The sequence below is a fragment of the Rhipicephalus microplus genome, chromosome 6 (genome assembly GCF_043290135.1).
Source record: "Rhipicephalus microplus isolate Deutch F79 chromosome 6, USDA_Rmic, whole genome shotgun sequence".
NCBI classification, from domain to species: domain Eukaryota; kingdom Metazoa; phylum Arthropoda; class Arachnida; order Ixodida; family Ixodidae; genus Rhipicephalus; species Rhipicephalus microplus.
This window is the reverse complement of record NC_134705.1, coordinates 83,928,008-84,069,656: the sequence shown is the minus strand read 5'-3', so window position 1 is coordinate 84,069,656 and position 141,649 is coordinate 83,928,008. Positions and strand designations below refer to the sequence as shown.

Here is a 141,649-nt window from a genome sequence, read left to right as displayed (position 1 = left end):
CTGCAAGTCACGTGCACTCATATCTAGGGGACTTATTGTTGGTACCGGCAGGCGACGAGAACTCCGTCCGACTGTCGCGGCGACTTCGTTTTCCTTTGATTGCCTCGCAACCGAAGTGAATGCATCTGTAGTATAAGATCCAGTCAGCGATCCGTCGTCCGCTCCCACCCTAGATGATATTTTCATCGGACTAGCTGGACGTAGGTGTCTTTTCCAATCTTGATCAGGATCGGAGGCGTCACGGACCCCTTGGACGTTTCCCAGAACGACGTCATACAGTGGGTCATCCATGCAGATCGCGCGAGTCTTGCCTGAGAAAAAGGGTGAAATAATTCGCACGTCTGCCTCCGGCAGTTTCAGTACCCTTCGATCAAGAAGACACACAGAGGAAACTTTCCCCGTCAGATTGCTGACTGGTACAAGGGACCTTCTCACAATAACCGAGTCGCATCCTGTATCCCGTAAGACCGTAACGGGCTGGTTTTCAAGGACGCCTTCGGCCGTAGGCATAGACTTGTCCTCCCACTTGATTCTCGTACGTTTCGAGCAATCAGTACCTTGCCGGGAAGCCTGTGTCTCCTGGTTTGATGCTTTCGGACCTTCTGCTTGCTCTTTCAGGCACGAGGCCTTACCGCTTCCCTTGTTAGGGCAGTCCTCTTTGCTATGCCCACTACGTCTACATTTTCCGCAGAAGGCTGGTTTTGTCCTTGGCCCTTTAGTATTTGCCCAGCAATCTGAAGCCTTATGACCGCGCTTTCCACAAAGCAAACAATGTGGTTTGTCCTTTTCCTCTTTCCGTAGTGCGGCCTGCGCTCGATCTGGTGGCTTTTTATGGTCCTTGTCGTCCTTACCTTTACCAAGGTTGACGAAACCCTGCGCCTCCATATAATGATCAGTAGCTTCTACTAGCTTTTCAATTCCTCGGCAATCCCTTTCCCGCAGGAAGATTGCCAGCTTCTCGTGGCACTGCGTGATGAATTGCTCTGAGACAATAACGTCTCGTAGAGCTTCGTACGTCCGTTCGGTCTTGGCCATCTCTTGCCAATGGTCGAAATAACCTAGTAATCGCCCAGCGAACTGTCGACCCGTTTCGCAGTCCTCAGGCTTCGCCGACCGAAACTTAGTGCGGTAGCCCTCCTCTGTAAACCGGAAGCGCTGCAACAACGTTTTCTTTAACGTTGCGTAATCCATGGCATGGTCAGGTGCCATTCTGCCAACAACACTTAGCGCTTCACCTGTCAAACAAAGGCTCAGTGAAAGGGCCCTCTTGTCTTGCGGCCAATCCTGGCTCCTGGCGACGCGTTCAAAGCGCTGGATGTACGCGTCCAGCTCGTCGCGAACTTCGTTGAAGGGCGGTATGAGTTTGTGCGGACTTTCGTAGCTTTGAGGAGAACCCATGTGCGGACCCTCTACTGATTGACCTGTAGTCACGCTACCCGTTGTCGCATCTAACTCTCGGAGCTTCAACCTTAGTTCGAGAACCTCCTTTTCTGCTTGTAGCCTCGCCAGTGCCTCGGCATCAGCTTCTTTTGCCGCATTGCGTTCGGCTAAACGTACTTCCCGCGCTTCTCGTTCACGTACGCGCTCCTCATCGATCCACTGCTTTAGCCCTGGACCGCTCAACCCCAGTTCCTTTCCAATTGCTGTGAGCTTGTCCGTCTCCATCGTCAACCGTCAGACCCGCATAAGCGACGCGCTGCTCTTTTATAGGATAAGAGCGGTCCTGTCGCGCGGACGCCAGATGTGATGTTTGTTGGTGAGGTTCGTCGCGCCGCAGAGCGTGTGACGCGTTGCGGATGGAGGAGACGGTATCTGACGTTAACAAACCACACTACAATTGTATTTGACAGCATACACACACGAAATACATAAAGCGGCAGCGTACACTACTAGTCAATTGTCTCACGTGGCGGTGCTTGGGGACCAGGAGGCTGTGGGCTGGTTGAGTCCCTGTGATGACGTAATCGTCGTCGGGTAGATGTCCGGTGTGGAAGCGACGTAGCAGCAGCAGGGGTTAAGGGCCGAGTGACCGAACCGTCGCTCGGTAGCCGGTAGCCAGACAGGGCTCGTCCGCGCCAGGCCAGGACCTTGCGACGCTCGTCTCGACGGCGGTGGACAATCTGGAACCTCGCGCGTAGGTGCGGGTTCTCCGAGAGCAGCAGGCCGCGTCCCAGGTCTTGCCAGGCGAGGACCGTGAGGCGCTCGCTGTCTCGAAGACAGGCGCCCTGTGTATGCGAACCTCGCGCGTAGATGCGGGTTCTCCAACAACCTGCCGCCCGTTCTGCCGGCGTTCCAAAAAAAAAACTGTCTCGCCTGCGCGCGCCCTTCTTAATCTTCTCTGCAGCCCGAGCTCCTTCGTTTTTCTCGCCTTCCAGCGATCGGCCACTCCGTCGTCTGCTCTCGCTTTCCCTGCTTCGTCACAATACATACACATCGCACATGCATACACATCGTATACACACTTCTAGCTTTCCTCCGAAACAGTAATGATAATTTCCTCAATAGTTTTATTAATATGAGTAGGAACGTTAAAAAAAATAAGAAACTTGAGTATGTACGTGTGAACATAACAAAATAAAAGAGACCCTCCATATATGAAATACACACGGAAACATTTATTTTCCCAGAGCAATCGTAAGTGTAAACACAGCTAGCGCACTCCCTGCACGCGAATACCGCGTCAGCCGGGGCGGCGTGCCGCCACCGTCTCGGACACTCGACGCACCCAAGCCGTTTACCCCGGTATCATGGGTAAATCCGAACACTCCTTCTATCATTGAATTTATTGTCGAACTCACCCCGCAGGGGGTGAGTGGGCCGATCCCGGAGGTAGTGCAATACCGGGCCAACCCGTGGCGGAGGTGAAGCAAGCTTCAAGCACTCCGCCGCATCACAAAAATAAGTTTAATATCTTGGATCCAAATAGGATCCGTATCAGATATTAAGCTGATAAGAACAGATACTACACAAGGAGAAGTTTATTCAACTCTCAACGCATGAAACAAAAAAAACAGTACAGTATGCACCGCCGGGTAATCGGCTGATAACTACATCAAATACATGAGTTACTTATAGCACAGAGAAAAAAAAAAACAGAGTAACATTGAACAACGGATGTGTGTATATACAAAGGTGAGTAAACAAGGCGTACAGAGAAACGAAAAAAACACGCGGGCTATATACATATATACAATGCCGGAAAACAAGATGAGCAATGGATATCAGTTTCCCCACGAATGAATATAGACGCTGGGGGGGGGGGGGTACACAGCAAGGTCTGAGTTACACCTCAAAAGATTGACACATGGGATGCATGTAGAACGCACAACTTAAACATAAGGTGTTGGAGCCGGAGGGGGGGGGGGTTAGAAGGGAGTGATTGGGGCGGCTAGCTTGCCGTCCCTGAGGAAGAAAAATTTCGTATGCCAGCGACGGAGGAACTTTTCCTCGCCGCTGGCTTCGAGTTCGGCCGATAAATAGGCCCACAGCAGCCTTCGGATCCTCGAGACTGCCGGAAACGCGGCTCGTACTGGTTTCCTGCGCGCTTCCGCAAGCGATCGCCTCTGCCATAAAACCAACACTGTGAAAATCACCACGAGTTGGGCGAAGGCGCCTTTGTTACGTTTGTGGTTGGGAGGGGTGCGGATGCCGAAGGAGTGGGCCACCATGCGCCACACGGGTTTCACCGCGACGCATTCAAACAACGCGTGCTCCTGCGTTTCCACGACGCGACAGTTGGGGCAGCTAGCATTCGGGACTATGCCTAATTTGTTAAGGCGCTGTCTTGTAGGTAGGACGTGCCAGGCCTTTTTAAGGAGCAAATCGTGCGCCTCGCGGGGGATGCCGCAACGGAGGGAGCCAAGTTCACTCTGCGCGCGCTTGGCCCGTTTTCGGTCGGCATCGCTTAGCTGGTTCATCGTGATGGCCTCGACGATGCGTGCTGGCGGGTCTTCGTCTACGTCACAGCCGGGTAGTTCATTCCCCAACATGCGCATTGTTGCCGCTGCCGTTTTATAGTAGGGCGCGGGTGCTTCAGCAAAAGGACCGGAGTGTCGGCCAGCGTCCAGCCAGTCGTGCCTGGCACCGCTCCAGTAGAGGAGGAGGTTGTGGCCAACGTAATCGCTCGCGCGCGCGAGCGCTCGGGCGGTTTTAAGGGCTAGAATTCTGCCTGCGCTCTGTACATGTGGAAGGCCGAGACCCCCTTCGGATACTGCCAGGTGTAAGAGGTGTCTTTTTAAAGGTGGCGGTTTCCCTTCCCACAAGTACGCCGTGATGAGCTTGGACAGCTGGTTTATCGTCCTTGCGGGCATCACTGCTACTCGACTTGCGTACAAAGCAAGTGCGCAAATACTCGTTTTAACCGCCAGCGCTTTCTCGCGCAACGAGAGGTCTCGCAGGCCTGCACGCTCTGCCATTTGAGCGGCCCTTTCAAGGACGCGGGACCACGTTGACGGTGCGACTCCCTCGCTCGAAAAATATATCCCGAGTACCTTTACTGTGTTGACCGCTTGAAAGGTGCCGATGGCATGCGCAGGGAAATTGCCGAAGCGAAGGGCCCTGCACTTTTCCTCGTTCAGCTGCGCTCCGGACGCTGCCGCGTAGAATGCGAAGAGCTGACGAAAACGGTCGAGGCTACTGGCGTCCCTCACGAAAAGGGAGATGTCATCGGCATAACCAAGGATCTTTAGTTCCGCAGTTCCTGTGAGCGGGAGGCCCCGAATACGCGTGTCACCGGCTACGGACGTGAGCAGGGGCTCTATGGAAAGCACAAACAGGGTCGGGCCAAGTGGGCATCCCTGTCTGATCCCACGCGTGTACTGGAAGGTGTCCGTAGTGGAGCCGTTCACAACCACATGGCACCTGAGGTCCGAGTACAGGAGCTTGATGATGTTAACAAACCCTGCCGGGAGGCCAAACTCTCGGAGCGTTTCGAACAGGTAGGCGTGCCTGACCCGGTCGAAGGCCTTGGCCTGGTCGAGGGAAAGAAAAGCTCCTGATACTCTTTTCTCGGTGGCGTACTGAAAGGCGTCTCTAGTCATGTTCAGGTTGGCAAACAGTGATCTGCCCGGAACTGCGCAGGTTTGGTGCGGCGCGATGATGTCCGGCAGAAAGGTCTTTAAACGGCTGTTTAGAATAGAGGCGACAATCTTGTAATCCGCATTCAGTAGCGTGATAGGGCGCCATGACGTGGGGTCGTTCGGTGGTGAGCCTTCCTTAAGTATCAGGACCACGCGCCCCATGGCAAACGAGGCGGGTTTCGCGTGGCCTTCGAGAATGCTGTTGATTACGCCAAGTAGCGGCTCGCTCAGGATACTAAAAAAGGTCGCATAAAACCCTGCAGTGAGGCCATCCGCGCCGGGAGCTGAGTTCGGTGGCATAGACTGGATGGCGGCCCACAATTCCTGCATCGTCGCTGCGCCGCATAAGGTCGGGCATTCACCTTCATCGAGGTGTTTCAAGAATTGGTACAGTTCTGACCGGTGCGGTAGCTCCGATGAGGTCGTTATGGGCTCCGGTTCGCGGAAAGCGGTCTCGAAGTGGCGTCGAAAGGTCGCCTCGATCTCTGCTGGGTCTTCCGTGAGTGTGCCGTCTGGGCGCCTTACTTGTAGGATCCGTACTGAGCCGTTGCCGCTTACTTCGCGCAGGTCCTCTTCCCGGTGCCCCTCTGAGGTGGTTCGGAACGCGCACTTCTCGCCGGTGATGGCTCGTTGCAGTCGTGCATGCTGTACCTTAAGCGCGGCAAGATAGTCGCGAGTGCAGGAAGTGAGACACTCGGCGTTCTGGACGATGCGCATCCTGCGCAGCAGCTCGTTCATCTGAGCCGTAATGCGTTTTTTTCTCGCTCTGCCCTCTTGTTGTAAATGCGCCTTCCAGGTCGCCTTGAGGTCGTCCCAGACGGCCGGGGTCACTCGGGGGGTCGCTCTGATTGTGGCTTCAATGCGTTGCTGCATCAGGGGGGTGGAAACCGGGTCATTTAATAAAGCCGGGTCTAGGCGCCACGACGCGTTTGCTGGACTGGGGCCGGGCTTCCCGCGCACGGTTGTCACCAACGGGACGTGATCCGAAATGCCCGCCAAGGCAGGAGGCAACGGGAGCACCTCACACGCCTCAAGGGAAGGTAACAAAAGGTCAGGTAAGTAGGCGCGGTCGAGCCTACTGGCGGTGGTCCTCGACATGCGAGTGGGACCGAATGCGTTATCATGCTGGAGAACCCATGCATCCGAGAGTCGCAGTCGGCGAAGGAGTCTGACAAGGTCTTTCGCGTGGTAGGCTGAGCCTCCGCGACCTGGGCCCCTGATGTCCCTTGTAGTGTCGACGACACAGTTGAAGTCGCCGAGGACTACATGCGGGAGGGGCGCTTGCAAGGACTCGCCGAGCTCTCTAAAAAAGGTGTTCGTTTCCGTTCTCGTTGTTGGCGCGTACACATTAACGAGCCGTACTTTGCGACCGTCGATGAAGATGTCCAGGATTAGCGTACGGCCGTCGGCGCCAAACACGCAATGAGCCTTTTGCCTGAACCTTCCAGAGACGAAGACGACTCCGACCCCGCATGACTTGGCCCGCGTCAAGGAAAAGAAGGCATCGACCTGGCAAAGGTTCCGAAAAAGGGTGACATCGAGGAGGGAACGGAAATTCGCCTCTTGGACGAACAGCAGGTCAATGTCATGGAGCTTGGCCAAAGAGATGACGGCGGTTTGCTTCGTCTTATCGCGGAACCCGCGTACGTTCCAGGTGGCGAAACGCAGCCGGTCAGCCATAAAGCGGAGCTAGGAGGGGAGAGGGGGCGAGTTTACGAAAGGGTGAGTGCATGGCGCGCCAGGGGAAAGGGACACAGAGGGAGAAGGAAGGGAGCGCAGTGGGGGAAGGGCGCTGCCATCTGGGGTGGGGTCGGCGTACTAGGCGCTGGAATCGCCGGCTTGAGGGGGCGGGTCCCCTTCGCTTTCCGCGCGCTCGCCCAACTTCTGTGATTTCGCTTTCGGAGGGGCGTCGCTGTCGCTGCTCCTCGCGCCGAGCCCGGCCCGTCGCTGCTTCGTCTCTCCGCTCGTCGCTCGTTCTCTCGGATCGCTCTTAACACCCTCTCCTGTGCGTCGGCGCGAGCGCGAGCGCGAGCGTGTCCTCTGATCGCGGCCAGTCGCGGTCTGAGCTGTAATCGGGTCCCGGTTTCGGCAGAGACTGGGCAACGCATGGTCAGAGGAGGGCGCAGGGAGGGGTATCAGGCTTGGTTGAGCGCGAACTTCAGGGAGCACGTAGTACCCGCGACTCACGATGGGCAAGTCCTCTCGGGCGGGGTCTTGGCTCCTTTCTTCCAAGTCCAGGGGAGTGACTGGAGCCAGCACGTTAGTGGGTGGGTTTGCGACAAGGAGGCTCGCTGCTTCTTGCTCAGAGGCACCAGTAAGGGCTTTAGGCGCGACAGAGGAACCCTGGCGGCCGGGCCCGCCTAGCGGGCGTGCGGGCTGCGTGGTGGGTGACGATTGTGCAGAGACCGTCTCGAGGTCACTGGTGTCTGTTTCAGACGACGTGGTGGCGACGTCGTCAACGCTTCCCGGCTTCTCCCCTTCGTTGGCAGACGAAGTGTCCGCACTGCTGCCTGTGGGCGGGCCAGTATTGCAGTTGCGGTCCTCGGGTGGGAGCCCCTTCCCAATGGTGCGAGGTGCAGTCCTTGGCGATAGCACCTGTAGGCGTGGGGCACTGGCGGCCTTCGATACGGCAGGGCCGCTTACATGTACAAGTGAGGGGGTGGTATCAGTCAGTGTGGGGAAACCGCGGGCGGCAGACGCGTAAGAGCGCCTCCGAAAACACTCGCGCGTCCCGTGGTGGCCGCCACAGCGTTTACATTCGGCCTCGCAGCCCTCCGTATCGTGGCCAAAAATGCCACACCGTCTGCAGTACGCGGCAGAACATGCGGTCGCCATGTGTCCGACCTCGCCGCAGCGGGCGCACACGCGACGCATCCCACGGTATTCACACATGACTTTGTGCCCCGCTATTGTCATGAAATTAGGAACAGGCCGGGACATTTCTATTTTGACTAGCCTCACACCATTTAGCTTAGTCTGGCGAGTCGCCAAGGTGGCGAAGGAAATGCTCTTAATTTTGCCGAAAGGGGCAAGAGCATTACTAAGGGCCTCATCAGACAAGAAAGCCGGGTAGCGGTAGACGTTCACGTACGTTACCGGCGGCCCGACTGCCTCTACCGGCACCTTCACCCCATTCACCGTGAAACCCTCCGCCACCATTAGGCTCGTCGCCTGACTAGCATTGCGAGTACACACAAGGAACTTTGCGCCCCCCATGTGCTGAAGCACGAATACACTATCATCACCAGCGGTTAATTCTACTGCATCAATCAGATCGTCAACAGAGACATCGCCCTCGGGCGCGGAAAACATGAAACAATTCTCCCTCACCGGGAGCTCAACTGGCATGGCCATACTGGTGGGCGGATCCCGCAAGCCGCCGGGGGGGGGCGAGGCTCTGGGACGACTCGTGACGTGCAGTCAAGCTGCACACTGGTAGGCAGCGGCTCAGCTGAGGCGGGGGCCGCTTGGGGTCTGGTGATGGCAGGGGTCGCCGCTAGGAGCTCCGGGGCAGCAGGGGCGGACCGGGGGCCTGGCTCGACCTGGCATGTAGAGGGTCTCCGGGCGGGAAGGCCCGAAACCTAAGGGTGGCAGCCGCGTGCACGAGGCTGCGGCGGCGAAGGGCTTGCACTGGTTCTGGGGCTCGAACTCCGAGAGGGCCCGGGGGCCGACGCCGACGTGACGTGACCCCGGGACTCGCGCGAGGGCTCGTAGAAAACAGCTAACTCGACACTTTGATCTTAGCCAAAAGGCCGAGAAGCGATGCAATTCATTAGCACGTAATTAAAATCCATTCTTTCACACCTCGTACTTAGTTCTGGCCAAAAGCCGGGCAAACAGTAGCAAAGCAATTCCGACGTCCACCCATGCACAACCAGCATTGTGCACCGACAGCGGCAGCGCTGGCTTCACGGCATTGCTTTTATCCCCAGTCCGCTTGAAGTTTCTAGTTTCGCTTACAAACATGTTAAAACTGAAACCTTCTTTTTCCCAGAGGTCGAAGCCACGCGTGCTTGCTTGCATGCGTACTCTCTATGCGCCCATGACGTCACACCAAATGCTTGCTGGCGAACATTATCAGGCATGTCGCGAGGGATGCTACAGCATTTGTTTTAAAAACTGATGCATAGTGTACATGTCCAACTCGAGCACCAAAGTCTGGAAGGAAGGAAAAAAAAAAAAATGACTGTGCAAAATGTGAATACGTCACCCATCCAACATGGCTTCTACGCCGGCTGCCCAAGCAACGCCTCTGCAACGACGCCCACAATCATCGGCAAAAAGGTGGTGCCTTTGGCTGCTTCAGCACGCTCAACATATGCCTTGCAAGTTCCGACGTGGCGGAACACCGCACCGAGGTCGACGAAGGTCCTGCCGTGAAAGGCAGACCCGGGAATGCGTGCGAAACGTCTACCGCGTGGGTTGTGAAGCCGGTGAATGAAGGATCATGTGGCAGAGGGTGACGGAACGTGAGTGTGCGACTTGACGCTGCGATGTCGTTCAAGCGTTCAACGGGCCGGCAGGTTCTGTCTGTCGTGGTCGAAAACGTCCGAGTTTTGCTGATTCCGAGGGGTAGGAGTGCTATGGTGGCGTGTACGAGGCGCTGGTGCGGCGCTCCGTCGATCGTGCCGGACGGACATGAGGCGGCCGAAGGCGGTCGTGAAGTGGTCGCGGAAATCAGTGGAGAAGTACTCGCCTGCGCTTTTCGTCGAAGACGCGCGACAGACGGTCTTCGGGAGACACGGGTGGTTGCACAAATGCGACCGTGCGTCAACGTGCAGCCATATTCGTGGATTATTTCGCCCCATTACGATAGCTTCGTCACTGCGCTCGCTGGTGTTGCTTGTTTTTGTTGACCTTCACTTGTGGCTCACACCCACTGTGGGGGATTGGCTGGTTTGTTGTTCTGCTTCTTCGACTTCTACATACTCGGCTTAGTGAAGCTGTGAGGAGTGACGAGTGGGTACGGAGGCAAAGCGCGCCCGGGGCGTGATCTCACGCGTCCTGGGGTCCACGTCGCTTCAGGTACGTGCGTGGTGCGTCCGAACGTCTAGTGCGCAATTTTCTTGGAACTTCCAGCAACTGGCAATTCCATTGAGGTGAGCGTGCGAGGATGTTCGTTGTAATTAACGAGAGCCAACGGTGGATGAGCTGGTATGAGATGGTGTTCAGAAATGAAGTGTTTGATCAACAAGGCGATGCCCGCCGTGGTGGTCTGATGGCCGTAAGGTACTCGGCTGCTGACCCGCAGGTGGTGGGATCGAATCCCGGCCGCGGCGGCTGCATTTCCCTGTGCTCAGATTAGGGTGCACGTGAAAGAACCCCAGGTGGTCGAAATTTTCCCATAATCATATGGTGGTTTTGGGACGTCAAACCCCAAAGGTCAGTGGACATAGGAAAAGCACATCGGGGCTTTGCCGCTCCACCGTACAGCAGGTGTGTGCGGAGTGGGTCCTGTGGCGTTCTTTGCGATTTTAATTTGTGATGGGGAATAGTGTAGATGCGTAGACGTGGCGAGAGCACGCGTCTTCAGGTTCAGACGCCGCGTGAAGATGTGAAATAAAAATGCCTTCGCTTGCCACTGCAACTGTAAACAGAAACACCAACCAAACCCCATTTTCTAGAGGCTTTTTTTATTTTTCGTTGCGAAACGGGTGAATTCGAAAAGCGGAAATAGCTTGGCACATACATACACACTTCTACACACATACATACATACACATCGCACATGCATACACATCGTATACACACTTCTAGCTTTCCTCCGAAACAGTAATGATAATTTCCTCAATAGTTTTATTAATATGAGTAGGAACGTTAAAAAAAATAAGAAACTTGAGTATGTACGTGTGAACATAACAAAATAAAAGAGACCCTCCGTATATGAAATACACACGGAAACATTTATTTTCCCAGAGCAATCGTAAGTGTAAACACAGCTAGCGCACTCCCTGCACGCGAATACCGCGTCAGCCGGGGCGGCGTGCCGCCACCGTCTCGGACACTCGACGCACCCAAGCCGTTTACCCCGGTATCATGGGTAAATCCGAACACTCCTTCTATCATTGAATTTATTGTCGAACTCACCCCGCAGGGGGTGAGTGGGCCGATCCCGGAGGTAGTGCAATACCGGGCCAACCCGTGGCGGAGGTGAAGCAAGCTTCAAGCACTCCGCCGCATCACAAAAATAAGTTTAATATCTTGGATCCAAATAGGATCCGTATCAGATATTAAGCTGATAAGAACAGAATTTTTTATTATGCTTAGTACACAAACATCATACATGGTTATATAACAGAACAAGAAACGGTAATAAAAGGTGTATATAATAAAATCAGGTAACAAAAAGGCTAAAAAAGAGTTAGTGGTGTTAGTATGAATAAAAGCGTATAACAATAAAAAACGCGGTATCGCTTCTCGAATAAAAAACTATTTACAAAACGCCTATATGGCCACGATAAATGTCCGTAGAGGCGGCGATCGTGTCTGAAACGCAAAGTCTTTTCATGGTCCGCAGGTAGCTCCTGGAGCAGAACCTGCGGCAGACACGATCGTTGGCCGGATCCCACGAGCCGAGGCAGCCTACGACGATGGCGTCGACGGAGACGCGCTGGAACCGCTGGAGGAGATGACGCTGTAGAGGGGCGTACTTCTCCTCCTTGACCCTCCGAGCCTCCTGGAACGCCTGCATCCTGGAACGCCTGCATACACTTTGATCTTAGCCAAAAGGCCGAGAAGCGATGCAATTCATTAGCACGTAATTAAAATCCATTCTTTCACACCTCGTACTTAGTTCTGGCCAAAAGCCGGGCAAACAGTAGCAAAGCAATTCCGACGTCCACCCATGCACAACCAGCATTGTGCACCGACAGCGGCAGCGCTGGCTTCACGGCATTGCTTTTATCCCCAGTCCGCTTGAAGTTTCTAGTTTCGCTTACAAACATGTTAAAACTGAAACCTTCTTTTTCCCAGAGGTCGAAGCCACGCGTGCTTGCTTGCATGCGTACTCTCTATGCGCCCATGACGTCACACCAAATGCTTGCTGGCGAACATTATCAGGCATGTCGCGAGGGATGCTACAGCATTTGTTTTAAAAACTGATGCATAGTGTACATGTCCAACTCGAGCACCAAAGTCTGGAAGGAAGGAAAAAAAAAAATGACTGTGCAAAATGTGAATACGTCACCCATCCAACATGGCTTCTACGCCGGCTGCCCAAGCAACGCCTCTGCAACGACGCCCACAATCATCGGCAAAAAGGTGGTGCCTTTGGCTGCTTCAGCACGCTCAACATATGCCTTGCAAGTTCCGACGTGGCGGAACACCGCACCGAGGTCGACGAAGGTCCTGCCGTGAAAGGCAGACCCGGGAATGCGTGCGAAACGTCTACCGCGTGGGTTGTGAAGCCGGTGAATGAAGGATCATGTGGCAGAGGGTGACGGAACGTGAGTGTGCGACTTGACGCTGCGATGTCGTTCAAGCGTTCAACGGGCCGGCAGGTTCTGTCTGTCGTGGTCGAAAACGTCCGAGTTTTGCTGATTCCGAGGGGTAGGAGTGCTATGGTGGCGTGTACGAGGCGCTGGTGCGGCGCTCCGTCGATCGTGCCGGACGGACATGAGGCGGCCGAAGGCGGTCGTGAAGTGGTCGCGGAAATCAGTGGAGAAGTACTCGCCTGCGCTTTTCGTCGAAGACGCGCGACAGACGGTCTTCGGGAGACACGGGTGGTTGCACAAATGCGACCGTGCGTCAACGTGCAGCCATATTCGTGGATTATTTCGCCCCATTACGATAGCTTCGTCACTGCGCTCGCTGGTGTTGCTTGTTTTTGTTGACCTTCACTTGTGGCTCACACCCACTGTGGGGGATTGGCTGGTTTGTTGTTCTGCTTCTTCGACTTCTACATACTCGGCTTAGTGAAGCTGTGAGGAGTGACGAGTGGGTACGGAGGCAAAGCGCGCCCGGGGCGTGATCTCACGCGTCCTGGGGTCCACGTCGCTTCAGGTACGTGCGTGGTGCGTCCGAACGTCTAGTGCGCAATTTTCTTGGAACTTCCAGCAACTGGCAATTCCATTGAGGTGAGCGTGCGAGGATGTTCGTTGTAATTAACGAGAGCCAACGGTGGATGAGCTGGTATGAGATGGTGTTCAGAAATGAAGTGTTTGATCAACAAGGCGATGCCCGCCGTGGTGGTCTGATGGCCGTAAGGTACTCGGCTGCTGACCCGCAGGTGGTGGGATCGAATCCCGGCCGCGGCGGCTGCATTTCCCTGTGCTCAGATTAGGGTGCACGTGAAAGAACCCCAGGTGGTCGAAATTTTCCCATAATCATATGGTGGTTTTGGGACGTCAAACCCCAAAGGTCAGTGGACATAGGAAAAGCACATCGGGGCTTTGCCGCTCCACCGTACAGCAGGTGTGTGCGGAGTGGGTCCTGTGGCGTTCTTTGCGATTTTAATTTGTGATGGGGAATAGTGTAGATGCGTAGACGTGGCGAGAGCACGCGTCTTCAGGTTCAGACGCCGCGTGAAGATGTGAAATAAAAATGCCTTCGCTTGCCACTGCAACTGTAAACAGAAACACCAACCAAACCCCATTTTCTAGAGGCTTTTTTTATTTTTCGTTGCGAAACGGGTGAATTCGAAAAGCGGAAATAGCTTGGCACATACATACACACTTCTACACACATACATACATACACATCGCACATGCATACACATCGTATACACACTTCTAGCTTTCCTCCGAAACAGTAATGATAATTTCCTCAATAGTTTTATTAATATGAGTAGGAACGTTAAAAAAAATAAGAAACTTGAGTATGTACGTGTGAACATAACAAAATAAAAGAGACCCTCCATATATGAAATACACACGGAAACATTTATTTTCCCAGAGCAATCGTAAGTGTAAACACAGCTAGCGCACTCCCTGCACGCGAATACCGCGTCAGCCGGGGCGGCGTGCCGCCACCGTCTCGGACACTCGACGCACCCAAGCCGTTTACCCCGGTATCATGGGTAAATCCGAACACTCCTTCTATCATTGAATTTATTGTCGAACTCACCCCGCAGGGGGTGAGTGGGCCGATCCCGGAGGTAGTGCAATACCGGGCCAACCCGTGGCGGAGGTGAAGCAAGCTTCAAGCACTCCGCCGCATCACAAAAATAAGTTTAATATCTTGGATCCAAATAGGATCCGTATCAGATATTAAGCTGATAAGAACAGAGTGTAAATTTTATTATGTTACAGACAATGCATGGGATGTCTGGAATAAGCCGGACGACATCGTATTGTTCCTGGACATAGCACCGGGATAGCCAGTTGGAAGTGGACGCGGATGGTGGTACCAGGGACGCCAGGATGTAGGTCATCACAGGAACCGCCGGAACAGCAGCGGCTTAGTCAGGGCACCTGGCAGGTGGTGGGCGATGTGGCGACGTAGACGGTGGGTCTTGTCTTGGTCATCGGTCGTCTAGCTGCGTCCATGTCCCACGTGCGCGTGGTAGATGGCGCGGGACGCTGCCACCACCTCGCTCACGCAGAGTTTCTTCATGAGACGCAGGTAGCTGCGGGAGCACAGGCGCTGGAGGACGCGGTCGTTGGCCGGGTCCCAAGCGCCGAGAGCCCCGACGATGACGGCGGCCACCGTTACTCTCTGGTAGCGGCGACGCAGGTAGTCGGCGACGGGTTGGTAGCGTGCGACCTTGTCGTTTCGCGTGTTGGTAAAGGCCTCCGGTGTGTTCTCGAACGGGCAAGCCACGTCGATCACCAGGGCCTCCTCCCCGCGAACCAGGACAAGGTCAGGACGCAGTCCGGTGTCGCCGACCGGCCGGTTCTCGTACGCTACGGTGTAGTCGCGGGCAGCGGCCGTGCGAAGGCGCGAGACCACCGCGTTGTGCCGTGCCTGAGACATGGCGCTGTGCGTCATGCAGTGGCAAAGCACGTGCGGTAGCGTCTCCCTCGCGTAGCCGCAGACCCGGCAACGCTGGTCTCGGTCAGTAGGGCCCCACATGACGGCGCCATTCAGGGGTAGCAGGTTGAGGCGCGCCCGGTGGATAAACCGCCAGTCGGCGAAGTGTGTGAACGCTCCCGTGGAGATGAAATGGGAGCTCGCACGATCCGCCGAGACGCAGGCCATCACCTTTCCCTGGTTCGGTTGGTCATGGAGGGCGTTGTCCCTGACGTGGGCCAGCACATCTCGTAGCGTTCGCATTACCCGGTTCCGCTGTGTTGAAGGTAGCGTCGCGTCGCCGCAGGTGATGGTAACGTTGTCGGGCCGCAGGGACCACGAGACTTGTAGTCTTCGGGACGCCTTACGGGCCTCGGTCCACACGCTGCGCAGCTGGGTTGCCGGCCTTGAGTGGACGACCTGTCGGTCGCCAGAGAGGTACGCCTCCAACTCGAAACGGGTAGCCTCCCATCCGAGGCGGGTGGAGGCGATCTCGTAAGCGTCGGACAGGGCGAGATCCCGCAACGACTGATCTGAAGTCGTCAGGAGCTTGAAAGCGGAGTCGATACGACAGATGTCGTATAACTCCGCTGCCACCGGTATCGCTACTGCTCCTCCGGAGGCGCTCCCGTAGACGTAGTTCGTCGAGGCGTTCACCGGTAGGTAGAGTGTTCGCTTGACCATGGGCCTGATGGCAAGGTCCAACCGGTGCCAATCTGTTTTAGTCAGGGCGCCGCACCTCATGGAAAAGTTCAGAGCAGGGAACACAAATGTCTTGAGGGCGTCAATACGCTGCCAGGGGGCTAGGAGGGACGAAAAAATTGCCGTGGCGTTGCGAATGGCGTCCTCAATGACATTGGTCCCCGCTCGCTGTGGAAGGCGGAAACCCACCGGGCGTCCGAGGTAGCGGAGCGGCTCGGAGTCGCTCAAGGCCGTTACCGGGACGCCGGAGACCCGGAACACGGTTGGCCGCATTCCGACGGGGGTGACGCCGCTGAGGTGCAAGGTCGTACACTTGCCCGGGTTGAGAGATAGCCCGAGCGGTGTTGATAGCGCCTCGACCGTGTCGATGCGTTGTTGGAGAAGAGCAGGACAGTCGGCCAGGGGCGTCAGGTCGTCGGCATAGGCGAGGATGTTGTGGTCGTCGCCCGTGCCTTGGACGCCTCGAACTACGGGGTCTATGACCAGGTTGAAGAGCAACCCGCTGAGCGGGCAGCCCTGGCGTAGACCCGAGTGGATAACGACCGGATCTGTCGTGCCCTCTGCAGCAACGATGACAGTTTGGTTGTCACGGTAGAGGTCCTCGATGAGGGCGGTGAACGTCTCCCCAGCACCGGAACCACGGAGGGCATCCAGGAGGGCTTGGTGAGGCACGGACCCGTAGGCGTTTGCGAAGTCCAGGAGGGCTGCGCAAAACTCCGTGCCACCAGCTCTGGCTGCGTCCATGCGGTGCTGAAAGATATAATTCAGCTCGAAAACGCCGTCATAAGGGAGGAAACCTTTTTGGCACCTTGACAAGACCTGGTGATCCATGATCCAGGCTTGCAGGCGCGACGCAAGACACTTGGCGTACAGCTTGGAGGCAGTACAGCCGAGTGCGATGGGGCGCCAGTTGCCCGGAACAGAGGGATCACCTTTCTTGTAGATGAGAACCGTGCGTGACGTTCGCCATGAGTCCGGGGTGCGACGGTGGTGAACACAGGCGTTGAACAGGGAGGACAGGAAGCGGGCCTCCGGGTCGACGGACCTCCAGTGTTGGTACGTCAGTCTGTCGGGTCCGGGAGCCGTGTTCTCCGACTTCCGAAGCCGGAGGAGAACTTCGTCCGCTGAGAACGACGCCGTGTTGACCGGAACAGGAGCCGCTGGTCGTTGAAACAACGCTGACGTGTCTGCCGTGCGAGGTGACCAAGTGGAGGCCCAATGGTCCTGGATGTCTCGTATAGGTATGGTACAGGACCGTGTGGGACCCTCCATGATCAGGCGCACGGCACGTCGGCGGTTCCTGCGGTAGAGACGCTGGATCTCTGTCGCGTTGTCGGGGTTGACGTCTCGAGCAGGGCGTCCCGGTGTTGCCGGAGGGAGGCGGACAGCTTCCGCAGCCAGAGCAACAGCCTGAGACCATGCCTGCTCACACGTCGCCCATGATTCTGGCGTTGGGGCTGAACGGAGCGTGGCTCGCAAGACGCGGACCTGCTCCGCAAGCAGCATGGTGCGGTCCGTTGGCATCTCCATCGTCGGTGCTTCGACAGGAGTGTCGTGTGCACCGTCGTCGACTTCATCCACGCCAGTGTCTTCCAACCGCTCGGAAAGGGAAGGGGATGAGGAGGAGCGGGAATTGGTCGACAGAGGGCGGCGGTCGACGACGATGCCGGCAGCTGGGACACTCTGTTCGTCCACCGGCTCGTTGGCCGATGCGTCGTCGGAGTCGTCGGTACCGGAGACGTCGGCAAGCTCCGTGGACATCCGTGAGGAAGCCCTTGAAGCCGACGACGTGGAGCCGGGACCGGTACGGCGACGAGAAGACGAGCCGGGCGTGGATGAGACCTCGCCAGTCGTGGACTGGGGACCAGGATCTGGTGGCACGGACGGTGGCGTTTCGGGACCCGAAGGCGATTGCCGAGGCGTAGAAGAGCCGGAGCCAGAAGTTGGAGAGGAGTGGCCTGGCATAGTAGACGTCTCGGAACTTGACACCGACGGAGAACCGGTTGCCGAAGTGCTGGAGGCCGACCCGGTACTGGAAGATGGCGTCGATGTGGAGGAATGGCCTCCACGACGTCTTCGAGACCGGGAAACGGTTGCTCGGGTCTGTGGTGCTGGTACTGCTTGGCAAGTTGTACCGGAAGGAGCTGGGCCGGAGCGTGGTGTGGTTTCTATGCCAGAGGAACTGGAGGTAGTCGCCGTAGGCTGCCGTGGGGGGCGAAGAGGTACAAATGGAGTGGACTCCTCTTGCGCATGCCGTGCCATGGTGTGCCGGGCCAAGGAGCGTTCGCAATTGAAGCTCTTCGGGCAATACCGGCAGGGGTGGTAAGGCTCGTTCGAGGCAGGACCCGGGCAATCGTGGCGGGCGGACAGCGAATTCAACCGGGCATCACAGGCGACGCACCGGTAGAGCCGCTCCGTTGGCCGAACCCCGTGTTTCTGCTCCATGTGGGACCGCCACGCGGACAGTCGGAGCGAGACTGATGTGCGGGCTTGGCAGCCCGCGCAACAAGGATAAGGACAACGAAGGAGCCCTGGCACCGGCAGGTACACTGTCATGATGCCCCGGTAAATGATGGGCGGTCGGGAGCGAGGAGGGCCCGATGCTGCCGCTGAAACGCCAGTAGACGCGGGTGTGCCAGGACGAGGCCGCTGGGCCGGCGGGGGCGCCGGTGTGCTCGTCCCCGAAGGGGGAGCGGGACGCCGCCGACGGCTACCGGAACCCAGGAAGAGCGGCTCGACGGACACGGCAGGTGGCCGGCGGGGGGTAGGCATGGCCAGGCAGGGACTTCTCCAGGTCCTCGTGGACGGACGTCCGGGCAGGAAGGCCGGGGCGACGGCGACGACGTCGGCGAAGTAGTCACGAAGACCGGGGTCCGCTGGTGTCACCAGCAGGCATTGGCGACCGGACCGGGAGTGGCAGGCAAGAAAAGGCTTGTAGACTCTCACCACTCCCGGAGGGCGTCTTCTCCCGCTGGCTTGACTGGGACGCCCGGTCGGTCGAAGTCCACGTCCCCGTGGCTTGATGTCCGGTCCGGTAGGCTCCGACGACGGCGGCGATGAAGTGGTCACGAGGACCGGGGCCCGTGGATGTCGTCAGCAGGCATTGACGACCGGGCCGGGAGTGGCAGGCAAGAAAAGGCTCGTGGACTCTTACCACTCCCGGAGGGCGTCTGCTCCTGCTGGTGGGCCCGCCGCGTCGGTAGATGGCCGGAGACTCCTTCGAAGGTGCAGCAGGGCCGAGGAACCAGGTGGACCCAGGAACAGCGTAGCTCCGTGCGACCAGGGGGGGGGGGGACCTTCCAGGGCGGCCGGCTCCCCGGGAGGGACCGTTCTCGACCTTTGGCTGTAAAGATCAAAGTGGGAGATCCACGTGTACTACACTTTGATCTTAGCCAAAAGGCCGAGAAGCGATACGACTTCAGATCAGTCGTTGCGGGATCTCGCCCTGTCCGACGCTTACGAGATCGCCTCCACCCGCCTCGGATGGGAGGCTACCCGTTTCGAGTTGGAGGCGTACCTCTCTGGCGACCGACAGGTCGTCCACTCAAGGCCGGCAACCCAGCTGCGCAGCGTGTGGACCGAGGCCCGTAAGGCGTCCCGAAGACTACAAGTCTCGTGGTCCCTGCGGCCCGACAACGTTACCATCACCTGCGGCGACGCGACGCTACCTTCAACACAGCGGAACCGGGTAATGCGAACGCTACGAGATGTGCTGGCCCACGTCAGGGACAACGCCCTCCATGACCAACCGAACCAGGGAAAGGTGATGGCCTGCGTCTCGGCGGATCGTGCGAGCTCCCATTTCATCTCCACGGGAGCGTTCACACACTTCGCCGACTGGCGGTTTATCCACCGGGCGCGCCTCAACCTGCTACCCCTGAATGGCGCCGTCATGTGGGGCCCTACTGACCGAGACCAGCGTTGCCGGGTCTGCGGCTACGCGAGGGAGACGCTACCGCACGTGCTTTGCCACTGCATGACGCACAGCGCCATGTCTCAGGCACGGCACAACGCGGTGGTCTCGCGCCTTCGCACGGCCGCTGCCCGCGACTACACCGTAGCGTACGAGAACCGGCCGGTCGGCGACACCGGACTGCGTCCTGACCTTGTCCTGGTTCGCGGGGAGGAGGCCCTGGTGATCGACGTGGCTTGCCCGTTCGAGAACACACCGGAGGCCTTTACCAACACGCGAAACGACAAGGTCGCACGCTACCAACCCGTCGCCGACTACCTGCGTCGCCGCTACCAGAGAGTAACGGTGGCCGCCGTCATCGTCGGGGCTCTCGGCGCTTGGGACCCGGCCAACGACCGCGTCCTCCAGCGCCTGTGCTCCCGCAGCTACCTGCGTCTCATGAAGAAACTCTGCGTGAGCGAGGTGGTGGCAGCGTCCCGCGCCATCTACCACGCGCACGTGGGACATGGACGCAGCTAGACGACCGATGACCAAGACAAGACCCACCGTCTACGTCGCCACATCGCCCACCACCTGCCAGGTGCCCTGACTAAGCCGCTGCTGTTCCGGCGGTTCCTGTGATGACCTACATCCTGGCGTCCCTGGTACCACCATCCGCGTCCACTTCCAACTGGCTATCCCGGTGCTATGTCCAGGAACAATACGATGTCGTCCGGCTTATTCCAGACATCCCATGCATTGTCTGTAACATAATAAAATTTACACTCTGTTCTTATCAGCTTAATATCTGATACGGATCCTATTTGGATCCAAGATATTAAACTTATTTTTGTGATGCGGCGGAGTGCTTGAAGCTTGCTTCACCTCCGCCACGGGTTGGCCCGGTATTGCACTACCTCCGGGATCGGCCCACTCACCCCCTGCGGGGTGAGTTCGACAATAAATTCAATGATAGAAGGAGTGTTCGGATTTACCCATGATACCGGGGTAAACGGCTTGGGTGCGTCGAGTGTCCGAGACGGTGGCGGCACGCCGCCCCGGCTGACGCGGTATTCGCGTGCAGGGAGTGCGCTAGCTGTGTTTACACTTACGATTGCTCTGGGAAAATAAATGTTTCCGTGTGTATTTCATATATGGAGGGTCTCTTTTATTTTGTTATGTTCACACGTACATACTCAAGTTTCTTATTTTTTTTAACGTTCCTACTCATATTAATAAAACTATTGAGGAAATTATCATTACTGTTTCGGAGGAAAGCTAGAAGTGTGTATACGATGTGTATGCATGTGCGATGTGTATGTATGTATGTGTGTAGAAGTGTGTATGTATGTGCCAAGCTATTTCCGCTTTTCGAATTCACCCGTTTCGCAACGAAAAATAAAAAAAGCCTCTAGAAAATGGGGTTTGGTTGGTGTTTCTGTTTACAGTTGCAGTGGCAAGCGAAGGCATTTTTATTTCACATCTTCACGCGGCGTCTGAACCTGAAGACGCGTGCTCTCGCCACGTCTACGCATCTACACTATTCCCCATCACAAATTAAAATCGCAAAGAACGCCACAGGACCCACTCCGCACACACCTGCTGTACGGTGGAGCGGCAAAGCCCCGATGTGCTTTTCCTATGTCCACTGACCTTTGGGGTTTGACGTCCCAAAACCACCATATGATTATGGGAAAATTTCGACCACCTGGGGTTCTTTCACGTGCACCCTAATCTGAGCACAGGGAAATGCAGCCGCCGCGGCCGGGATTCGATCCCACCACCTGCGGGTCAGCAGCCGAGTACCTTACGGCCATCAGACCACCACGGCGGGCATCGCCTTGTTGATCAAACACTTCATTTCTGAACACCATCTCATACCAGCTCATCCACCGTTGGCTCTCGTTAATTACAACGAACATCCTCGCACGCTCACCTCAATGAAATTGCCAGTTGCTGGAAGTTCCAAGAAAATTGCGCACTAGACGTTCGGACGCACCACGCACGTACCTGAAGCGACGTGGACCCCAGGACGCGTGAGATCACGCCCCGGGCGCGCTTTGCCTCCGTACCCACTCGTCACTCCTCACAGCTTCACTAAGCCGAGTATGTAGAAGTCGAAGAAGCAGAACAACAAACCAGCCAATCCCCCACAGTGGGTGTGAGCCACAAGTGAAGGTCAACAAAAACAAGCAACACCAGCGAGCGCAGTGACGAAGCTATCGTAATGGGGCGAAATAATCCACGAATATGGCTGCACGTTGACGCACGGTCGCATTTGTGCAACCACCCGTGTCTCCCGAAGACCGTCTGTCGCGCGTCTTCGACGAAAAGCGCAGGCGAGTACTTCTCCACTGATTTCCGCGACCACTTCACGACCGCCTTCGGCCGCCTCATGTCCGTCCGGCACGATCGACGGAGCGCCGCACCAGCGCCTCGTACACGCCACCATAGCACTCCTACCCCTCGGAATCAGCAAAACTCGGACGTTTTCGACCACGACAGACAGAACCTGCCGGCCCGTTGAACGCTTGAACGACATCGCAGCGTCAAGTCGCACACTCACGTTCCGTCACCCTCTGCCACATGATCCTTCATTCACCGGCTTCACAACCCACGCGGTAGACGTTTCGCACGCATTCCCGGGTCTGCCTTTCACGGCAGGACCTTCGTCGACCTCGGTGCGGTGTTCCGCCACGTCGGAACTTGCAAGGCATATGTTGAGCGTGCTGAAGCAGCCAAAGGCACCACCTTTTTGCCGATGATTGTGGGCGTCGTTGCAGAGGCGTTGCTTGGGCAGCCGGCGTAGAAGCCATGTTGGATGGGTGACGTATTCACATTTTGCACAGTCATTTTTTTTTTTTCCTTCCTTCCAGACTTTGGTGCTCGAGTTGGACATGTACACTATGCATCAGTTTTTAAAACAAATGCTGTAGCATCCCTCGCGACATGCCTGATAATGTTCGCCAGCAAGCATTTGGTGTGACGTCATGGGCGCATAGAGAGTACGCATGCAAGCAAGCACGCGTGGCTTCGACCTCTGGGAAAAAGAAGGTTTCAGTTTTAACATGTTTGTAAGCGAAACTAGAAACTTCAAGCGGACTGGGGATAAAAGCAATGCCGTGAAGCCAGCGCTGCCGCTGTCGGTGCACAATGCTGGTTGTGCATGGGTGGACGTCGGAATTGCTTTGCTACTGTTTGCCCGGCTTTTGGCCAGAACTAAGTACGAGGTGTGAAAGAATGGATTTTAATTACGTGCTAATGAATTGCATCGCTTCTCGGCCTTTTGGCTAGACCAATTGTCGAGCTAGCCGTTTCTTTGCGCCCCCGCGCGAGACCCAGGGTCACGTCCCGCCGACGTCGACCCCGGGGTTCAAGTCGCCAAAGTTAGTTTACGCGGCATCGCCGTCCTGCACGTGCGACCGCCGCCCCGAGCCTCGGACCTCCCTGTCCGGCGCCCACTCATCCCATGCCTGGTGAAGCAAGGCCCCCGGTCTACGCCTGCCGTCCCGGAGTCCTGCTGCAACCCACCCGGCGCCTCCTGTATCCGCGCGGCACCCGCCTCGGCTGAGCCGCAGTCCTACTAGTGTGCAGCTAGCCTGCACGATACCAGTCCTACCAGCCACGCCTTCCTGGCAGCCAGCGGCAACGCGCACCAGAATGGCGTCGACGTCCGACCTCCCGGTGAGGGAGAATTGCTTCATGTTCACGGCGCCCGATGGCGATGTTTCGATAGATGATCTAATCGACGCCGTTGAACTAGTGTCTGGGAATGATAGTGTATTTGTTCTACAGCACATGGGCGGGGCTAGGTTCCTCGTCTGCACGCGTAACGCCAGTCAGGCGACAAGGTTAATGGTGGCGGAAGGCTTCCGGGTTAACGGCGAAAACGTACCGGTTGAGGCCGTAGGGCCGCCGGTCACGTACGTGAATGCCTACCGGTACCCCGCCTACTTATCAGACGAGGTACTTAGCAACGCCCTTGCTCAGTACGGCAAAGTGAGGGGCATATCGTTTGCCACTGTGGCCACTCGCCAAAACAAGCTCAACGGGGTAAGAGTCATTAAGATAGAGATGAGCAAACCGGTGCCAAACTTTGCGACCATCGCAGGGCACCGCGTAATGTTTGAGTATCGCGGCATGAGGCGAGTTTGTGCACGATGCGGTGAAGTGGGCCACATGGCGACGGCATGCTCCGCTCCCTTTTGCAAACGGTGCGGAACTTTCGGCCATGACACAGAGGGCTGTACTAGTGAATGTAAGCGTTGTGGGGGTCACCACGGGACGAGGGAGTGTTTCAGAAGGCGATCCTACGCGTCGGCCGCCCGCGGTTTCCCCTCAACTTCCGACCACGCCTCTGATCTAGCCCCACTTAGTGGCTCTTTATCGCCCCGGTCAGAAAAGCCACAATCGCGGCTTCAGGTGCTTACGCCCAAGATCACGCCCGGCGCGACAGTGAGAAAAGCAGGCGACCACCCCACGAACATCGACCCGCCTACAGGCAGCAGCGAGGCCGATTCACTCGCCAGCGAGAGAGAGGGGCGGGAGACGAGTGAGGAGGTTACTACTGCCTCGTCTGAAACGGAGCCCAGTCCCTCCGATACAGCTTCGGCGCAGTCCTCCTCCGCTTCACCGCGGGCACTCCCATCGGACCAGGACGACTGCGAATCTCTGCCATCAGCACAGAGGGCGCCGGCTAGTGCCACCGAGCGGGGAAGCGCTCTCCCCTCTGTGCCGTTAACGCCGGCCAACGTGCTCGCAATGGTGACTTCGGAGGACCTGGAGGCGCGTGCCCATGATTCTGCCCTGGACGAACTGCCCGTAACGGGCAAGGGGTACTACGTGCTGCCCGAGGACAGCGAGCGCAACAACACTGCCTCGACTTGTCCCCCCCTGCTCAATCCAAACGGTTAAGCCGGAAATCTGACGCAAAGGCGGGCCAGCCGCACTCTGGCCTCGAGCAGCGGTCACGCTCGCGCTCGCGCTCGCGAAGACGCCCTGGCGACGACAGGCGGGATGGGAGCGAGAGGACCGCGAGCAAGGACGCCCGGCAGCGCAGATCGGGGACGGTGGGCCAAAGCAGCGACAGCGATGCTCCGCCTCACGCGAAGTCCCAGAAGCTTGAACAAAAGCCGGTGGGGGCAAATGGGAGCCGCCGCCGAAGTCCTGAGAAGGCTACCTGAAGAAAGAAGCGGCGCGCCTGCTCCGACGGCCTCGCTGCCTTCCGCTCTCCCGCTTCCCCTCACCCTCTGCTGTTGGCTCACCTGGCTGGGCCCCTTCCCCTTTTTAGCGCAGCACCCTCCTCGCTCCCCTTCGTCCACGCCCCGCTGATGCCCAACTCGCCTGGTTATCTTGCCCTTCACCCTTCCTCCTCCCTCCGAGCGAGACACGGCGCTCCAACTGAAGGATCATGGCCATGCTGCGGTTCGCCACATTAAACATTCGCGGCTTTCGCGATAGAAATAAACAGGCTGCTGTAGTGACGTTTGCCCGATCTAAGGGCATCGACCTCCTCTTTCTGCAGGAGACCAACTTCCGCTCCCCGCTCGATGTTACCTTATTCAGGTGCAACTGCCAAGTTGACGGCTTTTTTTCTTTAACATCCGCGAGGGCTTGCGGCGTTGGTGTCGTGTTCGTCACGGACAGGTTCCGGCGAAAGTCGCATTGTGTTTTTGGGGCGAATGGGCGCACGCTTGTGCTCGACGTCTTCGTCGACGGGTCCAAGGTGCGCTTTGTGAACGTTTATGCGCCGGTGACCAGATCAGAAACTAACACCTACTTTAAGGAGCTGCACGACAATCTGGTGGAGCCCGTACCCCACGTGGTTCTCGGGGACTTCAACTGCGTCGTGGACTCCACAAGAGACGTCCGGGGCCCAGGTCAAGGCGGTTCAACCTACCACGCCAAAGAGCTGGTGAAGATCCTCCGACACCTGCGGCTCACGGACGCGTGGGTTCACCTGCACGGAAATGAATTCGCCCCCACTCGAACCTCGCGGACAACGGCCAGCAGGCTTGACCGAGCCTACGTCCCCGAGCGCCTCGTCGGCTCTCTTGCGTCGTGCGAAGTCCTCACCCTCCCCAACGGGCTGGCGGACAGAACTGACCACCTCCCGTTGGTTACAACGGTGAGAGGGACGCCCGGCCCTAATGCAGGAAACGAAACTTGGCGCCTCGACCCAGCGCTCATCAAAGACCGCACGAGCGCCCTCAGAATATCAGCGTTCCTGGAGGAGACGATTGAGGCCACCCCCTGTACCAGCCCCGCGGTTTGGGACGACTTGAAGGCGAGATGGAGAGCGTTTCTGCAGGAAGAAGGCAGCGTGAGGAAGAAGCGCATCACAAAAGCGATGAATGAGCTACTCCGCCGCATGCGGATTGTACAGAGCGCGGACCACCTCACGGCCTGTATGCGCGACTATCTCCACTCGCTGCAAGTTCAGCATGACCGTCTCTTCCGGGAAAATGCGCGCAACGCACGTGATGCACGCGTCGCATCGGGGGACGCACCAGACATAGACATGAACGAGGCGCGAGGTACCGGCTCCCTTCGAATCTCAGAGGTGCAACGGCCTGACGGCAGCCTGATCACCCACCCCACCGAGATCGAAGCGGAGTTCCACGACTACTTCGAGGCCGTTTTTCATGAACCGGAGCCTTGCGGCCCACCCCCCGAGGCAACTCTCATGGCCAGTCTGTGTTCGCGCCTGCCTCGGCTCGCCGAAGACGAGTGCATAGTGTTGCGCGGCGCAGTATCGGAAGAAGAACTCCGCGCTGCCATCCAAGCCATGCCGCCGAACTCGGCTCCGGGCACTGACGGCCTAACAGCTGGCTTTTATGCGGCTTTCTTTGAAGTTCTGCGTGCCCCGCTCCTGGCCATGGTCAACCTGGTCCTTCAGAAGCATGTGAAGCCTGACTCATTCAGCGAAGGGCGCATTGCCCTCATTCTCAAGGACGGTGCAGCACCACGCGAACTGTCGTCATGGCGCCCGATCTCTCTACTCAATGTAGACAACAAGATCGTGGCGTCCATACTCAACTCCAGGCTGCGGACTTTCTTGCCGGACTTGATCGCTCCCCACCAAGCTTGTGCTGTGCCTGGCCGGTCTATGTTTGCCAATCTTACAGCCACACGAGACGTCTTTGAATATGCGACGCAGAAAAGAGTCACGGGTGCCTTTCTGTCCCTTGACCAAGCAAAGGCGTTCGACAGGGTCAGACACACGTACCTCTTCGAAGTGCTCCGCCGATTCGGGCTCCCGCAGGAGTTTGTGGCTGTCATCGAGCTACTGTACTCCAACTTGCGAAGCTGTGTCGCGGTGAACGGCCGGACTACAGCCTTTTTTCGGTACACGAGAGGCATCAGGCAAGGTTGCCCTTTGGGACCAACCTTGTTTGTACTTTCCATCGAGCCCCTGCTGACAACTCTGGCCAGCGACGAACGCATCCGGGGCCTGCCAATGACCGGTACCGAAGAGATAAGAGTCCTGGCGTTTGCCGACGACATATCGCTCTTCCTCAAGGACGTGCGAAGCCTCCATCGCTTCCGCGGCGTATTCCAGCTATACGCTGAGGCATCAGGAGCCAAACTGAATGAGAGGAAGAGCCGAGCACTGCTTTTCGGCACGTTTCCCGCAGAAGCTATTGGCGACATAGAACCGGTCAGCACGGTCAAGGTTCTTGGAGTGTACTTCTCCCGCGAAGGAGTGGACGTTTCTACTTGGGCGCGGGTCGTCGACAGGGCTGCACGGCTAGCCGAGCGCGCAGCGCTGTTCAACCTAACCCTGCGCGAAAAGGCGGTAGCAACAAAAACCAGCGTGCTTGCCTTGGCCTCTCACGTGAGCAGGGTAGCAGTGATGCCGGCGCGAGTGGCCACTCGATTCGGCATGATAGCAAACGAACTGCTATGGGGCCGGACGCCACCCCCTGTCAAACGAATGCTCCTCCAGTTGGAAGTTAAAGAGGGGGGGCTCGGTCTCCCGCACGCACCCACCTTGAGCAAACTGCTCGCCTTGAAAACGGCTCGCAAGGTGGCGCGAGAAGACAACTATGTCGGGAGAGGCCTGCTGTTCTATTGGAGCGGCCCGTCTAACAGTTGGCTGGATGCCGGTCGCCACTCCGGCCCGCACGCTGAATCACCCTCGCCCTTTTACAGGGTAGCTGCAGCGACGGCACGCATGCTGCGCAAGGAAGCGCCGAATTGCGACCCTGACACAGAGCAGCCGGCCCGAATTGTTGAGGCACTCACGGCAAGCCAGCTCAGCGACGAGGACCGGCAGCGGGCGGAGCGAGCAAGGCGCGACCTCTCTCTCCTGCAGACCCTGCTACCCTGCGAAATCCAGGATTTTCTCTGGAAGAGGGCGTGGGAGGTTCTCCCCACTAGGCGCCGCCTGAAGAGGCTAGGCATAGTGCCCGACGACCGCTGCCCAAACTGTCGGGAGCCCGAAACCCAAAGGCATGCCTTGTTTGAATGTATGGCCGCACGCCCTGTCTGGCGCATGGTAGCGCATTGCTTTGGGATTCGCCCCCCACCAGGACATAAACGCAATAAGGGAGCGTTTGCGAGACTCGTGACCGCCTGCACCCTCTTCGTGGTGTGGCAACGACGCTCGCTCGCGGAAGCGCGTCGACAGCCAGTTCGGGCGGCCCCTCCTGCCCTTACGCGAATAAGAAGGTTGTTGTGGGAGATTCTCTCGCGAGAACTCGAGGCCAGCGGAGAGGAGATGTTCCTCCGCCGCTGGCACACGAAATTTTTCTTCATGAGAGAGGGCAAGTTGGCTGCCCCAATTTTGCGCTATTAACCCCTCTCGGTTCCCGAGGAGTGCCCAACTCAGGAGCAATCGCATGTCTAGTTCCAAACGAAGGTGACCCCCCCTCGCCCCGCTCTTCAGATACACCCCTGTAGCACCGGTTTACAAATAGACACTTGCTTGACACTGTGTTGTTGCCGCTGGCCCGCTCATCGACACCAAGGTGTCGCTGGTTATTGTACATATGTATATAGTATATGCTGCATTTTTTTTTTTGACGAAGTTAAGTACATTTCTCTTTGTGTAGTGTTTGTGCTCATTTTTTCTGATTAGTTTGCCTTCATGGTTGTAAATATGTATATAGATAACGCGCTATTTTGTATCTACTTGTATATATTCAATGTGCCACGGTCTGTTATTTTCTAAAACGCATATGATATGCATATCCTGCCATCTTTGTTCGAAGTTAAATAAACTTCTCTTTGCGTAGTATCTTCTTTTTTTGATTTGTTTGCCTTTATGGTTGCAATATGTATATAGATGACGCGCCCTTTTGTATCTACTTGTATATATTCAATGTGCCCGGTTCGTTTATTTTGTAAATGTATATGCATGTCCTGCCATCTTCGTTTGAAGTTAAATAAACTTCTCTTTGTGTAGTTCTCATTGCGCTGGTTTTTTTTTTTTGACGAAGTTTAACACACTTCTCTTTGTGTAGTGTTTGTGCTCATTTTTTCAGATTAGTCTGCCTTTATGGTTTCAATATGTATAAGGATAATGCGCTCTTTTGTATGTACTTGTATATATTCATTGTGCCCCGGTTTGTTTATTTTGTAAAACGCATATACATGTCCTGCCATCTTTGTTTGAAGTCAAATAAACTTCTCTTTGTGTAGTATCTGTTCTTATCAGCTTAATATCTGATACGGATCCTATTTGGATCCAAGATATTAAACTTATTTTTGTGATGCGGCGGAGTGCTTGAAGCTTGCTTCACCTCTGCCACGGGTTGGCCCGGTATTGCACTACCTCCGGGATCGGCCCACTCACCCCCTGCGGGGTGAGTTCGACAATAAATTCAATGATAGAAGGAGTGTTCGGATTTACCCATGATACCGGGGTAAACGGCTTGGGTGCGTCGAGTGTCCGAGACGGTGGCGGCACGCCGCCCCGGCTGACGCGGTATTCGCGTGCAGGGAGTGCGCTAGCTGTGTTTACACTTACGATTGCTCTGGGAAAATAAATGTTTCCGTGTGTATTTCATATATGGAGGGTCTCTTTTATTTTGTTATGTTCACACGTACATACTCAAGTTTCTTATTTTTTTTAACGTTCCTACTCATATTAATAAAACTATTGAGGAAATTATCATTACTGTTTCGGAGGAAAGCTAGAAGTGTGTATACGATGTGTATGCATGTGCGATGTGTATGTATGTATGTGTGTAGAAGTGTGTATGTATGTGCCAAGCTATTTCCGCTTTTCGAATTCACCCGTTTCGCAACGAAAAATAAAAAAGCCTCTAGAAAATGGGGTTTGGTTGGTGTTTCTGTTTACAGTTGCAGTGGCAAGCGAAGGCATTTTTATTTCACATCTTCACGCGGCGTCTGAACCTGAAGACGCGTGCTCTCGCCACGTCTACGCATCTACACTATTCCCCATCACAAATTAAAATCGCAAAGAACGCCACAGGACCCACTCCGCACACACCTGCTGTACGGTGGAGCGGCAAAGCCCCGATGTGCTTTTCCTATGTCCACTGACCTTTGGGGTTTGACGTCCCAAAACCACCATATGATTATGGGAAAATTTCGACCACCTGGGGTTCTTTCACGTGCACCCTAATCTGAGCACAGGGAAATGCAGCCGCCAAGGCCGGGATTCGATCCCACCACCTGCGGGTCAGCAGCCGAGTACCTTACGGCCATCAGACCACCACGGCGGGCATCGCCTTGTTGATCAAACACTTCATTTCTGAACACCATCTCATACCAGCTCATCCACCGTTGGCTCTCGTTAATTACAACGAACATCCTCGCACGCTCACCTCAATGGAATTGCCAGTTGCTGGAAGTTCCAAGAAAATTGCGCACTAGACGTTCGGACGCACCACGCACGTACCTGAAGCGACGTGGACCCCAGGACGCGTGAGATCACGCCCCGGGCGCGCTTTGCCTCCGTACCCACTCGTCACTCCTCACAGCTTCACTAAGCCGAGTATGTAGAAGTCGAAGAAGCAGAACAACAAACCAGCCAATCCCCCACAGTGGGTGTGAGCCACAAGTGAAGGTCAACAAAAACAAGCAACACCAGCGAGCGCAGTGACGAAGCTATCGTAATGGGGCGAAATAATCCACGAATATGGCTGCACGTTGACGCACGGTCGCATTTGTGCAACCACCCGTGTCTCCCGAAGACCGTCTGTCGCGCGTCTTCGACGAAAAGCGCAGGCGAGTACTTCTCCACTGATTTCCGCGACCACTTCACGACCGCCTTCGGCCGCCTCATGTCCGTCCGGCACGATCGACGGAGCGCCGCACCAGCGCCTCGTACACGCCACCATAGCACTCCTACCCCTCGGAATCAGCAAAACTCGGACGTTTTCGACCACGACAGACAGAACCTGCCGGCCCGTTGAACGCTTGAACGACATCGCAGCGTCAAGTCGCACACTCACGTTCCGTCACCCTCTGCCACATGATCCTTCATTCACCGGCTTCACAACCCACGCGGTAGACGTTTCGCACGCATTCCCGGGTCTGCCTTTCACGGCAGGACCTTCGTCGACCTCGGTGCGGTGTTCCGCCACGTCGGAACTTGCAAGGCATATGTTGAGCGTGCTGAAGCAGCCAAAGGCACCACCTTTTTGCCGATGATTGTGGGCGTCGTTGCAGAGGCGTTGCTTGGGCAGCCGGCGTAGAAGCCATGTTGGATGGGTGACGTATTCACATTTTGCACAGTCATTTTTTTTTTCCTTCCTTCCAGACTTTGGTGCTCGAGTTGGACATGTACACTATGCATCAGTTTTTAAAACAAATGCTGTAGCATCCCTCGCGACATGCCTGATAATGTTCGCCAGCAAGCATTTGGTGTGACGTCATGGGCGCATAGAGAGTACGCATGCAAGCAAGCACGCGTGGCTTCGACCTCTGGGAAAAAGAAGGTTTCAGTTTTAACATGTTTGTAAGCGAAACTAGAAACTTCAAGCGGACTGGGGATAAAAGCAATGCCGTGAAGCCAGCGCTGCCGCTGTCGGTGCACAATGCTGGTTGTGCATGGGTGGACGTCGGAATTGCTTTGCTACTGTTTGCCCGGCTTTTGGCCAGAACTAAGTACGAGGTGTGAAAGAATGGATTTTAATTACGTGCTAATGAATTGCATCGCTTCTCGGCCTTTTGGCTAAGATCAAAGTGTCCGAGCAAGCCTTTTTTTCTCGCGCGAGTCACTCAGCCGGACCTGGGGTCACGTCGCGCCGACGTCGACCCCCGGGCCTTCCAGTGCGAAAAGAAAGTCCAGCGTCTACCCCGGAGAGCTGTCGGCCCAGCCTGCAGCACCCGGATTCCTGTCCCGGGCTTTCCTGCTCGGTGACCCCCCCATGCCCGATGACGTGCGGACCCCGGACCCCACCTGCTGCCCTGGTGCCTTCCGCCCCGCCGTCTACCATCAACTACCAGACCTCGGACACAGCGCCTGCTGAGCCCGTCTACCAGTACGCAGCATAGCTGCGTTCCTACCAGTCACAGCCACGCCCCCCCTTCTCCTAGCTTGGAGGAGCAACAGGCAACGCTTACCAGCATGACATCCGCGCAAACTAACCTCCCGGTGAGGGAAAATTGTTTTTTCTTTAACGCGCCAGACGGCGATCTTTGTATAGATGATTTAATCGATGCAGTAGAGCGCACTGCCGGAGATGATAGCGTGCACGTACTCCAGCATATGGGTGGATCGCGCTTCCTGGTGTGTACTCGCACCACGGCTCAAGCAACCAAATTGACGGTAGCCGAGGGTTTTGTCGTTAGCAATGTGAAAGTGGCAGTGGAGGCTGTGGGGCCACCGATAACTTTCGTTAACGTGTTTCGCTACCCCGCATTTCTCCCCGATGAACCCCTGATAAACGCACTTGCGCAGTTTGGGAAGGTGAAGAGCGTGGCCTTTGCGACAGCCACAAACCGCCCAAACAAGCTGAATGGCATACGAGTTGTGCGCATGGAAATGAACAAACCGGTGCCCAACTTCACAACCGTCGCGGGGCACCGCGTAATGTTCGAGTACCGGGGAATGCGGCGCGTTTGCGCGCGGTGTAGCGAGGTGGGCCACATGGCCTCCGCTTGCTCGACGCCTTATTGCAAACGGTGTGGCACCTTTGGCCATGATACGGAGGGATGCGAAGCCGAGTGCCTGCGATGTGGGGGCCAACACGGCACACGCGAATGTTTTCGCAAACGGTCTTATGTCGCAGCCGCCCGTGGCCTCCCGACTGCTCTTACAACCGCCGCCAACAAACAAGACCGCGCGAGCGTCCTCACCCCCCTGGTCAGCCGTACCGACAAGCCGAACTTGCAAGTCTTGCGTTCGAGCCCCCCCACTCGTACCCCCCCTAGCGTTCCACCAGTTAGGGAGACGGATACCACGAACACGAGTGACAGTACGCACGCCGAGTCCACGTCCACGTCGCTTCCCGCGGGTCAGCCAGCGAAAGCGGGAGGAGCAGACAGCCCTCACACACACCGCGTCTCCGACGGCGGAAGCGGCACCGAGTCCAGTTCCCCGGACTCGTCACGTGATTCATGGGTGGTGGTCTTATCGGAGCCTGATGACCAAGAAACCGCAAAGGCCAAGGCGACTAATAATAGAGAGGAGCAAGCGCCGCGCAGACTGGACGACGAATCTTTCCCGCCGCTGCCCAGCAGGCACACACGCCCAAACTGCTCAGAAGACATCCCGATCACGAGTTGCGGCCGCTACATACTCCCGGGCGACGCTGCACACGACGATTCGACAACCCTCACCGGCCTCTTCCACCAGTTACCAATAGCGAGCAGCTCAGGAGACGCCCCCCCTTCCTCTCCCGCAAACACGCTCCCGCCTGAACTCGAACAGCGGCGGCACCGTTCACGCTCGCGCCGAAGGTCGGCGACCGGTACAGAAGACAGGAGGAAGGAGAAAGGGGGGAGAGCCGAGAGCGCCGAGCACGCCCTACGCCGCTCAAAGCCCCCTGAAACAAGCAGCGACAGTGATGCAACATTAGCCCGCAACCAGCCAAAGAAGTCGCGAAAGGGCTCTATAGGCGACGGCCCCCCCTCCGCCCCCGCGGATGACACCGGGGAGCGAAGAAAATAAGTGGCCATCCATCTGCCTAGGCGACGCGCCGCTCCCCCCCCCCCCCTCCCCTCTTACTAAGATTAGCCACGCCGAGACACCCTCGCCACCGACACCGGAATCAAGCCATGCTGCAATGCTCCTCTTATCGCAGGCACACACGCGCTTTCACACACTTTCGCTATCGCGGCAGCGCGTGACGTCACGCTTGTTTACATTTGACGCTTGCGTGCTGTTAAACAGGCGATCACCGCACCGACGAAAAACACGCGAGCCCGTTCTGCTCAACAGCCTAGGCGTTTGTCCCCCTAACAATGCCTCCCTAGTTTTTTTTGCCTGCTCTCAGATGGCTCTTTACCTTCACTCAGCTGTGCGCGCAGCCATCGGAGATGCCGTCGCTTAAGTTTGCCACCTGGAACGTCCGTGGGTTCCGAGACAGGGACAAACAACGTCAGGTCTTATCCTTTGCCCAAGGTCAGGACATAGACATACTTTTCGTCCAAGAGACCAACTTCAGGTCTCCCTTAGACGTGGTTAATTTCCGGCGTTCGTGCCACACTGATGCCTTTTTCGCCTTGACGACTGCCAGGTCCTGTGGTGTCGGGGTCATTTTCGTTTCGGGTCGCTACCGGCAGGGCTCCCACTGTATTTTTTCAGCAAATGGCCGCTCGATCATGCTAGACATATACGTGGACGGAAGGAGAGTCCGTTTTACGAACGTATACGCCCCAGTGACGCGCGCGGATACAAATTCCTTTTTTAAGGAACTCCATGAATGCCTAACCGATCCTCTGCCACACGTGATTCTTGGTGACTTCAACTGCGTGGTTGACTCGACGAGAGACATCCGGGGTCCAGGCCGAGGGGGATCAACCTACCACGCCAAAGAACTGGTGAAGATCCTTCGGCACCTGCGGCTCACGGATGTATGGGTCCATCTCCACGATGACACCTTCGTTCCCACCCGGTCATCAAGAACCACGGCAAGCAGGATCGACCGGGCTTACGTCCCGGACTTCCTCCTCCCCTCCATTATGTCGTGCGAAGTCCTAGCCCTGCCGGACTTCCTGCAAGGGCAAACTGACCATGCCCCAGTCCTCACAACGGTCAAGGGAACGCCCGGTCTTCCTACCGGCAGCACGCGCTGGCGACTCGACTCGGCGCTGTTGGCTGACAAAACTTGCGCCCCGATTCTTCAGGACCTCATCGCAAACTCGCTGAAAGAAGCCCCCCAGGTCACCCCTGAAGTCTGGGACCACCTGAAGAATGTGTGGAAAGGGCTCCTGCAAAGAGAGGGCAGGAAACGAAAAAAAAGAATAACCAGAGAAATGAATGAGCTTCTGCGGAGGAAGAGAATAATCGAAGGTGCCGACACCCTAACTGCCTGCACAAAAGACTACCTTGGGGCCTTGGAGGTCCAGTACGGCAGACTCCTACAAGAGTTGACGCGGAGGCCAAAGGCGACGCAGAGTACCGCGGCAGACACAACGGAAGTCGATCTGTGGGAGGTGAACGGGAATGGCTGCTCAAAGATCACTGAGGCCAGGCGTCCTGACGGGACGATCACAGAAGACCAGGCCGAGATTGCAGCCATCTTCCGGGACCACTTCAGGTCGGCCTTCCAGCAGACTGAGCCCTGTGAACCTGGGCTACCAAGAGCAACAAGCGATCTCTGCAGGAATCTCCGGCGCTTGGACGAGGCTGACTACACGACTTTGTGTGGCGAAGCAACGATTGAGGAGCTTCGTTGCGCCTTAGGCACCATGCCCCCAACTTCTGCCCCAGGAACAGACGGCCTCACGGCTGCTTTCTATGTTGCTTTTCTTGAGACTCTTGGTAATCACCTCCTTGAGGTTGTAAACCTGGTTCTCAAGCAACGGGTGAAGCCGGACTCTTTCCGCCACGGACGGATCGTCCTGATCTTGAAAGACGGAGCCCCCCCATGTGACCCGGCGTCTTGGCGTCCGATTACCCTTCTTAATGTTGACTATAAAATCGTGGCAACCATAGTCAACAATCGGCTCAAACTCTTCCTCCCAGACATGGTAGCCCCGCACCAGACCTGCGCTGTGCCAGGCAGATCTATGTTTGCGAATCTTTCGCTCACAAGAGACGCATTCGAGTTCGCCGCAGCAAAGAAAATTAAGGGAGCCTTCTTGTCGCTGGACCAGGCGAAGGCCTTCGACAGGGTGCGGCATGCATACCTGTTCGAAATGCTCCGTCATTTCGGCCTCCCAGCGGACTTCGTCTCTATACTAGAACTCCTGTATAAAGATCTGAGAGGCAGCGTCGTAGTCAACGGGTCCGAGTCGGCTGGATTCCAATACACGCGCGGAATAAGACAGGGGTGCCCGTTGGGCCCGACGCTCTTCATCCTGTCACTGGAACCCCTACTTACAAACCTCGCATGTGACCCGCAGTTTAGAGGCCTACCCCTGACGGGCTCTGACGAACTAAAGGTGTTAGCATACGCTGACGACGTCTCCCTGTTCGTCCGGAACCCAAGCAGTATGGAGCACTTCCGTCGGATCTTCAGCACCTACGCAGGAATATCGGGCGCCTTGCTGAACGAAGCCAAGAGTAAGGCCCTCCTGTTCGGTGGCTTCCCCGCCGAGGCAATCGGAGAAATCAGCATCGTATCTACGGTGAAAGTGCTGGGCATTTACTACACATGCGAGGGAGTGGCGGTGACAACGTGGACGCGAGTCCTAGACAGGGCTCGCCACTTCATCGAAAGAGCGAGCCGGCACAGTCTGTCCATTCATGAGAAGGCTCTCGCCGCGAAAACGTGTGTTTGCGCACTAGCCCTCTACACGAGCCGGGTTGCTGTCATGCCTGTGAAAGTGGCAACCCAGATCAACAAGATGCTAAACGCATTCCTTTGGAACCACAAACCTCCACCGGTGCGGCGAAGCCTCCTACAGATGGCTGTGACAGAGGGGGGGCTTGGGCTACCGCACGCCCTCACCCTAAGCAAAATCCTCGCTGTGAAGACGGCGCGCTCCCTCTTCCAAGCGGGCGATTACCTCGGGAGAGGCCTGCTCCTATACTGGAGTGGCGCAACAAATAGTTGGTTGGGCGCAAGCAGACACTCCGGGCCACACGCAGAAATACCCTCGCATTTCTACAGGACAGCATCAGCGACGATGCGCATGCTTACCAAAGAGACGCCAGACTGCGACGTTGACGCCGACCCGCCCACCCGAATCGCGGAAGCCCTCAACCGCGCCCAACTATCCGACGAGGAGAAAACGGTGGCCAGAAACGCTCTTCGAGCCCTGCCAACAACCTTCCACGGCCAGCCAAAGGCGACCCATGACTTTGCGTGGCAGAAGGCGTATAACGTGCTGCCAACGCGGCAGCGCCTGCACAAACTCGGCATCGTCCCGAACGCGCGTTGCCCGAATTGCCGCGAAACGGAAACGCAGAAACACGCCCTAGTTGATTGCACGGCCGCCAAGCCTGTGTGGCGCATCATCGCACGATGTTTCCGCATCCGCCCTCCCCCCTATCTCAGGCGAAACAAAGGCGCCTTCGCTAAACTGGTCGTGGCATGCACGCTCTTCGCGATTTGGAAGCGTCGCTCCCTCGCGGAAGCGCGCCGCTCGCCAGTGAGGGCGGCATTTCCGGTAGTAGCGAACATTCGCTTGATGGTGTGGGCATTCCTGTCCGAAGCGCTAGAAGCTGGCGGGGAGGAAAAGTTTTTGCGCCGCTGGCACACCAAGTTTTTCTTTTTGAGAAACGGAAAGCTCGTTTCCCCGATCATCCCCTACTGACACCCCCCCCCCCCTCCCACCTTTTTTTTAGTTCCGGACCGCCGTCCGAGGCCCCCCTCCCCACCACCTCCCACCCTTTTCTTCAAATGAGCGATACATAGGGTATCACGCAGGAGCCTAACTGCTCCCTCGATAAACGAACAAGCTTTATCCTGTTTTGAGCAGATGCGCACACGACCGCGCTGCAATGTGCTTGCCCTGCGCAGCGCCGCCGCGCTGCGCAGAGCGCTCACTGCGTAGCATTGTATAAATTTAATAAATGTTGCATGTATTTATTTTATGTAGGCCGGGTGCATAGTGTACACACTTGCATGTTAATTTGCGAGTCGGGCGTGGGAGAGCCTGTTAAAATGACTGCATATGTATTGCTTTCCCGTTCAGGCGCGCCTATTCACATACGTGTTGTTCCTGTAACGCGGCGCTCCAATGATCGCGCCAAACTATTGTGACCAGCCGAAGTGCCGGCTGAGTATTATGTATAAGTCAGTGACCTGAGTATACATGTTTGGAGTTAAATAAACTTCTCCTTGTTGTAGTACACGTGGATCTCCCACTTTGATCTTTACAGCCAAAGGTCGAGAACGGTCCCTCCCGGGGAGCCGGCCGCCCTGGAAGGTCCCCCCTCCTGGTTGCACGGAGCTACGCTGTTCCTGGGTCCACCTGGTTCCTCGGCCCTGCTGCACCTTCGAAGGAGTCTCCGGCCATCTACCGACGCGGCGGGCCCACCAGCACGAGCAGACGCCCTCCGGGAGTGGTAAGAGTCCACGAGCCTTTTCTTGCCTGCCACTCCCGGCCCGGTCGTCAATGCCTGCTGACGACACCCACGGGCCCCGGTCCTCGTGACCACTTCATCGCCGCCGTCGTCGGAGCCTACCGGACCGGACATCAAGCCACGGGGACGTGGACACCGACCGACCGGGCGTTCCAGTCAAGCCAGCGGGAGAAGACGCCCTCCGGGAGTGGTGAGAGTCTACAAGCCTTTTCTTGCCTGCCACTCCCGGTCCGGTCGCCAATGCCTGCTGGTGACACCAGCGGACCCCGGTCTTCGTGACCACTTCGCCGACGTCGTCGCCGTCGCCCCGGCCTTCCTGCCCGGACGTCCGTCCACGAGGACCTGGAGAAGTCTCTGCCTGGCCATGCCTACCCCCCGCCGGCCACCTGCCGTGTCCGTCGAGCCGCTCTTCCTGGGTTCCGGTAGCCGTCGGCGGCGTCCCGCTCCCCCTTCGGGGACGAGCACACCGGCGCCCCCGCCGGCCCAGCGGCCTCGTCCTGGCACACCCGCGTCTACTGGCGTTTCAGTGGCAGCATCGGGCCCTCCTCGCTCCCGACCGCCCGTCATTCACCGGGGCATCATGACGGTGTACCTGCCGGTGCCAGGGCTCCTTCGTTGTCCTTATCCCTGTTGCGCGGGCTGCCAAGCTCGTACATCAGTATCGCTCCGACTGTCCGCGTGGCGGTCCCACATGGAGCAGAAACACGGGGTTCGGCCAACGGAGCGGCTCTACCGGTGCGTCGCCTGTGATGCCCGGTTGAATTCGCTGTCCGCCCGCCACGATTGCCCGGGTCCTGCCTCGAACGAGCCTTACCACCCCTGCCGGTATTGCCCGAAGAGCTTCAATTGCGAACGCTCCTTGGCCCGGCACACCATGGCACGGCATGCGCAAGAGGAGTCCACTCCATTTGTACCTCTTCGCCCCCCACGGCAGCCTACGGCGACTACCTCCAGTTCCTCTGGCACAGAAACCACACCACGCTCCGGCCCAGCTCCTTCCGGTACAACTTGCCGAGCAGTACCAGCACCACAGACCGGAGCAACCGTTTCCCGGTCTCGAAGACGTCGTGGAGGCCATTCTTCCACATCGACGCCATCTTCCAGTACCGGGTCGGCCTCCAGCACTTCGGCAACCGGTTCTCCGTCGGTGTCAAGTTCCGAGGCGTCTACTATGCCAGACCACTCCTCTCCAACTTCTGGCTCCGGCTCTTCTACGCCTCGGCAATCGCCTTCGGGTCCCGGAACGCCACCGTCCGTGCCACCAGATCCTGGTCCCCAGTCCACGACTGGCGAGGTCTCATCCACGCCCGGCTCGTCTTCTCGTCGCCGTACCGGTCCCGGCTCCACGTCGTCGGCTTCAAGGGCTTCCTCACGGATGTCCACGGGGCTTACCGACGTCTCCGGTACCGACGACTCCGACGACGCATCGGCCAACGAGCCGGTGGACGAACAGAGTGTCCCAGCTGCCGGCATCGTCGTCGACCGCCGCCCTCTGTCGACCAATTCCCGCTCCTCCTCATCCCCTTCCCTTTCCGAGCGGTTGGAAGACACTGGCGCGGATGAAGTCGACGACGGTGCACACGACACTCCTGTGGAAGCACCGACAATGGAGATGCCACCGGACCGCACCATGCTGCTTGCGGAGCAGGTCCGCGTCTTGCGAGCCACGCTCCGTTCAGCCCCAACACCAGACTCATGGGCGACGTGTGAGCAGGCGTGGTCTCAGGCTGTTGCTCTGGCCGCGGAGGCTGTCCGCCTCCCCCCGTCAATACCGGGACGCCCTGCTCGAGACGTCAACCCTGACAACGCCACGCAGATCCAGCGTCTCTACCGCAGGAACCGCCGACGTGCCGTACGCCTGATCAAGGAGGGTCCCACACGGTCCTGTACCATCCCCATACCAGACATCCAGGACCATTGGGCCTCCACCTGGTCACCTCGCACGGCGGACACATCAGCGCTGTTCCAGCGGCCCGCGGCCCCTGTCCCGGTCGACACGGCGTCCTTCTCGGCGGACGAGGTTCTCCTCCGGCTCCGGAAGTCGGAGAATACGGCTCCCGGTCCTGACAGACTGACGTACCACCACTGGAGGTCCGTCGACCCGGAGGCCCGCTTCCTGTCCGCCCTTTTCAACGCCTGCGTCCACCACCGTCGCACCCCGGACTCATGGCGAACGTCGCGTACGGTACTCATATACAAGAAAGGTGATCCCTCTGTCCCGGGCAACTGGCGCCCCATTGCACTCGGCAGTACTGCCTCTAAGTTATACGCCAAGTGCCTTGCGTCGCGCCTACAAGCCTGGATCATGGATCACCAGGTCTTGTCAAAGTGCCAGAAAGGTTTCCTCCCGTATGATGGCGTTTTCGAACTGAATTACATCTTTCAGCACCGCATGGACGCAGCCAGAGCTGGTGGCACGGAGTTTTGCGCGGCCCTTTTGGACTTCGCAAACGCCTACGGGTCCGTGCCTCACCGAGCCCTCCTGGACGCCCTCCGTGGTTCAGGTGCTGGGGATACGTTCACCGCCCTCATCGAGGACCTGTACCGTGACAACCAAACTGTCATCGTTGCTGCAGAGGGCACGACAGATCCGGTAGCCATCCACTCGGGTCTACGCCAGGGCTGCCCGCTCAGCGGGTTGCTCTTCAACCTGGTCATAGACCCTGTGATTCGAGGTGTCCAAGGCACGGGCGACGACCACAACATCCTCGCCTATGCCGACGACCTGACGCCCCTGGCCGACTGTCCTGCTCTTCTCCAGCAACGCATCGACATGGTCGAGGCGCTATCAACACCGCTCGGGCTATCTCTCAACCCGAGCAAGTGTACGACCCTGCACCTCAGCGGCGTCACCCCCGTCGGAATGCGGCCAACCGTGTTCCGGGTCTCCGGCGTCCCGGTAACGGCTTTGAACGACTCCGAGCCACTCCGCTACCTCGGACGCCCGGTGGGTTTCCGCCTTCCACAGAGAGCGGGAGCCAATGTCATTGACGACGCCATACGCAACGCCACGGCAATATTTTCGTCCCTTCTAGCCCCCTGGCAGCGTATTGACGCCCTCAAGACATTTGTGTTCCCCGCCCTCAACTTCTCCATGAGGTGCGGCGCCCTGACCAAAACAGACTGGCACCGGTTGGACCTTGCCATCAGGCCCATGGTCAAGCGCACACTCTACCTACCGGTGAATGCCTCGACACACTACGTCTACGGGAGCGCCTCCGGAGGAGCTGCAGCGATACCGGTGGCAGCGGAGTTATACGACATCTGTCGTATCGACTCCGCTTTCAAGCTCCTGACGACACCAGACCAGTCACTACGGGACCTCGCCCTGTCGGACGCTTACGAGATCGCCTCCACCCGCCTCGGATGGGAGGCTACCCGTTTTGAGTTGGAGGCATATCTCTCAGGCGACCGACAGGTCGTCCACTCAAGGCCGGCAACCCAGCTGCGCAGCGTGTGGACCGAGGCCCGTAAGGCATCCCGAAGGCTACAAGTCTCGTGGTCCCTGCGGCCGGACCACGTCACCATCACATGCGGCGACGCAACGCTTCCTTCAACCCAGAGGAACCGGGTCATGCGGACGCTACGAGATGTGCTGGCCCACGTCCGGGACAACGCCCTCCATGACCAGCCCAACCAGGGGAAGGTGATGGCATGCGTCTCGGCGGATCGTGCGAGCTCCCATTTCATCACCACGGGAGCATTCACGCACTTCGCCGACTGGCGGTTTATCCACCGGGCACGCCTCAACCTGCTACCCCTGAATGGCGCCGTCATGTGGGGCCCTGTTGACCGAGACCAGCGTTGCCGGGTCTGCGGCTACGCGAGGGAGACGCTACCGCACGTGCTTTGCCACTGCATGACGCACAGCGCCATGTCTCGGGCACGGCACAACGCGGTGGTCTCGCGCCTTCGCACGGCCGCTGCCCGCGACTACACCGTAGCGTACGAGAACCGGCCGGTCGGCGACTCCGGACTGCGTCCTGACCTTGTCCTGGTTCGCGGGGAGGAGGCCCTGGTGATCGACGTGGCTTGCCCGTTCGAGAACACACCGGAGGCCTTTACCAACACGCGAAACGACAAGGTCGCACGCTACCAACCCGTCGCCGACTACCTGCGTCGCCGCTACCAAAGAGTAACGGTGGCCGCCGTCATCGTCGGGGCTCTCGGCGCTTGGGACCCGGCCAACGACCGCGTCCTTCAGCGTCTGTGCTCCCGCACCTACCTGCGTCTGTTAAAGAAACTCTGCGTGAGCGAGGAGGTGGCAGCGTCCCGCGCCATATACCACGCGCACGTGGGACATGGACGCAGCTAGACCACCGCTGACTAAGGCAAGACCTACCGTACCACGTCGCCACATCGCCTACCACCTGCCAAGTACCCTGGGTAAGCCGCTGCAGTCCCGAAGGTTCCTGTGATGACCAACACCCTGGCGTCCTTGTATCACCATCCGTGTCCGGTTTCCAACTGGCTCTCCCGGTGCAATGTACAGGAACTAAACGATGTCGTCCGGCTAATTCAAGACAACCTATGCATTGTCTGAAACATAATAAAATTCCACTCTGTTCTTATCAGCTTAATATCTCATACGGATCCTATTTGGATCCAAGATATTAAACTTATTTTTGTGATGCGGCGGAGTGCTTGAAGCTTGCTTCACCTCCGCCACGGGTTGGCCCGGTATTGCACTACCTCCGGGATCGGCCCACTCACCCCCTGCGGGGTGAGTTCGACAATAAATTCAATGATAGAAGGAGTGTTCGGATTTACCCATGATACCGGGGTAAACGGCTTGGGTGCGTCGAGTGTCCGAGACGGTGGCGGCACGCCGCCCCGGCTGACGCGGTATTCGCGTGCAGGGAGTGCGCTAGCTGTGTTTACACTTACGATTGCTCTGGGAAAATAAATGTTTCCGTGTGTATTTCATATATGGAGGGTCTCTTTTATTTTGTTATGTTCACACGTACATACTCAAGTTTCTTATTTTTTTTAACGTTCCTACTCATATTAATAAAACTATTGAGGAAATTATCATTACTGTTTCGGAGGAAAGCTAGAAGTGTGTATACGATGTGTATGCATGTGCGATGTGTATGTATGTATGTGTGTAGAAGTGTGTATGTATGTGCCAAGCTATTTCCGCTTTTCGAATTCACCCGTTTCGCAACGAAAAATAAAAAAAGCCTCTAGAAAATGGGGTTTGGTTGGTGTTTCTGTTTACAGTTGCAGTGGCAAGCGAAGGCATTTTTATTTCACATCTTCACGCGGCGTCTGAACCTGAAGACGCGTGCTCTCGCCACGTCTACGCATCTACACTATTCCCCATCACAAATTAAAATCGCAAAGAACGCCACAGGACCCACTCCGCACACACCTGCTGTACGGTGGAGCGGCAAAGCCCCGATGTGCTTTTCCTATGTCCACTGACCTTTGGGGTTTGACGTCCCAAAACCACCATATGATTATGGGAAAATTTCGACCACCTGGGGTTCTTTCACGTGCACCCTAATCTGAGCACAGGGAAATGCAGCCGCCGCGGCCGGGATTCGATCCCACCACCTGCGGGTCAGCAGCCGAGTACCTTACGGCCATCAGACCACCACGGCGGGCATCGCCTTGTTGATCAAACACTTCATTTCTGAACACCATCTCATACCAGCTCATCCACCGTTGGCTCTCGTTAATTACAACGAACATCCTCGCACGCTCACCTCAATGGAATTGCCAGTTGCTGGAAGTTCCAAGAAAATTGCGCACTAGACGTTCGGACGCACCACGCACGTACCTGAAGCGACGTGGACCCCAGGACGCGTGAGATCACGCCCCGGGCGCGCTTTGCCTCCGTACCCACTCGTCACTCCTCACAGCTTCACTAAGCCGAGTATGTAGAAGTCGAAGAAGCAGAACAACAAACCAGCCAATCCCCCACAGTGGGTGTGAGCCACAAGTGAAGGTCAACAAAAACAAGCAACACCAGCGAGCGCAGTGACGAAGCTATCGTAATGGGGCGAAATAATCCACGAATATGGCTGCACGTTGACGCACGGTCGCATTTGTGCAACCACCCGTGTCTCCCGAAGACCGTCTGTCGCGCGTCTTCGACGAAAAGCGCAGGCGAGTACTTCTCCACTGATTTCCGCGACCACTTCACGACCGCCTTCGGCCGCCTCATGTCCGTCCGGCACGATCGACGGAGCGCCGCACCAGCGCCTCGTACACGCCACCATAGCACTCCTACCCCTCGGAATCAGCAAAACTCGGACGTTTTCGACCACGACAGACAGAACCTGCCGGCCCGTTGAACGCTTGAACGACATCGCAGCGTCAAGTCGCACACTCACGTTCCGTCACCCTCTGCCACATGATCCTTCATTCACCGGCTTCACAACCCACGCGGTAGACGTTTCGCACGCATTCCCGGGTCTGCCTTTCACGGCAGGACCTTCGTCGACCTCGGTGCGGTGTTCCGCCACGTCGGAACTTGCAAGGCATATGTTGAGCGTGCTGAAGCAGCCAAAGGCACCACCTTTTTGCCGATGATTGTGGGCGTCGTTGCAGAGGCGTTGCTTGGGCAGCCGGCGTAGAAGCCATGTTGGATGGGTGACGTATTCACATTTTGCACAGTCATTTTTTTTTTTTCCTTCCTTCCAGACTTTGGTGCTCGAGTTGGACATGTACACTATGCATCAGTTTTTAAAACAAATGCTGTAGCATCCCTCGCGACATGCCTGATAATGTTCGCCAGCAAGCATTTGGTGTGACGTCATGGGCGCATAGAGAGTACGCATGCAAGCAAGCACGCGTGGCTTCGACCTCTGGGAAAAAGAAGGTTTCAGTTTTAACATGTTTGTAAGCGAAACTAGAAACTTCAAGCGGACTGGGGATAAAAGCAATGCCGTGAAGCCAGCGCTGCCGCTGTCGGTGCACAATGCTGGTTGTGCATGGGTGGACGTCGGAATTGCTTTGCTACTGTTTGCCCGGCTTTTGGCCAGAACTAAGTACGAGGTGTGAAAGAATGGATTTTAATTACGTGCTAATGAATTGCATCGCTTCTCGGCCTTTTGGCTAGACCAATTGTCGAGCTAGCCGTTTCTTTGCGCCCCCGCGCGAGACCCAGGGTCACGTCCCGCCGACGTCGACCCCGGGGTTCAAGTCGCCAAAGTTAGTTTACGCGGCATCGCCGTCCTGCACGTGCGACCGCCGCCCCGAGCCTCGGACCTCCCTGTCCGGCGCCCACTCATCCCATGCCTGGTGAAGCAAGGCCCCCGGTCTACGCCTGCCGTCCCGGAGTCCTGCTGCAACCCACCCGGCGCCTCCTGTATCCGCGCGGCACCCGCCTCGGCTGAGCCGCAGTCCTACTAGTGTGCAGCTAGCCTGCACGATACCAGTCCTACCAGCCACGCCTTCCTGGCAGCCAGCGGCAACGCGCACCAGAATGGCGTCGACGTCCGACCTCCCGGTGAGGGAGAATTGCTTCATGTTCACGGCGCCCGATGGCGATGTTTCGATAGATGATCTAATCGACGCCGTTGAACTAGTGTCTGGGAATGATAGTGTATTTGTTCTACAGCACATGGGCGGGGCTAGGTTCCTCGTCTGCACGCGTAACGCCAGTCAGGCGACAAGGTTAATGGTGGCGGAAGGCTTCCGGGTTAACGGCGAAAACGTACCGGTTGAGGCCGTAGGGCCGCCGGTCACGTACGTGAATGCCTACCGGTACCCCGCCTACTTATCAGACGAGGTACTTAGCAACGCCCTTGCTCAGTACGGCAAAGTGAGGGGCATATCGTTTGCCACTGTGGCCACTCGCCAAAACAAGCTCAACGGGGTAAGAGTCATTAAGATAGAGATGAGCAAACCGGTGCCAAACTTTGCGACCATCGCAGGGCACCGCGTAATGTTTGAGTATCGCGGCATGAGGCGAGTTTGTGCACGATGCGGTGAAGTGGGCCACATGGCGACGGCATGCTCCGCTCCCTTTTGCAAACGGTGCGGAACTTTCGGCCATGACACAGAGGGCTGTACTAGTGAATGTAAGCGTTGTGGGGGTCACCACGGGACGAGGGAGTGTTTCAGAAGGCGATCCTACGCGTCGGCCGCCCGCGGTTTCCCCTCAACTTCCGACCACGCCTCTGATCTAGCCCCACTTAGTGGCTCTTTATCGCCCCGGTCAGAAAAGCCACAATCGCGGCTTCAGGTGCTTACGCCCAAGATCACGCCCGGCGCGACAGTGAGAAAAGCAGGCGACCACCCCACGAACATCGACCCGCCTACAGGCAGCAGCGAGGCCGATTCACTCGCCAGCGAGAGAGAGGGGCGGGAGACGAGTGAGGAGGTTACTACTGCCTCGTCTGAAACGGAGCCCAGTCCCTCCGATACAGCTTCGGCGCAGTCCTCCTCCGCTTCACCGCGGGCACTCCCATCGGACCAGGACGACTGCGAATCTCTGCCATCAGCACAGAGGGCGCCGGCTAGTGCCACCGAGCGGGGAAGCGCTCTCCCCTCTGTGCCGTTAACGCCGGCCAACGTGCTCGCAATGGTGACTTCGGAGGACCTGGAGGCGCGTGCCCATGATTCTGCCCTGGACGAACTGCCCGTAACGGGCAAGGGGTACTACGTGCTGCCCGAGGACAGCGAGCGCAACAACACCGCCTCGACTTGTCCCCCCCCTGCTCAATCCAAACGGTTAAGCCGGAAATCTGACGCAAAGGCGGGCCAGCCGCACTCTGGCCTCGAGCAGCGGTCACGCTCGCGCTCGCGCTCGCGAAGACGCCCTGGCGACGACAGGCGGGATGGGAGCGAGAGGACCGCGAGCAAGGACGCCCGGCAGCGCAGATCGGGGACGGTGGGCCAAAGCAGCGACAGCGATGCTCCGCCTCACGCGAAGTCCCAGAAGCTTGAACAAAAGCCGGTGGGGGCAAATGGGAGCCGCCGCCGAAGTCCTGAGAAGGCTACCTGAAGAAAGAAGCGGCGCGCCTGCTCCGACGGCCTCGCTGCCTTCCGCTCTCCCGCTTCCCCTCACCCTCTGCTGTTGGCTCACCTGGCTGGGCCCCTTCCCCTTTTTAGCGCAGCACCCTCCTCGCTCCCCTTCGTCCACGCCCCGCTGATGCCCAACTCGCCTGGTTATCTTGCCCTTCACCCTTCCTCCTCCCTCCGAGCGAGACACGGCGCTCCAACTGAAGGATCATGGCCATGCTGCGGTTCGCCACATTAAACATTCGCGGCTTTCGCGATAGAAATAAACAGGCTGCTGTAGTGACGTTTGCCCGATCTAAGGGCATCGACCTCCTCTTTCTGCAGGAGACCAACTTCCGCTCCCCGCTCGATGTTACCTTATTCAGGCGCAACTGCCAAGTTGACGGCTTTTTTTCTTTAACATCCGCGAGGGCTTGCGGCGTTGGTGTCGTGTTCGTCACGGACAGGTTCCGGCGAAAGTCGCATTGTGTTTTTGGGGCGAATGGGCGCACGCTTGTGCTCGACGTCTTCGTCGACGGGTCCAAGGTGCGCTTTGTGAACGTTTATGCGCCGGTGACCAGATCAGAAACTAACACCTACTTTAAGGAGCTGCACGACAATCTGGTGGAGCCCGTACCCCACGTGGTTCTCGGGGACTTCAACTGCGTCGTGGACTCCACAAGAGACGTCCGGGGCCCAGGTCAAGGCGGTTCAACCTACCACGCCAAAGAGCTGGTGAAGATCCTCCGACACCTGCGGCTCACGGACGCGTGGGTTCACCTGCACGGAAATGAATTCGCCCCCACTCGAACCTCGCGGACAACGGCCAGCAGGCTTGACCGAGCCTACGTCCCCGAGCGCCTCGTCGGCTCTCTTGCGTCGTGCGAAGTCCTCACCCTCCCCAACGGGCTGGCGGACAGAACTGACCACCTCCCGTTGGTTACAACGGTGAGAGGGACGCCCGGCCCTAATGCAGGAAACGAAACTTGGCGCCTCGACCCAGCGCTCATCAAAGACCGCACGAGCGCCCTCAGAATATCAGCGTTCCTGGAGGAGACGATTGAGGCCACCCCCTGTACCAGCCCCGCGGTTTGGGACGACTTGAAGGCGAGATGGAGAGCGTTTCTGCAGGAAGAAGGCAGCGTGAGGAAGAAGCGCATCACAAAAGCGATGAATGAGCTACTCCGCCGCATGCGGATTGTACAGAGCGCGGACCACCTCACGGCCTGTATGCGCGACTATCTCCACTCGCTGCAAGTTCAGCATGACCGTCTCTTCCGGGAAAATGCGCGCAACGCACGTGATGCACGCGTCGCATCGGGGGACGCACCAGACATAGACATGAACGAGGCGCGAGGTACCGGCTCCCTTCGAATCTCAGAGGTGCAACGGCCTGACGGCAGCCTGATCACCCACCCCACCGAGATCGAAGCGGAGTTCCACGACTACTTCGAGGCCGTTTTTCATGAACCGGAGCCTTGCGGCCCACCCCCCGAGGCAACTCTCATGGCCAGTCTGTGTTCGCGCCTGCCTCGGCTCGCCGAAGACGAGTGCATAGTGTTGCGCGGCACAGTATCGGAAGAAGAACTCCGCGCTGCCATCCAAGCCATGCCGCCGAACTCGGCTCCGGGCACTGACGGCCTAACAGCTGGCTTTTATGCGGCTTTCTTTGAAGTTCTGCGTGCCCCGCTCCTGGCCATGGTCAACCTGGTCCTTCAGAAGCATGTGAAGCCTGACTCATTCAGCGAAGGGCGCATTGCCCTCATTCTCAAGGACGGTGCAGCACCACGCGAACTGTCGTCATGGCGCCCGATCTCTCTACTCAATGTAGACAACAAGATCGTGGCGTCCATACTCAACTCCAGGCTGCGGACTTTCTTGCCGGACTTGATCGCTCCCCACCAAGCTTGTGCTGTGCCTGGCCGGTCTATGTTTGCCAATCTTACAGCCACACGAGACGTCTTTGAATATGCGACGCAGAAAAGAGTCACGGGTGCCTTTCTGTCCCTTGACCAAGCAAAGGCGTTCGACAGGGTCAGACACACGTACCTCTTCGAAGTGCTCCGCCGATTCGGGCTCCCGCAGGAGTTTGTGGCTGTCATCGAGCTACTGTACTCCAACTTGCGAAGCTGTGTCGCGGTGAACGGCCGGACTACAGCCTTTTTTCGGTACACGAGAGGCATCAGGCAAGGTTGCCCTTTGGGACCAACCTTGTTTGTACTTTCCATCGAGCCCCTGCTGACAACTCTGGCCAGCGACGAACGCATCCGGGGCCTGCCAATGACCGGTACCGAAGAGATAAGAGTCCTGGCGTTTGCCGACGACATATCGCTCTTCCTCAAGGACGTGCGAAGCCTCCATCGCTTCCGCGGCGTATTCCAGCTATACGCTGAGGCATCAGGAGCCAAACTGAATGAGAGGAAGAGCCGAGCACTGCTTTTCGGCACGTTTCCCGCAGAAGCTATTGGCGACATAGAACCGGTCAGCACGGTCAAGGTTCTTGGAGTGTACTTCTCCCGCGAAGGAGTGGACGTTTCTACTTGGGCGCGGGTCGTCGACAGGGCTGCACGGCTAGCCGAGCGCGCAGCGCTGTTCAACCTAACCCTGCGCGAAAAGGCGGTAGCAACAAAAACCAGCGTGCTTGCCTTGGCCTCTCACGTGAGCAGGGTAGCAGTGATGCCGGCGCGAGTGGCCACTCGATTCGGCATGATAGCAAACGAACTGCTATGGGGCCGGACGCCACCCCCTGTCAAACGAATGCTCCTCCAGTTGGAAGTTAAAGAGGGGGGGCTCGGTCTCCCGCACGCACCCACCTTGAGCAAACTGCTCGCCTTGAAAACGGCTCGCAAGGTGGCGCGAGAAGACAACTATGTCGGGAGAGGCCGGCTGTTCTATTGGAGCGGCCCGTCTAACAGTTGGCTGGATGCCGGTCGCCACTCCGGCCCGCACGCTGAATCACCCTCGCCCTTTTACAGGGTAGCTGCAGCGACGGCACGCATGCTGCGCAAGGAAGCGCCGAATTGCGACCCTGACACAGAGCAGCCGGCCCGAATTGTTGAGGCACTCACGGCAAGCCAGCTCAGCGACGAGGACCGGCAGCGGGCGGAGCGAGCAAGGCGCGACCTCTCTCTCCTGCAGACCCTGCTACCCTGCGAAATCCAGGATTTTCTCTGGAAGAGGGCGTGGGAGGTTCTCCCCACTAGGCGCCGCCTGAAGAGGCTAGGCATAGTGCCCGACGACCGCTGCCCAAACTGTCGGGAGCCCGAAACCCAAAGGCATGCCTTGTTTGAATGTATGGCCGCACGCCCTGTCTGGCGCATGGTAGCGCATTGCTTTGGGATTCGCCCCCCACCAGGACATAAACGCAATAAGGGAGCGTTTGCGAGACTCGTGACCGCCTGCACCCTCTTCGTGGTGTGGCAACGACGCTCGCTCGCGGAAGCGCGTCGACAGCCAGTTCGGGCGGCCCCTCCTGCCCTTACGCGAATAAGAAGGTTGTTGTGGGAGATTCTCTCGCGAGAACTCGAGGCCAGCGGAGAGGAGATGTTCCTCCGCCGCTGGCACACGAAATTTTTCTTCATGAGAGAGGGCAAGTTGGCTGCCCCAATTTTGCGCTATTAACCCCTCTCGGTTCCCGAGGAGTGCCCAACTCAGGAGCAATCGCATGTCTAGTGCCAAACGAAGGTGACCCCCCCTCGCCCCGCTCTTCAGATACACCCCTGTAGCACCGGTTTACAAATAGACACTTGCTTGACACTGTGTTGTTGCCGCTGGCCCGCTCATCGACACCAAGGTGTCGCTGGTTATTGTACATATGTATATAGTATATGCTGCATTTTTTTTTTTTGACGAAGTTAAGTACATTTCTCTTTGTGTAGTGTTTGTGCTCATTTTTTCTGATTAGTTTGCCTTCATGGTTGTAAATATGTATATAGATAACGCGCTATTTTGTATCTACTTGTATATATTCAATGTGCCACGGTCTGTTATTTTCTAAAACGCATATGATATGCATATCCTGCCATCTTTGTTCGAAGTTAAATAAACTTCTCTTTGCGTAGTATCTTCTTTTTTTGATTTGTTTGCCTTTATGGTTGCAATATGTATATAGATGACGCGCCCTTTTGTATCTACTTGTATATATTCAATGTGCCCGGTTCGTTTATTTTGTAAATGTATATGCATGTCCTGCCATCTTCGTTTGAAGTTAAATAAACTTCTCTTTGTGTATAGTTCTCATTGCGCTGGTTTTTTTTTGACGAAGTTTAACACACTTCTCTTTGTGTAGTGTTTGTGCTCATTTTTTCAGATTAGTCTGCCTTTATGGTTTCAATATGTATAAGGATAATGCGCTCTTTTGTATGTACTTGTATATATTCATTGTGCCCCGGTTTGTTTATTTTGTAAAACGCATATACATGTCCTGCCATCTTTGTTTGAAGTCAAATAAACTTCTCTTTGTGTAGTATCTGTTCTTATCAGCTTAATATCTGATACGGATCCTATTTGGATCCAAGATATTAAACTTATTTTTGTGATGCGGCGGAGTGCTTGAAGCTTGCTTCACCTCCGCCACGGGTTGACCCGGTATTGCACTACCTCCGGGATCGGCCCACTCACCCCCTGCGGGGTGAGTTCGACAATAAATTCAATGATAGAAGGAGTGTTCGGATTTACCCATGATACCGGGGTAAACGGCTTGGGTGCGTCGAGTGTCCGAGACGGTGGCGGCACGCCGCCCCGGCTGACGCGGTATTCGCGTGCAGGGAGTGCGCTAGCTGTGTTTACACTTACGATTGCTCTGGGAAAATAAATGTTTCCGTGTGTATTTCATATATGGAGGGTCTCTTTTATTTTGTTATGTTCACACGTACATACTCAAGTTTCTTATTTTTTTTAACGTTCCTACTCATATTAATAAAACTATTGAGGAAATTATCATTACTGTTTCGGAGGAAAGCTAGAAGTGTGTATACGATGTGTATGCATGTGCGATGTGTATGTATGTATGTGTGTAGAAGTGTGTATGTATGTGCCAAGCTATTTCCGCTTTTCGAATTCACCCGTTTCGCAACGAAAAATAAAAAAAGCCTCTAGAAAATGGGGTTTGGTTGGTGTTTCTGTTTACAGTTGCAGTGGCAAGCGAAGGCATTTTTATTTCACATCTTCACGCGGCGTCTGAACCTGAAGACGCGTGCTCTCGCCACGTCTACGCATCTACACTATTCCCCATCACAAATTAAAATCGCAAAGAACGCCACAGGACCCACTCCGCACACACCTGCTGTACGGTGGAGCGGCAAAGCCCCGATGTGCTTTTCCTATGTCCACTGACCTTTGGGGTTTGACGTCCCAAAACCACCATATGATTATGGGAAAATTTCGACCACCTGGGGTTCTTTCACGTGCACCCTAATCTGAGCACAGGGAAATGCAGCCGCCGCGGCCGGGATTCGATCCCACCACCTGCGGGTCAGCAGCCGAGTACCTTACGGCCATCAGACCACCACGGCGGGCATCGCCTTGTTGATCAAACACTTCATTTCTGAACACCATCTCATACCAGCTCATCCACCGTTGGCTCTCGTTAATTACAACGAACATCCTCGCACGCTCACCTCAATGGAATTGCCAGTTGCTGGAAGTTCCAAGAAAATTGCGCACTAGACGTTCGGACGCACCACGCACGTACCTGAAGCGACGTGGACCCCAGGACGCGTGAGATCACGCCCCGGGCGCGCTTTGCCTCCGTACCCACTCGTCACTCCTCACAGCTTCACTAAGCCGAGTATGTAGAAGTCGAAGAAGCAGAACAACAAACCAGCCAATCCCCCACAGTGGGTGTGAGCCACAAGTGAAGGTCAACAAAAACAAGCAACACCAGCGAGCGCAGTGACGAAGCTATCGTAATGGGGCGAAATAATCCACGAATATGGCTGCACGTTGACGCACGGTCGCATTTGTGCAACCACCCGTGTCTCCCGAAGACCGTCTGTCGCGCGTCTTCGACGAAAAGCGCAGGCGAGTACTTCTCCACTGATTTCCGCGACCACTTCACGACCGCCTTCGGCCGCCTCATGTCCGTCCGGCACGATCGACGGAGCGCCGTACCAGCGCCTCGTACACGCCACCATAGCACTCCTACCCCTCGGAATCAGCAAAACTCGGACGTTTTCGACCACGACAGACAGAACCTGCCGGCCCGTTGAACGCTTGAACGACATCGCAGCGTCAAGTCGCACACTCACGTTCCGTCACCCTCTGCCACATGATCCTTCATTCACCGGCTTCACAACCCACGCGGTAGACGTTTCGCACGCATTCCCGGGTCTGCCTTTCACGGCAGGACCTTCGTCGACCTCGGTGCGGTGTTCCGCCACGTCGGAACTTGCAAGGCATATGTTGAGCGTGCTGAAGCAGCCAAAGGCACCACCTTTTTGCCGATGATTGTGGGCGTCGTTGCAGAGGCGTTGCTTGGGCAGCCGGCGTAGAAGCCATGTTGGATGGGTGACGTATTCACATTTTGCACAGTCATTTTTTTTTTCCTTCCTTCCAGACTTTGGTGCTCGAGTTGGACATGTACACTATGCATCAGTTTTTAAAACAAATGCTGTAGCATCCCTCGCGACATGCCTGATAATGTTCGCCAGCAAGCATTTGGTGTGACGTCATGGGCGCATAGAGAGTATGCATGCAAGCAAGCACGCGTGGCTTCGACCTCTGGGAAAAAGAAGGTTTCAGTTTTAACATGTTTGTAAGCGAAACTAGAAACTTCAAGCGGACTGGGGATAAAAGCAATGCCGTGAAGCCAGCGCTGCCGCTGTCGGTGCACAATGCTGGTTGTGCATGGGTGGACGTCGGAATTGCTTTGCTACTGTTTGCCCGGCTTTTGGCCAGAACTAAGTACGAGGTGTGAAAGAATGGATTTTAATTACGTGCTAATGAATTGCATCGCTTCTCGGCCTTTTGGCTAAGATCAAAGTGTAGTGTTGGCTTGTCCATCCTACTCCTGCTCTTTGTAGAAGCAATCGACCACCCGCCCGGTTAGTGCGGTGTCTTTCTCTGTCTCTTCTTGTGTTGTTGTTGTGTGCATGCCTTCTTAGCTTGTTCGAGCGACCAGCAACGACTGCCTGCGGATTCTTGGACCCCCCTGCTGACACTTGGTTCCTGCTGCCCTGGATTTCTGGCTCTGGTCATTGGTGAGATGCTAGTTCTTTAAAACACTTCTTTTTTGCCTTTCTTTTCCGCCCCCCTTTGGGGGGGTGGGTTCTCGTGCTCGGCGAGACGGGCTGCTCCAACCGGCCTTGCCGGCAGCTTCCCGTCTGAAAAGCACCCTTTTTCTTGTGTATTAGTTGGCTCAGCGGCCCTTGCACCATCTGCCCAAGTGATGTAAGATAGCGCAAGCCTTCCTTGCACGCTTTTTTTTTTCTCTTTCGGAGCGCGCCTCTACTCTGGACACCAGCGAGCGCCGCTGGTGACCACGTGGAAGCAGCGTCTCCGCTCTTTCCTCTTTCTTCACTTTTCTCTCTCTTTTTTTTTACTCTCTTCTACTTTCCGTCCACGTGGCCCGCGCTAAGGCTCCTCTCCCGCTCCCACTGTTGCCAGCTACACTAACAATGTAGCCAGGCGACTTTCTCTCTACTCTTGCACGCTCCTTTTTTTTTTTTTTCCGGAAGCGCCTCTGCTGACACGTGTCAGTAGAGGGCACGCTCAACCGGGTTCGCCTGCCTTCCCTTTTTTTTTTCTCTTCTCTCACTCGCTCTCTTTCCTCTGTCTTCTTTACTAATTCCTTCTGGTACCCTCCTCTCTGCTGAGGCGGTCAGTACTCTCTCTGCCTTCTTGGGGCTGCCAGCTGCACTCACCATGTAGCGGGTAGCCCGCGACTCTCACTGGTGCGCACGCCGTGGGTTTTTTTTTTTTTTCCTCTCTTCATTTTCTTTTTCTTCCTCTTCCTCTCTCGGCGAGCGCACCCCTCTTCTCTCTTCTCCCCCGACTAGGGGGAGGAGGTCACACACTCCCTCCTTTTCTTCCCCTTTGTCTTAGGTCGTCAGCTACACTTAAACATGGGTTGACGATCACCCCCCACCCTCACCCTTTTTTTTTTCCTTCTCTTCTTTCTCTATCTCCTCTCCATCTTTCTACTTCTCATTCAAGTGTACAGTGCCGTCTTTTATTGAAGTGTTTTTTCTCAAGATGCCTAAGTGTTCTCACAATGATGTACATCCGGCCGTGATAATCCTGTTTTCTTTAGAAGTGTTCGCCCACCAGTAGGTGATGTCCGAGGAGGTAGGTCCCCCGAATACAGGGGAGACCGGGACGCCCACTGCACCGAGGCCGCGAGATGCCCAAAACCAACCCCAGCTAGGCAAGGAGGGACAGACCCTTGACGTCTTTTTCCCAATCCCACACAGCTTCACCTGCCCCATAGACAAATGTGGGGTACGGTACTCCGGGATCAGCTGGACAAGCAGGCGACAAAGCTTGGTGCGGCATCTACTAGATGAGCATGAGCTCAAAGTAAAGGTGGCATACACCTGTACCCTATGCTCCACGACCGGCCTTGGGCTGCATCCCACACTCCACTCCTGCATCGCAAGAGGTAGACACGAGCTGTCGCCCCTCGACCTCAACAGGCACAAGTGTCCACAATGCCCTGCCACCATGACAACAAGGAAGGGACTGGACAATCACATGCGCAAACACAAAAGACAGGAAGCACAGCACATGAACGAGGGACCAACGACTTCAAGGACTTCGAGGGCGGCACCTACTGCAACTCCGACTGGCCGACCCCCCCGCGCTGCTGCCGGCAACCAAGCCACACGGACAATGACCCTTCGATCGTCACAGAGCTCCAACTCAACGACGTCAACGGGATCATCACCAAGCGAGGACAGCACGACACTGAGCGCAACGCCGGACTCTCCAGCACCAACAGAGCTGGCACTCACACCTTCCTCCCCCCTTCTAGGTGACTTGCAGGAAATCCCTGACCGGGTTTCGGCAACTACGGGCACCCCATCGCCCACGCCTAGCGAGGCCGCCACAGCGAGGAGCAGGTCTTCATGTGCCTCTCTGTTCTCACAGGTTGGAAATGCATCCTCCATCACGCCGAGTCCCAGGCAACATGAGTCACCGCACAGCGACACGGACCACGACAACCCACGGCGTTCCCGGCCACCATCACCGGACCGGGCCCTTACCCCTCTCCCTCCTCTCTTAGGCAGCACAGCTTGCTCTCCAAGCCAGAGCTCCAGGGATGCGACAATTCCATCAGCAACCAGCGAGGAGGAGTCACCACCAGAAGGGTCACGGTTTTCGTCCCGTCTCCAGCAGGATCCAGACACAGCCCGCGCTACTCAGAGGACCAGTCAACAAGGAGCACCGCAGCACAGCTTGGACACGGCACAAGGGAACCCTCAACCAAGTCCATCAGCCAGGAGTGTCAGCCACAGCGTCGACTCCCCCACACCCCCAACGTCACCCGAGGGACTTTCGATAGACGACGCAGGCGGCGAGTCACAGGACCCCGCCCCACAGACAGTGAACCCCGGCGAAATCACCCTCTCTGGGCCAATCGACGACACAAGCGTACTCGCAGAGCAGACCCAGCGAATCCGGCAACTGCTTCGGGAGCCCGCCACTGCTGAGCGCTGGGACGACTTCCTCTCCATCCTGGAGGAGGCCGTATCGGCGGTGAGGAGGGAGGCGAAAATTCCAGACAACCCTGCCGGTGGAAAACCCCGCGTCCCGACCAACCCGAACAACGCCCAGCAGATACAGAGCCTGTATCGTCGCAACCGCCGTCGGGCTGTTCGTGTCATCGTACAGGGCGAAACAATACTCTGCGAGATTCCGCTCGACAAACTGGAGCAACACTTTGCTGAAACATGGGCGCCGAAGGAAGGGAACACCCACCTGCTCCTTAACAAGGCTCGCCCGGACGACATGACAGAGATCTGCCTCGCCCGATTCACCAGCGACGAGGTGGCGGCCCGTCTTCGCAGATGCGAAAACACGGCCCCCGGCAGTGACAGGATCACCTACCGTCATTGGAAAGAACATGATCCTGATGGTCTCTTTCTATCCGCAGCATTCAACGTGTGCCTCCATTTCAAGCAAGTGCCCGACGCCTGGAAGGAAACGAGGACCATCCTAATCCACAAGAAGGGTGATCCGAGTGAGGTCACGAATTGGAGACCCATTGCCCTTGGGAACACCATCTCCAAGCTGTATGCGGGTTGCCTAGCTTCCCGCATGCAGCAGTGGGTGTGTGACCATGACGTGCTCTCGAGGTGTCAAAAGGGGTTCCTGCCGCACGACGGCGTGTTTGAACACAACTTCGTGCTGCAGGAGCGCCTGGACGCCGCGCGGGCCGGCGGTGGTGACCTTTGCGTGGCCTTTCTCGACTTCGCCAACGCATTTGGCTCAGTTCCGCACAACGCACTAATCGATTCTCTTCGTGGTGCAGGTGCAGGAGAGGACTTCTGCGCAATCATCGCAGACCTCTACCGAGACAACGCCACCCGGATTGTCGCCGAAGCTGGGACAACGGCCCCAGTCACAATCTCCGCCGGAATTAGACAGGGCTGCCCACTGAGCGGCCTGCTCTTCAACTTGGTGCTCGATCCAGTCATTCGGGCGGTCCAAGGAGGTGAGAGGCAGCACAATGTGCTGGCTTACGCCGATGATTTGACCCCCTTGGCGGACAGCCCCAAGAAACTGCAGGACCGCATCAACGTCGTGGCGGCTCTCGCGGGCCAGCTGGGACTTCGGCTGAACCCCAAGAAGTGCAGAAGCCTGCACCTCTCTGGTAGGACTCCCGTAGGCACTAGGGACACGAAATTCTTCGTCGACGGAGAAGAGATCCCTCGCATCAGTGACTACGAGAGTCAATCTTTTCTAGGACGCCCCGTCGGGTTCAGCCTTCTCCAAGACCGCTCTAAGGTCGATGAGGCAATCTCCGTCGGCCGCACCCTGCTCGAGTCCATGCTTGCCCCATGGCAGCGAATTGATGCACTGAAAACTTTTGTCTTTCCAGCACTCAACTTCGCCATGCGGTGCGGACAAGTGGGCAAGGCGGAATGGGCCCGCCTAGACGACGCACTCCGGCCCCTGATAAAGAAAACTTTTTATCTTCCAGGTAACGCTGCAAACAACTACCTCTACGGCAGCGCAGCGGCCGGAGCAGCTGGAATCCCCCTCGCCGCAGACACAAGTGACGCCTGCCGCGTGGACAACGCCTTCAAGCTTCTGACCTCGGCCGATCTCGAGGTCCGGGAACTTGCCTTCGAAGCGCTAACCAAAATTGTCTCCAAGCGCATTCGCAGGCAGGCCACCAACGAGGAGCTCGCCTGCTACCTCAGCGGCGAAACGGAGGGCATTTTCCAGGCACGGCCGACACAACTGCAGTCCGTCTGGACCGAGGCTCGGAAGGCTTCCCGCAGGCTACACGTCACCTGGGAAATTTTCGAGGACGGGGGGACCAGCATCACGTGTGACGGAGAGGAAACTCTCACGTCAAAGAAACGACGAAAAGTGGTGAAAACGCTGCGCTTCCGAATGATGCGGGCACGCGATCGCTTCCTTCAAGAAATGCCCAATCAAGGGAAGGCAATGGAATGCGTCGCCGCAGACCCGAGCAGCTCCCACTTCATGCGCTCCGGCAAATTCACCCGCTTTTGCGACTGGCGCTTCATTCACAGGGCACGCCTGAACCTCCTACCTGTGAATGGAGCCAACCCATGGACCACCTCCGCCGACAAACGGTGCCGTGTGTGCGGTTACGCAGTGGAAACGCTGCCACACGTCCTGGGTCACTGCATGCGCCACAGCATGGCCTACACCAGTCGTCACAACAAGATTGTGGCGAGGGTGAAACAAGCCGCCAGCAAGAAGTTCACGGTCACGCATGAGAACAGAGCGGTTGGTACCACCAACCTTCGCCCCGACCTCGTTCTCGCCAGGGGGGAAGAGGCGATCATCGTGGACGTGACCTGCCCCTTTGACAACCGGCTCAAAGCACTCGAGGCAGCCCGACTGGAAAAGGAACGAAAATACGAACCAGTTCGGGACTTCTTGCTCCGCCGCTACCAGAGAGTCACGATCGAAGCAGTCGTCGTCGGCATGCTTGGCTCCTGGGACCCGGCAAATGACAGAGTTTTCAAAAAACTCTGCAGCCGGAGATATCTCCGGTTACTTAAGAAGCTTGCAGTGAGCGAGACCATTGCAGCTTCTCGGGAAGTGTACTGCGCACACGTGGCCATAAAGTGACTGTCACTCGCTGGGCCACGTGCTGACAAAGTCACCCTCCCAAAGACATCGCAAAAATAAGAGGTGATACTACACGACACACGCCCCTTTCACTTTTTCTCCCCTGCTATTTCCTATTTTCACCTTCTCTATACACAGTTCACGATACACCACCTTCTTCCTTTCTGGTTGAAGGAACAAAAAATGAGAACAAGTTTTTCCTTTTCGGTCAGAAATGTTCCTAACATTTTTGAAAACCTCTGTTCTTATCAGCTTAATATCTGATACGGATCCTATTTGGATCCAAGATATTAAACTTATTTTTGTGATGCGGCGGAGTGCTTGAAGCTTGCTTCACCTCCGCCACGGGTTGGCCCGGTATTGCACTACCTCCGGGATCGGCCCACTCACCCCCTGCGGGGTGAGTTCGACAATAAATTCAATGATAGAAGGAGTGTTCGGATTTACCCATGATACCGGGGTAAACGGCTTGGGTGCGTCGAGTGTCCGAGACGGTGGCGGCACGCCGCCCCGGCTGACGCGGTATTCGCGTGCAGGGAGTGCGCTAGCTGTGTTTACACTTACGATTGCTCTGGGAAAATAAATGTTTCCGTGTGTATTTCATATATGGAGGGTCTCTTTTATTTTGTTATGTTCACACGTACATACTCAAGTTTCTTATTTTTTTTAACGTTCCTACTCATATTAATAAAACTATTGAGGAAATTATCATTACTGTTTCGGAGGAAAGCTAGAAGTGTGTATACGATGTGTATGCATGTGCGATGTGTATGTATGTATGTGTGTAGAAGTGTGTATGTATGTGCCAAGCTATTTCCGCTTTTCGAATTCACCCGTTTCGCAACGAAAAATAAAAAAAGCCTCTAGAAAATGGGGTTTGGTTGGTGTTTCTGTTTACAGTTGCAGTGGCAAGCGAAGGCATTTTTATTTCACATCTTCACGCGGCGTCTGAACCTGAAGACGCGTGCTCTCGCCACGTCTACGCATCTACACTATTCCCCATCACAAATTAAAATCGCAAAGAACGCCACAGGACCCACTCCGCACACACCTGCTGTACGGTGGAGCGGCAAAGCCCCGATGTGCTTTTCCTATGTCCACTGACCTTTGGGGTTTGACGTCCCAAAACCACCATATGATTATGGGAAAATTTCGACCACCTGGGGTTCTTTCACGTGCACCCTAATCTGAGCACAGGGAAATGCAGCCGCCGCGGCCGGGATTCGATCCCACCACCTGCGGGTCAGCAGCCGAGTACCTTACGGCCATCAGACCACCACGGCGGGCATCGCCTTGTTGATCAAACACTTCATTTCTGAACACCATCTCATACCAGCTCATCCACCGTTGGCTCTCGTTAATTACAACGAACATCCTCGCACGCTCACCTCAATGGAATTGCCAGTTGCTGGAAGTTCCAAGAAAATTGCGCACTAGACGTTCGGACGCACCACGCACGTACCTGAAGCGACGTGGACCCCAGGACGCGTGAGATCACGCCCCGGGCGCGCTTTGCCTCCGTACCCACTCGTCACTCCTCACAGCTTCACTAAGCCGAGTATGTAGAAGTCGAAGAAGCAGAACAACAAACCAGCCAATCCCCCACAGTGGGTGTGAGCCACAAGTGAAGGTCAACAAAAACAAGCAACACCAGCGAGCGCAGTGACGAAGCTATCGTAATGGGGCGAAATAATCCACGAATATGGCTGCACGTTGACGCACGGTCGCATTTGTGCAACCACCCGTGTCTCCCGAAGACCGTCTGTCGCGCGTCTTCGACGAAAAGCGCAGGCGAGTACTTCTCCACTGATTTCCGCGACCACTTCACGACCGCCTTCGGCCGCCTCATGTCCGTCCGGCACGATCGACGGAGCGCCGCACCAGCGCCTCGTACACGCCACCATAGCACTCCTACCCCTCGGAATCAGCAAAACTCGGACGTTTTCGACCACGACAGACAGAACCTGCCGGCCCGTTGAACGCTTGAACGACATCGCAGCGTCAAGTCGCACACTCACGTTCCGTCACCCTCTGCCACATGATCCTTCATTCACCGGCTTCACAACCCACGCGGTAGACGTTTCGCACGCATTCCCGGGTCTGCCTTTCACGGCAGGACCTTCGTCGACCTCGGTGCGGTGTTCCGCCACGTCGGAACTTGCAAGGCATATGTTGAGCGTGCTGAAGCAGCCAAAGGCACCACCTTTTTGCCGATGATTGTGGGCGTCGTTGCAGAGGCGTTGCTTGGGCAGCCGGCGTAGAAGCCATGTTGGATGGGTGACGTATTCACATTTTGCACAGTCATTTTTTTTTTTCCCTTCCTTCCAGACTTTGGTGCTCGAGTTGGACATGTACACTATGCATCAGTTTTTAAAACAAATGCTGTAGCATCCCTCGCGACATGCCTGATAATGTTCGCCAGCAAGCATTTGGTGTGACGTCATGGGCGCATAGAGAGTACGCATGCAAGCAAGCACGCGTGGCTTCGACCTCTGGGAAAAAGAAGGTTTCAGTTTTAACATGTTTGTAAGCGAAACTAGAAACTTCAAGCGGACTGGGGATAAAAGCAATGCCGTGAAGCCAGCGCTGCCGCTGTCGGTGCACAATGCTGGTTGTGCATGGGTGGACGTCGGAATTGCTTTGCTACTGTTTGCCCGGCTTTTGGCCAGAACTAAGTACGAGGTGTGAAAGAATGGATTTTAATTACGTGCTAATGAATTGCATCGCTTCTCGGCCTTTTGGCTAAGATCAACAGACTGCAGGCGTTCCAGGAAGCCCGGAGGCTTAAGGAGGAGAAGTACGCCCCCTTACAGCGACATCTCCTCCAACGGTTCCAGCGCGTCTCCGTCGAAGCCATCGTCGTCGGCTGCCTGGGGTCGTGGGATCCGGCTAACGATCGTGTCACGCGCAGACTGTGTTCCAAGAACTATCTGCGAACAATGAAACGCTTGTGCGTCAGTGACACGATCGCGGCTTCCACGGACATTTATCGCCACCATATCGGTGTACAGTGACATTGTATAGCCAAAGTTTTTAGAGTTGCGATTTTTTCATGTTTTTAGACTTATACACCTCTACAGTTTTACCGTTTTTAACGTATTTGTTCTAACCCTTTTTAACCCTTTCGTTACCAGATTTTAACTTATACACTTATACAAAGTTTTCTTTTTGAGTTTTTTCCTAACCATTATGATGTTTTTGTACGTAAAAATTGAATAAAAAGTCTGTTCTTATCAGCTTAATATAGGCTGCCCACTTTGATCCTCTGGCCTAGGTCGAGAGGCGTCCCCTCCCGGGGACTCGGCCACCCCGGGAAGGCGACGACGTTCCTGGCTGCGCCTGCCCTTTCGGAGGGGCACCTGCTGCTGCTGCTGCTGACCGGCTGAGCTTCCCGTTCTCGGACCTTCGACGTGGCGGACCTGCTGACCCTGGAGGCCTTGGACGTCCTGGCTGGCCCTGGCGACCTCCGGATGCTGGACGGCGGTTGGTGAGAGTCTACAGCTCATTTCATTGCTTGGCTCTTCGCCTGCCGCCTGCTGCATGCCCGGCCCGGTCGTCACCGCCTGCTGACGACGTCATCGGGCCACGGTCACCATCGTGACCGCACCGCCGTCATCGCCCACCGCCCGGCCCACCTGGTCCTGCCTGGCCCTGCTGTTGCCGTCCGGTCCTGCTGCCTGCCGGGACCGCCGCCATGGATCCTGCCCGCCCGAGTTCCGCGAGGGGCCGTCGTGCCAGGCGGCGCCACGCTGCTGCCCCTACTGGCTCCCCAGCACCACCCCCTCCTCAGCGACCTCGGCGCGGGACTCCGGGTTCTCCCGCGGCGGGCCCTTCATCGCCGGCGTCGACTGCGTCGCCCTCGTCGGGACCGGCTGGTTCCGAAGCACCGGCGTCCTCACGCCCTTCTGCTCCGGTGCAACCACGCCAGCCGGCCCTGGACGGCGACGTTCTGTGGGTGTATCTCCCGGCCCCGGCGGAGCTGCAGTGCCCGGTCGACAACTGCAGTATGAGGTACAGCGGGGCCGCTTGGACGTCTCGCGCGCAGTCGGTGCGCCGCCACGTGGAGTTCGAGCACGGCGTTCGCGTGCGCGAGCGAATCTACGTGTGCACGGTGTGCGACGCGCCGCTCACGTCCCGGCCCTCGTACCACCACTGCCTGGCAAGGGCCACGCTCGTGCCATCGACGGAGACGCCTCGCCGTCGCTGTGGCGTGTGTGACGCCACGTTTACTACCAAGCGCGGCCTGGCCAATCACCTGCGATGCCACGTCGACCAGGCTGGGCCGTCCGGCGCCGCTCGCGAGCGCGCGCCTGCCCGGCGTGTGCGCCACGTCAGCACATCATCGTCTGACACGTCATCGTCCGGATCGGGTTCCTCGTCGCCGCCAGCAGCACCCCGGGCTTCGCGACGCCTCAGGGGCCTATCGCCCTCTGACGCCTCACCTCCGGTGCGGCCCTCGTCTTCTCCGGCCGCCAGATCGGGGGCCTCTTCGCCCGCGTCGGTCGGCGAACCGTCTGCCTTCGAGTACCTGTCGTCCAGCGGTTCGTCGACGTCCGTGGGCTCGGCCTCCGTCCCCGGTTCGCCGGCACCATCACCCGCCGCAAGCCCGGCCCCCTCCGAGCAGCCCTTGCGTGACGCCGGACGCACGTCTTCAACTACGCCGCAGATAGGGGTCCCGACGCCTGCCGGCGTTCCCGTGGACTCGCCCGTCCCCGGGTCACCACGGTCGCCGGATCTTGCGTCGCCAGGACCCTCGTCGTACACCAGGCAAGCCCTGGTCCCTTACGACTTCGGGCCATCGTCGTCGTCGAATGGCGCGTCTCCCGCCCCGCGCGGCTCGTCGGCGGCTTCGGCCGTTGGCGATGTCGCGTTTCTACTCGACGACGACGACACGATCTCTTACGACGTCGTGGTGTCCTCGCCGCCGCTCGATGCCGGGTCGTCCCCGGTCGTTCTGCCTGGGTCCCCGGTGTCTCCTGCCTCCTCCCAGTCGCCACCCGCGTCCGTGGACGAGGCCGCGGCGGATCCCGACGAAGTACAAGAGCATACCGAAACCGACTCCACGACCCTCCAGATGCCACCGGACCACACGCGCCTCCTCGAGGACCAGGCACGCCTGCTCCGCTCCTTGCTGCGGGACCCGCCCACGAACGAGTCATGGGCCCAATGCGAGGAAGCATGGACGCGGGCCGTCGCCTTGGCTGTCGAGGCGGTGCGTCTACCACCGGTGCGTCCTGGTCGCCAACGCCGCCAGCCCGACCCGTCGAACGCGGTCGACATACAGCGGCTGTACCGCCGCAACCGTCGACGCGCGGTTCGGCTGATCCTGGAGGGACCACCCCAGACATGCGCCATCCCGCTACAAGACCTGCAGGATCACTGGGGGCACACGTGGTCGGCCCGCCAAGCCGACTCCACCCTGCTTCTCGGACGCGATCCGGCTCCGGCGGGCGTCGACACGTCGAACTTTTCGACCGACGAGGTGTACGGGCGCCTGCGCAAGTCAGAGAGCACGGCTCCCGGGGCAGACCGTCTAACCTATCACCACTGGCGAACGGTCGATCCGGAAGCACGGTTCCTGACAGCGTTGTTCAACGCCTGCCTCCACCACCGCCGAACGCCGGATTCCTGGAGGACGACGCGGACCGTCCTCATCTTCAAGAGGGGGGATCCGCAAGTCCCGTCAAACTGGCGGCCTATAGCCCTCGGCTGCACGGCAGCAAAGCTTTACGCTAAGTGCCTTGCAGCCCGGCTCCAGGCCTGGATGATCGAACACGCCGTCTTGTCTAAGTGCCAGAAGGGCTTCCTTCCGCACGACGGCGTGTTCGAACTTAACTACATCTTACAACGCAGGCTCGACATCGCCCGATCGGGAGGCCCCGACCTGTGTGCGGCGCTGTTGGACTTCCACAACGCGTTCGGCTCAGTCCCGCACCAGGCTTTGCTCGACGCCCTGCAAGGTGCTGGCGCCGGCTCCGTGTTTACGGAGTTGATCGGCGACCTCTACCGGGATAACAGCACCTGTATCCTGGCGGCCGAGGGAACCACCGAGCCGATCCCGATCATGGCAGGGCTGCGTCAGGGTTGTCCACTAAGCGGAATCCTATTTAACTTAGTGATCGACCCGGTCATCCGCGCAGTGCAGGGTGGTGGCTCCGACCACAAAATCCTCGCCTACGCGGACGACCTGACTCCCCTGGCCTCGACTCCGCGCCGACTCCAGCAGCGCATCGACCGGATCGAGACCCTCGCCGCGTCCCTGGGCCTGTCCCTGAACCCGTCCAAGTGCGCGTCCTTCCACATGGTCGGATCGACACCTGTGGGGATGCGCCAGACGGAGTTCCGAGTTTCGGGCGTCCCTATCTCGGTACTGCGCGACTTCGAGCCGCAGCGGTACCTGGGACGTCCGATTGGCTTTCGGATCCCCTCCGGCTCCGGTTCCGTCGTCGAGTCCGCCCTCGCCCAAGCCCGGGCGATCATGTCATCGATGTTGGCGCCGTGGCAGCGTCTGGATGCCCTCCGGACCTTTGTCTACCCGGCGCTCAACTTTCCGATGAGGTGCGGGGTCCTTTCGACGACGGACTGGCGCCGACTGGACGACGCCATTCGGCCGCTGGTAAAGCGGACGCTTTACCTTCCCACCAACGCGGCGACAAATTACCTATACGGATCCGCCTCCTGTGGTGCCGTCGGGATCCCCGTTGCGGCGGAGCTCAGCGACCTCTGCCGCATCGACTCCGCCTTCAAGCTTTTGACGTCCCCCGACACCGAGTTGCGGCAGATGGCCTTGGAAGACGCTTATGCAACCGCCACTGCCCGGCTCGGTTGGGAGGTGACCCGCTTCGAGCTGGAGTCATACCTCGGGGGGTCGCTTGAGGACGGGTTCCGGGTCCCGGCCACCCAGCTGCGATCCGTCTGGACCAACGCCCGGAAAGCGTCACGCCGCTACAACGTCGCCTGGACCCTGGATCCTGGCGGCGTTCGGCTCACCTGCGGCGACGCCACGATCACACCACAGCACCGGTGCCGCGTAATGCGCACGCTCCGAGAGGTGCTGGCCACCGAACGGGACCAGGCCCTGCACAACCTCCCCAACCAGGGCAAGGTGCTGGCCTGCGTGGCGGCTGATCGCGCCAGTTCCCATTTCATGCGGACGGGCGCCTTCACCTCCTTCGCAGACTGGCGGTTTGTGCATAGGGCCCGCCTCAACCTCCTGCCCCTCAACGGCGCTCGCATGTGGGGCGCACCGGACAGGGACCAGCGGTGCCGCGTCTGCGGGTACCTGAGGGAGACACTGCCGCATGTGGTGTGCCACTGCATGCCTCGCAGTGCGCTCTACCAGGCCCGCCACAACGCCATCGTCGACCGAGTCCGGACTGCCGCCTCCCGCGAGTTCACGGTGGCCTTCGAGAACCAGGCCGTCGGAGACACGGGTCTGCGTCCGGATCTCGTCCTGGTGCGTGGCGAAGAGGCTATCGTCATCGACGTCACGTGCCCGTTCGAGAACACGCCGGACGCCTTTGAGAACGCCCGTAACGCCAAGCTGGCTCACTACGAGCCGGTGGCGGCGTTTCTCCGGCGCCGGTATCAACGGGTCACCGTCCACGCCGTCATCGTGGGTGCCCTCGGCGCGTGGGACTCAGCGAACGACCGCGTACTTCGTCGCATTTGTTCGCGTGCCTACTTACGCCTCTTTAAGAAGCTTTGCGTAAGTGAGGTGATCGCTGCGTCACGCAAGATCTACCAAGAACACTTGCGTGAAAGCCACTGACTGCCTCGCGTCCACATGTGACTGTGCATGTGAAGCTTACATAGGTGTGCGTGCTTGCCCCTAACCATATCCTGTCTTGCCACGCGATGTTATCTATTGTTACGCGACGCGCGCATTTTTCACCTGCGTTGTGCCATGTCAACGTGGTTAACTTCGTCGCGAGAACTTTTTCACGCAAGTCATGTCTAAAAGTCGGATTCATTTACCTATGGCCCCATGAAACATGAATAAAGCTATCTGTTCTTATCAGCTTAATATCTGATACGGATCCTATTTGGATCCAAGATATTAAACTTATTTTTGTGATGCGGCGGAGTGCTTGAAGCTTGCTTCACCTCCGCCACGGGTTGGCCCGGTATTGCACTACCTCCGGGATCGGCCCACTCACCCCCTGCGGGGTGAGTTCGACAATAAATTCAATGATAGAAGGAGTGTTCGGATTTACCCATGATACCGGGGTAAACGGCTTGGGTGCGTCGAGTGTCCGAGACGGTGGCGGCACGCCGCCCCGGCTGACGCGGTATTCGCGTGCAGGGAGTGCGCTAGCTGTGTTTACACTTACGATTGCTCTGGGAAAATAAATGTTTCCGTGTGTATTTCATATATGGAGGGTCTCTTTTATTTTGTTATGTTCACACGTACATACTCAAGTTTCTTATTTTTTTTAACGTTCCTACTCATATTAATAAAACTATTGAGGAAATTATCATTACTGTTTCGGAGGAAAGCTAGAAGTGTGTATACGATGTGTATGCATGTGCGATGTGTATGTATGTATGTGTGTAGAAGTGCGTATGTATGTGCCAAGCTATTTCCGCTTTTCGAATTCACCCGTTTCGCAACGAAAAATAAAAAAAGCCTCTAGAAAATGGGGTTTGGTTGGTGTTTCTGTTTACAGTTGCAGTGGCAAGCGAAGGCATTTTTATTTCACATCTTCACGCGGCGTCTGAACCTGAAGACGCGTGCTCTCGCCACGTCTACGCATCTACACTATTCCCCATCACAAATTAAAATCGCAAAGAACGCCACAGGACCCACTCCGCACACACCTGCTGTACGGTGGAGCGGCAAAGCCCCGATGTGCTTTTCCTATGTCCACTGACCTTTGGGGTTTGACGTCCCAAAACCACCATATGATTATGGGAAAATTTCGACCACCTGGGGTTCTTTCACGTGCACCCTAATCTGAGCACAGGGAAATGCAGCCGCCGCGGCCGGGATTCGATCCCACCACCTGCGGGTCAGCAGCCGAGTACCTTACGGCCATCAGACCACCACGGCGGGCATCGCCTTGTTGATCAAACACTTCATTTCTGAACACCATCTCATACCAGCTCATCCACCGTTGGCTCTCGTTAATTACAACGAACATCCTCGCACGCTCACCTCAATGGAATTGCCAGTTGCTGGAAGTTCCAAGAAAATTGCGCACTAGACGTTCGGACGCACCACGCACGTACCTGAAGCGACGTGGACCCCAGGACGCGTGAGATCACGCCCCGGGCGCGCTTTGCCTCCGTACCCACTCGTCACTCCTCACAGCTTCACTAAGCCGAGTATGTAGAAGTCGAAGAAGCAGAACAACAAACCAGCCAATCCCCCACAGTGGGTGTGAGCCACAAGTGAAGGTCAACAAAAACAAGCAACACCAGCGAGCGCAGTGACGAAGCTATCGTAATGGGGCGAAATAATCCACGAATATGGCTGCACGTTGACGCACGGTCGCATTTGTGCAACCACCCGTGTCTCCCGAAGACCGTCTGTCGCGCGTCTTCGACGAAAAGCGCAGGCGAGTACTTCTCCACTGATTTCCGCGACCACTTCACGACCGCCTTCGGCCGCCTCATGTCCGTCCGGCACGATCGACGGAGCGCCGCACCAGCGCCTCGTACACGCCACCATAGCACTCCTACCCCTCGGAATCAGCAAAACTCGGACGTTTTCGACCACGACAGACAGAACCTGCCGGCCCGTTGAACGCTTGAACGACATCGCAGCGTCAAGTCGCACACTCACGTTCCGTCACCCTCTGCCACATGATCCTTCATTCACCGGCTTCACAACCCACGCGGTAGACGTTTCGCACGCATTCCCGGGTCTGCCTTTCACGGCAGGACCTTCGTCGACCTCGGTGCGGTGTTCCGCCACGTCGGAACTTGCAAGGCATATGTTGAGCGTGCTGAAGCAGCCAAAGGCACCACCTTTTTGCCGATGATTGTGGGCGTCGTTGCAGAGGCGTTGCTTGGGCAGCCGGCGTAGAAGCCATGTTGGATGGGTGACGTATTCACATTTTGCACAGTCATTTTTTTTTTTCCTTCCTTCCAGACTTTGGTGCTCGAGTTGGACATGTACACTATGCATCAGTTTTTAAAACAAATGCTGTAGCATCCCTCGCGACATGCCTGATAATGTTCGCCAGCAAGCATTTGGTGTGACGTCATGGGCGCATAGAGAGTACGCATGCAAGCAAGCACGCGTGGCTTCGACCTCTGGGAAAAAGAAGGTTTCAGTTTTAACATGTTTGTAAGCGAAACTAGAAACTTCAAGCGGACTGGGGATAAAAGCAATGCCGTGAAGCCAGCGCTGCCGCTGTCGGTGCACAATGCTGGTTGTGCATGGGTGGAAGTCGGAATTGCTTTGCTACTGTTTGCCCGGCTTTTGGCCAGAACTAAGTACGAGGTGTGAAAGAATGGATTTTAATTACGTGCTAATGAATTGCATCGCTTCTCGGCCTTTTGGCTAAGATCAAAGTGTAGTCCTACCTCTCGGGACTACATTTTTGGCCTTTGGGCCGGGGTTGGATGCCCCCCCTTGAGGGGGGACAACCCTTTTCACTCTTTTTTTTCTTTCTCCTCTCGCTTCTCTTTTCCCGCTTCCTTCTTACGCTTGCGGTGCATCCAAACCGGGTTCCTTCGGGAGCTGACTGGGCAGTTGCACCGCAACTTATACGTTCTTCCCCTGTCCTGAGGTCAGGGCGTGGGTCCAAACCCACCCCTGACCGCCTGGCCTCTCCAGCAGGACTGTCTGGGGTCTTTGGACCCGCGAAGGTGTTATGCCTGCGGGATCCACTTGGTGGCCTCACTTCGGGGTGCGGCAGCAGGGGAGTGACGCTCCGCGGTGGGCAAAAGGCTCACCCCGCTATCACCGCTGTATTGAGCTATAAGCTCTGGGGTCGCTTGCTTAGCTGGCGGGTGGTCGCCCAAGGCGGCCTTCCCGACTAAGCCCAGGGTTCCCCGGCCCTGGGTGGACGTGCGGCTCAGCCCCTGCTCTGCCGGCCTGCTCCATTGCAGCTCCACCATGGCTCTAAGCCATGGCGACTGGCCAAGCCCTTTGGTGAGAAAGGGTGGACGCTGGGGCAGCCGGTAGGGCGCCGCACCCTTGGTTTGGCCCGGTGGTCCCGGAGGTCCGGGCGGCCTTTGATCGGGCCAGCAAGGCCGAGACTTCTACTTCCCTCTCTTGTGTGCTGCCTCTTTTGACAACCTCACTCTGTTCTTATCAGCTTAATATCTGATACGGATCCTATTTGGATCCAAGATATTAAACTTATTTTTGTGATGCGGCGGAGTGCTTGAAGCTTGCTTCACCTCCGCCACGGGTTGGCCCGGTATTGCACTACCTCCGGGATCGGCCCACTCACCCCCTGCGGGGTGAGTTCGACAATAAATTCAATGATAGAAGGAGTGTTCGGATTTACCCATGATACCGGGGTAAACGGCTTGGGTGCGTCGAGTGTCCGAGACGGTGGCGGCACGCCGCCCCGGCTGACGCGGTATTCGCGTGCAGGGAGTGCGCTAGCTGTGTTTACACTTACGATTGCTCTGGGAAAATAAATGTTTCCGTGTGTATTTCATATATGGAGGGTCTCTTTTATTTTGTTATGTTCACACGTACATACTCAAGTTTCTTATTTTTTTTAACGTTCCTACTCATATTAATAAAACTATTGAGGAAATTATCATTACTGTTTCGGAGGAAAGCTAGAAGTGTGTATACGATGTGTATGCATGTGCGATGTGTATGTATGTATGTGTGTAGAAGTGTGTATGTATGTGCCAAGCTATTTCCGCTTTTCGAATTCACCCGTTTCGCAACGAAAAATAAAAAAAAGCCTCTAGAAAATGGGGTTTGGTTGGTGTTTCTGTTTACAGTTGCAGTGGCAAGCGAAGGCATTTTTATTTCACATCTTCACGCGGCGTCTGAACCTGAAGACGCGTGCTCTCGCCACGTCTACGCATCTACACTATTCCCCATCACAAATTAAAATCGCAAAGAACGCCACAGGACCCACTCCGCACACACCTGCTGTACGGTGGAGCGGCAAAGCCCCGATGTGCTTTTCCTATGTCCACTGACCTTTGGGGTTTGACGTCCCAAAACCACCATATGATTATGGGAAAATTTCGACCACCTGGGGTTCTTTCACGTGCACCCTAATCTGAGCACAGGGAAATGCAGCCGCCGTGGCCGGGATTCGATCCCACCACCTGCGGGTCAGCAGCCGAGTACCTTACGGCCATCAGACCACCACGGCGGGCATCGCCTTGTTGATCAAACACTTCATTTCTGAACACCATCTCATACCAGCTCATCCACCGTTGGCTCTCGTTAATTACAACGAACATCCTCGCACGCTCACCTCAATGGAATTGCCAGTTGCTGGAAGTTCCAAGAAAATTGCGCACTAGACGTTCGGACGCACCACGCACGTACCTGAAGCGACGTGGACCCCAGGACGCGTGAGATCACGCCCCGGGCGCGCTTTGCCTCCGTACCCACTCGTCACTCCTCACAGCTTCACTAAGCCGAGTATGTAGAAGTCGAAGAAGCAGAACAACAAACCAGCCAATCCCCCACAGTGGGTGTGAGCCACAAGTGAAGGTCAACAAAAACAAGCAACACCAGCGAGCGCAGTGACGAAGCTATCGTAATGGGGCGAAATAATCCACGAATATGGCTGCACGTTGACGCACGGTCGCATTTGTGCAACCACCCGTGTCTCCCGAAGACCGTCTGTCGCGCGTCTTCGACGAAAAGCGCAGGCGAGTACTTCTCCACTGATTTCCGCGACCACTTCACGACCGCCTTCGGCCGCCTCATGTCCGTCCGGCACGATCGACGGAGCGCCGCACCAGCGCCTCGTACACGCCACCATAGCACTCCTACCCCTCGGAATCAGCAAAACTCGGACGTTTTCGACCACGACAGACAGAACCTGCCGGCCCGTTGAACGCTTGAACGACATCGCAGCGTCAAGTCGCACACTCACGTTCCGTCACCCTCTGCCACATGATCCTTCATTCACCGGCTTCACAACCCACGCGGTAGACGTTTCGCACGCATTCCCGGGTCTGCCTTTCACGGCAGGACCTTCGTCGACCTCGGTGCGGTGTTCCGCCACGTCGGAACTTGCAAGGCATATGTTGAGCGTGCTGAAGCAGCCAAAGGCACCACCTTTTTGCCGATGATTGTGGGCGTCGTTGCAGAGGCGTTGCTTGGGCAGCCGGCGTAGAAGCCATGTTGGATGGGTGACGTATTCACATTTTGCACAGTCATTTTTTTTTTTCCTTCCTTCCAGACTTTGGTGCTCGAGTTGGACATGTACACTATGCATCAGTTTTTAAAACAAATGCTGTAGCATCCCTCGCGACATGCCTGATAATGTTCGCCAGCAAGCATTTGGTGTGACGTCATGGGCGCATAGAGAGTACGCATGCAAGCAAGCACGCGTGGCTTCGACCTCTGGGAAAAAGAAGGTTTCAGTTTTAACATGTTTGTAAGCGAAACTAGAAACTTCAAGCGGACTGGGGATAAAAGCAATGCCGTGAAGCCAGCGCTGCCGCTGTCGGTGCACAATGCTGGTTGTGCATGGGTGGACGTCGGAATTGCTTTGCTACTGTTTGCCCGGCTTTTGGCCAGAACTAAGTACGAGGTGTGAAAGAATGGATTTTAATTACGTGCTAATGAATTGCATCGCTTCTCGGCCTTTTGGCTAGACCAATTGTCGAGCTAGCCGTTTCTTTGCGCCTCGCGCGAGACCCAGGGTCACGTCCCGCCGACGTCGACCCCGGGGTTCAAGTCGCCAAAGTTAGTTTACGCGGCATCGCCGTCCTGCACGTGCGACCGCCGCCCCGAGCCTCGGACCTCCCTGTCCGGCGCCCACCCATCCCATGCCTGGTGAAGCAAGGCCCCCGGTCTACGCCTGCCGTCCCGGAGTCCTCCTGCTACCCACCCGGCGCCTCCTGTATCCGTGCGGCACCCGCCTCGGCTGAGCCGCAGTTCTACCAGTGTGCAGCTAGCCTGCACGATACCAGTTTCAACTAGCCACGCCTTCCTGGCAGCCAGCGGCAACGCTCACCAGAATGGCGTCAACGTCTGACCTCCCGGTGAGGGAGAATTGCTTCATGTTCACGGCGCCCGAAGGCGACGTATCGATAGATGACCTAATCGACGCGATAGAACTAGTGTCTGGGGATGACAGTGTATTTGTTCTGCAGCACATGGGCGGGGCTAGGTTCCTCGTCTGTACGCGCAACGCCAGTCAGGCGACAAGGTTAATGGTGGCGGAAGGCTTCCGTGTTAATGGCGAAAACGTACCGGTTGAGGCCGTAGGGCCGCCGGTCACGTACGTAAATGCCTACCGGTACCCCGCCTACTTGTCTGACGAGGTACTTAGCAACGCCCTAGCTCAGTATGGCAAAGTGAGGGGCATATCGTTTGCCGCTGTGGCCACTCGCCAAAACAAGCTCAACGGTGTAAGGGTAATTAAGATCGAAATGAGCAAACCGGTGCCAAACTTTGCGACCATCGCTGGGCACCGCGTAATGTTCGAGTATCGCGGCATGAGGCGAGTTTGCGCACGATGCGGCGAAGTGGGCCACATGGCGACGGCATGCTCCGCTCCTTTTTGTAAACGGTGCGGAACTTTTGGCCATGACACCGAGGGCTGTACTAGTGAATGTAAGCGTTGTGGGGGTCACCACGGGACGAGGGAGTGTTTTAGAAGGCGATCTTACGCGTCGGCCGCCCGTGGTTTCCCCTCGACTTCCGACCACGCCTCTGACCTAGCCCCACCTAGCGGCTCTTTATCGCCCCGGTCAGAAAAGCCACAATCGCGACTTCAGGTGCTTGCGCCTAAGTCCAAGCCCAGCATGGCAGTAAGGGAGCGAAGCGACGACACCACAAACACAGACTCGCCTACTACCAGCAGCGAGGCGGATTCACCTGCCAGCGAGAGAGAGAAGAGCGAGACGAGCGAGGAGGTTACCACCGCCCCTTCCGAAACAGAGGCCAGCTTCTCGGATACTGCTTCCGCGCAGTCCGCCCCCCCTTCACCGCTGGCACCCCTGTCGGACCAAGTGAGCCACGCAATTTCGTCACCGGTAAAAAAGGCGCCTGCCGATGACGTCATTGAACAGGGAAGGGCCCTCTCCTCCATCCCGCCAACGCCGGCCAACGTGCTAGCACTAGTTACCTCCGAAGACCTGGAGGCCCATCCCCGAGACCCCGCACAGGACGAACTCCCCATCAAGAGCAAAGGGTACTACGTGCTACCTGAGGATGGCGAGCGCAAGAACCCCACCCCGACTTGTTCCTCCCCCGCCCCAACGGCACGGTTAAGCCGGAAGTCTGAAGTGAGGACGGGCCAGTCGCCCCACGGCCTCGAGCAGCGGTCACGCTCACGCTCGCGAAGACGCCCTGGCGACGACAAGCGCGACGTAGACGAGAGGACCGCTAGCAAGGACGCCCGGCAGCGCAGATCAAAACTGGTAGGGCAAAGCAGTGACAGTGACGCCCCGCCCCACGCGAAGTCCCAGAAGCTTGAGCAAGCGGGTGGGGGCAAACGGGATCCCCCGCCCAAGTCCTGAGAAGGCTACGCGCAGAACGAAGCGGCGCGCCTGTCCCGAGGGCTTCGCCACCTTCCTCCTCTCCCGCCTCGCCTCGCACTCCGCTCGCCCACTCCCCCACCCTCCGTTGTCCCACTCTCACCTGGCTGGGCCCTCTCCCCCATGGCGCAGCATCCTCCTCGCTCCTCCTCACCCGCGCTCCGCTGATGCACAGCCCGCCGTGTTATCTCGCCCTTCAGCATTCCTTCTCGCCCCAAGCGAGACACCGCGCTCCAACTGACGGATCATGGCCACGCTGCGGTTCGCCACATTAAACATTCGCGGCTTTCGCGACAGGAACAAACAGACCGCTGTAGTGACGTTCGCCCGAAGTAAGGGCATCGACCTCCTCTTTCTGCAGGAGACCAACTTCCGCTCCCCGCTTGATGTTACCTTATTCAGGCGCAACTGCCAAGTTGACGGCTTTTTTTCTTTAACATTCGCGAGGGCTTGCGGCGTTGGTGTCGTGTTCGTCACGGACAGGTTCCGGCGAAAGTCGCATTGTGTTTTTGGAGCGAATGGGCGCACGCTTGTGCTCGACGTTTTCGTCGACGGGTCCAAGGTGCGCTTCGTGAACGTTTATGCGCCGGTGACCAGATCGGACACAAATACCTATTTCAAGGAGCTGCACGGCCACCTGCTGGAGCCCGTCCCTTATGTCGTTCTCGGAGACTTTAACTGTGTCGTGGACTCCACAAGAGACATCCGGGGCCCAGGCCAAGGGGGCTCGACCTACCATGCCAAAGAGCTGGTGAAGATCCTCCGGCACCTGCGGCTCACGGACGCATGGGTACACGCACACGGCAACGAGTTCGTCCCCACTCGGACCTCGCGGACCACGGCCAGCAGACTCGACCGAGCCTACGTCCCCGAACGCCTTGTCCAATCCATCATGGCGTGCGAAGTCCTCGCCCTCCCCGAAGGGCTCTCGGACAGAACGGATCATCTCCCGTTGGTAACAACGGTGAGGGGGACACCTGGCCATCACCAGAGAAATGAAGCCTGGCGCCTCGATCCGGCACTCATCCAAGACCGCACGAGTGCTCCGAGAATATCCGCGTATTTGGAGGAGACGATTGAGGCTACCCCCTGCACTAGCCCGGCTGTATGGGACGACTTGAAAGCGAGATGGAGAGCATTCCTGCAAGAAGAAGGCAGCCTGAGGAAGAAGCGCATCACAAGACAAATGAACGAGATACTCCGCCGCATGCGGATAGTACAGAGCGCGGACAACCTCACGGCATGCACGCGCGACTACCTCCACTCGCTTCAAGTTCAGCACGATCGCCTCTTCCGGGAATACGCGCGCAACCCACGCGAACAAAGGACCCCTGTGGGGGAACCAGCGGGACCAGCTTTAACTGAAGCACGTGGAAACGGCTCCCTGCGAATAGTAGAGGTGCAACGTCCTGATGGCAGCCTCACTTCAGACCCCGCCGAGATCGAACCGGTGTTTCGAAACTACTTTGAGACCGTCTTCCACGAGCCGGAATCATGCGGCCCTTTTCCAGAGGCAACTCTCATGGACAGTCTGTGTGCGCACCTGCCCCGACTCGCCGAAGACGAGTGCACAGTCTTGTGTGGCGCAGCAACGGAGGAGGAACTCCGCACAGCCATCCGAGCCATGCCGCCGAACTCGGCTCCTGGTACTGACGGCCTCACGGCAAGTTTCTACATGACCTTTTTCGATGTTCTGTGTGCCCCGCTCCTGGCCATGGTTAACTTCGTCTTTCAGCAGCACATAAAACCCGACTCTTTCAGCGCGGGGCGCATCGCCCTTATCCTCAAGGACGGTGCACCTCCATGTGAACTGTCATCATGGCGCCCGATCTCCCTACTTAATGTAGACTACAAGATCGTGGCGTCCATACTTAACACCAGACTGAGGACCTTCCTGCCAGATCTGATAGGCCCCCACCAGGCCTGTGCCGTGCCTGGCCGATCTATGTTCGCCAATCTTACGGCCACTAGAGACGTTTTCGAATACGCGGCCCTAAAGAGAGTCACGGGTGCCTTCCTGTCCCTCGACCAAGCCAAGGCCTTTGACAGGGTTAGGCACACGTACCTCTTTGAAGTGCTTCGCCGGTTCGGGCTCCCGCAGGAGTTGGTGACTGTCATCAAGCTCCTGTACTCTGACCTGCGCAGCTGCGTCGCGGTGAACGGCAGGACGACGGCCTTTTTTCGGTACACGAGAGGCATTAGGCAAGGGTGCCCCTTGGGCCCAACGCTGTTCGCACTCTCGATCGAGCCCCTGCTGACAACCTTGGCCAGCGACGAGTGCATCCGAGGCCTGCCAATGACCGGTACCGAAGAGTTAAGAGTCCTGGCGTTTGCCGACGACATATCTCTCTTCATCAAGGACGCGCGAAGCCTCGACCGCTTCCGCTGTGTATTCAAGCTGTACGGTGAGGCGTCAGGAGCCGAGCTAAATGAGAGGAAGAGCCGAGCACTGCTCTTCGGCCCGTTTCCTCCTGAAGCGCTGGGCGACATAGAACCGGTCAGCACGGTCAAGGTCCTCGGCGTCTATTTTACCCGGGAAGGCGTCGACACTTCAACATGGGCGCGCGTCATAGACAGGGCTGCGCAGCTCACAGAGCGTGCAAAACCGCTCAACTTGAGCCTGCGTGAGAAGGCTGTTGCAATGAAGACAAGCGTCCTGGCCTTGGCCTCCTACGTGAGCAGGGTGACGGTCATGCCGGCGCGGGTTGCCACTCGACTCGCCATGTTAGCCAATGAACTGCTGTGGGGCAGGACACCACCCCCTGTCAAACGAGCCCTCCTCCAGCTGGAGGTTAAGCAGGGAGGACTAGGCCTTCCGCACGCGCTCACCTCGAGCAAAGTGCTCGCCTTGAAGACGCTTCGCAAGGTGGCGCAAGCAGGCGACTACGTCGGGAGAGGCCTGCTGCTATATTGGAGCGGCCCGTCAAACAGTTGGCTGGATGCCGGTCAACACTCCGGCCCGCACGCCGAATCGCCCTCGCCCTTTTACAAGGTAGCAGCAGCGACGGCACGCATGCTGCGCAAGGAAGTGCCGAATTGTGACCCCGACGCGGAGCACCCGGCCCGCATAGTGGAGGCACTTACGGCAGCCCAGCTGAGCGACGAGGACCGGCGACGAGCGGAGCAAGCTAGGCGCGACCTTTCCCTGTTGCATTCCCTGCTACCCTGCGAAATTCAGGATTTTCTTTGGAAGAAGGCGTGGGAGGTCCTCCCCACTAGACACCGCTTAAAGAGGCTAGGCATTGTGCCCGACGACCGCTGCCCAAACTGCCGGGAGTCGGAAACACAAAAGCACGCCTTGCTTGAATGTTTGTCCGCGCGGCCTGTCTGGCGTATGGTGGCGCATTGCTTTGGGATCCGCCCCCCACCAGGACATAAACGCAACAAAGGGGCGTTTGCACGGCTTGTGACCGCCTGCACTCTTTTTGTAGTGTGGCAACGTCGCTCGCTCGCGGAAGCGCGGCGACAGCCAGTTCGGGCGGCGCCACCTGCCGTCGCACGTATAAGAAGGCTGGTGTGGGAGCTCCTCTCCCAGGAACTCGAGGCCAGCGGAGAGGAGATGTTTCTACGCCGCTGGCACACGAAATTCTACTTTTTGAGAGAAGGCAAACTGGTCGCTCCGATTGTGAACCACTAACCCCACACGGTTTTGGGCGTCGCTCAACTCAAGAGCGACACATATGTGGCTACCGACCATGGTGACCCCCCCTCGCCCCTCTCCCCAGACACACCCGTGATCATGAAGTTTTTTACCCTGGTGACGAACCTGTCTTGATATTGTGTAGTGCCGCTGGCGCCCCTCGTAGGCATCAAGGCGTCGCTGTTCATTGTATATATGTAAATAAACCCCCCACCTGTTTCTGTCACAAATATTCGTTAAGTGTATGAGTATATACGCTGAGAATTCTATTTTTGTACTTTCATATATTTTGATGCTTGTTAATGTCATCACGCATGTACATATGTATATAGATATCGCGCCTTCCCCTACCCCCCCCCCCCCCCCACCACTCTGTATATCACTCTGTATATCACTTATGTTAAACACACCGGTTCAAAGGTGTTTTTTTTCCCCAAATAACTGACATTCATGAGTGTAACGATGTACATAGGCTACGCATCACATTTGTAATCTCTTCATGTAAATGTGCACCTGTGTACATATAACGTGTTTTCGAAACTGTATATGCATATCAATGTACCTGTTTTTGTCTGAAGTTCAATAAACTTCTCTTTGTGTAGTATCTGTTCTTATCAGCTTAATATCTGATACGGATCCTATTTGGATCCAAGATATTAAACTTATTTTTGTGATGCGGCGGAGTGCTTGAAGCTTGCTTCACCTCCGCCACGGGTTGGCCCGGTATTGCACTACCTCCGGGATCGGCCCACTCACCCCCTGCGGGGTGAGTTCGACAATAAATTCAATGATAGAAGGAGTGTTCGGATTTACCCATGATACCGGGGTAAACGGCTTGGGTGCGTTGAGTGTCCGAGACGGTGGCGGCACGCCGCCCCGGCTGACGCGGTATTCGCGTGCAGGGAGTGCGCTAGCTGTGTTTACACTTACGATTGCTCTGGGAAAATAAATGTTTCCGTGTGTATTTCATATATTGTGAGCGCTGATTGTGTTGCTCATCATTTTCACTTTCACCTGCGCATACAAAGCACCGTGATCATCATCATCGGAGCGGCTCGCTGCTTGTTCGGTTGCTGGCTCGCGCGTCTGGGTTGACAATAAAACGGTCGCTCCTTCGTACCTGACGTCGTCTCACAAGTGGTGGAGCGTGCTGTGATTCCCAAGTCCTCGTGCACTACCGGTCACCCCTGGAGCTCCGATCAGGTCGACGGCTGTGCTTGCCAACAGTGATGGCGCAAAACGACCCACCCCCTACCGCCTTCTTCGCACCACCCGCTCAGCCTGCTGGGCCTCACCACACCGTGAGTACCTCGCAACGAGACCCTCCAGTGTTTTCTGGCCTTCGCGGTGAGGACGTAGAAGAATGGCTGGACAGTTACGACCGTACCAGTGCTTGCAATTACTGGGATGAGGCACATAAGCTGCGCTATGTACCCTTTTATCTGAAGGAGGTTGCTAAGACGTGGTATCATAACCACGAACGCGACTTTCCTGATTGGTCAGCATTCACGGTGCAGCTGCGTCAAATATTCGGCACTTCTACAGGACGCTCTGAGGTAGCTAAACAGAAGCTCGCTACCCGCATCCAGGGGCCTGACGAATCGTACACATCGTACATTGAAGACGTTCTGGCCCTCTGCCGCCGCGCCCAAAAGGACATGCCGGAGGCCGATCGTATTCGGCAAGTAATGAAAGGCATCAACTCCGTCGCCTTTAATGCTCTTGTCATGCAGAGCCCGACAACAGTTCAGGACATTATTACCACCTGCCAGCGCCTGGACGCACTTTACTCAATGCGCCTTCCACACGCCTCCTATGACACTCGTCTTACTGGCGAGCATGAGCTGCGAGCTCTAATTCGCACCATAGTGAGAGAGGAACTTCACAGCCTTGTTCCTGCCAGCGCACCGACTTCACCTGCCCGCTCACCCCCTCCTAACCTGCGGGAAATTATAAAGGACGAATTGGCGTCGATGACGAGCGTCGCACGTGCCCCGCCTCCTGTGCCCTTACATGTGCCTACGTATGCCGAAGTCGTGTCACGGCCTCCTCCACCTACTCCACCTGTAACTACGGACGTCGTATACGACCATTTGGCTGCGATGGCAGCCAAGGCACCACCACAACCACACTTCCCTGCCTGGCGCCCTACGCGCCCCGTCTGTTACTACTGTGGCATAAGAGGACATATCTCCCGCTTTTGCCGTCGGCGCCAGCAAGATGAACGACGAGGTTATTCTTCGTACGAGAGTGACCGGGCTGCGAGGTCTGACCCCTACGTTCCAGGAACCTACATTCCCTCGTCACGACGTTCGCCTTCGCCTCCTTTGTCCCACGGTGAACCTCGTTCTTCCCGCTCACCCCGCCGTCGTTCACCATCGCCCTTCCGCCGTACTACTTCGCCTTTACGTTCTGCCCTGATGCCCCTCGACAGCCACTCGGAAAACTAGCAGCTGCAGTTTTTGGAGGAGAAACTGCCTGTCGTCGAATTGTCCCAATTCCTCCTGCGCGCCCTGCAAATTTACTAACTGTTTGTGTAGAAGGCATTTCGGTTGACGCACTCGTGGACACTGGAGCAGCCATTTCGGTCATTGATCGCGAACTATGTCATCGTCTACGAAAAGTGCAAACTCCATATGTTGGTCCGGTGTTATGTGGTGCTAATGAAAATAGAATTTACCCTATTGGACAATGCACTGTTCGTGTTCTGATCGACGGAATTCGTCACCATATACAATTGGCTGTGCTTTCTTCATGTGCTCATCCGATTATATTGGGCTGGGACTTCCTGTCAGCCGCTTCCGCTGTCATTTCGTGTGGTCCGCCCGTTATTCGCATTACGGACACTGAAAATTCTAGTGCTTACGATTTTTCGTCGCCTCACCTTGTTGCAGCTGCAGACTTTGTACTGCCCCCGGCCCAAGAACGTATCCTCACCATTAGATCCAGCGATACCATTGACGGTGACGCAGTGGTTGTCCCCGATCAGCGCTGCATTTTCCGAGGAATCGCCATCGCATGTTGTCTAGTGCGGTTTTCGCGTGGTCATGCCAGTCTCACCGCCTACAACACGACAACAGAGCCACAACTACTGCCAGAGGGGTCCACTGTTGCCAGCCTTATCGACATAGCACCGGTATGTGTCGTCACTGTATCGTCTCCGCCGTCAGTCGCTAAGTGTACGCCACCAGGAGGCTCATCTAATGCGCTTAAAGCCACTTTGAGTCCATATCTCACTCCAACGCAAACTAATGACTTAATGGCCCTTTTAACAAAACACAAGACTTGTTTTGACGTTTGTTCGGATGGCTTAGGTCAAACTACGGTGACCTCTCATCACATCGCCACAGACGGTTCTCGTATTATCCGCCGTCGCCCTTACCGCGTGTCGTCTTCAGAACGCAAGGTCATCGAGGAACAAGTCAATGACATGCTCGCACGCAACGTTATCAGACCTTCCACAAGCCCTTGGTCTTCTCCTGTTGTCCTAGTTAAGAAAAGGGACGGATCAGTGCGATTTTGCGTTGATTACAGGGCACTAAACAAAATTACGCGCAAGGATGTATATCCTATGCCTCGAATTGACGATGCACTTGACACCTTACAGGGTGCAGAATATTTCTCAAGTCTCGACCTACGATCTGGGTATTGGCAGATCCCGATGCATGAGTCTGATAAAGAGAAGACAGCGTTTGCTACTCCTGATGGTCTCTTCGAATTCAATGTGATGCCTTTTGGGCTCTGCAATGCCCCAGCCACATTTGAGCGGATGATCGATACGGTGCTGCGTGGCCTAAAATGGAAGACCTGTCTTTGTTACCTGGATGACATCGTCATCTTTTCATCCAGCTTCTCGCAACACCTAGAACGTCTAGACGAGGTGCTCACATGTCTAGCCAAAGCCGGTCTCCAGCTAAATACCAAGAAGTGTCGGTTTGCGAGCCGCAGCATCAAAGTGTTAGGCCACGTTGTCAGCAAGCTTGGCATCGAACCTGATCCCGACAAAGTGGCCGCTGTGCTGCACTTTCCTAAGCCCACCACGCTCAAAGACCTTCGCAGCTTCCTCGGCTTAGCCTCTTACTTCCGCCGTTTTGTCCGTGATTTTGCCACTATCGCGGCTCCTCTTCACAAACTCCTGACCACAAGTGCATCATTTCTTTGGACAGATGACTGTGAAGCTGCTTTCCAGACCCTGAAGCGATGTCTCACGTCAGGGCCAGTTCTTCGCCATTTTGATCCCACAGCCCCTACTATATTACACACTGACGCAAGTGGGCACGGAATCGGCGCTGTTCTGCTGCAGCGTGACCAGGCTTCACAAGAGCAAGTCGTGGCTTACGCGAGCCGTACTCTCTCCCCAGCGGAACGCAATTACAGCATCACTGAACAGGAATGTCTCGCTATCGTATGGTCCGTGCAAAAATTTCGCCCCTATTTGTATGGCCGCCGCTTCACGATCGTCACGGATCATCATGCGCTCTGTTGGTTGTCATCATTAAAAAACTTGTCAGGACGCCTCGGTCGTTGGGTGCTCCGACTGCAGGAGTATGACTACAGTGTCACATACCGGTCGGGCCGCAAACACCAAGATGCCGACGCTTTGTCACGCTGTCCGCTGTTGCAAAATCATGACGCATCTACCTGCTGCGCAGCACCTCCCAGCCAAGAGACCACGCAGATGACCAGTCTTAGTCCCATCGAGCCCACTGCACCGGATGACTTCCTTCAATCCGCAGACCTCACCTCGCTCCAACGTGCAGACACATACTGCCGTACAATCATCGATCGGCTCACCGGCTCATCTCGTGCTCCCAACAGCCGCTTGCGACGACAACTCACGCGTTTCAAACTTCATGACGGAACGCTACTTCGACAAACTTACCATCCTCTCGGTAGCCGATGGGTCCCGGTCATACCTCGCTCACTTCGACTCCAAGTCTTAGAAGCCTTTCATGACGACCCGACGGCTGGCCACTTGGGTTTTCATAAAACCTACGATCGCATTAAGACTCGCTGCTTCTGGCCTGGCCTCTCCACTAGTGTTTCCAGGTACGTCACTTCCTGTTCATCATGTCAGCACCGAAAACGTTCGACATCTCTTCCCGCCGGCCCTCTACAGCCGCTCCCGTGCCCATCCGCTCCCTTCGAGTTCGTCGGCATAGACTTATACGGACCCCTTCCGCTTACCGCCGCCGGTCACCGCTGGATTGTTACTGCCGTAGACCATCTTACTCGCTACGCTGAGACGGCAGCTCTTCCTACTGGAGCTGCCAGCGAAGTAGCCGACTTTGTTCTGCGTGCCATTATCCTGCGCCACGGCGCCCCTCGTGTTCTCCTGAGTGACCGTGGCAAGACATTTCTTTCTCGTGTGCTCGCTGAAGTTTTACAGGCCTCTGACACAATCCATAAGACCACCTCGGCATATCATCCGCAAACCAATGGTCTTACTGAGCGTTTTCATAGAACTTTGTCAGACATGATCTCTATGTATGTCCAACCCGATCACAAGAACTGGGACACAATACTACCTTTCGTCACGTTTGCCTATAACACTGCCATACAACGCACTACAAGTTACAGCCCGTTTTTTCTTGTGTATGGCCGTGCACCATCTTTTGTTCTAGACACCAGCTTTTTGTCCACGCCTTCTGTCCCATCTGCGTCCCTTCCGGAAGAATTCGCTGCCCGTGTCAACCACTGCCGCACAATCGCCCGCGCCAACACCTCTACCATTCAGGCCCAGCGAAAAGTTCGTTGTGATGCGACACGTCGAGTTGTGTCATTCTACCCAGGCGACGAAGTGCTCCTCTGGACACCTGTTCGCACACCCGGCCTCTGTGAAAAATTCATTCACAGATACCTGGGTCCTTACACCGTGCTTGAACGAACATCGGCCGTAAATTATCGCGTCGCGCCGGTTACTTCGGCTTCTGATCGCCGTCGTCGCGGGACCGAGATCGTCCATGTGTCTCGCCTGAAACCTTATATCCAGCGCTCATACACTTACTAAATGAACGTCTTGCAGACCGCTTTCGTGTAGGGGGGAAATAGTGTGAGCGCTGATTGTGTTGCTCATCATTTTCACTTTCACCTGCGCATACAAAGCACCGTGATCATCATCATCGGAGCGGCTCGCTGCTTGTTCGGTTGCTGGCTCGCGCGTCTGGGTTGACAATAAAACGGTCGCTCCTTCGTACCTGACGTCGTCTCACAATATGGAGGGTCTCTTTTATTTTGTTATGTTCACACGTACATACTCAAGTTTCTTATTTTTTTTAACGTTCCTACTCATATTAATAAAACTATTGAGGAAATTATCATTACTGTTTCGGAGGAAAGCTAGAAGTGTGTATACGATGTGTATGCATGTGCGATGTGTATGTATGTATGTGTGTAGAAGTGTGTATGTATGTGCCAAGCTATTTCCGCTTTTCGAATTCACCCGTTTCGCAACGAAAAATAAAAAAAGCCTCTAGAAAATGGGGTTTGGTTGGTGTTTCTGTTTACAGTTGCAGTGGCAAGCGAAGGCATTTTTATTTCACATCTTCACGCGGCGTCTTAACCTGAAGACGCGTGCTCTCGCCACGTCTACGCATCTACACTATTCCCCATCACAAATTAAAATCGCAAAGAACGCCACAGGACCCACTCCGCACACACCTGCTGTACGGTGGAGCGGCAAAGCCCCGATGTGCTTTTCCTATGTCCACTGACCTTTGGGGTTTGACGTCCCAAAACCACCATATGATTATGGGAAAATTTCGACCACCTGGGGTTCTTTCACGTGCACCCTAATCTGAGCACAGGGAAATGCAGCCGCCGCGGCCGGGATTCGATCCCACCACCTGCGGGTCAGCAGCCGAGTACCTTACGGCCATCAGACCACCACGGCGGGCATCGCCTTGTTGATCAAACACTTCATTTCTGAACACCATCTCATACCAGCTCATCCACCGTTGGCTCTCGTTAATTACAACGAACATCCTCGCACGCTCACCTCAATGGAATTGCCAGTTGCTGGAAGTTCCAAGAAAATTGCGCACTAGACGTTCGGACGCACCACGCACGTACCTGAAGCGACGTGGACCCCAGGACGCGTGAGATCACGCCCCGGGCGCGCTTTGCCTCCGTACCCACTCGTCACTCCTCACAGCTTCACTAAGCCGAGTATGTAGAAGTCGAAGAAGCAGAACAACAAACCAGCCAATCCCCCACAGTGGGTGTGAGCCACAAGTGAAGGTCAACAAAAACAAGCAACACCAGCGAGCGCAGTGACGAAGCTATCGTAATGGGGCGAAATAATCCACGAATATGGCTGCACGTTGACGCACGGTCGCATTTGTGCAACCACCCGTGTCTCCCGAAGACCGTCTGTCGCGCGTCTTCGACGAAAAGCGCAGGCGAGTACTTCTCCACTGATTTCCGCGACCACTTCACGACCGCCTTCGGCCGCCTCATGTCCGTCCGGCACGATCGACGGAGCGCCGCACCAGCGCCTCGTACACGCCACCATAGCACTCCTACCCCTCGGAATCAGCAAAACTCGGACGTTTTCGACCACGACAGACAGAACCTGCCGGCCCGTTGAACGCTTGAACGACATCGCAGCGTCAAGTCGCACACTCACGTTCCGTCACCCTCTGCCACATGATCCTTCATTCACCGGCTTCACAACCCACGCGGTAGACGTTTCGCACGCATTCCCGGGTCTGCCTTTCACGGCAGGACCTTCGTCGACCTCGGTGCGGTGTTCCGCCACGTCGGAACTTGCAAGGCATATGTTGAGCGTGCTGAAGCAGCCAAAGGCACCACCTTTTTGCCGATGATTGTGGGCGTCGTTGCAGAGGCGTTGCTTGGGCAGCCGGCGTAGAAGCCATGTTGGATGGGTGACGTATTCACATTTTGCACAGTCATTTTTTTTTTTTTTCCTTCCTTCCAGACTTTGGTGCTCGAGTTGGACATGTACACTATGCATCAGTTTTTAAAACAAATGCTGTAGCATCCCTCGCGACATGCCTGATAATGTTCGCCAGCAAGCATTTGGTGTGACGTCATGGGCGCATAGAGAGTACGCATGCAAGCAAGCACGCGTGGCTTCGACCTCTGGGAAAAAGAAGGTTTCAGTTTTAACATGTTTGTAAGCGAAACTAGAAACTTCAAGCGGACTGGGGATAAAAGCAATGCCGTGAAGCCAGCGCTGCCGCTGTCGGTGCACAATGCTGGTTGTGCATGGGTGGACGTCGGAATTGCTTTGCTACTGTTTGCCCGGCTTTTGGCCAGAACTAAGTACGAGGTGTGAAAGAATGGATTTTAATTACGTGCTAATGAATTGCATCGCTTCTCGGCCTTTTGGCTAAGATCAAAGTGTCGAGTTAGCTGTCTCTACGAGTCCTCGCGCGAGTCCCGGGGTCACGTCACGTCGGCGTCGGCCCCCGGGCCCTCTCGGAGTCGAGTTCCAAAGCCAGTGCAAGCCCTTCGCCGCCGCCGCCTCGTGCACGCGGCTGCCACCCTTGGGTTTCGGGCCTTCCCGCCCGGAGACCCTCTACATGCCAGGTCAAGCCAGGCCCCCGGTCCGCCCCTGCTGCCCCGGAGCTCCTAGCTGCGACCCCTGCCACCACCAGACCTTAAGCGGCCCCCGCCTCGGCTGAGCCGCCGCATACCAGTGTGCAGCTCGTCTGCACGTCACGAGTCGTCCCAGAGCCTCGCCCCCCCCGGCAGCTTGCGGGATCCGCCTACCAGCATGGCCATGCCATTTGAGCTCCCGGTAAGGGAGAATTGTTTTATGTTCTCGGCGCCCGAGGGCGACGTTTCTGTTGACGATTTGATTGACGCGGTCGAAAGAACCGCCGGTGACGACAGTGTGTTTGTGCTCCAGCACATGGGGGGAGCAAAATTCCTAGTGTGCACGCGGAACGCCAGTCAGGCGACGAGGCTAATGGTGGCAGAGGGGTTCGAAGTTAACAGCGTGAAGGTGCCGGTAGAGGCAGTCGGGCCGCCGGTGACGTACGTGAACGTCTACCGTTATCCGGCTTTCCTGCCCGACGAGGTCCTCAGTAACGCTTTAGCCCAGTTTGGCAAGGTTAAGAGCATCTCCTTTGCCACCTTACCCTCTCGCCAGACTAAGTTGAACGGGGTCAGGTTAGTTAAGATAGAAATGAGCCGCCCCGTTCCTAACTTTTTGACAATCGCTGGGCACAGAGTAATGTGCGAATACCGGGGGATGCGGCGCGTGTGCGCGCGCTGTGGCGAGTCTGGGCATATGGCAACCGCGTGTACCACCGCCTATTGTAAACGATGTAGCTCTTTCGGCCACGAGACGGAGGGTTGTAGTGCAGAATGTAAGCGCTGCGGTGGTCAGCACGGTACCGCGGAGTGCTTCCGCAGGCGCTCTTACGCGTCGGCAGCCCGCGGTTTCCCTTCCTTGCCTGACCGCGCTACAGCCCCTTCCCAGTTACGCAGCCCCGCTTCACCAAGGGCAGTTGGCTCCTCCTCGCGCCTGCAGGTGCTCTCGCCCAAGTCGTCATCCCCCACGACTACGAAGGGCCCCCTTTCTGAGGAGCGCGATACGAGCTCTGACCAGGTCACAGACAGCGGCGGAACTACCACCTTGACCGCAACGGTGGAGGAGACGCGGATGAAGGCTTCTACCGCGCCCGCCTCATCCTCCGACACGGAATCGAGCGATTTTGAAACCGTGTCGACTCCATCGTCACCCCTCGCGTCACCCGCACACCCGCTGGGCGAGGTTGTTTGCCAAAGTTTGCCTGTTGCACCGGAAGCGTCGCCCGATGCCCCTGTGCTGGATGCGGCAAGTTCCCCCGACCCGAAAGCACCCGCGAACGCGCTGGCCCCAGTGACCCCCGAGGACCTGAAACCCCAAGCCCAAGACCCCGCCCGGGACGAGGTACCCATAGTAAGCCGCGGGTTTTACATGCTTCCCGGCGATCGAGACGGCGACAGGACCACCCTTCTCCCTCCCTCCGTTCCCTCAGCGCTACGCCCAAATACGACGGCGGACCAATCGGCACCCGGCCGCGAGCAGCGAACCCGCTCGCGCTCCCGAAGGCGGAAAGACGACGTTGAGACCGCCCGCCACAGGACTCCTAGCAAGGAGCCAAGGCAGCGCCGACCCGGGCCTGAAGGGCGGAGCAGCGACAGCGATGCTCCCCCGCACGCAAAAGCGAAGAAGCTCGACACAAACAGCGCCGGCAAAGGGGAGCCCCCCCCCAAACCTGCTGGCCCCCAACATTGAGTATGCGCCCGATCTCTGCCCTCGCCGGCTGCGTAGCTTCCCTCTCCTCACCCGCTCTCTCGCAGCCTCCTCCTTTCTTTCGGCGCCGTATGTTTCCCCCTCTCCGTAGCGCCGGCGCGCGCTGCTTCCTCCTTTCCCCCTCCGCACTCCGTCTGTCGTTACGTCACGCTAGCCGATGACGCCACTGCGATTTGCAACTTGGAACGTTCGCGGGTTTCGCAACCGAGTCAAGCAAAGCGCTGTGGTGTCGTTCGCCAAGAACCAGGGCATCGACCTTCTGTTCGTGCAGGAAGCCAACTTTAGGACCCCTCTCGACGTGACCCTTTTCCGTCGTAACTGTCAGGTCGAAGGGTTTTTTCCCTGACGAATGCCAAGGCGTGTGGCGTCGGCGTGATTTTCGTCTCGGGCCGTTACCGGGAAAAGGCGCATTGCGTGTTCGGAGCAGACGGACGAACCCTCCTACTCGACTTATTTATCGACGGGAGGAAGTTTCGATTCACTAACGTCTACGCACCCGTCACGCGTTCGGACACCAATCGGTTCTTCCGGGACCTGCACGCTTACCTTCTCGAGCCCCTTCCCCACGTGGTCCTCGGCGACTTTAACTGCGTCGTCGACACCACGAGGGATGTAAGAGGCCCGGGGCGCGGTGGCTCATCCTACCACGCCAAGGAGCTCACCAAGATTCTACGACACCTCATGCTCACGGACGCCTGGGTCCACCACCACGGTGATGACTTTGTACCAACCCGCACGTCAAGACACACAGAGAGCCGGCTAGACCGCATTTATGTCCCAGACATGCTGCTTCCCCTTGTCATCTCGTGCGAGGTCCTCGCTCTGCCGAACACCCTGGTGAAGTCATCGGACCACGCCCCAGTGGTAGTAACCGTGAAAGCGAAGCCGGGTGCCCGGCGGCGCGACGCAGCCTGGCGCCTCGACCCCGTGATCTTGCAAGACGATGAGTGCGTCGCGCGCATTAGGTCTCGGCTGGAAAGTTCGCTCCTGGCTTCCCCCTGCGCATCCCCGGCCGATTGGGACGACCTGAAGGCGACGTGGCGGGAACTCCTGCAGCAGGAGGGTAGCGCACGGAAGAAGCGTTTAACAGCAAGACTGAATGAGATCCTACGCAGAATCCGGATTATCCAAAGTGCTGACGCTCTCACGACTTGCACTCGCGACTACTTGGACTCACTCATGGTCCAACACGACAGGCTGCTCAGTGCGACCGCCAAGGGAACCCGAGCGGCGCGAGCCGTCCCGGGCGATCCGTCGGACGCGGACTTGCGCGAGGTCAGTGGGAACGGGTCGCTGCGCATCTCGGAAGTGTTGCGCCCCGACGGCACACTTACTTCAGACCCGGTAGAGATCGAGGCCACATTTCGCGACCACTTCAAGGTGGCCTTTAGCGAACCCGACCCGAGCGAAGTGCAGCCCGACCCCGCCCTCGACAAGGCCTTATTCAAGAACCTCCGACGCCTCGAAGTCGACGAATGCGAGACCCTATGCGCTCCCGCTTCACTCGACGAACTCCGCCAGGCAATCAGGTCAATGTCGCCCAACTCGGCGCCAGGCATCGATGGCCTGACAGCGGGGTTCTACATGACCTTTTTTGACGTCCTTGGCGCCCCCCTTCTGCATATCGTCAACCTGGTACTGGGGGAGCGTGCAAAGCCGGCCTCCTTCGGTGCGGGACGGATCGTCCTGATCCTTAAAGACGGTGCGCCCCCGAACGACCCGTCATCTTGGCGCCCGATCACCCTACTTAATGTAGATTATAAGATCGTGGCGGCCATAGTAAACAACAGAACGAAGGTTTTCCTGCCGGACTTGATCGCTCCGCACCAGTCCTGCGCTGTCCCTGGCCGCTCTATGTACACCAACCTAACGTTGACCAGGGATGTGTTCGAGTATGCCTCCTACAAGCGAGTCGCTGGGGCCTTCCTCTCCCTGGACCAGGCTAAGGCCTTTGACAGGGTGAGGCACTCCTACCTGCTTGGAACGCTGGCCGAGTTTGGTTTCCCGGAAGAGTTCGTCGCGGTCATCGCGCTCCTTTACCAGGACCTGCAGTGCTGCGTAGCTGTGAACGGTGCCACGACCGACTCTTTCCCGTACACAAGAGGTATCAGGCAGGGGTGCCCGTTAGGCCCGACCCTTTTCGTCCTTTCCATCGAGCCACTCATAACATCTGTGGCCAGCGACGAACGCATCAGGGGCCTGCCACTAACGGGCCTGGAGGAGTTGAAGATCCTGGCCTTCGCGGACGACCTCTCACTCTTTCTAAGAGATGCACGCAGTCTCGTTCGCTTCCGCCAGGTATTCAGCACCTATGCCGCCGCATCGGGAGCAAGGCTAAACGAAGCCAAGAGTAAGGCCTTGCTCTTTGGCCCTTTTCCGGCTGAGGCTATTGGGACGATCGAGGCTGTCTCTGCTGTGAAAGTCCTGGGAGTGCTATTCACCTGCGAGGGTGTGGCGGCATCCACCTGGCGTAGAGTGATAGACAGGGCCCACCTACTTATTGAACGCGCCAAGCTCTCCGACCTTACCCTGCGTGACAAAGCCGTAGCGGTGAAGACCAGCATCTGCGCCCTCGCCTCCCACGTTAGCCGAGTGACCACCATGCCCACCAGAATTGCGAACCACCTCAACCAGCTCATAACAGCTTTTATGTGGGATGGCAACCCCCCGCCAGTCAAGCGCCACCTTCTGCAGCTCGCACCGAGCGAGGGAGGACTTGGCCTCCCCCATGTCCAGACCACGAGCAAGATCCTCGCCTTGAAGACCGCCCGTGCGCTAGCGCAGAAGAGCGACTATGCGGGCAGGGGTTTACTCCTCTACTGGAGCAGCGCGGGCAACGACTGGCTTGAAGCGGGTGGCCACTCCGGACCCTTTGCCGAGTCGCCCTCCCCCTTTTATAGGGTGGCGGCAGCGACTATGCGTATGCTCGCAAAGGAGGTCCCTGGATGCGAGATCGAGTCCGACCCGCCAGCCAGACTGGTCGAGACACTCACGGCCCACCAGCTCGACGAAGACGACAAGCGACGTGCCAGGCGAGCGATGCGAGAAATCGCCACGTTCAGTCGAGACACCCCCCGCGAGGTCCAAGACTTCCTTTGGAAACGGGCGTGGAACGTCCTCCCCACGAGGCAAAGGTTACACCATTTCGGTATCGTTCCCGACGCCCGCTGCCCGAACTGCCGAGAGACAGAAACACAAGACCACGCGCTCCTAAACTGCCCTGCTGCGAGACCCGTATGGCGCATGATTGCGCAGTGCTTCGGCATCCGCCCTCCGCCAAACCACAGACGCAACAAGGGCACCTTCGCGCGAGTGGTCTTCGCCCTCACTCTCTTTGTGATATGGCAGCGCCGTTCGCTAGCAGAAGCGAGGAGGAAGCCCGTTAGAGCCGCGTACCCCACAGTGAGCCGAATCATGCGATTGGTGTGGGCGCACCTCTCGGAGGAGTTGGAGGCTAGTGGCGAGGAATCCTTCCTCCGGCGCTGGCACACCAGATTTTTCTTCCTGCGCAATGGTAAATTAGTGTCCCCCCTAATCCCCTATTAACTACCCCCCCAACTCTGTAACCAAGCGGGGCCACCCCCCCCCCCCTTATAGCACAAGCACAGACACGTAGCCCTTCCCTCGGTCGTAGTTACACTGATATTAAGGCGTGCTCCATGCACGAGGTTTCTTCTGGCCCCCCCCTGTTAACCGCCCCCCCCCCCGTAGTGTTTATGTTTGTTTGCGGGAGTGCCGCTTATCTTTGTATAAAGTTTCCTTTCGGCATGTAAATACGTAATAGATCATGTGCTTTCATTTCACTGTATCCATTGTTTATGTAAATAGGTTTTTGTATATTATATGATTTACTGTACAATACAGCTGTGTTCTTCTTGTGCCCAAATTGGGTCAAGTGCTGTTTTGAGTGTCATTACAGCCGAATTCCTGGCTGAGTATTTGTAAATATTTCTGTTCTGTTGCCGAATGTGTTGAGAGTCTAAATAAACTTCTCTTTGTTGTAGCGTCTTAACGTATTTGTTCTAACCGTTTTAACGTATTTGTTCTAACCGTTTTTAACCCTTTCGTTACCAGATTTTAACTTATACACTTATACAAAGTTTTCTTTTTGAGTTTTTTCCTAACCATTATGATGTTTTTGTACGTGAAAATTGAATAAAAAGTCTGTTCTTATCAGCTTAATATCTGATACGGATCCTATTTGGATCCAAGATATTAAACTTATTTTTGTGATGCGGCGGAGTGCTTGAAGCTTGCTTCACCTCCGCCACGGGTTGGCCCGGTATTGCACTACCTCCGGGATCGGCCCACTCACCCCCTGCGGGGTGAGTTCGACAATAAATTCAATGATAGAAGGAGTGTTCGGATTTACCCATGATACCGGGGTAAACGGCTTGGGTGCGTCGAGTGTCCGAGACGGTGGCGGCACGCCGCCCCGGCTGACGCGGTATTCGCGTGCAGGGAGTGCGCTAGCTGTGTTTACACTTACGATTGCTCTGGGAAAATAAATGTTTCCGTGTGTATTTCATATATGGAGGGTCTCTTTTATTTTGTTATGTTCACACGTACATACTCAAGTTTCTTATTTTTTTTAACGTTCCTACTCATATTAATAAAACTATTGAGGAAATTATCATTACTGTTTCGGAGGAAAGCTAGAAGTGTGTATACGATGTGTATGCATGTGCGATGTGTATGTATGTATGTGTGTAGAAGTGTGTATGTATGTGCCAAGCTATTTCCGCTTTTCGAATTCACCCGTTTCGCAACGAAAAATAAAAAAAGCCTCTAGAAAATGGGGTTTGGTTGGTGTTTCTGTTTACAGTTGCAGTGGCAAGCGAAGGCATTTTTATTTCACATCTTCACGCGGCGTCTTAACCTGAAGACGCGTGCTCTCGCCACGTCTACGCATCTACACTATTCCCCATCACAAATTAAAATCGCAAAGAACGCCACAGGACCCACTCCGCACACACCTGCTGTACGGTGGAGCGGCAAAGCCCCGATGTGCTTTTCCTATGTCCACTGACCTTTGGGGTTTGACGTCCCAAAACCACCATATGATTATGGGAAAATTTCGACCACCTGGGGTTCTTTCACGTGCACCCTAATCTGAGCACAGGGAAATGCAGCCGCCGCGGCCGGGATTCGATCCCACCACCTGCGGGTCAGCAGCCGAGTACCTTACGGCCATCAGACCACCACGGCGGGCATCGCCTTGTTGATCAAACACTTCATTTCTGAACACCATCTCATACCAGCTCATCCACCGTTGGCTCTCGTTAATTACAACGAACATCCTCGCACGCTCACCTCAATGGAATTGCCAGTTGCTGGAAGTTCCAAGAAAATTGCGCACTAGACGTTCGGACGCACCACGCACGTACCTGAAGCGACGTGGACCCCAGGACGCGTGAGATCACGCCCCGGGCGCGCTTTGCCTCCGTACCCACTCGTCACTCCTCACAGCTTCACTAAGCCGAGTATGTAGAAGTCGAAGAAGCAGAACAACAAACCAGCCAATCCCCCACAGTGGGTGTGAGCCACAAGTGAAGGTCAACAAAAACAAGCAACACCAGCGAGCGCAGTGACGAAGCTATCGTAATGGGGCGAAATAATCCACGAATATGGCTGCACGTTGACGCACGGTCGCATTTGTGCAACCACCCGTGTCTCCCGAAGACCGTCTGTCGCGCGTCTTCGACGAAAAGCGCAGGCGAGTACTTCTCCACTGATTTCCGCGACCACTTCACGACCGCCTTCGGCCGCCTCATGTCCGTCCGGCACGATCGACGGAGCGCCGCACCAGCGCCTCGTACACGCCACCATAGCACTCCTACCCCTCGGAATCAGCAAAACTCGGACGTTTTCGACCACGACAGACAGAACCTGCCGGCCCGTTGAACGCTTGAACGACATCGCAGCGTCAAGTCGCACACTCACGTTCCGTCACCCTCTGCCACATGATCCTTCATTCACCGGCTTCACAACCCACGCGGTAGACGTTTCGCACGCATTCCCGGGTCTGCCTTTCACGGCAGGACCTTCGTCGACCTCGGTGCGGTGTTCCGCCACGTCGGAACTTGCAAGGCATATGTTGAGCGTGCTGAAGCAGCCAAAGGCACCACCTTTTTGCCGATGATTGTGGGCGTCGTTGCAGAGGCGTTGCTTGGGCAGCCGGCGTAGAAGCCATGTTGGATGGGTGACGTATTCACATTTTGCACAGTCATTTTTTTTTTCCTTCCTTCCAGACTTTGGTGCTCGAGTTGGACATGTACACTATGCATCAGTTTTTAAAACAAATGCTGTAGCATCCCTCGCGACATGCCTGATAATGTTCGCCAGCAAGCATTTGGTGTGACGTCATGGGCGCATAGAGAGTACGCATGCAAGCAAGCACGCGTGGCTTCGACCTCTGGGAAAAAGAAGGTTTCAGTTTTAACATGTTTGTAAGCGAAACTAGAAACTTCAAGCGGACTGGGGATAAAAGCAATGCCGTGAAGCCAGCGCTGCCGCTGTCGGTGCACAATGCTGGTTGTGCATGGGTGGACGTCGGAATTGCTTTGCTACTGTTTGCCCGGCTTTTGGCCAGAACTAAGTACGAGGTGTGAAAGAATGGATTTTAATTACGTGCTAATGAATTGCATCGCTTCTCGGCCTTTTGGCTAAGATCAAAGTGTAGTCGTGTGGCTTGACCGCCCTGCACTTTCGATCTTCGTGGAAGCAACCGGAACCCGCCCGGTTACAGCGGCGTCTTTCTCCCTTCCCTCACCCAGCCCTATCCACGGCTACCACTGCTCTTGGGTGCCTGCTGCCTGCTGTTGCTGCCCGGATTGCTGCCTGCCTGCCTGGTGTTTCGCTGCCATCACCGCCTGGTCCTGCTCGCCTGGTTTCGGCGCTCGCTTCGCCGCCTGCTGCCTGGGTCCGCTCTCCTCCTCGCCGCCTGCCCAGCGGCGCTCGCTCGTCGCTGGCCTCGCCGCCCGCTCCGCTGCTTGGTTCCGCCCGCTGCCTGCTCGCCGCCTGCCCGCTCGCCGCCTGCCTAGCGGCGCTTGCTCGCCGCTACCGCCCGGGGCCGCCTGCTTGCCCCCTGCTCCCGCCTGCTGCTCCGGCGCCTCGCCAGCTATGTGGTCGCCCTGCTGGCCTCCCTGCCGCTGCTCCCGGAGACTCTCCCTGACCAGCGGTGGTCGCCGCGTCCCATGAGGCCGTCCTGACCTTCTGGCCGTCCCGCTTAGCGGGGCCGCTGGAACATGGCCTCCGGGGGCAACCCTGCTCCCGACGACAGCGAGGACGATGGCGACCCTCCCGTCCAGGAGCGCCAGCCTGAGCGTGAGGGTACCACCCTCACGCTCTTCTTTCCACTCCCGGCGACGTTTTTATGCTGCGAGGAGGGCTGCGCGACCGCCTACAACCCAGAAGTGTGGACGTCGCGCCGCCAGTCGCTGCAGCGGCACCTCGAGGGGGAGCATGGCGTGCGGATAACCCGGACGGTATACCACTGCACCATTTGCGGCGCTACGCTGGGGAAACGGCCGACAACGCATGGCTGCCTGGTGAACCTTCCAGCTGCTGCCCCTCCCCCCCCTCACCGGCACCAGTGCCCGACCTGCTCGAGCTCCTTCACGTCAAGGAAGGGGCTCTACAATCATGAGCAGCGGCACCGGAGGGAGGAGGCACTTTTGGCCCGGCAGAACGCTACTGCCGGTCCACCACCAGCAGCCGCTGTGGCCGGTCCGTCAAGAGAGTCCTGCCGTGCAGGGGACACCAGGACTCCACCTCATCAGCCTCCACCTGGACCGGCTACACCCCCACATCCCCCCCTTTTGTCGGCAGTTTCCCCTACGCGGGCTGAAGGCGAGCTGACGGCGGACCAATGCCCCCCTGCCCCAAGCACCGTGACCGGGCCTCCCTCACAGGAGGTCACATCTGCTCCTATGGACGGAGATGGGGCCCTGGGGGAGCTTGAACTCGGAGCGACGCCCGTCGTCTCGACGAGTCAGCTGTCTCGTGACTCTGCGGACGACGACGGCACGGAGAGCGCGCCTGTACACCAGGCGGACAATGCGGGTAACGACCAGCCGGGTGATGACTCCAACCAGGCAGTACCTGCAGGCGATGACGTCAGCTCCTCGGAGGAGTACGCCAGCCCAGCTGTGGACGACACCGAGGAGCCAGCTGACCAGCAGATGGGGCGCGTCGTCGAGTTGTCGGCGCCTACCGAGCAGGCGACGACACTCGCAAACAACATTGGCGAAGCGGGGCGAGAACCCGCCGAACCGACAGCGCCCCATGGTGACGTCACCGGCAGCAACTACGGTACACAGGACGAGGCACCTGACACCCTGGGGCCCGAGAGTGCCTGGTTCCTGGCGGAGGTGACGGCAGAGCTACGAGACCTTGGCCGGAGCCCTGTGTCGGAGGAGCAATGGGCGCGGTTCGAGCCCATCCTGGACCGCGCCGAGGCAGCCATCGTTGACCATCTTCGGCTGCCCTGTCGGGGCTCACGCCAAACACCACCTCGGCGTGAGATAAACCCCGACAATGCTTCTCTCATACAGGGACTTTACAGGAGAAACCGGCGACGGGCCGTCCGCCTCATTGCGGAGGGCCCGTCCGAGCTCTGCCCCATCAACCCAGGCACCCTTCAAGGCCACTTCACTGAACTCTGGGCCCCGGTAGCCGTGGATACAACACTCCTCAGGTCACGAGCCCCCACAACAGAGAAGATGGACACGTGCCCCTTCCTGCCAGACGAAGTCGCAGCCAAGCTCCGAAGGTGCGAAAGCACAGCTCCTGGGGAGGACCGTCTGACCTACCACCACTGGAGGCAGGTGGATCCTGACGGGCGGTTCCTGGCGGCGGTGTTCAACATCTGTCTCTTACACCGCCGCACACCCCAGAGCTGGAAATCATCGAGGACGATCCTGATTTACAAGAAGGGTGACCGCGAGGATCCTACAAACTGGCGACCCATTGCCCTTGGTCGAACGATCGCCAAACTGTATGCCGGGTGTCTCACGACCCGGCTGCAGCGGTGGTTGGGCGACCATGCGGTCTTGTCCAGGTGTCAGAAGGGCTTCCTGCCGTACGATGGGGTGTTTGAACACAACTTCGTGCTGCAGGGACGCCTGGATGACGCCAGGACAAAAGGTGGGGAGCTGTGCGTAGGTTTCCTCGACTACGCCAATGCCTTTGGCTCGGTCGCCCATCAGGCCCTCGTTGAGGCTGTCCGCGGCGCCGGCGCAGGAGAGACCTTCGCGGAGATCGTGGAGGAGCTCTACCGCGCCAACACCACCTGCGTCGTGGCAGCAGCTGGCACCACGGAGCCAATCCCCATCAGAGCTGGCCTGAGGCAGGGATGTCCACTGAGCGGCCTGCTATTCAACTTGGTGGTGGATCCAGTCATCAGGGCAGTGCAGGGAGGCGATAAGCAGCACAACATCCTTGCTTACGCCGATGATCTGACTCTGCTCGCTGCGGACCCCACCACCTTGCAGCGCCGTCTCAACGTCGTGACAGCCCTCTCGGACCGGCTGGGACTGCGACTCAAGCCCGCCAAGTGCCGCACCCTCCACCTATCCGGGCGCTATCCGGTGGGCACACGGCCCACCACTTTCACCGTTGGAGGCGTCCCGGTACCGGCACTGGCGGACTACGAGGGGCATCGTTTCCTGGGGCGACCTGTGGGCTTTCGGGTCCTCCCGGACCAAACGACCGTCGACGAGGCCATCCACCTGGGCAGGAAGCTACTCTCCTCAATGCTCACCCCGTGGCAGAGGCTGGATGCAATTAAAACTTTTTTATATCCAGCTCTTAACTTCGCCATGCGGGTGGGCCTCGCCAGCAAGGGAGAGTGGCAGCGTCTAGATGACGAGCTCCGCCCCCTCATAAAGAAGACCCTGTACGTTCCGGCCAGGGCATCTAACGACTACGTGTACGGGAGCGCACGGGCCGGCACTGCAGGGATCCCTTTGGCGGCGGAGCTGAGTGACATCTGCCGGGTGGACGGGGCCTTCAAGCTCCTGACGTCGACGGACTCGGAGGTTCGGGAGCGGGCAAGGGAGGCGCTGCACCAGGTGGTCTCCAGGCGGCTACGACGCGAGGCTGATGACGAGGACATCGAGGCCTACCTCTCGGGCGACACGGAAGGCGACTTCAGACAGACCCCAACTCAACTTCAGTCTGTCTGGACGGAGGCCCGCAAAGCCTCCCGTCGCCTAACTGTCGCCTGGGAGCTACAAGACCAGGGCGCCCGCATCACCTGCGGGGAGGCCACGGTGTCCGCGCGGAACCGGAACAAGCTGGTGAAAACTCTCCGGGCCATCCTCAGCCAGAGCCGGGACCGTTCCCTCGAGGCGAAGCCAAACCAGGGCAAGGCGATGGCGTGTGTAGCGGCGGACCCCGCTAACTCCCACTTCATGCGGACCGGCCGCTACACCAGGTTCAAGGAGTGGCGCTTCATTCATCGAGCCCGGCTTAATCTCCTCCCCCTCAACGGCACACGTACCTGGGTACCTGCAGCAGATAAACGGTGCCGACGCTGCGGGTACAGGGAGGAGACGCTACCTCACGTACTCTGCCATTGTATGCGGCAGAGCCGGGCAATGACGGAGCGCCACAACGCCATCGTCGCACGTATCAAGAAGGCTGCCCTGGGAAGGTTCACCGTCATCGGGGAGAACCAACAGGTCGGACTTCCCGGCCTGCGACCTGACCTGGTCCTTGCACGAGGCGAGGAAGCCTTGATCCTGGACGTCTGCTGCCCTTTCGACAACAGATTGCAGGCGTTCCAGGAAGCCCGGAGGCTTAAGGAGGAGAAGTACGCCCCCTTACAGCGACATCTCCTCCGACGGTTCCAGCGCGTCTCCGTTGAAGCCATCGTCGTCGGCTGCCTGGGGTCGTGGGATCCGGTGAACGATCGTGTCACGCGCAGACTGTGTTCTAAGAACTATCTGCGAACAATGAAACGCTTGTGCGTCAGTGACACGATCGCGGCTTCCACGGACATCTACCGCCGCCACATTGGAGTGCAGTGACATTGTATATAGCCAAAGTTTTTAGAGTTGCGATTTTTTCATGTTTTTAGACTTATACACCTTTACAGTTTTACCGTTTTTAACCTATTTGTATTAACAGTTTTTAACCCTTTTGTTACCAGATTTTAACTTATACTCTTATACCAAGTTTTCTATTTGAGTTTTTTCTAACCATTATGATGTTATTGTGTACGTAATATTGAATAAAAAGTCTGTTCTTATCAGCTTAATATCTGATACGGATCCTATTTGGATCCAAGATATTAAACTTATTTTTGTGATGCGGCGGAGTGCTTGAAGCTTGCTTCACCTCCGCCACGGGTTGGCCCGGTATTGCACTACCTCCGGGATCGGCCCACTCACCCCCTGCGGGGTGAGTTCGACAATAAATTCAATGATAGAAGGAGTGTTCGGATTTACCCATGATACCGGGGTAAACGGCTTGGGTGCGTCGAGTGCCCGAGACGGTGGCGGCACGCCGCCCCGGCTGACGCGGTATTCGCGTGCAGGGAGTGCGCTAGCTGTGTTTACACTTACGATTGCTCTGGGAAAATAAATGTTTCCGTGTGTATTTCATATATGGAGGGTCTCTTTTATTTTGTTATGTTCACACGTACATACTCAAGTTTCTTATTTTTTTTAACGTTCCTACTCATATTAATAAAACTATTGAGGAAATTATCATTACTGTTTCGGAGGAAAGCTAGAAGTGTGTATACGATGTGTATGCATGTGCGATGTGTATGTATGTATGTGTGTAGAAGTGTGTATGTATGTGCCAAGCTATTTCCGCTTTTCGAATTCACCCGTTTCGCAACGAAAAATAAAAAAAGCCTCTAGAAAATGGGGTTTGGTTGGTGTTTCTGTTTACAGTTGCAGTGGCAAGCGAAGGCATTTTTATTTCACATCTTCACGCGGCGTCTGAACCTGAAGACGCGTGCTCTCGCCACGTCTACGCATCTACACTATTCCCCATCACAAATTAAAATCGCAAAGAACGCCACAGGACCCACTCCGCACACACCTGCTGTACGGTGGAGCGGCAAAGCCCCGATGTGCTTTTCCTATGTCCACTGACCTTTGGGGTTTGACGTCCCAAAACCACCATATGATTATGGGAAAATTTCGACCACCTGGGGTTCTTTCACGTGCACCCTAATCTGAGCACAGGGAAATGCAGCCGCCGCGGCCGGGATTCGATCCCACCACCTGCGGGTCAGCAGCCGAGTACCTTACGGCCATCAGACCACCACGGCGGGCATCGCCTTGTTGATCAAACACTTCATTTCTGAACACCATTTCATACCAGCTCATCCACCGTTGGCTCTCGTTAATTACAACGAACATCCTCGCACGCTCACCTCAATGGAATTGCCAGTTGCTGGAAGTTCCAAGAAAATTGCGCACTAGACGTTCGGACGCACCACGCACGTACCTGAAGCGACGTGGACCCCAGGACGCGTGAGATCACGCCCCGGGCGCGCTTTGCCTCCGTACCCACTCGTCACTCCTCACAGCTTCACTAAGCCGAGTATGTAGAAGTCGAAGAAGCAGAACAACAAACCAGCCAATCCCCCACAGTGGGTGTGAGCCACAAGTGAAGGTCAACAAAAACAAGCAACACCAGCGAGCGCAGTGACGAAGCTATCGTAATGGGGCGAAATAATCCACGAATATGGCTGCACGTTGACGCACGGTCGCATTTGTGCAACCACCCGTGTCTCCCGAAGACCGTCTGTCGCGCGTCTTCGACGAAAAGCGCAGGCGAGTACTTCTCCACTGATTTCCGCGACCACTTCACGACCGCCTTCGGCCGCCTCATGTCCGTCCGGCACGATCGACGGAGCGCCGCACCAGCGCCTCGTACACGCCACCATAGCACTCCTACCCCTCGGAATCAGCAAAACTCGGACGTTTTCGACCACGACAGACAGAACCTGCCGGCCCGTTGAACGCTTGAACGACATCGCAGCGTCAAGTCGCACACTCACGTTCCGTCACCCTCTGCCACATGATCCTTCATTCACCGGCTTCACAACCCACGCGGTAGACGTTTCGCACGCATTCCCGGGTCTGCCTTTCACGGCAGGACCTTCGTCGACCTCGGTGCGGTGTTCCGCCACGTCGGAACTTGCAAGGCATATGTTGAGCGTGCTGAAGCAGCCAAAGGCACCACCTTTTTGCCGATGATTGTGGGCGTCGTTGCAGAGGCGTTGCTTGGGCAGCCGGCGTAGAAGCCATGTTGGATGGGTGACGTATTCACATTTTGCACAGTCATTTTTTTTTTTCCTTCCTTCCAGACTTTGGTGCTCGAGTTGGACATGTACACTATGCATCAGTTTTTAAAACAAATGCTGTAGCATCCCTCGCGACATGCCTGATAATGTTCGCCAGCAAGCATTTGGTGTGACGTCATGGGCGCATAGAGAGTACGCATGCAAGCAAGCACGCGTGGCTTCGACCTCTGGGAAAAAGAAGGTTTCAGTTTTAACATGTTTGTAAGCGAAACTAGAAACTTCAAGCGGACTGGGGATAAAAGCAATGCCGTGAAGCCAGCGCTGCCGCTGTCGGTGCACAATGCTGGTTGTGCATGGGTGGACGTCGGAATTGCTTTGCTACTGTTTGCCCGGCTTTTGGCCAGAACTAAGTACGAGGTGTGAAAGAATGGATTTTAATTACGTGCTAATGAATTGCATCGCTTCTCGGCCTTTTGGCTAAGATCAAAGTGTAGTGTTGGCTTGTCCATCCTACTCCTGCTCTTTGTAGAAGCAATCGACCACCCGCCCGGTTAGTGCGGTGTCTTTCTCTGTCTCTTCTTGTGTTGTTGTTGTGTGCATGCCTTCTTAGCTTGTTCGAGCGACCAGCAACGACTGCCTGCGGATTCTTGGACCCCCCTGCTGACACTTGGTTCCTGCTGCCCTGGATTTCTGGCTCTGGTCATTGGTGAGATGCTAGTTCTTTAAAACACTTCTTTTTTGCCTTTCTTTTCCGCCCCCCTTTGGGGGGGTGGGTTCTCGTGCTCGGCGAGACGGGCTGCTCCAACCGGCCTTGCCGGCAGCTTCCCGTCTGAAAAGCACCCTTTTTCTTGTGTATTAGTTGGCTCAGCGGCCCTTGCATCATCTGCCCAAGTGATGTAAGATAGCGCAAGCCTTCCTTGCACGCTCTTTTTTTTTTTTTTTCTTTCGGAGCGCGCCTCTACTCTGGACACCAGCGAGCGCCGCTGGTGACCACGTGGAAGCAGCGTCTCCGCTCTCTCCTCTTTCTTCACTTTTCTCTGTCTTTTTTTTTTTCCTCTCTTCTACTTTCCGTCCACGTGGCCCGCGCTAAGGCTCCCCTCCCGCTCCCACTGTTGCCAGCTACACTAACAATGTAGCCAGGCGACTTTCTCTCTACTCTTGCACGCCTTTTTTTTTTTTTTTTTTCGGAAGCGCCTTTGCTGACACGTGTCAGTAGAGGGTCCGCTCAACCGATTTCTCCTGCCTTCCTCTTTTTTTTTTCTCTCCCCTCTTCATTCGCTCGCTTTCTCCTCTCTTCTTTACTAATTCCTTCTCGTACCCTCCTCTCTGCTGCCGCAGTCAGTACTCCTTCTGCCTTCTTGGGGCAGCCAGCTGCACTCGCCATGTAGCTGGTAGCCCGCGACTCTCACTGGTGCGCACGCCGTGTTTTTTTTTTCCTTTTTCTTTCCACTTTCTTTCTCTTCCTTTTCCTCTCTGGGCGAGCGCACCCCTCTTCTCTCTTCTCCCCCGACCAGGGGGAGGAGGTCACTCACTACCTCCTTTTCTTCCCCTTTGTCTTAGGTCGTCAGCTCCACTTAAGCATGGGCTGACGATCACCCCCCACCCCCACCCTTTTTTTTTTCTTTCCTCTCTTCTTTCTCTCTCTCCTCTCCACCATTCTACTTCTTACTCAAGTGTACAGTGCCGTCTTTTATTGAAGTGTTTTTTCACAAGATGCCTAAGTGTTCTCACAATGAGGTACATCCGGCCGTGCTAATTCTGTTTTCTTTAGAAGTGTTCGCCCGCCAGTAGGTGATGTCCGAGGAGGTAGGTCCCCCGAATACAGGGGAGGCCGGGACGCCCACTGCACCGAGGCCGCGAGATGCCCAAAACCAACCCCAGCTAGGCAAGGAGGGACAGACCCTTGATGTCTTCTTCCCAATCCCACACAGCTTCACCTGCCCCATAGACAAATGTGGGGTACGGTACTCCGGGATCAGCTGGACAAGCAGGCGACAAAGCTTGGTGCGGCATCTACTAGATGAGCATGAGCTCAAAGTAAAGGTGGCATACACCTGTACCCTATGCTCCACGACCGGCCTTGGGCTGCATCCCACACTCCACTCCTGCATCGCAAGAGGTAGACACGAGCTGTCGCCCCTCGACCTCAACAGGCACAAGTGTCCACAATGCCCTGCCACCATGACAACAAGGAAGGGACTGGACAACCACATGCGCAAACACAAAAGACAGGAAGCACAGCACATGAACGAGGGACCATCGACTTCAAGGACTTCGAGGGCGGCACCTACTGCAACTCCGACTGGCCGACCCCCCCGCGCTGCTGCCGGCAACCAAGCCACACGGACAATGACCCTTCGATCGTCACAGAGCTCCAACTCAACGACGTCAACGGGATCATCACCAAGCGAGGACAGCACGACACTGAGCGCAACGCCGGACTCTCCAGCACCAACAGAGCTGGCACTCACACCTTCCTCCCCCCTTCTAGGTGACTTGCAGGAAATCCCTGACCGGGTTTCGGCAACTACGGGCACCCCATCGCCTACGCCTAGCGAGGCCGCCACCGCGAGGAGCAGGTCTTCATGTGCCTCTCTGTTCTCACAGGTTGGAAATGCATCCTCCATCACGCCGAGTCCCAGGCAACATGAGTCACCGCACAGCGACACGGACCACGACAACCCACGGCGTTCCCGGCCACCATCACCGGACCGGGCCCTTACCCCTCTCCCTCCTCTCTTAGGCAGCACAGCTTGCTCTCCAAGCCAGAGCTCCAGGGATGCGACAATTCCATCAGCAACCAGCGAGGAGGAGTCACCACCAGAAGGGTCACGGTTTTCGTCCCGTCTCCAGCAGGATCCAGACACAGCCCGCGCTACTCAGAGGACCAGTCAACAAGGAGCTCCGCAGCACAGCTTGGACACGGCACAAGGGAACCCTCAACCAAGTCCATCAGCCAGGAGTGTCACCCACAGCGTCGACTCCCCCACACCCCCAACGTCACCCGAGGGACTTTCGATAGACGACGCAGGCGGCGAGTCACAGGACCCCGCCCCACAGACAGTGAACCCCGGCGAGATCACCCTCTCCGGGCCAATCGACGACACAAGCGTACTCGCAGAACACAGCCAGCGAATCCGGCAACTGCTTCGGGAGCCCGCCACTGCTGAGCGCTGGGACGACTTCCTCTCCATCCTGGAGGAGGCCGTATCGGCGGTGAGGAGGGAGGCGAAAATTCCAGACAACCCTGCCGGTGGGAAACCCCGCGTCCCGACCAACCCGAACAATGCCCAGCAGATACAGAGCCTGTATCGTCGCAACCGCCGTCGGGCTGTTCGTGTCATCGTACAGGGCGAAACAAAACTCTGCGAGATTCCGCTGGACAGACTGGAGCAACACTTTGCTGAAACAAGGGCGCCGAAGGAAGGGAACACCCACCTGCTCCTTAACAAGGCTCGCCCGGACGACATGACAGAGATCTGCCTCGCCCGATTCACCAGCGACGAGGTGGCGGCCCGTCTTCGCAGATGCGAAAACACGGCCCCCGGCAGTGACAGGATCACCTACCGCCATTGGAAAGAACATGATCCTGAAGGTCTCTTTCTCTCCGCAGCATTCAACGTGTGCCTCCAGTTCAAGCAAGTGCCCGATGCCTGGAAGGAAACGAGGACCATCCTCATCCACAAGAAGGGTGATCCGAGTGAGGTCACGAATTGGAGACCCATTGCCCTTGGGAACACCATCTCCAAGCTGTATGCGGGTTGCCTAGCTTCCCGCATGCAGCAGTGGGTGTGTGACCATGACGTGCTCTCGAGGTGTCAAAAGGGGTTCCTGCCGCACGACGGCGTGTTTGAACACAACTTCGTGCTGCAGGAGCGCCTGGACGCCGCGCGGGCCGGCGGTGGTGACCTTTGCGTGGCCTTTCTCGACTTCGCCAACGCATTTGGCTCAGTTCCGCACAACGCACTAATCGATTCTCTTCGTGGTGCAGGTGCAGGAGAGGACTTCTGCGCAATCATCGCAGACCTCTACCGAGACAACGCCACCCGGATTGTCGCCGAAGCTGGGACAACGGCCCCAGTCACAATCTCCGCTGGAATTAGACAGGGCTGCCCACTGAGCGGCCTGCTCTTCAACTTGGTGCTCGATCCAGTCATTCGGGCGGTCCAAGGAGGTGAGAGGCAGCACAATGTGCTGGCTTACGCCGATGATTTGACCCCCTTGGCGGACAGCCCCAAGAAACTGCAGGACCGCATCAACGTCGTGGCGGCTCTCGCGGGCCAGCTGGGACTTCGGCTGAACCCCAAGAAGTGCAGAAGCCTGCACCTCTCTCGTAGGACTCCCGTAGGCACTAGGGACACGAAATTCTTCGTCGACGGAGAAGAGATCCCTCGCATCAGTGACTACGAGAGTCAATCTTTTCTAGGACGCCCCGTCGGGTTCAGCCTTCTCCAAGACCGCTCTAAGGTCGATGAGGCGATCTCCGTCGGCCGCACCCTGCTCGAGTCCATGCTTGCCCCATGGCAGCGAATTGATGCACTGAAAACTTTTGTCTTTCCAGCACTCAACTTCGCCATGCGGTGCGGACAAGTGGGCAAGGCGGAATGGGCCCGCCTAGACGACGCACTCCGGCCCCTGATAAAGAAAACTCTTTATCTTCCAGGTAACGCTGCAAACAACTACCTCTACGGCAGCGCAGCGGCCGGAGCAGCTGGAATCCCCCTCGCCGCAGACACAAGTGACGCCTGCCGCGTGGACAACGCCTTCAAGCTTCTGACCTCAGCCGATCTCGAGGTCCGGGAACTTGCCTTCGAAGCGCTAACCAAAATTGTCTCCAAGCGCATTCGCAGGCAGGCCACCAACGAGGAGCTCGCCTGCTACCTCAGCGGCGAAACGGAGGGCATTTTCCAGGCACGGCCGACACAACTGCAGTCCGTCTGGACCGAGGCTCGGAAGGCTTCCCGCAGGCTACACGTCACCTGGGAAATTTTCGAGGACGGAGGGACCAGCATCACGTGTGACGGAGAGGAAACTCTCACGTCAAAGAAACGACGAAAAGTGGTGAAAACGCTGCGCTTCCGAATGATGCGGGCACGCGATCGCTTCCTTCAAGAAATGCCCAATCAAGGGAAGGCAATGGAATGCGTCGCCGCAGACCCGAGCAGCTCCCACTTCATGCGCTCCGGCAAATTCACCCGCTTTTGCGACTGGCGCTTTATCCACAGGGCACGCCTGAACCTCCTACCTGTGAATGGAGCCAACCCATGGACCACATCCGCCGACAAACGGTGCCGTGTGTGCGGTTACGCAGTGGAAACGCTGCCACACGTCCTGGGTCACTGCATGCGCCACAGCATGGCCTACACCAGTCGTCACAACAAGATTGTGGCGAGGGTGAAACAAGCCGCCAGCAAGAAGTTCACGGTCACGCATGAGAACAGAGCGGTTGGTACCACCAACCTTCGCCCCGACCTCGTTCTCGCCAGGGGGGAAGAGGCGATCATCGTGGACGTGACCTGCCCCTTTGACAACCGGCTCAAAGCACTCGAGGCAGCCCGACTGGAAAAGGAACGAAAATACGAACCAGTTCGGGACTTCTTGCTCCGCCGCTACCAGAGAGTCACGATCGAAGCAGTCGTCGTCGGCATGCTTGGCTCCTGGGACCCGGCAAATGACAGAGTTTTCAAAAAACTCTGCAGCCGGAGATATCTCCGGTTACTTAAGAAGCTTGCAGTGAGCGAGACCATTGCAGCTTCTCGGGAAGTGTACTGCGCACACGTGGCCATAAAGTGACTGTCACTCGCTGGGCCACGTGCTGACAAAGTCACCCTCCCAAAGACATCGCAAAAATAAAAGGTGATACTACACGACACACGCCCCTTTCACTTTTTCTCCCCTGCTATTTCCTATTTTCACCTTCTCTATACACAGTTCACGATACACCACCTTCTTCCTTTCTGGTTGAAGGAACAAAAAATGAGAACAAGTTTTTCCTTTTCGGTCAGAAATGTTCCTAACATTTTTGAAAACCTCTGTTCTTATCAGCTTAATATCTGATACGGATCCTATTTGGATCCAAGATATTAAACTTATTTTTGTGATGCGGCGGAGTGCTTGAAGCTTGCTTCACCTCCGCCACGGGTTGGCCCGGTATTGCACTACCTCCGGGATCGGCCCACTCACCCCCTGCGGGGTGAGTTCGACAATAAATTCAATGATAGAAGGAGTGTTCGGATTTACCCATGATACCGGGGTAAACGGCTTGGGTGCGTCGAGTGTCCGAGACGGTGGCGGCACGCCGCCCCGGCTGACGCGGTATTCGCGTGCAGGGAGTGCGCTAGCTGTGTTTACACTTACGATTGCTCTGGAAAAATAAATGTTTCCGTGTGTATTTCATATATGGAGGGTCTCTTTTATTTTGTTATGTTCACACGTACATACTCAAGTTTCTTATTTTTTTTAACGTTCCTACTCATATTAATAAAACTATTGAGGAAATTATCATTACTGTTTCGGAGGAAAGCTAGAAGTGTGTATACGATGTGTATGCATGTGCGATGTGTATGTATGTATGTGTGTAGAAGTGTGTATGTATGTGCCAAGCTATTTCCGCTTTTCGAATTCACCCGTTTCGCAACGAAAAATAAAAAAAGCCTCTAGAAAATGGGGTTTGGTTGGTGTTTCTGTTTACAGTTGCAGTGGCAAGCGAAGGCATTTTTATTTCACATCTTCACGCGGCGTCTGAACCTGAAGACGCGTGCTCTCGCCACGTCTACGCATCTACACTATTCCCCATCACAAATTAAAATCGCAAAGAACGCCACAGGACCCACTCCGCACACACCTGCTGTACGGTGGAGCGGCAAAGCCCCGATGTGCTTTTCCTATGTCCACTGACCTTTGGGGTTTGACGTCCCAAAACCACCATATGATTATGGGAAAATTTCGACCACCTGGGGTTCTTTCACGTGCACCCAAATCTGAGCACAGGGAAATGCAGCCGCCGCGGCCGGGATTCGATCCCACCACCTGCGGGTCAGCAGCCGAGTACCTTACGGCCATCAGACCACCACGGCGGGCATCGCCTTGTTGATCAAACACTTCATTTCTGAACACCATCTCATACCAGCTCATCCACCGTTGGCTCTCGTTAATTACAACGAACATCCTCGCACGCTCACCTCAATGGAATTGCCAGTTGCTGGAAGTTCCAAGAAAATTGCGCACTAGACGTTCGGACGCACCACGCACGTACCTGAAGCGACGTGGACCCCAGGACGCGTGAGATCACGCCCCGGGCGCGCTTTGCCTCCGTACCCACTCGTCACTCCTCACAGCTTCACTAAGCCGAGTATGTAGAAGTCGAAGAAGCAGAACAACAAACCAGCCAATCCCCCACAGTGGGTGTGAGCCACAAGTGAAGGTCAACAAAAACAAGCAACACCAGCGAGCGCAGTGACGAAGCTATCGTAATGGGGCGAAATAATCCACGAATATGGCTGCACGTTGACGCACGGTCGCATTTGTGCAACCACCCGTGTCTCCCGAAGACCGTCTGTCGCGCGTCTTCGACGAAAAGCGCAGGCGAGTACTTCTCCACTGATTTCCGCGACCACTTCACGACCGCCTTCGGCCGCCTCATGTCCGTCCGGCACGATCGACGGAGCGCCGCACCAGCGCCTCGTACACGCCACCATAGCACTCCTACCCCTCGGAATTAGCAAAACTCGGACGTTTTCGACCACGACAGACAGAACCTGCCGGCCCGTTGAACGCTTGAACGACATCGCAGCGTCAAGTCGCACACTCACGTTCCGTCACCCTCTGCCACATGATCCTTCATTCACCGGCTTCACAACCCACGCGGTAGACGTTTCGCACGCATTCCCGGGTCTGCCTTTCACGGCAGGACCTTCGTCGACCTCGGTGCGGTGTTCCGCCACGTCGGAACTTGCAAGGCATATGTTGAGCGTGCTGAAGCAGCCAAAGGCACCACCTTTTTGCCGATGATTGTGGGCGTCGTTGCAGAGGCGTTGCTTGGGCAGCCGGCGTAGAAGCCATGTTGGATGGGTGACGTATTCACATTTTGCACAGTCATTTTTTTTTTTTTTCCTTCCTTCCAGACTTTGGTGCTCGAGTTGGACATGTACACTATGCATCAGTTTTTAAAACAAATGCTGTAGCATCCCTCGCGACATGCCTGATAATGTTCGCCAGCAAGCATTTGGTGTGACGTCATGGGCGCATAGAGAGTACGCATGCAAGCAAGCACGCGTGGCTTCGACCTCTGGGAAAAAGAAGGTTTCAGTTTTAACATGTTTGTAAGCGAAACTAGAAACTTCAAGCGGACTGGGGATAAAAGCAATGCCGTGAAGCCAGCGCTGCCGCTGTCGGTGCACAATGCTGGTTGTGCATGGGTGGACGTCGGAATTGCTTTGCTACTGTTTGCCCGGCTTTTGGCCAGAACTAAGTACGAGGTGTGAAAGAATGGATTTTAATTACGTGCTAATGAATTGCATCGCTTCTCGGCCTTTTGGCTAAGATCATCGCTTCTCGGCCTTTTGGCTAAGATCATCCTTCTCGGCCTTTTGGCTAAGATCAAAGTGTAGTGTTGGCTTGTCCATCCTACTCCTGCTCTTTGTAGAAGCAATCGACCACCCGCCCGGTTAGTGCGGTGTCTTTCTCTGTCTCTTCTTGTGTTGTTGTTGTGTGCATGCCTTCTTAGCTTGTTCGAGCGACCAGCAACGACTGCCTGCGGATTCTTGGACCCCCCTGCTGACACTTGGTTCCTGCTGCCCTGGATTTCTGGCTCTGGTCATTGGTGAGATGCTAGTTCTTTAAAACACTTCTTTTTTGCCTGTCTTTTCCGCCCCCCTTTGGGGGGGTGGGTTCTCGTGCTCGGCGAGACGGGCTGCTCCAACCGGCCTTGCCGGCAGCTTCCCGTCTGAAAAGCACCCTTTTTCTTGTGTATTAGTTGGCTCAGCGGCCCTTGCATCATCTGCCCAAGTGATGTAAGATAGCGCAAGCCTTCCTTGCACGCTCTTTTTTTTTTTCTTTCTTTCGGAGCGCGCCTCTACTCTGGACACCAGCGAGCGCCGCTGGTGACCACGTGGAAGCAGCGTCTCCGCTCTCTCCTCTTTCTTCACTTTTCTCTCTCTTTTTTTTTCTTTTTTCTTCTCTTCTACTTTCCGTCCACGTGGCCCGCGCTAAGGCTCCCCTCCCGCTCCCACTGTTGCCAGCTACACTAACAATGTAGGCAGGCGACTTTCTCTCTACTCTTGCACGCTCCTTTTTTTTTTTTTTTCCGGAAGCGCCGCTGCTGACACGTGTCAGTAGAGGGCACGCTCAACCGGGTTCTCCTGCCTTCCCTTTTTTTTTCTCTTCTCTCACTCGCTCTCTTTCCTCTGTCTTCTTTACTAATTCCTTCTGGTACCCTCCTCTCTGCTGCCGCAGTCGGTACTCCTTCTGCCTTCTTGGGGCAGCCAGCTGCACTCGCCATGTAGCTGGTAGCCCGCGACTCTCACTGGTGCGCACGCCGTGTTTTTTTTTTTCTTTCCACTTTGTTTCTCTTCCTTTTCCTCTCTGGGCGAGCGCACCCCTCTTCTCTCTTCTCCCCCGACCAGGGGGAGGAGGTCACTCACTACCTCATTTTCTTCCCCTTTGTCTTAGGTCGTCAGCTCCACTTAAGCATGGGTTGACGATCACCCCCCACCCCCACCTCTTTTTTTTTTTTCTTTCTCTCTTTCCTCTCTTCCTTCTCTATCTCCTCTCCATCATTCTACTTCTTACTCAAGTGTACAGTGCCGTCTTTTATTGAAGTGTTTTTTCACAAGATGCCTAAGTGTTCTCACGATGATGTACATCCGGCCTTGCTAATCCTGTTGTCTTTAGAAGTGTTCGCCCGCCAGTAGGTGATGTCCGAGGAGGTAGGTCCCCCGAATACAGGGGAGGCCGGGACGCCCACTGCACCGAGGCCGCGAGATGCCCAAAACCAACCCCAGCTAGGCAAGGAGGGACAGACCCTTGATGTCTTCTTCCCAATCCCACACAGCTTCACCTGCCCCATAGACAAATGTGGGGTACGGTACTCCGGGATCAGCTGGACAAGCAGGCGACAAAGCTTGGTGCGGCATCTGCTAGACGAGCATGAGCTCAAAGTAAAGGTGGCATACACCTGTACCCTCTGCTCCACGACCGGCCTTGGGCTGCATCCCACACTCCACTCCTGCATCTCAAGAGGTAGACACGAGCTGTCGCCCCTCGACCTCAACAGGCACAAGTGTCCACAATGCCCTGCCACCATGACAACAAGGAAAGGGCTGGACAACCACATGCGCAAACACAGAAAACAGGAAGCACAGCACATGAACGAGCGACCACCGACTGCAAGGACTTCGAGGGCTGCACCTACTGCAACTCCGACTGGCCGACCGCCCCGCGCTGCTGCCGGCAACCGAGCCACACGGACAATGACCCTTCGATCGTCACAGAGCTCCAACTCAACGACGTCAACGGGATCACCACCAAGCGAGGACAGCGCGACACTGAGCGCAACGCCGGACTCTCCAACACCAACAGAGCTGGCACTCACACCTTCCTCCCCCCTTCTAGGTGACTTGCAAGAAATCCCTGACCGGGTTTCGGCAACCACGGGCACCCCATCGCCCACGCCTAGCGAGGCCTCCACCGCGAGGAGCAGGTCTTCATGTGCCTCTCTGTTCTCACAGGTTGGAAACGCGTCCCCCATCACGCCGAGTCCCAGGCAACATGAGTCGCCGCACAGCGACACGGACCACGACAACCCACGGCGTTCCCGGCCACCATCACTGGACCGGGCCCCTACCCCTCTCCCTCCTCTCTTAGGCAGCACAGCTTGTTCTCCAAGCCAGAGCTCCAGGGATGCGACAATTCCATCAGCAACCAGCGAGGAGGAGTCACCACCAGAAGGGTCACGGTTTTCGTCCCGTCTCCAGCAGGATCCAGACACAGCCCGCGCTACTCAGAGGACCAGCCAGCAAGGAGCACCACAACAAAGCTTGGCAACAGCACAGGAGGACCCTCAAGCAAGTCCATCAGCCAGGAGTATCACCCACAGCGTCGACTCCCCCACACATCCAGCATCATCCGAGGGACTTTCGATAGACGACGCAGGCGGCGAATCACAGGACCCCGCCCCGCAGACAGTGAACCCCGGCGAGATCACCCTCTCCGGGCCAATCGACGACACAAGCGTACTCGCAGAACACAGCCAGCGAATCCGGCAACTGCTTCGGGAGCCCGCCACTGCTGAGCGCTGGGACGACTTCCTCTCCATCCTGGAGGAGGCCGTATCGGCGGTGAGGAAGGAGGCGAAAATTCCAGACAACCCTGCCGGTGGGAAACCCCGCGTCCCGACCAACCCGAACAACGCCCAGCAGATACAGAGCCTGTATCGTCGCAACCGCCGTCGGGCTGTTCGGATCATCGTACAGGGCGAAACCAAACTCTGCGAGATTCCGCTGGACAGACTGGAGCAACACTTTGCTGAAACATGGGCGCCGAAGGAAGGGAACACCCACCTGCTCCTTAACAAGGCTCGCCCGGACGACATGACAGAGATCTGCCTCGCCCGATTCACCAGCGACGAGGTGGCGGCCCATCTTCGCAGATGCGAAAACACGGCCCCCGGCAGTGACAGGATCACCTACCGCCATTGGAAAGAACATGATCCTGAAGGTCTCTTTCTCTCCGCAGCATTCAACGTGTGCCTCCAGTACAAGCAAGTGCCCGACGCCTGGAAGGAAACGAGGACCATCCTCATCCACAAGAAGGGTGATCCGAGTGAGGTCACGAATTGGAGACCCATTGCCCTTGGGAACACCATCTCCAAGCTGTATGCGGGTTGCCTAGCTTCCCGCATGCAGCAGTGGGTGTGTGACCATGACGTGCTCTCGAGGTGTCAGAAGGGGTTCCTGCCGCACGACGGCGTGTTTGAACACAACTTCGTGCTGCAGGAGCGCCTGGACGCCGCGCGGGCCGGCGGTGGTGACCTTTGCGTGGCCCTTCTCGACTTCGCCAACGCATTTGGCTCAGTTCCGCACAACGCACTAATCGATTCTCTTCGTGGTGCAGGTGCAGGAGAGGACTTCTGCGCAATCATCGCAGACCTCTACCGAGACAACGCCACCCGGATTGTCGCCGAAGCTGGGACAACGGCCCCAGTCACAATCTCCGCCGGAATTAGGCAGGGCTGCCCACTGAGCGGCCTGCTCTTCAACTTGGTGCTCGATCCAGTCATTCGGGCGGTCCAAGGAGGTGAGAGGCAGCACAATGTGCTGGCTTACGCCGATGATTTGACCCCCTTGGCGGACAGCCCCAAGAAACTGCAGGACCGCATCAACGTCGTGGCGGCTCTCGCGGGCCAGCTGGGACTTCGGCTGAACCCCAAGAAGTGCAGAAGCCTGCACCTCTCTGGTAGGACTCCCGTAGGCACTAGGGACACGAAATTCTTCGTCGACGGAGAAGAGATCCCTCGCATCAGTGACTACGAGAGTCAATCTTTTCTAGGACGCCCCGTCGGGTTCAGCCTTCTCCAAGACCGCTCTAAGGTCGATGAGGCGATCTCCGTCGGCCGCACCCTGCTCGAGTCCATGCTTGCCCCATGGCAGCGAATTGATGCACTGAAAACTTTTGTCTTTCCAGCACTCAACTTCGCCATGCGGTGCGGACAAGTGGGCAAGGCGGAATGGGCCCGCCTAGACGACGCACTCCGGCCGCTGATAAAGAAAACTCTTTATCTTCCAGGTAACGCTGCAAACAACTACCTCTACGGCAGCGCAGCGGCCGGAGCAGCTGGAATCCCCCTCGCCGCAGACACAAGTGACGCCTGCCGCGTGGACAACGCCTTCAAGCTTCTGACCTCGGCCGATCTCGAGGTCCGGGAACTTGCCTTCGAAGCGCTAACCAAAATTGTCTCCAAGCGCATTCGCAGGCAGGCCACCAACGAGGAGCTCGCCTGCTACCTCAGCGGCGAAACGGAGGGCGTTTTCCAGGCACGGCCAACACAACTACAGTCCGTCTGGACCGAGGCTCGGAAGGCTTCCCGCAGGCTACACGTCACCTGGGAAATTTTCGAGGACGGGGGGACCAGCATCACGTGTGACGGAGAGGAAACTCTCACGTCAAAGAAACGCAGAAAAGTGGTGAGAACGCTGCGCTTCAGAATGATGCGAGCACGCGATCGCTTCCTTCACGAAATGCCTAATCAAGGGAAGGCAATGGAATGCGTCGCCGCAGACCCGAGCAGCTCCCACTTTATGCGCTCCGGCAAGTTCACCCGCTTTTGCGACTGGCGCTTCATTCACAGGGCACGCCTGAACCTCCTACCTGTGAATGGAGCCAACCCATGGACCACCTCCGCCGACAAACGGTGCCGTGTGTGCGGTTACGCAGTGGAAACGCTGCCGCACGTCCTGGGTCACTGCATGCGCCACAGCATGGCCTACACCAGTCGTCACAACAAGATTGTGGAGCGGGTGAAACAAGCCGCCAGCAAGAAGTTCACGGTCACGCATGAAAACAGAGCGGTTGGTACCACCAACCTTCGCCCCGACCTCGTTCTCGCCAGGGGGGAAGAGGCGATCATCGTAGACGTGACCTGCCCCTTTGACAACCGGCTCAAAGCACTCGAGGCAGCCCGACTGGAAAAGGAACGGAAATACGAACCAGTTCGGGACTTCTTGCTCCGCCGCTACCAGAGAGTCATGATCGAGGCAGTCGTCGTCGGCATGCTTGGCTCCTGGGACCCGGCAAATGACAGAGTTTTCAAAAAACTCTGCAGCCGGAGGTATCTCCGGTTACTTAAGAAGCTTGCAGTGAGCGAGACCATTGCAGCTTCTCGGGAAGTGTACTGCGCGCACGTGGCCATAAAGTGACTGTCACTCGCTGGGCCACGTGATGCAAAGTCACCCTCCCAGAGACATCGCAAAAATAAGAGGCGACACTACACAGCACACGCCCCTTTCACTTTTTCTCCCCTGCTATTTCCTATTTCACCTTCTCTCTTTCTACACAGTTCACGATACACCACCTTCTTCCTTTCTGGTTGAAGGAACAAAAAATGAGAACAAGTTTTTCCTTTCCGGTCAGAAATGTTCCTAACATTTTTGAAAACCTCTGTTCTTATCAGCTTAATATCTGATACGGATCCTATTTGGATCCAAGATATTAAACTTATTTTTGTGATGCGGCGGAGTGCTTGAAGCTTGCTTCACCTCCGCCACGGGTTGGCCCGGTATTGCACTACCTCCGGGATCGGCCCACTCACCCCCTGCGGGGTGAGTTCGACAATAAATTCAATGATAGAAGGAGTGTTCGGATTTACCCATGATACCGGGGTAAACGGCTTGGGTGCATCGAGTGTCCGAGACGGTGGCGGCACGCCGCCCCGGCTGACGCGGTATGCGCGTGCAGGGAGTGCGCTAGCTGTGTTTACACTTACGATTGCTCTGGGAAAATAAATGTTTCCGTGTGTATTTCATATATGGAGGGTCTCTTTTATTTTGTTATGTTCACACGTACATACTCAAGTTTCTTATTTTTTTTAACGTTCCTACTCATATTAATAAAACTATTGAGGAAATTATCATTACTGTTTCGGAGGAAAGCTAGAAGTGTGTATACGATGTGTATGCATGTGCGATGTGTATGTATGTATGTGTGTAGAAGTGTGTATGTATGTGCCAAGCTATTTCCGCTTTTCGAATTCACCCGTTTCGCAACGAAAAATAAAAAAAGCCTCTAGAAAATGGGGTTTGGTTGGTGTTTCTGTTTACAGTTGCAGTGGCAAGCGAAGGCATTTTTATTTCACATCTTCACGCGGCGTCTGAACCTGAAGACGCGTGCTCTCGCCACGTCTACGCATCTACACTATTCCCCATCACAAATTAAAATCGCAAATAACGCCACAGGACCCACTCCGCACACACCTGCTGTACGGTGGAGCGGCAAAGCCCCGATGTGCTTTTCCTATGTCCACTGACCTTTGGGGTTTGACGTCCCAAAACCACCATATGATTATGGGAAAATTTCGACCACCTGGGGTTCTTTCACGTGCACCCTAATCTGAGCACAGGGAAATGCAGCCGCCGCGGCCGGGATTCGATCCCACCACCTGCGGGTCAGCAGCCGAGTACCTTACGGCCATCAGACCACCACGGCGGGCATCGCCTTGTTGATCAAACACTTCATTTCTGAACACCATCTCATACCAGCTCATCCACCGTTGGCTCTCGTTAATTACAACGAACATCCTCGCACGCTCACCTCAATGGAATTGCCAGTTGCTGGAAGTTCCAAGAAAATTGCGCACTAGACGTTCGGACGCACCACGCACGTACCTGAAGCGACGTGGACCCCAGGACGCGTGAGATCACGCCCCGGGCGCGCTTTGCCTCCGTACCCACTCGTCACTCCTCACAGCTTCACTAAGCCGAGTATGTAGAAGTCGAAGAAGCAGAACAACAAACCAGCCAATCCCCCACAGTGGGTGTGAGCCACAAGTGAAGGTCAACAAAAACAAGCAACACCAGCGAGCGCAGTGACGAAGCTATCGTAATGGGGCGAAATAATCCACGAATATGGCTGCACGTTGACGCACGGTCGCATTTGTGCAACCACCCGTGTCTCCCGAAGACCGTCTGTCGCGCGTCTTCGACGAAAAGCGCAGGCGAGTACTTCTCCACTGATTTCCGCGACCACTTCACGACCGCCTTCGGCCGCCTCATGTCCGTCCGGCACGATCGACGGAGCGCCGCACCAGCGCCTCGTACACGCCACCATAGCACTCCTACCCCTCGGAATCAGCAAAACTCGGACGTTTTCGACCACGACAGACAGAACCTGCCGGCCCGTTGAACGCTTGAACGACATCGCAGCGTCAAGTCGCACACTCACGTTCCGTCACCCTCTGCCACATGATCCTTCATTCACCGGCTTCACAACCCACGCGGTAGACGTTTCGCACGCATTCCCGGGTCTGCCTTTCACGGCAGGACCTTCGTCGACCTCGGTGCGGTGTTCCGCCACGTCGGAACTTGCAAGGCATATGTTGAGCGTGCTGAAGCAGCCAAAGGCACCACCTTTTTGCCGATGATTGTGGGCGTCGTTGCAGAGGCGTTGCTTGGGCAGCCGGCGTAGAAGCCATGTTGGATGGGTGACGTATTCACATTTTGCACAGTTATTTTTTTTTTTCCTTCCTTCCAGACTTTGGTGCTCGAGTTGGACATGTACACTATGCATCAGTTTTTAAAACAAATGCTGTAGCATCCCTCGCGACATGCCTGATAATGTTCGCCAGCAAGCATTTGGTGTGACGTCATGGGCGCATAGAGAGTACGCATGCAAGCAAGCACGCGTGGCTTCGACCTCTGGGAAAAAGAAGGTTTCAGTTTTAACATGTTTGTAAGCGAAACTAGAAACTTCAAGCGGACTGGGGATAAAAGCAATGCCGTGAAGCCAGCGCTGCCGCTGTCGGTGCACAATGCTGGTTGTGCATGGGTGGACGTCGGAATTGCTTTGCTACTGTTTGCCCGGCTTTTGGCCAGAACTAAGTACGAGGTGTGAAAGAATGGATTTTAATTACGTGCTAATGAATTGCATCGCTTCTCGGCCTTTTGGCTAAGATCAAAGTGTCGAGCTAGCTGTTTTCTACGAGTCACCCTGCGAGACCTGGGGTCACGTCACGCTGACGTCGGCCCCCGGCCCCTCTGAAGACCGAAGAAAGAAGACGCCCCGTAGCCGCGCTGCTCCGTTCCGCGCGCGTCTGCCGCTCCTGGGTTCCCGGCTCCCGCCTGGTGCCCCCTGATGCCTGCAGCCGCTTGGACCCGGACAACGCCCGCTGCCCCGGAGTCCCCCTGCCGTCTTCGCGGCGCCTACCTACCTCTACTGAGCGGTCCTCGCCTCGGCTGAGCCGCCCACTCTACTAGAGTGCAGCCCGTCTGCACATTACAAGTTTCCACAAGTCTCGCCCTCCTGGGACCAGCGTCCTCAAGAATGGCGACCCCAATGGAGCTCCCAGCCCGGGAGAACTGTTTTTTGTTCACCGCGCCGGAAGGCGACGTAAGCATAGACAATTTGATTGACGCTGTTGAATTGACTGCCGGTGACGATAGCGTTTATGTGTTGCAGCACATGGGCGGTGCCAAGTTTCTCGTTTGTACCCGGAACGCTAGCCAGGCGACGAAGTTAATGGTTGCGGAAGGTTTCCGCGTGAACGACCAGCACGTGCCGGTTGAGGCCGTCGGGCCACCGGTCACGTTTGTTAACGTTTACCGGTACCCTGTGTACATGTCCGACGAGACGCTTGGCAACGCCCTTGCGCAGTACGGCAAAATTAAGGGCATTTCTTTTGCCCCTGTAACAACGAGGTTTAATAAGCTTAGCGGTGTTCGAGTTGTAAAAATTGAGATGAGTCGACCGGTGCCCAACTTCATCACCATCGCGGGCCACCGAGTAATGTTTGAGTACCGCGGGATGCGCCGTGTTTGCGCGCGCTGCGGCGAGGTCGGGCACATGGCCACCGCGTGTACGGCCGCGTTTTGCAAGCGTTGTGGCGTCTTCGGCCACGACACGGAGGGCTGCACAGCCGAGTGTACGCGTTGCGGGGGTCGTCACAAGACGCGCGAGTGTTTCCGCAGGCGCTCCTACGCGGCCGCTGCCCGCGGTTCGTCAGTGCTGACAGTCACCAACGCAGCACTTAGTCAGCCATCCGGCGCCCCTTCGCCGAGGTCGGGAGAGACCACTTCGCGTCTACAGGTCCTCACGCCGAAGATCACGCCCCGCACGACCGCAAGGGGCTCTCTCTCTTGGCGTCGCGACGGGGAATCAGATTCAAGCGCAAGCGGCAGCGCGGCGTCTTCGGATGTTAAGGAAGAGACGCGCGGAGCGTCTGCCTCCGTTAGTTCGGCGTCGGCGTCCTCTGGCGCAGAAACGACTGATACCGAGACGGGCCGGACGCGATCGGCGTCCCTTACAACACCCGCAAGTGTATCGGTCACCGAGGACTGGCCGCCTTTGCCTACCTTAGAAGACGCGTCCCCGGCGTCTCCCGAGCAAGAGGAGACGAGCCACCCCATCTCCGACGCGCCGGCCAACGTGCTGGCCCCTGTCTTGGCACAGGATTTGGGCGGGCTCCCGCAAGCCCCGGCCCGTGATGACAGGCCCATCGTCAGCCGCGGGCACTACGCACTGCCCGAGGTTGATGACCACGCGTCGTCAGATCGTTCCACCGAGCGGGACGCGCCCCGCAAGGGCCGGCGACCGGACCCGCCCGCGGTTCACCCGTCGCCTGGCCGCGAGCGGAGATCTCGCTCGCGCTCGCGTCGTCGCCGCGGAGACGGGGCTGGTCGCGATTCGGGCGCGCGGGCCTCGAGTCGCGACAAGGGCCGCGAGCCGAGGTCTCGCTCGCGTCGACGTCACGGAGACGGGCCGCACCACGACTCCCGTGAGGGTTCCCCCGCTCGTGAGGCGAGGCAGCGGCGGACCGGGCTAGAAGTTAGAAGCAGTGACAGCGACGCCCCGCCGAAAGCGAAGACCCCGAGGTTGGGTAATAACGCCGCGTCCAAGGGGGATCCCCCCGCGGATGGCGGTGAAACAAGCGAGTAGGCCGCCGGCGTCTCGGCGCCGTGCGGCGTCGGGGTGGGGAAGGGGGGTTGCTTGCGCGCCTCGGACGCGCCGCGCCTCTCCGCCTGGAGTGTGAGCAGACGCTATTCGCGTTCTCGGTGCCGGGCATATTTTTCTGATTCCGCCTGGCTTCCCTCTATGTTTTACGGCGGCGCAGCTCGCGTCGTCTGCTCCTACTTAGTTTGTTTCTTTCCTTCTGGTTCACCTTTCCGTCTCCTCGCTGGCAGCGATGCGCCGCCTCCTCTCTCTACTCTACCTCGCCTCCCCTCCTCCTCTCCTCGCGGCCCGGGGGCCCTTCTCACCCGCGCGCCCGGCGGCGGTCTGCTCTGCGCGCTCTCGCTTCGTTCGGTCGTTCCCTCCCGAGCTACACTCTGCGACTCCCAGTTGAGGTTGTACAAGGCTGCTTGCTCCTTCATTAAGGCATGCGCTTCTCAGCTCTTGCGCCCTGTTGCCATCATGACAGGGCCCATCTCCTCCTTCCCATTACCCATTTTATTCCGCTATGCCTCACCTTAAAATAGCTTCTTGGAATGTCAGGGGTTTCCGGGATAGGGCAAAACAGGAAAGCGTCCTAGCGTTTGCCCTGTCCCTGGGGATCGATGTGCTATTCCTTCAGGAGACGAATTTTCGATCGCCGCTGGACGTCGCCACCTTCAAGAAAACCTTCCGGGTCGACGCCTTCTTCTCACTCACAAACGCGAGGGCATGTGGGGTGGGGGCCATCTTCATTACGGGCCGCTTCCGGCAGAAAGCTTTTTGCACATTCGGCGCAAACGGCCGCACTCTTTTGTTAGATTTATTTGTTAATGGGAAGCGGTGCCGCTTTGTCAACGTTTACGCCCCGGTGACGCGTACGCAAACTAATAACTTCTTCCAAGAATTACTCCAGATGCTCTCAGAACCACTCCCACACATTCTCCTGGGAGACTTCAATTGCGTAATAGACTCGCACAGGGACGTCAGGGGGCCGGGCCGCGGAGCTTCCACTTACCATGCGAAGGAGCTCGTGGCGCTCTTAAGGCACCTATCCCTCACGGATGTCTGGATTCACGTCCATGGCGATCTTTTCGCACCCACGCGCTCCTCTCAGTTCACCGCCTCTCGTATCGATCGGACCTACCTGCCCGACTTCCTCCTTTCCTCAGTGGAGGCATGCGAGGTCCTGCCCCTCCCTGCCACTCTCGCAAACCGATCCGACCACCTCCCACTTGTCACCACAATAAGGTGCCGCCCCGGAATTCTCAGTGGCAACCATGGCTGGCGGCTTGACGCGGCTTTGCTCCTCGACGAGGATAGCGTCGAACGAATCAGAGAGCGCATTCAGGCCTCAGTTTACGACGTCTCAGATGTAACCCCAGAATCATGGGAAGCACTGAAAGCAGAGTGGAGGACCATTCTCCAGGACGAGGGAAAAGCCCGAAAGCGCAGGATCACAGACAGACTGAATGAGACCCTACGCAGGATCCGCATCATCAGGGGGGCGGACACCCTGACGGACTGTACGCGGGGCTACCTCGCTGCTCTGGAGGCCGAACATACCCGGCTACTCCAACAACGTGCGCGGAGGCCACCCAAAGACCAGGCCGAAGCAGACCCAAATGGGGTGACCGGGAACGGCCGTGTCCACATCACGCGGGTTCAGCGCCCGGACAACTCCTTCGCCACTGACCCAGATGACATTGGCATGACCTTCCGGAACTACTTTGCAGACCTCTTTCGAAACACAGTCTGCGCCGGCACCCCAGACGGAAAGCATCTGTATGAAGAGCTCTGTCGTAACCTTGCGCGCCTCGAGCAGGACGAAGCTGAAATGTTGGGCGGTGATGCAACAGCGGAAGAAGTAAGGACTACCATCAAGAACATGCCACCGAACTCCGCTCCTGGCACAGACGGACTCACAGCTTCCTTCTATTCCACCTTTTGGAATGAACTGGAGAACGTCCTCGTGCAGATGGTAAACATGGTTGTCACCCATCACCGGAAACCTCCATCCTTCGGCGAAGGGAGGATCGTCCTCCTCCTCAAGGAGGGCGCCCAGCAGGAGGAGCTTTCGGCGTGGCGGCCGGTCACCCTTCTGAATGCTGACTACAAGATGGTGGCTTCCCTGCTAAACAACCGCTTGAAACCATTGCTTCAGACTATAGTTTCAACACAACAGACCTGCGCAGTGCCGGGCCGATCAATTTTCGCCAACTTGACGGTCACGCGGGATGCCTTCGAATATTTGACTGCCAAATCTTTGTCGGGCGCCTTCATATCGCTCGACCAAGCGAAGGCCTTCGATCGAGTTGGGCATGAGTACATGCTCGAAGTCCTGCGCCGTTTCGGTTTCCCCGCACACTTTGTGGAAAGCATCGCCCTACTGTACAGAGATCTCACGTGCCACGTAGTCGTAAATGGCGCCCCATCGACTAACTTCGCGTACGAGAGAGGTATCCGCCAGGGATGCCCACTTGGGCCCACCCTCTTCATACTCTCGCTCGAGCCGCTGCTGACAAGAATCATGAACAACGACCGCATTAGGGGCTTTCCACTAACGGGGGAGGCCACAATCAAAGTGCTCGCCTATGCGGACGATGTTTCGTTGTTTGTCCGTGACCCGGCAAGCTTACAGGCTTTCTGGGAGACGTTCGCACCCTACGCGGACGCCTCAGGTGCGCTCCTTAACATGGAGAAAAGCAAGGCCATCGCCTTTGGCGCCTTCCCCCGAGAGGCCCTGGGTGAGCTGCGCGCAGTGGACACCGTCAAGGTACTGGGCATCTACTTCTTTGGTGGAGGCGTGGCGGAGAAAACCTGGCAGCGAGCGTTGGAACGCGCACAAGTGGCGATAGAGCGCCTCAGCCCAAAAGGCATGTCTTTGCGCGAAAAAGCCCTGGCAGTGACAACCACCATTTGCGCCTTTGCGTATTACGCCAGTCGAGTCGCCGTGATGCCCGCTAAGACAGCTACAAGGCTGATGAAAATGATCGGTGCCTTCCTATGGGATGGCAAGCCCGCGCCCATACGCCGCACCCTCCTACACCTTTCGACGGACGAGGGTGGCCTCGGATTATCACACCCGCCCACTACTAGCAAAGTGCTCGCATTAAAAACGGCTAGGGCATTGTTCCAAACACCCGGATACGTAGGGAGGGACATCATGCGCTACTGGTGCAGCACAAACGCTGCCTTCCTGGATGCGGAGCGCCCCCTCACTCCGCTTGCGGAAGCTCCCTCGAGCTTTTACAAGGGCGCCGCAAACACTATGCGGATGCTTGAGAAAGACGCCTCCGAATGCGATATTGATAAAACCCCACCCGCTCGCATCGCGGAGGACATTGCGCGGCACCAGTTGACGCAGGAAGAATGCAGGCAGTCCCAAAAATGGCAACAAAACGCGCGCAGAGATGGGCGGAGAATGCCCAAACCGGTAGCAGACTTCTCGTGGAGGAAGAATTGGGACGTCTTACCAACTCGCCAGCGCCTACACAGGCTGGGCATCGTACCTTCCGCCCGCTGTCCCAATTGCCCCTCCATCGAAACCCTTACACACGCCCTGCACAAGTGCCCCGCAGCTAAGCCGGTGTGGCGGATAGTGGCGAGAGAGTTTCGCATCCGCCCTCCTCCAGCCCTCGCCAGGAACAGAGGCGCATTCGCCAAACTGGTGGTAGCGTGCACACTGTTCGTGCTTTGGAACCGGCGCTGCCTAGCCGAAGCTAGGCATAAACCAGTACGGGCAGCCTTCCCCGCGGTAGCCAAGATACGCTTGATGTTGTGGCACTATCTGTCAGAGGACCTCGAAACCAGCGGCGAGGAAAAATTCCTTCGCCGGTGGCACACGAGGTTCTTTGTACTACAAAATGGCAAGCTGCGCCTCCCCATCACCCCCTTCTAACCCTCTTCCACCAAACTGCCGCTCGGTATGGTGTTGACCCCTTAACCCACGTTTCTACTTTAAACTAGTATCTCCGTTTTTATTGTCCGCGTGCTTGTTTCACCCCTTGAGATTGTATAACCCTCTGTGTTTTGCAAGAGTCTTTTTTGTTTAGCCACAATACACACTGTGCTTGTGCAATTTCTCAACACATGTGTAGGCAACTGTGTGTTTGATCACATGTTTCTGTATCATTATTATTATTATAATTATTTTTTTTTTCTTAAATGAATGCACATGTTAATCTTGCATGGTAAACACCTCTTGAAATGGTGTATAAAGCTGTAACCTGGAAAATGTACCTTGCTGCTACTGCGTGATTTCAACCCATGTCGCGGTACCTCTCATGTTATTTTGTGACCCTGAGCCTACTGTCCATTTGTGTTGTAGCCCCTCGGTGGAGGGCAACGTGTGACTCGTTAATAAAATTTCCCTTTGTGTAGTATATCTGTTCTTATCAGCTTAATATAAGCTGACCCACTTTGATCCTCTGGCCTAGGTCGAGAGGCGTCCCCTCCCGGGGACTCGGCCACCCCGGGAAGGCGACGACGTTCCTGGCTGCGCCTGCCCTTGCGGAGGGGCACCTGCTGCTGCTGCTGCTAACCGGCTGAGCTTCCCGTTCCCGGACCTTGGACGTGGCGGACCTGCTGACCCCGGAGGCCTTGGACGTCCTCGCTGGCCCTGGCGACCCCCGGGTGCTGGACGGCGGTTGGTGAGAGTCTACTGCTCATTTCCTTGCTTGGCTCTTCGCCTGCCGCCTGCTGCATGCCCGGTTCGGTCGTCACCGCCTGCTGACGACGTCATCGGGTCACGGTCACCCTTGTGACCGCATCGCCGTCGTCGCCCACCGCCCGGCCCGCCTGGTCCTGCCTGGCCCTGCTGTTGCCGTCCGGTCCTGCTGCCTGCCGGGACCGCCGCCATGGATCCTGCCCGCCCGAGTTCCGCGAGGGGCCGTCGTGGTAGGCGGCGCCACAATGCTGCCCCTACTGGCTCCCCGGCACCACCCCCTCCACGGCGACCTCGGCGCGGGACTCCTGGTTCTCCCGCGGCGGGCCCTTCATCGCCGGCGTCGACTGCGTCGCCCTCGTCGGGACCGGCTGGTTCCGAAGCACCGGCTGCCTCACGCCCTTCTGCCCCGGTGCAACCACGCCAGCCGGCCCTGAACGGCGACGTTCTGTGGGTGTATCTCCCGGCCCCGGCGGAGCTGCAGTGCCCGGTCGACAACTGCAGTATGAGGTACAGCGGGGCCGCTTGGACGTCTCGCGCGCAGTCGGTGCGCCGCCACGTAGAGTTCGAGCACGGCGTTCGTGTGAGGGAACGAATCTACGTGTGCACGGTGTGCGGCGCGCCGCTGACGTCCAGGCCCTCGTACCACCACTGCCTGGCAAGGGCCACGCTCGTGCCATCGACGGAGACGCCTCGCCGTCGCTGTGGCGTGTGCGACGCCACGTTTACTACCAAGCGCGGCCTGGCCAATCACCTGCGGTGCCACGTCGACCAGGCTGGGCCGTCCGGCGCCGCTCGTGAGCGCGCGCCTGCCCGGCGTGTGCGCCACGTCAGCTCATCATCGTCTGACACGTCATCGTCCGGATCGGGTTCCTCGTCGCCGCCAGCAGCACCCCGGGCTTCGCGACGCCTCAGGGGCCTATCGCCCTCTGACGCCGCATCTCCGGTGCGGCCCCCGTCGTCTCCGGCCGCCAGGTCGGGGGCCTCTTCGCCCGCGTCGATCGGCGAACCGTCTGCCTTTGAGTACCTGTCGTCCAGCGGTTCGTCGACGTCCGTGGGCTCGGCCTCTGTCCCCGGTTCGCCGGCACCATCACCTGCCGCAAGCCCGGCCCCCTCCGAGCAGCCCTTGCGTGACGCCGGAGGCACGTCTTCACCTACGCCGCAGATAGGGGTCCCGACGCCTGCCGGCGTTCCCGTGGCCTCGCCCGTTCTCGGGTCACCACGGTCGCCGGATCCTGCGTCGCCACAAAGACCTCCGTCGTCCGCCAGGCAAGTCCTGGTACCATACGACTTCGGGCCCTCGTCGTCGTCAGATGGCGCGTCTCCTGCCCCGCGCGGCTCGTCGGCGGCTTCGCCCGTTGGCGACGCCGCGTTTCTGCTCGACGACGACGACACCATCTCCTACGACGTCGCGGTGTCTTCGCCGCCGCTCGATGCCGGGTCGTCCCCGGTCGTTCTGCCCGGGTCCCCGGTGTCTCCGGCCTCCTCCCCGTCGCCACCCGCGTCCGTGGACGAGGCCGCGGCGGATCCCGACGACGTACAGGAGCAACCCGAGTCCGACCCCGCGACCCTCCGGATGCCACCGGACCACACGCGCCTCCTCGAGGACCAGGCACGCCTGCTCCGCTCCTTGCTGCGGGACCCGCCCACCGACGAGTCATGGGCCCAATGCGAGGAAGCATGGACGCGGGCCATCGCCTTGGCTGTCGAGGCGGTGCGTCTCCCACCGGTGCGTCCTGGTCGCCAACGCCGCCAGCCCGACCCAACGAACGCGCTCGACATACAGCGGCTGTACCGCCGCAACCGTCGACGCGCGGTTCGATTGATCCTGGAGGGACAACCCCAGACGTGCGCCATCCCGCTTCAGGATCTGCAGGACCATTGGGGACGCACGTGGTCGGCCCGCCAGGCCGACTCTACCCTTCTTCTGGGAAGAGAACCGGCCCCGGCGGGAGTAGATACGACCAACTTCTCACAGGACGAGGTGTTCGGGCGTTTGCGCAAGTCCGAGAGCACGGCCCCCGGAGCAGACCGTCTTACCTACCACCATTGGCGAACGGTCGATCCGGAGGCACGGTTCCTGGCGGCGCTCTTCAACGCCTGTCTACACCACAGACGCACGCCCGACTCTTGGAGGACAACTAGAACCGTCCTCATTTTCAAGAGAGGAGACCCCCAGGTCCCGTCCAACTGGCGGCCCATAGCCCTTGGCTGCACGGCTGCGAAGCTTTATGCTAAGTGCCTTGCAGCCCGGCTCCAGGCCTGGATGATCGAGCACGCCGTGCTGTCGAAGTGCCAGAAGGGCTTCCTTCCGCACGACGGCGTGTTCGAGCTTAACTACATCTTACAACGCAGGCTCGACATCGCCCGGTCGGGAGGCCCCGACCTGTGTGCGGCGCTGTTGGACTTCAACAACGCGTTTGGATCCGTCCCGCACCGGGCTTTGCTCGACGCCCTGACTGGTGCTGGCGCCGGCCCCGTGTTTACGGAGGTAATCGGCGACCTTTACAGGGACAACACCACCTGCATCCTGGCGGCCGAGGGAACAACCGAGCCGATCCCGATCCTGGCAGGGCTGCGTCAGGGTTGCCCACTAAGTGGAATTTTATTTAACTTAGTGATTGACCCGGTCATCCGCGCAGTGCAGGGTGAAGGTTCCGACCACAAGATCCTTGCCTACGCGGACGACCTGACTCCCCTGGCCTCGACCCCGCGCCGACTCCAGCAGCGCATCAACCGGATCGAGACCCTCGCCGCATCCCTGGGCCTGTCCTTGAACCCGTCGAAGTGCGCGTCTTTCCACATGGTCGGATCGACACCTGTGGGGATGCGCCCGACGGAGTTCACAGTCTCGGGCGTTCCCATCTCGGTACTGCGCGACTTCGAGCCGCAGCGGTACTTGGAACGACCCATCGGCTTCCGGATCCCCTCCGGTTCCGGTTCCGCCGTCGAGTCCGCCATCGCCCAAGCCCGGGCGATCATGTCATCGATGTTGGCGCCGTGGCAGCGTCTGGACGCCCTCCGGACCTTCGTCTACCCGGCGCTCAACTTCCCGATGAGGTGCGGGGTCCTTTCGACGACGGACTGGCGCCGACTGGACGATGCCATTCGGCCGCTGGTAAAGCGCACGCTTTACCTCCCGACCAACGCGGCCACCAATTATATCTACGGTTCCGCCCCTGGTGGTGCCGTCGGGATCCCGGTCGCGGCGGAGCTTAGCCAACTCTGCCGCATTGACTCGGCCTACAAGCTCCTGACATCCCCCGACACCGAGCTGCGGCAGATGGCCTTGGAAGACGCCTATGCAACCGCCACTGCCCGCCTCGGTTGGGAGGTCACCCGCTTCGAGTTGGAGTCGTACCTCGGCGGATCGCTTGAGGACGGGTTCCGGGTCCCGGCCAACCAGTTGCGGTCCGTGTGGACGAATGCCCGTAAGGCGTCCCGCCAGTACAACGTCGCCTGGACCCTGGATCCTGGCGGCGTTCGGCTCACCTGTGGCGACGCGACGATAACTCCGCAGCACCGATGCCGCGTCATGCGGACGCTGCGTGAGATACTGGCCAGACAACGGGACCGCGCCCTGCACGACCTCCCCAACCAAGGGAAGGTGCTGGCCTGCGTGGTTGCTGATCGCGCCAGTTCCCACTTCATGCGGACGGGCGCCTTCACCACCTTCGCGGACTGGCGGTTCGTACACAGGGCCCGACTGAACCTGCTCCCACTCAACAGCGCTCGCATGTGGGGCGCGCCGGACAGGGACCAGCGGTGCCGCGTCTGCGGATACCTGAGGGAGACGCTGCCGCATGTGGTGTGCCACTGCATGCCTCGCAGTGCACTCTACCGGGCCCGCCACGACGCCATCGTCAACCGTGTCCGGACCGCCGCCTCCCGCGAGTTCACGGTGGCCTTCGAAAACCAGGCCGTCGGAGACACGGGCCTGCGTCCGGATCTCGTCCTGGTGCGTGGCGAAGAGGCAATTGTCATCGACGTCACGTGCCCGTTCGAGAATACGCCGGATGCATTCGAGAACGCCCGCAACGCCAAGCTGGCTCATTACGAGCCGGTGGTGGCGTTTCTCCGTCGCCGGTACCAGCGGGTCACCATGGACGCCGTCATCGTGGGAGCCCTCGGCGCGTGGGACTCAAGGAACGATCGTGTGCTTCGGCGCATATGTTCGCGTCCCTATCTGCGCCTATTTAAGAAACTCTGCATTAGTGAAGTGATTGCCGCATCACGAGGCATATATCACGAACACTTACGGCAGTCAAACTAAACTATGTGCGTGCGCGTCCCTAGGAAAATGCAAATGCATTAGCATTGTATGGTAGAACTCATTTCCGACCATGTGCAAAACCCCCCAAAGTGCGTCTTTGCAAGTGCCCTGAAAGTGTCGATTGTAACGTGCCATTTCTTGTTTTGGCTGTCGCACTAACGTCAATCATGTCGCGGGAAAAAGCTATGTCTAATAGTTGGACTCAATCACCTACGGCCCCATGAAACATCAATAAAAATGTATCTGTTCTTATCAGCTTAATATCTGATACGGATCCTATTTGGATCCAAGATATTAAACTTATTTTTGTGATGCGGCGGAGTGCTTGAAGCTTGCTTCACCTCCGCCACGGGTTGGCCCGGTATTGCACTACCTCCGGGATCGGCCCACTCACCCCCTGCGGGGTGAGTTCGACAATAAATTCAATGATAGAAGGAGTGTTCGGATTTACCCATGATACCGGGGTAAACGGCTTGGGTGCGTCGAGTGTCCGAGACGGTGGCGGCACGCCGCCCCGGCTGACGCGGTATTCGCGTGCAGGGAGTGCGCTAGCTGTGTTTACACTTACGATTGCTCTGGGAAAATAAATGTTTCCGTGTGTATTTCATATATGGAGGGTCTCTTTTATTTTGTTATGTTCACACGTACATACTCAAGTTTCTTATTTTTTTAACGTTCCTACTCATATTAATAAAACTATTGAGGAAATTATCATTACTGTTTCGGAGGAAAGCTAGAAGTGTGTATACGATGTGTATGCATGTGCGATGTGTATGTATGTATGTGTGTAGAAGTGTGTATGTATGTGCCAAGCTATTTCCGCTTTTCGAATTCACCCGTTTCGCAACGAAAAATAAAAAAAGCCTCTAGAAAATGGGGTTTGGTTGGTGTTTCTGTTTACAGTTGCAGTGGCAAGCGAAGGCATTTTTATTTCACATCTTCACGCGGCGTCTGAACCTGAAGACGCGTGCTCTCGCCACGTCTACGCATCTACACTATTCCCCATCACAAATTAAAATCGCAAAGAACGCCACAGGACCCACTCCGCACACACCTGCTGTACGGTGGAGCGGCAAAGCCCCGATGTGCTTTTCCTATGTCCACTGACCTTTGGGGTTTGACGTCCCAAAACCACCATATGATTATGGGAAAATTTCGACCACCTGGGGTTCTTTCACGTGCACCCTAATCTGAGCACAGGGAAATGCAGCCGCCGCGGCCGGGATTCGATCCCACCACCTGCGGGTCAGCAGCCGAGTACCTTACGGCCATCAGACCACCACGGCGGGCATCGCCTTGTTGATCAAACACTTCATTTCTGAACACCATCTCATACCAGCTCATCCACCGTTGGCTCTCGTTAATTACAACGAACATCCTCGCACGCTCACCTCAATGGAATTGCCAGTTGCTGGAAGTTCCAAGAAAATTGCGCACTAGACGTTCGGACGCACCACGCACGTACCTGAAGCGACGTGGACCCCAGGACGCGTGAGATCACGCCCCGGGCGCGCTTTGCCTCCGTACCCACTCGTCACTCCTCACAGCTTCACTAAGCCGAGTATGTAGAAGTCGAAGAAGCAGAACAACAAACCAGCCAATCCCCCACAGTGGGTGTGAGCCACAAGTGAAGGTCAACAAAAACAAGCAACACCAGCGAGCGCAGTGACGAAGCTATCGTAATGGGGCGAAATAATCCACGAATATGGCTGCACGTTGACGCACGGTCGCATTTGTGCAACCACCCGTGTCTCCCGAAGACCGTCTGTCGAGCGTCTTCGACGAAAAGCGCAGGCGAGTACTTCTCCACTGATTTCCGCGACCACTTCACGACCGCCTTCGGCCGCCTCATGTCCGTCCGGCACGATCGACGGAGCGCCGCACCAGCGCCTCGTACACGCCACCATAGCACTCCTACCCCTCGGAATCAGCAAAACTCGGACGTTTTCGACCACGACAGACAGAACCTGCCGGCCCGTTGAACGCTTGAACGACATCGCAGCGTCAAGTCGCACACTCACGTTCCGTCACCCTCTGCCACATGATCCTTCATTCACCGGCTTCACAACCCACGCGGTAGACGTTTCGCACGCATTCCCGGGTCTGCCTTTCACGGCAGGACCTTCGTCGACCTCGGTGCGGTGTTCCGCCACGTCGGAACTTGCAAGGCATATGTTGAGCGTGCTGAAGCAGCCAAAGGCACCACCTTTTTGCCGATGATTGTGGGCGTCGTTGCAGAGGCGTTGCTTGGGCAGCCGGCGTAGAAGCCATGTTGGATGGGTGACGTATTCACATTTTGCACAGTCATTTTTTTTTTCCTTCCTTCCAGACTTTGGTGCTCGAGTTGGACATGTACACTATGCATCAGTTTTTAAAACAAATGCTGTAGCATCCCTCGCGACATGCCTGATAATGTTCGCCAGCAAGCATTTGGTGTGACGTCATGGGCGCATAGAGAGTACGCATGCAAGCAAGCACGCGTGGCTTCGACCTCTGGGAAAAAGAAGGTTTCAGTTTTAACATGTTTGTAAGCGAAACTAGAAACTTCAAGCGGACTGGGGATAAAAGCAATGCCGTGAAGCCAGCGCTGCCGCTGTCGGTGCACAATGCTGGTTGTGCATGGGTGGACGTCGGAATTGCTTTGCTACTGTTTGCCCGGCTTTTGGCCAGAACTAAGTACGAGGTGTGAAAGAATGGATTTTAATTACGTGCTAATGAATTGCATCGCTTCTCGGCCTTTTGGTTAAGATCAAAGTGTAGTACACGTGGATCTCCCACTTTGATCTTTACAGCCAAAGGTCGAGAACGGTCCCTCCCGGGGAGCCGGCCGCCCTGGAAGGTCCTCCCCCCTGGTCGCACGGAGCTACGCTGTTCCTGGGTCCACCTGGTTCCTCGGCCCTGCTGCACCTTCGAAGGAGTCTCCGGCCATCTACCGACGCGGCGGGCCCACCAGCAGGAGCAGACGCCCTCCGGGAGTGGTAAGAGTCCACGAGCCTTTTCTTGCCTGCCACTCCCGGCCCGGTCGTCAATGCCTGCTGACGACACCCACGGGCCCCGGTCCTCGTGACCACTTCATCGCCGCCGTCGTCGGAGCCTACCGGACCGGACATCAAGCCACGGGGACGTGGACACCGACCGACCGGGCGTTCCAGTCAAGCCAGCGGGAGAAGACGCCCTCCGGGAGTGGTGAGAGTCTACAAGCCTTTTCTTGCCTGCCACTCCCGGTCCGGTCGCCAATGCCTGCTGGTGACACAAGCGGACCCCGGTCTTCGTGACCACTTCGCCGACGTCGTCGCCGTCGCCCCGGCCTTCCTGCCCGGACGTCCGTCCACGAGGACCTGGAGAAGTCCCTGCCTGGCCATGCCTACCCCCCGCCGGCCACCTGCCGTGTCCGTCGAGCCGCTCTTCCTGAGTTCCGGTAGCCGTCGGCGGCGTCCCGCTCCCCCTTCGGGGACGAGCACACCGGCGCCCCCGCCGGCCCAGCGGCCTCGTCCTGGCACACCCGCGTCTATTGGTGTTTCAGCGGCAGCATCGGGCCCTCCTCGCTCCCGACCGCCCGTCATTTACCGTGGCATCATGACAGTGTACCTGCCGGTGCCAGGGCTCCTTCGTTGTCCTTATCCCTGTTGCGCGGGCTGCCAAGCCCGCACATCAGTCTCGCTCCGACTGTCCGCGTGGCGGTCCCACATGGAGCAGAAACACGGGGTTCGGCCAACGGAGCGGCTCTACCGGTGCGTCACCTGTGATGCCCGGTTGAATTCGCTGTCCGCCCGCCACGACTGCCCGGGTCCTGCCTCGAACGAGCCTTACCACCCCTGCCGGTATTGCCCGAAGAGCTTCAATTGCGAACGCTCCTTGGCCCGGCACACCATGGCACGGCATGCGCAAGAGGAGTCCACTCCATTTGTACCTCTTCGCCCCCCACGGCAGCCTACGGCGACTACCTCCAGTTCCTCTGGCACAGAGACCACACCACGCTCCGGCCCAGCTCCTTCCGGTACAACTTGCCGAGCAGTACCAGCACCACAGACCCGAGCAACCGTTTCCCGGTCTCGAAGACGTCGTGGAGGCCATTCTTCCACATCGACGCCATCTTCCTGTACCGGGTCGGCCTCCAGCACTTCGGCAACCGGTTCTCCGTCGGTGTCAAGTTCCGAGGCGTCTACTATGCCAGGCCACTCCTCCCCAACTTCTGGCTCCGGCTCTTCTACGCCTCGGCAATCGCCTTCGGGTCCCGGAACGCCACCGTCCGTGCCACCAGATCCTGGTCCCCAGTCCACGACTGGCGAGGTCTCATCCACGCCGGGCTCGTCATCTCGTCGCCGTACCGGTCCCGGCTCCACGTCGTCGGCTTCAAGGGCTTCCTCACGGATGTCCACGGGGCTTGCCGACGTCTCCGGTACCGACGACTCCGACGACGCATCGGCCAACGAGCCGGTGGACGAACAGAGTGTCCCAGCTGCCGGCATCGTCGTCGACCGCCGCCCTCTGTCGACCAATTCCCGCTCCTCCTCATCCCCTTCCCTTTCCGAGCGGTTGGAAGACACTGGCGCAGATGAAGCCGACGACGGTGCACACGACACTCCTGTCGAAGCACCGACGATGGAGATGCCACCGGAGCGCACCATGCTGCTTGCGGAGCAGGTCCGCGTCTTGCGAGCCACGCTCCGTTCAGCACCAACGCCAGACTCATGGGCGACGTGTGAGCAGGCGTGGTCTCAGGCTGTTGCTCTGGCTGCGGAAGCTGTCCGCCTCCCTCCGGCAACACCGGGACACCCTGCTCGAGACGTCAACCCCGACAACGCGACAGAGATCCAGCGTCTCTACCGCAGGAACCGCCGACGTGCCGTGCGCCTGATCATGGAGGGTCCCACACGGTCCTGTACCATCCCCATACCAGACATCCAGGACCATTGGGCCTCCACCTGGTCACCTCGCACGGCAGACACCTCAGCGCTGTTCCAGCGGCCCGCGGCCCCTGTCCCGGTCGACACGGCGTCCTTCTCGGCGGACGAGGTTCTCCTCCGGCTCCGGAAGTCGGAGAACACGGCTCCCGGTCCTGACAGACTGACGTACCACCACTGGAGGTCCGTCGACCCGGAGGCCCGCTTCCTCTCCGCCCTTTTCAACGCCTGCGTCCACCACCGTCGCACCCCGGACTCATGGCGAACGTCGCGTACGGTACTCATATACAAGAAAGGTGATCCCTCTGTCCCGGGCAACTGGCGCCCCATTGCACTCGGCAGTACTGCCTCTAAGTTATACGCCAAGTGCCTTGCGTCGCGCCTACAAGCCTGGATCATGGATCACCAGGTCTTGTCAAAGTGCCAGAAAGGTTTCCTCCCGTATGATGGCGTTTTCGAACTGAATTACATCTTTCAGCACCGCATGGACGCAGCCAGAGCTGGTGGCACGGAGTTTTGCGCGGCCCTTTTGGACTTCGCAAACGCCTACGGGTCCGTGCCTCACCGAGCCCTCCTGGACGCCCTCCGTGGTTCCGGTGCTGGGGACACGTTCACCGCCCTCATCGAGGACCTATACCGTGACAACCAAACTCTCATCGTTGCTGCAGAGGGCACGACAGATCCGGTCGCCATCCACTCGGGTCTACGCCAGGGCTGCCCGCTCAGCGGGTTGCTCTCCAACCTGGTCATAGACCCCGTGATTCGAGGCGTCCAAGGCACGGGCGACGACCACAACATCCTCGCCTATGCCGACGACCTGACGCCCCTGGCCGACTGTCCTGCTCTTCTCCAGCAACGCATCGACATGGTCGAGGCACTATCAACACCGCTCGGGCTATCTCTTAACCCGAGCAAGTGTACGACTTTGCACCTCAGCGGCGTCACCCCCGTCGGAATGCGGCCAACCGTGTTCCGGGTCTCCGGCGTCCCGGTAACAGCTTTGAGCGACTCCGAGCCGCTCCGCTACCTCGGACGCCCGGTGGGTTTCCGCCTTCCACAGAGGGCGGGAGCCAATGTCATTGACGACGCCATACGCAACGCCACGGCAAATTTTTCGTCCCTCTTAGCCCCCTGGCAGCGTATCGACGCCCTCAAGACATTTGTGTTCCCCGCCCTTAACTTCTCCATGAGGTGCGGCGCCCTGACTAAAACAGATTGGCACCGGTTGGACCTTGCCATCAGGCCCATGGTCAAGCGAACACTCTACCTACCGGTGAACGCCTCGACGAACTACGTCTACGGGAGCGCCTCCGGAGGAGCAGTAGCGATACCGGTGGCAGCGGAGTTATACGACATCTGTCGTATCGACTCCGCTTTCAAGCTCCTGACGACTTCAGACCAGTCGTTGCGGGATCTCGCCCTGTCCGACGCTTACGAGATCGCCTCCACCCGCCTCGGATGGGAGGCTACCCGTTTCGAGTTGGAGGCGTACCTCTCTGGCGACCGACAGGTCGTCCACTCAAGGCCGGCAACCCAGCTGCGCAGCGTGTGGACCGAGGCCCGTAAGGCGTCCCGAAGGCTACAAGTCTCGTGGTCCCTGCGGCCGGACCACGTCACCATCACCTGCGGCGACGCGACGCTACCCTCAACACAGCGGAACAGGGTAATGCGGACGCTACGAGATGTGCTGGCCCACGTCAGGGACAACGCCCTCCATGACCAACCGAACCAGGGAAAGGTGATGGCCTGCGTCTCGGCGGATCGTGCGAGCTCCCATTTCATCTCCACGGGAGCGTTCACGCACTTCGCCGACTGGCGGTTTATCCACCGGGCGCGCCTCAACCTGCTACCCCTGAATGGCGCCGTCATGTGGGGCCCTACTGACCGTGACCAGCGTTGCCGGGTTTGCGGCTACGCGAGGGAGACGCTACCGCACGTGCTTTGCCACTGCATGACGCACAGCGCCATGTCTCAGGCACGGCACAACGCGGTGGTCTCGCGCCTTCGCACGGCCGCTACCCGCGACTACACCGTAGCGTACGAGAACCGGCCGGTCGGCGACACCGGACTGCGTCCTGACCTTGTCCTGGTTCGCGGGGAGGAGGCCCTGGTGATCGACGTGGCTTGCCCGTTCGAGAACACACCGGAGGCCTTTACCAACACGCGAAACGACAAAGTCGCACGCTACCAACCCGTCGCCGACTACCTGCGTCGCCGCTACCAGAGAGTAACGGTGGCCGCCGTCATCGTCGGGGCTCTCGGCGCTTGGGACCCGGCCAACGACCGCGTCCTCCAGCGCCTGTGCTCCCGCAGCTACCTGCGTCTCATGAAGAAACTCTGCGTGAGCGAGGTGGTGGCAGCGTCCCGCGCCATCTACCATGCCCACGTGGGACATGGACGCAGCTAGACGACCAATGACCAAGACAGACCCACTGTCTACGTCGCCACATCGCCCACCACCTGCCAGGTGCCCTGACTAAGCCGCTGCTGTTCCGGTGGTTCCTGTGATGATCAACACCCTGGCGTCCCTGGTACCACCATCCGTGTCCACTTCCAACTGGCTATCCCGGTGCTATGTCCAGGAACAATACGATGTCGTCCGGCTAATTCCAAACATCCTATGCATTGTCAGTAACATAATAAAATTTACACTCTGTTCTTATCAGCTTAATATAAGCTGACCCACTTTGATCCTCTGGCCTAGGTCGAGAGGCGTCCCCTCCCGGGGACTCGGCCACCCCGGGAAGGCGACGACGTTCCTGGCTGCGCCTGCCCTTACGGAGGGGCACCTGCTGCTGCTGCTGCTGACCGGCTGAGCTTCCCCTTCTCGGACCTTCGACGTGGCGGACCTGCTGACCCCGGAGGCCTTGGACGTCCTGGCTGGCCCTGGCGACCCCCGGATGCTGGACGGCGGTTGGTGAGAGTCTACTGCTCATTTCCTTGCTTGGCTCTTCGCCTGCCGCCTGCTGCATGCCCGGCCCGGTCGTCACCGCCTGCTGACGACGTCATCGGGCCACGGTCACCCTTGTGACCGCACCGCCGTCGTCGCCCACCGCCCGGCCCACCTGGTCCTGCCTGGCCCTGCTGTTGCCGTCCGGTCCTGCTGCCTGCTGGGACCGCCGCCATGGATCCTGCCCGCCCGGGTTCCGCGAGGGGCCGTCGTGCCAGGCGGCGCCACGCTGCTGCCCCTACTGGCTCCCCGGCACCACCCCCTCCTCAGCGACCTCGGCGCGGGACTCCGGGTTCTCCCGCGGCGGGCCCTTCATCGCCGGCGTCGACTGCGTCGCCCTCGTCGGGACCGGCTGGTTCCGAAGCACCGGCGTCCTCACGCCCTTCTGCCCCGGTGCAACCACGCCAGCCGGCTCTGGACGGCGACGTTCTGTGGGTGTATCTCCCGGCCCCGGCGGAGCTGCAGTGCCCGGTCGACAACTGCAGTATGAGGTACAGCGGGGCCGCTTGGACGTCTCGCGCGCAGTCGGTGCGCCGCCACGTAGAGTTCGAGCACGGTGTTCGTGTGAGGGAACGAATCTACGTGTGCACGGTGTGCGACGCGCCGCTCACGTCCCGGCCCTCGTACCACCACTGCCTGGCAAGGGCCACGCTCGTGCCATCGTCGGAGACGCCTCGCCGTCGCTGTGGCGTGTGCGACGCCACGTTTACTACCAAGCGCGGCCTGGCCAATCACCTGCGATGCCACGTCGACCAGGCTGGGCCGTCCGGCGCCGCTCGCGAGCGCGCGCCTGCCCGGCGTGTGCGCCACGTCAGCTCATCATCGTCTGACACGTCATCGTACGGATCGGGTTCCTCGTCGCCGCCAGCAGCACCCCGGGCTTCGCGACGCCTCAGGGGCCTATCGCCCTCTGACGCCTCACCTCCGGTGCGGCCCTCGTCTTCTCCGGCCGCCAGATCGGGGGCCTCTTCGCCCGCGTCGGTCGGCGAACCGTCTGCCTTCGTGTACCAGTCGTCCAGCGGTTCGTCGACGTCCGTGGGCTCGGCCTCCGTCCCCGGTTCGCCGGCACCATCACCTGCCGCAAGCCCGGCCTCCTCCGAGCAGCCCTTGCGTGACGCCGGAGGCACGTCTTCACCTACGCCGCAGATAGGGGTCCCGACGCCTGCCGGCGTTCCCGTGGCCTCGCCCGTCCCTGGGTCAACACGGTCGCCGGATCCTGCGTCGCCAGGACCCTCGTCGTCCGCCAGGCAAGTCCTGGTACCGTACGACTTCGGGCCCTCGTCGTCGTCCAATGGCGCGTCTCCTGCCCCGCGCGGCTCGTCGGCGGCTTCGCCCGTTGGCGACGCCGCGTTTCTACACGACGACGACGACACCATCTCCTACAACGTCGCGGTGTCTTCGCCGCCGCTCGATGCCGGGTCGTCCCCGGTTGTTCTGCCCGGGCCCCCGGTATCTCCAGCCTCCTCCCCGTCGCCACCCGCGTCCGTGGACGAGGCAGCGGCGGTTCTAGACGAGCCGGACGAAGTACAGGAGCAACCCGAGTCCGACTCCGCGACCCTCCGGATGCCACCGGACCACACGCGCCTCCTCGAGGACCAGGCACGCCTGCTCCGCTCCTTGCTGCGGGACCCGCCCTCCGACGACTCATGGGCCCAATGCGAGGAAGCATGGACGCGGGCCGTCGCCTTGGCTGTCGAGGCGGTGCGTCTACCACCGGTGCGTCCTGGTCGTCAACGCCGCCAGCCCGACCCATCCAACGCCGTCGACATACAGCGGCTGTACCGCCGCAACCTTCGACGCGCGATTCGGCTGATCCTGGAGGGACCACCCCAGACGTGCGCCATCCCGCTCCAGGATCTGCAAGACCATTGGGGACGCACGTGGTCGGCCCGCCAGGCCGATTCGACCCTTCTGCTGGGAAGAGAACCGGCCCCGGCGGGAGTAGACACGAGCAACTTTTCACCGGACGAGGTGTTCGGGCGTCTGCGCAAGTCCGAGAACACGGCCCCCGGAGCAGACCGTCTTACCTACCACCACTGGCGAACGGTCGATCCGGAGGCACGGTTCCTGACAGCGCTTTTCAACGCCTGTCTACACCACAGACGCACGCCCGACTCTTGGAGGACGACACGAACAGTCCTCATTTTCAAGAGAGGAGACCCCCAGGTCCCGTCCAACTGGCGGCCCATAGCCCTTGGCTGCACGGCAGCAAAGCTTTATGCCAAGTGCCTTGCAGCCCGGCTACAGGCCTGGATGATCGAACACGCCGTGCTTTCGAAGTGCCAGAAGGGTTTCCTTCCGCACGACGGCGTGTTCGAGCTTAACTATATCTTACAACGCAGGCTCGACATCGCCCGGTCGGGAGGCCCCGACCTGTGTGCGGCGCTGTTGGACTTTAACAACGCGTTCGGCTCCGTCCCGCACCAGGCCTTGCTCGACGCCCTGACCGGTGCTGGCGCCGGCCCCGTGTTTACGGAGGTGATAGGCGACCTCTACAGAGATAACAGCACCTGCATCCTGGCGGCCGAGGGAGCTACAGAACCGATCCCGATCCTGGCAGGGCTGCGTCAGGGTTGCCCGCTAAGTGGAATCTTATTCAACTTGGTGATTGACCCGGTCGTCCGCGCAGTGCAGGGTGGTGGCTCTGACCACAAGATCCTCGCCTACGCGGACGACCTGACTCCCCTGGCTTCGACTCCGCGCAGGTTACAACAGCGGATCGACAGGATCGAGACCCTCGCCGCGTCCCTGGGCCTGTCCTTAAACCCGTCGAAGTGCGCGTCTTTCCACATGGTCGGATCGACACCTGTGGGGATGCGCCCGACGGAGTTTAGAGTCTCGGGCGTTACCATTTCGGTGCTGCGCGACTTCGAGCCGCAGCGATACCTCGGACGACCCATCGGCTTCCGGATCCCCTCCGGCTCCAGTTCCGCCGTCGAGTCCGCCATCGCCCAGGCCCGGGCGATCATGTCGTCGATGTTGGCGCCGTGGCAGCGTCTGGACGCCCTCCGGACCTTTGTCTACCCGGCGCTCAACTTTCCGATGAGGTGCGGGGTACTTTCGACGACGGACTGGCGCCGACTGGACGACGCCATCCGGCCGCTGGTAAAGCGCACGCTCTACCTACCCACCAACGCGGCCACCAACTATATCTACGGTTCCGCCCCTGGTGGTGCCGTTGGGATCCCGGTCGCGGCGGAGCTCAGCCAACTCTGCCGCATCGACTCGGCCTACAAGCTCCTGACGTCCCCCGACACCGAGTTGCGGCAGATGGCCTTGGATGACGCCTACGCAACCGCCACTGCCCGCCTCGGTTGGGAGGTTACCCGCTTCGAGCTGGAGGCCTACCTCGGGGGATCGCTTGAGGACGGGTTCCGGGTCCCGGCCAACCAGTTGCGGTCCGTGTGGACGAATGCCCGCAAGGCGTCCCGCCACTACAACGTCGCCTGGACCCTGGATCCTGGCGGCGTTCGGCTCACCTGCGGTGACGCGACGATAACTCCGCAGCACCGGTGTCGCGTCATGCGAACGCTGCGTGAGATCCTGGCCAGAGAACGGGACCGCGCCCTGCACGACCTCCCCAACCAGGGGAAGGTGCTGGCCTGCGTGGCGGCTGATCGCGCCAGTTCCCATTTCATGCGGACGGGCGCCTTCACCACCTTCGCGGACTGGCGGTTCGTGCACAGGGCCCGCCTGAACCTGCTCCCACTCAACGGCGCTCGCATGTGGGGCGCACCGGACAGGGACCAGCGGTGCCGCGTCTGCGGGTACGTGAGGGAGACGCTGCCGCATGTGGTGTGCCACTGCATGCCCCGCAGTGCGCTCTACCGGGCCCGCCACGACGCCATCGTCAACCGTGTCCGGACCGCCGCCTCCCGTGAGTTCACGGTGGCCTTCGACAACCAGGCTGTCGGAGACACGGGCC

The 141,649-nt window shown here is 57.4% G+C and overlaps 2 protein-coding genes, 1 long non-coding RNA gene, 8 other non-coding genes and 8 pseudogenes across 11 annotated transcripts; 16 read left to right on the top strand and 3 right to left on the bottom strand.

The window, feature by feature from the left end:
- Positions 1–2,807: 2,807 nt before the first annotated feature.
- LOC142766154 (U2 spliceosomal RNA) lies at positions 2,808–2,980 on the bottom strand (annotated as a pseudogene).
- An 8,194-nt stretch (positions 2,981–11,174) lies between these two features.
- On the bottom strand, positions 11,175–11,356 carry LOC142766440 (U2 spliceosomal RNA; annotated as a pseudogene).
- A 2,794-nt stretch (positions 11,357–14,150) lies between these two features.
- On the bottom strand, positions 14,151–14,340 carry LOC142766292 (U2 spliceosomal RNA). The gene has a single exon (XR_012884472.1). It is a non-coding gene; the product is annotated as a U2 spliceosomal RNA (small nuclear RNA).
- A 6,029-nt stretch (positions 14,341–20,369) lies between these two features.
- LOC142766291 (U2 spliceosomal RNA) lies at positions 20,370–20,559 on the top strand. Its single transcript, XR_012884471.1, has one exon. It is a non-coding gene; the product is annotated as a U2 spliceosomal RNA (small nuclear RNA).
- An 8,668-nt stretch (positions 20,560–29,227) lies between these two features.
- On the top strand, positions 29,228–29,420 carry LOC142766192 (U2 spliceosomal RNA). Its single transcript, XR_012884432.1, has one exon. It is a non-coding gene; the product is annotated as a U2 spliceosomal RNA (small nuclear RNA).
- Positions 29,421–42,782: 13,362 nt separating this feature from the next.
- On the top strand, positions 42,783–42,950 carry LOC142766511 (U2 spliceosomal RNA; annotated as a pseudogene).
- Positions 42,951–45,330: 2,380 nt separating this feature from the next.
- LOC142765927 (uncharacterized) lies at positions 45,331–47,195 on the top strand. Its single transcript, XM_075867731.1, has one exon. The coding sequence runs from the start codon at positions 45,672–45,674 to the stop codon at positions 47,193–47,195; it is 1,524 nt and encodes a 507-aa protein (XP_075723846.1). The 5' UTR covers positions 45,331–45,671.
- A 4,424-nt stretch (positions 47,196–51,619) lies between these two features.
- On the top strand, positions 51,620–51,812 carry LOC142766525 (U2 spliceosomal RNA). The gene has a single exon (XR_012884568.1). It is a non-coding gene; the product is annotated as a U2 spliceosomal RNA (small nuclear RNA).
- A 7,864-nt stretch (positions 51,813–59,676) lies between these two features.
- On the top strand, positions 59,677–59,855 carry LOC142766346 (U2 spliceosomal RNA; annotated as a pseudogene).
- Positions 59,856–67,431: 7,576 nt separating this feature from the next.
- On the top strand, positions 67,432–67,624 carry LOC142766282 (U2 spliceosomal RNA). The gene has a single exon (XR_012884463.1). It is a non-coding gene; the product is annotated as a U2 spliceosomal RNA (small nuclear RNA).
- A 3,074-nt stretch (positions 67,625–70,698) lies between these two features.
- On the top strand, positions 70,699–70,873 carry LOC142766419 (U2 spliceosomal RNA; annotated as a pseudogene).
- Positions 70,874–79,326: 8,453 nt separating this feature from the next.
- LOC142766538 (U2 spliceosomal RNA) lies at positions 79,327–79,515 on the top strand. The gene has a single exon (XR_012884576.1). It is a non-coding gene; the product is annotated as a U2 spliceosomal RNA (small nuclear RNA).
- A 13,613-nt stretch (positions 79,516–93,128) lies between these two features.
- Positions 93,129–93,344, top strand: LOC142766317 (U2 spliceosomal RNA; annotated as a pseudogene).
- A 3,522-nt stretch (positions 93,345–96,866) lies between these two features.
- Positions 96,867–100,061, top strand: LOC142765926 (uncharacterized). Its single transcript, XM_075867730.1, has one exon. It carries the CDS (start codon positions 96,960–96,962, stop codon positions 100,059–100,061), a length of 3,102 nt encoding a protein of 1,033 aa, XP_075723845.1. The 5' UTR covers positions 96,867–96,959.
- A 169-nt stretch (positions 100,062–100,230) lies between these two features.
- Positions 100,231–100,425, top strand: LOC142766331 (U2 spliceosomal RNA). The gene has a single exon (XR_012884502.1). It is a non-coding gene; the product is annotated as a U2 spliceosomal RNA (small nuclear RNA).
- Positions 100,426–108,303: 7,878 nt separating this feature from the next.
- On the top strand, positions 108,304–108,482 carry LOC142766345 (U2 spliceosomal RNA; annotated as a pseudogene).
- Positions 108,483–116,425: 7,943 nt separating this feature from the next.
- Positions 116,426–116,604, top strand: LOC142766344 (U2 spliceosomal RNA; annotated as a pseudogene).
- Positions 116,605–126,001: 9,397 nt separating this feature from the next.
- LOC142765344 (uncharacterized) lies at positions 126,002–137,611 on the top strand. The gene is made up of 2 exons (XR_012884197.1): positions 126,002–126,107; positions 137,479–137,611. It is a non-coding gene; the product is annotated as an uncharacterized LOC142765344 (long non-coding RNA).
- Positions 130,076–130,265, top strand: LOC142766264 (U2 spliceosomal RNA). Its single transcript, XR_012884448.1, has one exon. It is a non-coding gene; the product is annotated as a U2 spliceosomal RNA (small nuclear RNA).
- Positions 137,612–141,649: the final 4,038 nt, after the last annotated feature.

What these genes read in the sequence shown, in the direction of transcription:
- LOC142765927 (XM_075867731.1), top strand. Translation starts at nt 45,672, where the DNA reads ATGGCGTCGACGTCCGACCTCCCGGTGAGGGAGAATTGCTTCATGTTC.
- LOC142765926 (XM_075867730.1), top strand. Translation starts at nt 96,960, where the DNA reads ATGGACGGAGATGGGGCCCTGGGGGAGCTTGAACTCGGAGCGACGCCC.